At 35.8% G+C, this 123543-nt stretch overlaps 7 protein-coding genes across 10 annotated transcripts; 1 reads left to right on the top strand and 6 right to left on the bottom strand.

Moving 5' to 3' along the window:
* Nucleotides 1–3053: 3053 nt before the first annotated feature.
* Nucleotides 3054–6209, bottom strand: LOC106643970 (uncharacterized). Its single transcript, XM_089588955.1, has 2 exons — nt 6133–6209; nt 3054–3913 (listed from the first exon to the last, which is right to left on the bottom strand). Exon 2 carries the CDS (start codon nt 3860–3862, stop codon nt 3245–3247), a length of 618 nt encoding a protein of 205 aa, XP_089445081.1. The 5' UTR covers nt 3863–3913; nt 6133–6209; the 3' UTR covers nt 3054–3244.
* A 4276-nt stretch (nt 6210–10485) lies between these two features.
* Nucleotides 10486–12140, top strand: LOC106643985 (uncharacterized). Its single transcript, XM_014359326.2, has 3 exons — nt 10486–11081; nt 11321–11436; nt 11515–12140. The coding sequence occupies exons 1-3, from the start codon at nt 10812–10814 to the stop codon at nt 11669–11671; spliced, it is 543 nt and encodes a 180-aa protein (XP_014214812.2). The 5' UTR covers nt 10486–10811; the 3' UTR covers nt 11672–12140.
* Nucleotides 12141–12684: 544 nt separating this feature from the next.
* Nucleotides 12685–14434, bottom strand: LOC106643983 (uncharacterized). Its single transcript, XM_089588633.1, has 4 exons — nt 14013–14434; nt 13632–13958; nt 13151–13570; nt 12685–12897 (listed from the first exon to the last, which is right to left on the bottom strand). The coding sequence occupies exons 1-4, from the start codon at nt 14322–14324 to the stop codon at nt 12685–12687; spliced, it is 1272 nt and encodes a 423-aa protein (XP_089444759.1). The 5' UTR covers nt 14325–14434.
* Nucleotides 14435–16044: 1610 nt separating this feature from the next.
* On the bottom strand, nt 16045–18137 carry LOC106643982 (uncharacterized). The gene is made up of 4 exons (XM_014359323.2): nt 17633–18137; nt 17227–17553; nt 16737–17156; nt 16045–16563 (listed from the first exon to the last, which is right to left on the bottom strand). The coding sequence occupies exons 1-4, from the start codon at nt 17942–17944 to the stop codon at nt 16351–16353; spliced, it is 1272 nt and encodes a 423-aa protein (XP_014214809.2). The 5' UTR covers nt 17945–18137; the 3' UTR covers nt 16045–16350.
* A 1008-nt stretch (nt 18138–19145) lies between these two features.
* Nucleotides 19146–22948, bottom strand: LOC106643981 (uncharacterized). The gene is made up of 5 exons (XM_014359321.2): nt 22536–22948; nt 21074–21407; nt 20682–21008; nt 19728–20156; nt 19146–19367 (listed from the first exon to the last, which is right to left on the bottom strand). Exons 2-5 carry the CDS (start codon nt 21383–21385, stop codon nt 19155–19157), a joined length of 1281 nt encoding a protein of 426 aa, XP_014214807.2. The 5' UTR covers nt 21386–21407; nt 22536–22948; the 3' UTR covers nt 19146–19154.
* Nucleotides 22949–27974: 5026 nt separating this feature from the next.
* On the bottom strand, nt 27975–68127 carry wwk (anoctamin 8 white walker). 4 transcript variants are annotated; one of them, XM_089588613.1, is made up of 19 exons: nt 67837–68127; nt 60649–60734; nt 47999–48159; nt 47556–47835; nt 45802–45896; nt 45596–45689; nt 43731–43916; nt 42624–42776; nt 42276–42411; nt 41072–41127; nt 39287–39361; nt 37940–38224; nt 36866–36880; nt 36113–36310; nt 34716–35010; nt 33081–33437; nt 31804–32068; nt 29447–29825; nt 27975–28201 (listed from the first exon to the last, which is right to left on the bottom strand). In XM_089588613.1, exons 1-19 carry the CDS (start codon nt 68024–68026, stop codon nt 28034–28036), a joined length of 3474 nt encoding a protein of 1157 aa, XP_089444739.1. In that variant the 5' UTR covers nt 68027–68127; the 3' UTR covers nt 27975–28033. The 4 variants fall into 4 exon arrangements, with proteins under 4 accessions (XP_089444739.1, XP_089444738.1, XP_089444741.1 ...); XM_089588612.1 differs by lacking the exon at nt 36866–36880 and having other exon boundaries at nt 37895–38224; XM_089588615.1 differs by lacking the exon at nt 36866–36880 and having other exon boundaries at nt 29447–29807; nt 37895–38224.
* Nucleotides 68128–73570: 5443 nt separating this feature from the next.
* Nucleotides 73571–114679, bottom strand: LOC106643972 (uncharacterized). Its single transcript, XM_089589092.1, has 13 exons — nt 114625–114679; nt 86338–86703; nt 85287–85718; nt 83542–84896; nt 82969–83412; nt 82413–82674; nt 81262–81924; nt 80398–80729; nt 80193–80358; nt 78370–78716; nt 78252–78297; nt 75626–76225; nt 73571–75231 (listed from the first exon to the last, which is right to left on the bottom strand). Exons 1-13 carry the CDS (start codon nt 114625–114627, stop codon nt 73819–73821), a joined length of 6429 nt encoding a protein of 2142 aa, XP_089445218.1. The 5' UTR covers nt 114628–114679; the 3' UTR covers nt 73571–73818.
* Between the last annotated feature and the right edge of the window lie 8864 nt (nt 114680–123543).

The following is a 123543-nucleotide window of genomic DNA, read 5'->3' as shown; positions in this document are numbered from 1 at the left end:
GAATACCTTCTATCAGAATAAAACTGACTGATGCAACACTAAATATTTTATAATTTTTGAAGCTAACAATAAATACCTTTAAAGTTGAATTTCCAGCTATAACTTTGAGTAAATATGGTAAATGAAAATATTGCCTTACAAGGAACATTATCAATAAACAAATGTTGTAGACCATTCCAGTGTAAGAATAACCAAATGACCAACGTTTAAAAGTGTTATTTCTAATGGGGGTCTCTTTAAAATTAATAGTCATCATTCCAAGCATTCGACAACAGTAGTAAAACAGTTTCAATGATGAAAACTTGGATTTATTTTTTCTCATTCTTGACACCAATTTAGAAAACATCACAGTTTTTGACTAAAAAAATAGAGGTAACTTGTTTACAGGAAAATAATTTAATGTAACACTTACATCGAAAAGTTTTAGAGTAAAAAGTATATTTACATCGAATGACGTATGTTACGAAAAATAAGAATATTATACCAGAAAAAATTAACGTGCCATGCAGTGTTGACTGTTACTGTTAATTAATTTTATTTTATAGGTGTTAGTCCGGTTCACTTGAATTCCAAGAGGTGACTACCAAAGCATATTAGGAATTTCCTTTTACATTAACAACTTTTTTCCATTACATCGATTCATTAATTTTTAATATCCTTTAGAGACCACGAAAAGGACACTACTTTAAGTACAATGTACCGTTACCTACGATACATAAAAGATTGTAATCACTTGTTACTCCCCAAAATTTCAGACTTAATTATGAAACCTTGTTGTATTGTGCTGTATCTTGTTATAGAATTTATAGAGAAACAAAAAAAGTTGGAGTTTTTTCATTATCCTAATTGTTAGTATACTGATGAATTATATTGACTCTCCAGACGGAAAAAATGACGCGTCCGTTTTTACAAAAAAAAAAAAAAAAAAAAAAAAAATCAATACGACGAATTATCTTCACTATAGGCGTATTTATAGACCAAAATTCGTATGTAGGAGTTGTGGAGCACCCACATTATGATTTCTGATGCATTTATGTCTGGCGACTCAGTCATTGTGAAACTCCAAAATGTATTGTGGATGTATCACTCGAGTCCTCTCAAAGTCCTGCAATTTTTTCTCGCTCCACTCACCATAGGCTTTGCTGTCTTTTTTACCGCCTTTAAGGTGGCTCGTCACCTTTTTGAAAGTCGAGCCATTGCACCCAAATTAAAATCCATGGAAAATATCACTAAACGGATGTACAGTTCAAATTCAAACGCATGTTGCCGACCAAAATCGAAAAAAAAAATACATTCAAAATTAGAAATTTTAACATTGGTCTAATGAGGTGATTTGATTTTTTCACCAAAAGTTTTAGCTTTTTTGGGGTAAAAGTCGAGCCACATGCTACAAAAACTAGGAGCAAGTTGTTTAAATAATCTCCTTTCTAATGAAGCATTTTCAGGTGTGATAGTCTAATGTCACACAAACGGATAGTACAAGGATGATGAGCCACTTTAATGACAGATATTTTTATCAGTAAAAATAATTTTAATACATCTATAAAACATTTTATGGTAATCTGGACTTGATCCCAGCCAAAGGATTGCTTAAATGTAACAAATTACAAAATATTCTTTTTTTTTCTAATGATATTCTAGATAAATTAAAGAAAGCCAGAGTAGGGACGATATCTTACTTTGATATGCTTACGATCCATCTCGATTTGCCAATAAAGTTACTAAATAATCATAAACATTTTGATGCTTGTCAAGACTTGCGCTTGTCACTTAAAAAATAAAAAGACTATGGAAAATTGTCAGACTTATACGTATCTGTTACAGATTCGTATGGAATTATCAATGAAGAAGAGAAACTTGCTCAACATAGTTTCAAAGAGACTCTTCCAGTTATTCTTGAGACATGAAATTTAAGAAGCCTGTTAAATAATAGAAGATTGCAAATACTTATCAAATCTGCAATAATGTTCTAAAATGGTACAATTTGTGCACTAGTCATAGCTGATCAACAACAAGTTTTACGTCACTTTTAGTAGTACAATTAACGTTTATTACTGCATGTCCATCACTCCATATTTTATTTAAGTGTTAGTATTAATGCAGTGCTATATATGTATGTTACAGTTTACCAACAACAAAAGATAGTCATAAATATAAATGACCATTTGAAACAAAGTCAAAATTCCGAAATCATTTAATTGATTATGGTTAGTAATTAAAAATCTGATTTTAATAAGAAATGTTGAAAATCACTTATAACTGTGCATAAGGTCAAACCTTAATGACTTTTTAAGTAATTGACACTCAATTTTGCACTAAGCTTTATTGTCGGTTTATTATTTATGTATAAGAATAAAAACATTTTTTACGTTTTATATGCGCAAATAATTGTATTAGTTCATTTCTATATACTATTTTATCTGTTTTGCGGGATATTTAATTAAGATGGAAATACTCTGCCATATATAATTTACGTATCTCATCAAATAAAGGTAAGAAAATCTAATGTTTGTACTCAATGAAGTTTGTTTACTATTTTAATAGCTGCGTGATGGTTAATCATTAAATATGAAAGTTTAAATACTTTTATTATCAGGAATATAGAAAGAGTAACAAAAAGTTTGCATTTTTATCATGTACTAGTTATACGTTATACTTCTTTTGTACTAACGTAGAAATGATTAATATAATTGTAAACATGTGTTACGCCAGCAAGCCATCCACGTTCAACTAATTCAACTTAATTATTAGTTTTTAAAATTTTTTTTCTCTCAAAAATCTATGCGATAAAGTATTATAAATGAATATTCTCGAATTACGTGCAATTTTATTTTGTCTCGACTCAAATCAAATAAACTTTTCGGCATAAGTATAACATTTCTTCAGAGTCTAAGAAAATCAAGTAGTTTTGATTAGGGATATTTGTATGGTGAGTTTGTTCCATTTTAAATTTTTTGCGCAATTGAATGCGATTGATTTATGAAAAATCCCACCAGACAATACAACCGACCTGTTCCAACCAATCAAACAAAAAATAAGTACAAAGGCTTTACAGTCACGTGACAATCAATCTCTCAAGATAGGCTATGTTTTTGAATTTTGTAAAGACAAACACTGTTTTTTAATAACAAGACTGAAGTTCATCGATTCGTAAAATTTATTCAACCTCTCGCGTGAAGCCACGACATTTTACAAGCTCAACGGGTGTCACGAGCGTTGCCATCCTTGTCCAATGGTATAGGTATCATTTCAAGGACGCCTTGCCCCAGTGGATGAGCACGTGCTTTTTTAAATCACTGTTTCTACCAAACCTATTTCCGCACAAAGAGCATACGTGCGGCTTTCGGCCCGTGTGCGTGCGCATGTGCGACTCGGCATGATCCTTCCTGTTAAAAGTCATCGAGCACGTGGGACAGCTGTACTTCCTTTCATCCGCGTGGATTCGCATGTGAACCGAGAGATTGTAGGTGGTGCAAAATTTTTTTGGGCAAACCGAGCAGCCGTAGGGACGCTCGCCGGTGTGGATCATCATGTGCTTTGCGAGGACCACCTTTTGGCTGAAGGACATTTTGCACAAGGAACAGTTGTAGGGATGTTCCTTGGTGTGGGTGCGCATGTGCACCGTCAAATTACTGGATATGGTGAAAGCCCGTGCGCACACGAAGCAAGCGTAGGGACGCTCGTTGGTATGGGTTCGCATGTGTCTTGATAAATTGCTGGAACAGGAAAAGGTTTTTTGGCACTTGGAGCAGCAATGGGAGCTGATTTTCGTATGGCTCTCCTGGTGCTTGTTGCAATTCTTCAAACTTTTGAAGGTTTTTTTGCAGTATCTGCAACCCCACAAAAACGACTGTGGCTCCATTGTTTCCGTGGTTGCTTTTTCTTCCTATTGTCGTTGGTTGAAGTTGTTCTTCTATTGGCACACAAAGTAATTATTTTTTTCAATTGTTTGGTCGAGAGATTTTATGCTTAATTGAGTTATGTTCACTTCAATTGAGATGGCGTCAGAAAGTGTATCGTTAATTACAGTTTTTTTATTTTTCTAATTCATACTCCACATGCATTGATTGGTAATAATGTTATGACAATAGCGACAATCTTTGATTAACGTTTAACATGGATTACTCGAAAAGCTCCATTTTTTGATTGTTCAATTTGTTTCTTGCTATTTTGGTTATTTCCATACTTAATTTTACTAGATTCATCGAACGCCTTTTTTGCATTTTTTTTTTTTCTAATAATTGAATGATGTTAAAATAAATATTTCAAAACAAACAATCGACGTTATCATCAAAAATCCTTATTGGGCTATAATCTTACAAGCAGTAACATGTGTACTTTAACTTAACTTCAAGAATATTTAATTTCTGCTTTTAAATATTGTAATAGCTAAAAAATCAGGATTTTATGTACCTGTACTTCTAACTCTACAATACATAAACTTTTTTTATTTTATCAATCTGTGATTTTTCTTCCAATAACATTGTTATAATTACCTTAGGTTAACGACATCACAAATAAAATGATTTATTTAATATTATCCTTATTTATTTAAATTAACGTTGCCAATAATATGGGGTTTATGCATACTATATATTATATTCATAACGATAGCAAAAAGCACTGGCGTGTAGACGTGCAAAGTCTCCAGTGGTTTCAAAAGTAATTATTTCTAATAAATAAGAAAATACTGTCTAAAATGATTTGTTCAATTTGCATACGTGATATATTTCAGGTTTACAAGTTTTCTTCGTATCGCTAACTGTACATGTGCGAACAATTTTGTTAGTGACTCAGCTGGACAAAAAATGCTCACGATTACGTTGTCTTTAAAACTTAATTGGAAGAAAGTTATTCAAGTTTACATAAAAAATTAAATGACAAATTGAAAAATTACGGACCCTATATACTTTATGATTACCGTATATGAATTACACTGACTTTATTGACTTTAAGAACTAAACACCTGACAATAATTAGGCACAAGGCTTCGTATGGATTAATGCTGTCACATTTTGTTTAAAAAAACATTTAATATACTTGTTATACAAGTTATACTTGTCCAACGAATTTGTTATACAAATTAATTTTTGATTTTAAGATTTTTAAATTAGGAAGCACTTGTTGATAAGTAAAAAATATCAATCAAGATAAAGTATTTTTGAAAATTATGGAAGAAAAATACGGAAAATGTTAAGAAACAATAGACGGATACCGATTCTCTTGTTTTCAGTTAAAATTGTCATCTCTTCTTGGGTAGTTTTTCAGAGCTACTTAAGAAACGATACAAAGAATCGTTTTGTGAACATTGAAAAATTGTTTTAATATTTTTAATAAGAAAAAAAACTACATTTTTACTTTTAAATTGCAAAAAAATGAAATAAGCAAACATGTTTATCGTTTCATAGTTATAATGATTCTACTGTTAACTGAGATATTGCTGATTCATAGAAACAATCGTAGTATATTTCGTAAAGAAAAAAAAATTAATAATTTAACATAAAAAATTAAGCTATTGTTACGCTTAATGGCAAATCAAATTAGACTTTTTTTTTAGAAAAGTGTAGCAAATTATTTAAAAGTAAAACATAATTTCAGGAACCGTAATAATGTACACAGTTACAATTTTATTTCTGAGTTATTATAATTGGAGCAAGATAAATATTTTGGTCGATCATCAAAATTTTTATAATGCAAATAAAATATTAAATAAAAGATACGACTGATTAAAGAAAACATGGTACTATTTTATTAATATAAAAAAGAAATAACGTATCAGGATGATTGAATATGGAAAATAAAGATAATATACGTAAAAAATCCGGTTTTTTGAAAATTAATAAACTGTTATGTCAATTAACTTTAATTCTTTTCGTCGATGCATACTTGATTTATTTCACTTGTGTATCCGCACATACACAGACAGATATTCTTTAAAAATTATGTATTTTTATTTTTAACAATCTAAGAACATTTCAGACAATTTTTTTTAAAAACCTTTATTTTTTTATGTAACGCTGTCATTTATAAGTAAAGAAATAATTTTTTGCTCTCTCAATATGTAGTACTTTTTCACCTGAAAATACAGGGCGTACTGATAATGAAATTTAAAGCTTTAATTATTTATCTCACCTGCAATTTTGAAACCTTTTGCAGCCCTGCTTCAGCTACTGTAACTACGATGGACAATCCTTGTGAGTTTTTCAACTATACTCTGCAGAGGAAAAGCTTGGACTGCTGCTACACTATACGTCGAATGAACTAGTAGGTACGAATGTTGGTAATGAGCGTCGGATGGAGTGAGGGAAAAAAAATATCGAGCACAACGCCTTTGTCTGTAATTTCTAGTACTTATATTTGAAACACTTACGTTTGAAAAAAGAGAGCTTACTCGCGTCATAAAGTAAAAATAATTTATGGTTTTTTGGTGGTTCATCAATTTTAAAACAACTATCAAAACATTACAAAAGAATTAACAGTTGGTTTTATGAATCATACGATACGGTACGTATGATTAGATTTATTTTAAATATAATTCGTTTTGTGTACTTTTTAAAAAAATGCAGAGAATAAAAATTCAATGTGTAACAAGTCAGAACTGATTTTTTTTCAGTTTTTTTAAGTTAAAAAATAAAAATATTCTCTGAACATGCATTGGTGCAACACAAACTTTAAACTTAATAATCAATCTTTATTTAGTACATACCGAGTAGAATTACAGACATATCTTATGTTACTTATGTATAAAATTTTCTCATGGATTTTGTTGCAAACTTTAACACAATGTTAGTAATAAAACTGCAATATCAAGTCAAAATTTTAATTCATTTTACAACACTTCCTATTAGACATTGAATAAAAATAAAACCTTTTAGGCCAACATGTAACCTTATAAAAAAAGATCAAGTAAAATTGCATTAGCAGAATTATGGTCAATAGAATTGATCCCACTATTTTTTATTCGACCATTTATAATTAAAAAAACGTTATGTTGAATTTTTAGAGAAGATCAAAATTAACCACTATTATAAATTAATAAAAAAGGTCGAGTGATAATAAAAACATTTTTTTTTCATGTATTTGTAGTGCCAGGATGTAGATTTTCAACCATATTCTTTGAATTCAAATTTTTTCTGAAGCGGTCATGCTTATTGTGCCTGTTATATTTTCACTCATTACATGTCTTCGCTTGGTCACCGTTATTAGAAAATACGAAGGCCTCCGAAAAAGCCAACGTGACGACAGTCCGCCATGTATCATTGTCCGCTATATATTTTACATAAGCTAAGATAAGAGTGAATATACTATCACAATCAATACTATCATAATTTCACTGACAACGGAAAACATTTCGTCCCGTCATCCTTAAATTTTACCTGTAATTAACGAGTGAAGCATGTAAGTAGTTTAAAACAGTGAAATACTGCTCTCATTAAAATTGTTTTCTTAACTCCAGATGCATTGTGTCTTTTTTTATCTCTGTGATATCCAAAGAATTTACCACGAAAGGTGAAGAATACATTGACGGAAAAAAAACTTTAACTGTTCAAAATCAACTTAAATTTTACCTGTAATTAACGAGTGAAGCATGTCAGTAGTTTAAAACAGTGAAATACTGCTCTCATTAAAATTGTTTTCTTAACTCCAGATGCATTGTGTCTTTTTTTATCTCTGTGATATCCAAAGAATTTACCACGGAAGGTGAAGAATACATTGACGGAAAAAAAACTTTAACTGTTCAAAATCAACTTAAATTTTACCTGTAATTAACGAGTGAAGCATGTCAGTAGTTTAAAACAGTGAAATACTGCTCTCATTAAAATTGTTTTCTTAACTCCAGATGCATTGTGTCTTTTTTTATCTCTGTCATATCCAAAGAATTTACCACGAAAGGTGAAAAATACATTGACGGAAAAAAAAACTTTAACTATTCAAAATCAACATAAATTATCCGAGAGTTAATGAGAGGTATTTTGGTAAATTTTTAATACGAACCAAAAATAATACATGTAATATGTATATGTATTTCAGACTCTCAGATCTATTGGTGTTGATACAACAGTCGAGAATTTTTACATTTTACAAAAAGCAATTTCTAGAATCAATTTGGGTGCAATATACAATTGTCGTTCAATATTAGTGTTGGTATGTGTTTCGAGAAAATTCACTAAAGATTCACGTTCTATTGAAGAAAAATTATATTTCGATTAAACTATGTAGCACAAATTTCCAAATTTTTTATCTATTCAGAATACTTAGATTCTTCAAAACGAAATCAACACAGAAATTTTTCTTTTGATTATTTTTTTATCATGTTGTTATACTTTATTTTATTTTATAAGATTTTTGTTTGCAGGGACTAATTTCCTGTGAAATAAGTAAAATAAATTAATAAGCAAATTTTAATACCTTACTCTAATAATTATTTTCATTAAAAAAAAATCTTTTTTAATGTTTGCTATCTAGAGCTCCATTAATATAAATGGCTGTCGTTGTTCCGAAAACGCGATAAAATGAAGAAGCGAAATATATAGACCTACAAAGTTTACGATGGTATATAATACAAAAGTTTCTCAATTTTAATTTATTTTTTGTTCCACAATTGTAGTGCAGACATTGATCATGTCAAAGTTGTTTCTTACTTTTCTTCTGTTAATTTTAGTGTAATTTTGGCTCAAGGTGGAGGTATGTATACATAAGGTTGTCTCGTTTTTAATGTAATCCCCATATTGCTTATACTTACACTTTGTTACATTTTTGAAATCTACATTTTTTAATGTCAAAAACAATTTAGCAATGAAAAACATATATTTTCCACTGAAAAAAAATTTTAAATCATGAATAAATTTTTTTTTCGTATGGTAAACAAATCATTTAATCGACGTTTGGCGTAAAGAAACTACTGTTGGATTCATAATTTCTTTACATAAATTCAGTTTTGATGTTTTAAATTATTTCAACACTTTCGTAACCTAGTGCTTGTTAATAATTTTATTTCTAAGAGCTATATTATTTATTCGTATCAAAGTCAATTTTTAAACAAACTTCTAAGTTTTATTGCACGTTAAAATTTCTTACATAATTAAAGTATTGTCCTTCCAATAATTTTTAACGCAACTGATCGTTTCTGTAAGGTTAGTTTTATATTAATCTAAAAAATTTTTCATTTCGTTTTTTTTTTCATCAAAACCGAAATTTGTTTAACTTTTTCAGGCGACACAGGTCTCGTGTCAGGGAGAGGAAATGCATTAGGAAGTATATTCGAACTTCCCTTTAGACTTATGTATACAATATTGTCGAATGTCGGCAAATTTCTCAACTCTTTATTCTATGGCCTGAAAAATCTCTTTGGTGGAATATTTTATGGAATTGGAATGTTTTTAGGACAATTGATGAGATCTTTTGTGAGTTCTGGTGGGGTTACTAATTAATGGAAAGGCTTAAGCTCGATTGTAGTAAAACTTAAATTTTTTAGTGGATCTAGTAACAAACATATGTATAACGTTAAATGGTTTTTTTCAATAAAGTTATGGCGCTTCTTACTTAAAAAATAATTTATCTAAGCAAATTCTGTCTTAAATTATTTCAAAAATTCCCCATGTATGTTTCTGCTGTCCTTCAGTTATTACATTTTTTTACCGTATACTGCACTCGAAGAATGAGTGGTGCATCGATACGAAATTCGTAGATTAAATACGTTTTATTTCATTTGTTTTCCATCTGACAGTGTATACTTTAATAAATAAAACAAACACATGGATAAAAAATAAACAAATACCGTTTTTTATTTGTTCGTTTTTAGGCGTTGAATTGAATTGAAAATAGATGATTACAAAATACTTTTAACGTTCTAAGGAGGTCCCGGCAAAAAATAAAAAAATGTTAGGTAACACTGAAAAAAATTACTTTTTTTTTTTTTAAGAACATAGTGTGTGCGTATGAATTTTTAAAATATTATTTATTTACACACATATTTTCAGAGAAAAAAATAATCATTTAATTCCACAATTTTACATATTATACTCTCTTACGGGGGTCAGTAATTAAATTGTATTAAAACTAACATTTTAATAATTAAAAAATTTCTCCTAGGTAAAAAAAATTTAATCAGAAATAAATAATTTGAAAGATTTTTTATTTTTTTCTGGAACATTCTTAAAACGAAAAATTGAAAGTGACACAAGTAAGGATAGAAACTCCTTTTTTTTTTATCGATCAATCAAACTACTTGACGAGTACACGTGATTTTTTATTTTTTTCATTTTTTTGTACAGAGCTGCTCAGCTCATCGTGCTATTTCTGTTCGCATTCATTAATAAACCGTGTCAGAATTAAATCGCAGAAAATCGTAAAACCAAACGATACTTTTGTATATATATATGTATATAACCTCCTCGTCAGTGCGTGTATATATGTGTATGTGGTCAAGGTCGATGATGCATATATATATAGATATGAACGTTACGATGACAGTTCAACACGTCAGTTTGCGCGGTTGCGGACGTTGCGGTGTGTTTCTTATCCTCTGCTTCTTCGACTGAGCCAGTGAGAGTGTAAAAACAGACACCGAGTTTCAATACTTAACTGCGTCGATGCGATTAAGCTAAAATTTATCAAATCGAAGGAAAGTAAGTGTGACACGTACGACCTATTGTGTTTATGTAAACACGGAAAGGTGCGCGAGAACAAGTAGATATATACTTATCTCGCGTAATAAATCGGCAATCGGTGGTTGAAAAGTTAAAAAGTGTACATGAAAATTCGGACGAACGCCGGTGCAGCAGTGTGGACGTGCAGCGAACGGAGCAACGATGCGCTCGAGGAAGAGGCTCTTGCTGGCTGTGTTGGTGATTGTTTTCCAAGTGTTGGTCTGTTTGGCCGTTGAACCGTTACCTGCGGCTGGAAAGAGCCATGTGGATGGTGCCAAGGTTCCCGAGGCCGATTCGCCGCAAATTGCGCAGCAGCAAAAGGATGTTGTTGCTGCCGATGCATCAGGCACGGTCAACATAACCTCGAAACATGCTGCTGCTGAAGCTTCTGCTCCTGATGCTGCTGCTACGACTGTCCAGCCGTCTGTGGAGGTGACATATTTTTTATTGTCTTTCTTTTCCTTCTGATACTTATATGAGAGACAATGTCTGCTTTGAAAAATATTGCTTATTATGACGCAAAATTATTACCGACTGTCATTATTTTTGTTTTATATCTTTAAAAAAATTCTTGACTTGTTTTTCTCTCTGAGTTACACAAATAAACAAGCTCTAGGGAGCAAATCAAAACTTTTAAATAATAATAATTATTGTTATTATTATTTTTGTAGCATGCTGCTCCAATGGATACTGCTACCTTGAATGTGGGTGCTATGAAAAGAGCAATCATTGTTACCTGTGGATTCAGTGTGCTTGTCATGATGTACCTTGCGTTTAGAAGTTTGAGGTATGTACATAAAATGAGGGAAGGTGATGTATTTGATGTTACGTTTGTACGTAATTAATACAAGTCATCATTTGACAGGGTTAATAAAGCGAGACCTCAAATGGTCAGAAAGTATGGAATTCTTGCACATCGACAAGATGTTGAAATGCGACCGTTACCCTTGGATGAAGAGGATGAGGATGATACTACTATATTTGATGCAAGTAATATTTCTGCAAAAAGATTGGTGACGTGAGATGTATGAGTATATATTTATTTTTCTACTTCATGAGGACAAAAGATCATACAATCTTAGTGATTATTGAAACAAGTAGAAATTCTAAACAAGTAAGAAATTAAAAGACTGAGTTTATAAAACAAAGAAAATAATCGTGTTTTCAAAGCTGTTTCTGAAAGATTTATAAATAAGCTTGGCCTATCAAAGAAATGATATAAACTTGTAAAGTCACGCTTTGTGGAAACACTTTTTGCCTAAGTCACATCTGATGTGGTGTTTTTTCTTACACTAGAGTTTTCTTGTTTATCAACGACGTGTGATATACATGTGCAAATGTAAAAAGCTACCGCTTGATTATACAGCCATAAATAATAATGTTATTAATAACTATTGAGCGAATAATGTATATTTTATGTAACAAAAATATATCTAAAGAATTAATCACTTATAAATACAATATAAATTTTATGGATTGGATTTATCTTATCGTTATTGAATACAAGCTGTATTGCAAGTTTTTTTTGTTTGTTTCAAACGCAATGTGCTGCTCGATCCTAGACCTCGATTTGTAATTATATTATCAACTATAAAAAATAATACTCCTCAAGTCTGTCAAGTAATACAACTATAGTTTGTTTCTGATTGTCAATGTGCGTATGTACATCCACTTTGTTGATTTGTTTTATAAAAAATGCACAGATGCTTGTCTAAAACACAAATTGTATTATATAATATTCTAAAATGATAAGAAAAAAAAAAAACTATAAATTTGTAATAAATCAAAACTCGAATATTTTGTACGTTCCTAGATTATATATGTTTATTTTATAATTGTTACAACTAAAATGCTTATAAAATGTTTTAAATAAATGGATTTTTGTAAATGAAAAATACGGTGTGATTGCTACGAGAAATGATAATGAAACTAAAAGTTTACCGTTAACTTATAACCCATTTATACTAATGTTAGATAATTTTGAGTGAAAAAAAGAAAGAAAGAAATCACATAGACATGTTGTGTAACGAACGTTCTATATGTATCCTTTTTCCACAGCGTGTAAAATGACGTCGGCAAGGCGCCTTCTGTCCTCGGATTTCTCCAAATTCGGCATACTGTCCAAATCCCCAATGTCCGCCACCTCTTCCTTTATCGAATCCAAGTCAAACACCTGATTTTCCGACACGAGGCTCAAAGGTATGTTCACCAAAGCGAACATCAATCCGTACAATCCATACTTTTGTACCTGTGCAAAAAAAAAAAAAAAATGTATGTGCTGCAGGAATATTCATGCGCTTTATTAATGCACCGCGCACGGCGCACATTTTCATTTTATCACTACACTTTTTTTCTTACAGGCACGTGACTTTTCGGTTCTGCGATGGAGCCTCGTATTTTATTTATGAACGGCTTCGAAGTCACTTCTTCACTCGATATTCAACGACTCCATTCTCGCTCCCTCGCATTGGAGCGAAGAAAAAAAAATCGCTCTTACTCACCTCGTCCCGAAAAACGTCCTTTGGGTACAATTTATCCGGATCGGCTCCCAACACCTCCATGGTTCTACACAATTCTGTATAATAGTCGTCCAGCAGCACCGCCCAGCAGCCCTCCCTCACCGATTTGTCAGTGCACTGGTAGATGAAGAAAATGACATCGAGCACTGGACTGGCGCACCGCGCAATTTGGAAATCGATGATAAGGACGTCGGGCTGGCCAGACTCAACTCTGCGGACCATGAAATTCGGCGCCCAAGTGTCACCTTGGCTTATTACCGAGGTCTCGGTGTTCGGGCTTGTGCACATCTCCACTGTCTTCTCGAACAAATCGTCAGGCTGACAGGCATTGAAAACGGCCTCTCCTTCGCTTCCCGGATACTCCTTGGTCAGTGCGTCTTTGGCCACTCTGAACAGGTCGTCCTGCGCGCGAAAAACTTTTTCAGTCTCGTGAACGCCCCACTTTTTCGTTTTTTACCCTTACGTAAAACAATTTGAGCGAGGTTTCGTAGACGTCGGTCCGGTAAAACGTCTCGCTCAACAGCGAGGACAGCCCGTCGAATTCCTCTTTCCTCTCGTCCTTGAAGGCAAAGGATATCCCGTGGAAGCGAGCCATCGCCTCTAAAAACTGCTTGCACTCCCCGTACGAGAGACAGCTCTGGCGGGGTATGGAGTCGTATCCCCTGCAAGTGACGTCCTCCAGTGCTATGAAGTCGTTTTCTCCGTCAAAGTGATGGGCGTAGCATCGCGGTATGCACAGCAAGTGGTCTTGCTCCTTGGCCGACAAGTACGATTTGAACTTTGTTGCGATCTGTAAAATAATGTACGATTGGATTTTTGTTTTATTGTTTACCTGCGCGCGTACCTTGTCGTAAAACGTGATTTCGTTGCCAAAGTACTCGGAGCTCCTCAAGAGCTTCCTTCGGAACAAGTTCCTCGGTAAAGACTTGACGATAAGCCTCGTCTCCAGCACTTGGTCCTTCGCTTTGCTCTCCACCCGCACTTTGTTCACCACCGACAAATAATTGTCCCCTTTGCCGCTTATGGTCTCGACGTCCCACGACAAAATTTCGACTACCCCCTGATCGATCCCCTTGTCCGCAGCCACGATCTTTTTCAACGTTTCTTCGGTAAAATGGTCCCCCGCTTCCTTCAACGCGTCCAAATTCTTACCCATTTTCTTCCTCTGTTCGCGAATCTCACCGTGTTTGAAAATTGTATCGCCTTCGGAAGGAATTTGTCCCGGTGCTTGGATTCAGTGCAAAAGAACACAATTTCACGTAAGCGAAAATGCAAAAATAAGCTCAGATAAAGATAAGGGTGTGTATCGGTTTTGATTATCTTATCTGCGACCCGAAAATCTGCCTTATCTGTTGCAGCGTTACTCGGTCATTGTTTGGCAAAGAATTAAAAAAAAAATCTGCACCGATCGGCTGCATAGATAGGCAAAAGTCACTTTGGTGCACAAAAACTCACCAGCCTACCTCGAAACGAGCGTGTGTGTTCTCGGGCAAAAAAGTCACTGGAGGAAAGCCCAATGAATACATTGCACGAGTGGCAATATCGTCTTCTCGGATGCAACTGAACGACATTGAAGAGAATGCACGTATATGCGCGTGACTGCAGTGTATGCACATACTGGTGGAAGAGTATACGTGCTTTTGCGCTTTGGTCGCGCGAAAACGACCTTGGGAAGTGAACGTTGTTTCAGGAGGTTGGCGCCGGGCAATGAGGAAACCAAGGGTTATTGCCAACGCGTCCACCATCAAGTGTATTCTCGGCTCTTGCAGTTTATCGATGATTTTTATCTTGATTCATTTTTTTCATTGTTTTGATGATTTTTGTTTGGTGCTACTAAAGATCCTTTTTCTTCAATACGATCTCCGAGAATGGCTTTGGGTATTTTATGGTAAATTGGCAAGTATACCTTTTATTCAACTGTTGCTTGAAAATAAGGTGGTAAAGTTTCTCGTTTACGTAGAATCTTTCGAGAAGTTTTTTTACCGCTACGTTCAATAATGGATCCATATTTTGTGTGAAAACTATAAGAGTCAAATCAAATAGGAAAAACAGCGTTTTCTCAACTTGTTACTGGCCAACCGCACTATAAGGTTGAAGATGATTACTTGTCCAGTGATTTGTATGAAAATAACACAGAAACTTTGAATACATCACAGTAATAAATACCTTCTGCTTTTTAAAGTAGCACTAACTAAAATATCACGGTATAACATGAATATTACACGCCTCCTGTTTTACCCCTAAGTGGCAAATTTTTTATTTTCTTAAAAAAAAAAAAAAAAAAAAAAAAAACAGAGACTTAAATGGCGTACACAAAATGTTTACTAGAAATTTTTTGGCTCCATTGATTTAAAAAAAAATTAAGTACATATTGGCACGAAAATAAAGTGTTTTCTAATGGTCACTATAATTTTTGATACGTACAACAGAGGGGATCGTATCATTCGGATGATTTTTTTCATTTTCGCTTATGATTAATACCAATTGATTTAGTAAAAAAGAAAAAAAAGGTGGGAAATGAAATGACGAGATTAGTCGGAAGTATAGGATTGAAAGATGATGACAAAGCATGTAGGACGTAACTGTTAAGAATACTAGAAATTATGGGGAGTTGGTAAATGAGTTGTGTAAATATCACAGCTAAATCAGGGACTACAGAGTTAAACTGTAGCATTGAATGATGTGATATGCGTGATAAAAATTAATACTGTGATAATGTAAAAAGTAAACTCGTTTCTTTTCGTACAAACATTGGTACAAAGAGATTTGTCGTATTAAATTAAGGGGGATTTAATTTCAAGTAAAAGTAATTCGAAAAAGAAAAACGATAAAAGATTTAAGAAAAAATGTACAGGAATGAATACATTATGATCTTGATATTAAATATCATCTATTTATTGAAATTCACTGTGGAAAAATATGAGCATTGGTGGTTTATAATAAAAATAGTAGAATCAGAAGAAAAAAATTTGTCCACCCAAGTGAACCGCGTACACAATATTTACAGCAGCTCAGAGTAGAGAAGATATTATAAAGTGTCATTACTTTACATAATAATTAGAGCATAAATCCTACAAAATAAGACTACGAAAAAAATAGTTTTTTTTTTAACAGAGTACCAAAAATAGTATTATAAAGGGTATCCTGTGTAAAATGTCCTAAAATGAAAAAAAATAACTTCACTACAAGTATCCTCTGTCTGCAGCATGTAAAACAACATCAGCCAATCTCCGTCGATTTTCTGAAGTTTTAATATTTTGTGTGACCCAGATGTCAGCAATATCAACCTTGTCTTCTTTAATAACATCCAAATCGAACGATTCATCCTCGGATAACATGCTCATGGTTATAGACTCCATCCCAAACACCAATCCATGTATAAACTGCTCTTTAACCTGCACCAAAAAATCCACAATTTACCAATACTTTATCCACGTATTTTTAAAATTTGTAATAATAATTCATTTGATTTATTGTTGGATGTTAAGTGAAAATATTATACTTTAAACGCAAAAAGTAAAATATGGTTAAGTTTATCTCTCGACGTCAATCTGTCGAGTGAACTTACTTCCTGGATGAAAACACTCCAAGGGTAAATCTTTTGCGAATCCGAGCCAAGAGCCGTCACAGTCCTGGATACCTCATCGTGGTAAATTTTCAGCAACTCGTCAAAGTGCTGGTCCCGCACTTTCTTGTCTGTGCAAGAGTATATGAAAAACGACAGATCCAAAACTGGACTCGTGTGCCTCGCCAACTGGAAGTCAAGCATCAGCACCTCGACTTGACCCAACTCGGTGGTGCGCATCAAAAAATTTGGCGCCCACGCGTCGCCTTGGTTGACCACCGAAGTTGCTCCGTCGATTCGAGAACAAAAGTCCACGCTTTTCCGGTACAACTCCCCACGAGCGTAAGAGTTGAACCGCTGCTCCCCTCTACTGCCTGGGTACTCCTTGGCTAGTGCATCCTTGGTGACTTCCAACAAACGATCCTAAGAGGATGCAAGGATCGTATTACACATTGAACATTACCAGGAAGAAAGCGTATCTTTACTCACTTACGTGGTAACGCGTGTACCAGCTGTTGTACAAATCGGACCTGAAATACGTCTCTTTCAGCTTTGACGCCGCGCTCGTGTACTCGTCTTTGTACTGGTCCTTGTAGGCGAAGGACACGCCGTGAAAGCGAGCCAAGGCCTTCAAAACGATGACAAACTCTTGGAAGTCCAGACAACTCTGTCGAGCCACTGGACCGAAGCCGTAAGGGCTCACGTCTTCCAAGGCTATGTAGTCGTTTTCGCCGTCAAGTTGGTAAGCCAAGCAATCGGGAAGATTCAGCATGGAGGACTCGTTCTTGGATTCCAGAAATTCGTTGAACCTCGTCGCGATCTGGCCAATTTAACGAAAAATTACGTTAAAAAATTAAATGGGATGCTTAACCGTTATTGTTATTGTGTGTATGGGCCACCTCGGAGTAGAAAATAATCTCGTTGCGGAAGAATTCCGCGCTTCGGAAGGTTTTCCTCCTTCCCGGGTTGTTCGGCAGGGATTTGACGACAAGATTTACTTGTTTCGCTTCGTTTTTTACTAGGCCCTTGACGATGACTCGATCGACGGTTGACAGGTAACTGTCCCCCTTTTTGCTGGCGTTGCCAAAGTCCCACGATGAAATTTTCACCTTGGCAACGTTGGTCTTGTAAAATTTGGCGACGATACTCCTTAATGCTTCTTCGGTGAAGTATTTACTGACACTTTCGAGCAAACTTATGTTTTTTTTCATTTTTTGAAATTTGTTTTCAATTTGCTTGGTCGATTTGACGGTTTGAAGTGGGCGTGGATGGACAGAAAACAGCCGAGAGTAGCCTGGATTACCGACGACAGCTGCAAACTGATTAACTAGACTCTCTCTCGGAAAAACAACTTGTTATGTGCACGACTCCGATAAGCTCTTCGTGATAACGATCTTATTAGATTCAATATCAAGTCACAGCAGCGCGCACAGTCAAGCACACGTCAATAGGTTTTTTATGTTTTTGTTGTGGCAGCACTGGCTGAGAGCACGTGAGGAGGTTCTTTCCCTATCTCTTTCAATGATACCGTTGGACTGGTGTGTCATGATTACTATAGACTTCTTGATAAGTACTTCTGATTAGCTTGAATTGGTAGATTACGGCAATAGCAATGATATCTATACATAACGCGTATTTTCTCTTGTACCATTCATTGGTTTTTTTTTCCCCCAGTATGATTTTCGTGATATACCCTAGTACATTTTTAAAACGGTGTTAAAAACTGTAAATACTTTAAAAATTATACGTATCGCAGGAAATCAAAGAATTTTATTGGTCTTACTGATAATCAAATTTTTACATTTCAGAGATAAAATAGTACTTTTCCTTATTTGTCGCCAACATAACAGCAGAGTACTTGGTATTCGTATAGTTTTATTCAATGTTTACAGTTTTACTTGGTGTTTGTTTTTAATTTTTACTAACAGATGATTTAGTAGAGTGATGACACTTTTTTGCCACCTACAAAAAATTATGTAGTTTTGATAGCGACGAATATTATGTGTACTTATTCGTTTGAAATTTTTGGTAGAAAATTAACTCTTGCAGCAGTAGTTATGTCTTGGCTCAAGTTAATTTGATAGTTACATTATAAATATGATTTTTTAATATTATCTCTAAGTAGGCCAATTTTTGGGAAAAAAAATCTCAAGACCACACTATTTAACTTAGGCTGTTAAGGGAATCATATGATTTTTGTACATTAATTAGAAAGTCAAAAATATAATTTGTGACGAAGAAACTTATCAGTAATTTAGTGTATTTTTTTTTTTTTTAAACAAACCGCACGATGCACGTAAAGGAAGAAAGTAAGAAAACTTTCGTGTAATTTCTATCTTGATTTAATTATATGAGGTAAGAATTGAAAACAAATTCAATCATTAGAGTAAACAATTTAATATATAATCTCAAACAGACATCTCATATGTATCCATTCTCCACTGCATGCAAAATCATGTCAGCATGTCGTTTTCTATTTTCCGACAATTTAATGTTTGGCAGCGTAAATAATTCGACAAGATCAATTTCTTTTTCTTTTATTTGGTCCAAGTCGAATGCCTCCTCCTCGGGCATCATAGTAAATGGCACAGCCTCCAAAGAAAACGTCAGCCCGTACACCGACTGCTCTTTCACCTGCAATTAAAATAAAATTAATATACAAATGTTATGTATCGTAAGTTGTATTGGTATAATATAATACTTGAGACATTTTATTTTATCAACGAATTAATATGCCAACGTGATTCTATGAACTCACGAACTTTTGTGTTCTGTTTTTGGCACACCCAGTCGTCAATTTGAATGACTGATTTATTTACTTATTTATTTATATTTTAATATCTTCGACTACTCCACTTATTTTACTTTAACCTAGTATCTTCCACAACGAACATTTTACGTGAACGGTTCAACAAAAGAATCACGTGCAATTTTTCCGGAAGCATAACTTAGAAAGCAATAAAAAGTATTGTGAAACGAACACATGAGGTATACCTCTTTGCGAAACAAGTCCCACGGATAAACACTTTCCGCATCGGGAATGTCAAGTAACTTCATGGACAGGATCAATTCGTCGTAATAATTCTTCAAAAGATCCTCGTAATGCTGGTCGCGCATGGTCTTGTCCGTGCACGAGTAGATGAAGAACACGATGTCCAAGACTGGGCTGCAGCACCTCGCGAGTTGAAAGTCCAATAGGAGAAGCTCGAATTTGCCGGGGTGGAGTTCGCGAGCGAGGAAATTCGGCGCCCAGGCGTCGCCTTGGCCAATGACCGAGGTGGGCTCGTGGGCGCGCGAACAGCACAACTCGGTGCTCTTTTTGAAAAAATCTATCGGCTGGTAAAAATTGAAGACTTTCTCGCCTCGGCTGCCCGGGTATTCTTTCGCCAGTGCGTCTCTCGCTATTCTCACGAGAGTGCTTTCCTGGATGAAATTAAATTGTTGTGAATTTGAAAGGACTTACCTAATTTTAGTAATTTTTTATTTATTTATTTTTTTTTTTTTTTCCTAAACACTTGTAAATGTAAACATCAAGAAAAAAGTAATATTTTGTCAATTTAAAATATTTTATAAAAAGTTAAAGACACATCTACCATTAAATCTCATAATAATTTTGTACTCTTCAAATGTAATCTTATGAATTGTTGAAATAATATGCGTCAACAGTAATTTATCGGCTAATCAATAAAGCTTTTTATTTTGTACTTAAAAATTGAATAATTACTGTTTTAATGCCCGAGATAATCTAAATTTTGTATTTTTTGGATACCACGGAAGACGTTAAGGAATAAAATTTGAAATTCAAGTTTTCTTAGAAATAAAACAAAATTTTTGTGGTAACCTTTGAAATAAACAATAAAAATGAAAAATATTTCAAAGAGTTTCTAAGTTTCAGAATGAATAAAAAATTCCGATAAATAATCATACGAGTTCGTATAAAAAACTTACGAAAAATCGTTTGTACCATTTCTCGTACAAATCTTCCCTGTAAAATGTCTCCATCAACTTGGAAACCATTTCCTCAAACTCCTCTTTCCTTTCTCTCTTGAATCCAAAAGAAATGGCGTGAAATCTAGCCAACGTTTCAGCTGCCGATTTACACTGTTCGTAATTTAACGAAGCCTGGCGCACAAGAGGACCAAAACCGTCAACGCTGACGTCTTGGAGGACAATGTAATCATTATCGCCATCGAGAAGAGACGCGTAACAACGCGGGATCAGCATCAACTGGCTTTGCCCCTTGGATTTCAGGTACTCTTCAAATTTCGTTGCCACCTAGGAAAAAATACGATTTACTCAAATAGGTCCGCCAAAAAAAACACCAATATTAATTTCTATACCTCGTTGTAAAACATGATTTCGTTGTAAAAAAACTCTTCGCTCCGGAAAGTTTTTTTGCGGCCGATATTCTGTGGAAAAGACTTGACGATGTAACTCGTTTCCGTTTCATTGTCGTTTACTTTGCTCTTGACTTTAATTCGTTGAACGACTGATAAGTGGCTGTCACCTTTTGCGTTTGCTCTACCAAAGTCCCAGCCAAGGATTTCAACGACTTTTGGATCGACGTTCTTCTCTTTTGCTACAACACTTCTCAGGGTTTCCTCGGTAAAGTAAACGCTTACTCCCTTTAGCTGGCTCAGGTCCTTACTCATAGTTGCAGGATTTTTTTATCGCCTAAAAAAATTTTCATAAAAAGTTTTTGTAGTGATGGAAGAATATCCATTCATCTGCTCAACAGAGTCGTTCAAATGTATAACTTCTTGACACTAAATTAATTTTAACCAATCACAAGTTAAGTAATGTACGCTGTCAAGGAATCTTTATATATTTAAGGTAGGATAATCAATGCTACATAAGTAGTAAGTGACTTATGATTTTAAATAATAATTAAAAATTGAAATAAATTCATACTCATATTTTCTGTATAAAGTATTGAATGGGACAAAGTGTTTATTATTAAATACGTAAAAATTTTTGTTTATTTAAATGATTCTTGCAGCAATAATGTATGAGAATTATATAAAACTGAAAATACACTATCAGGTAGGTACGTATTACTGACACGCCGCCGCGCCGTCATCAGTATCTACATTGTGACGTGTAAGTTAAACAATACTTGACTCTTTTATCATCTTTGACATAGATAATGTTTCTTGCCGTTAATTACGATTAGGTGCAAAATTCTTGATGTTTGAAATCATAAGTAGGCCATATAAAAATTTTTTTGTGAAAATAAAATTTATTTAGATAAATTTTGTAAAAATGTTGTAACTTTCATTAATGTATTTGACTCAAACGATTGTAATTCAAATAAATTAAAAATTTACGGTATCAAATATTGTACCTTGTATTGCAAAATTGATATAAAGTCTGTTTTATAAACATATAATAGTTATAAGATAAAATTAATTTACAGACAAGTAAATGTAACAATAAAAATTATTGGAAAATTAGTAAATCTAGAAATTTAACGATAAATTGCTGATAAATTTTTGTTGAAATTACAAAACGTTGATTTAAATAAAATTTTTAAATAGTAAGCGATTAAATTTGCAAATTTTATCCAATATAATTATACCTGTCTCGTAAGATTCATAATTAAAAATTAATACATCATATGCCATCTTAAAAAATATTATTGATACTCAACAGTTTTTTTAATAAATATGTGTCAGGAATGATTGTCTTATCCCACAAAACAAAATTTTCTATGAGGACACGAGTACGTTTAATGTATGTGTGCATATTTTTTTAATCATTAAAATCCTTTTGTATGATAATATAAATTAAGGTATTACTTACATCGACAAGTCCACCAATACTAAAGATAAAGTGTCTGCTTTTCAAGTATAATTCTTGTATGATAGCAGCTTTCAAACGCTACGCCAAATTTTATTTCAACCGAAGCGTCAAAACGATTACGCCTGACTCGCTTGGCAGCCCGTATTTTTGTATCTTCTTTACACTGCCGCTTCGTGGAGTTGCTCTAACGACTATACGTGTCTCTTTTAATACACGTGTACATAAATATATGAAGTGTACGAGTTGTGTAAGCGAGTGAATAGATGTAAGCTTCAATTGCTTCAAAGCTTGAATCGGCCTCGTACGTAATACACAATTTCGGTGCTATTGTTTACCCCATACGTAGAGACGCTACACCGCGTGGGAGTACACTAAGCGTCTCTCTCGAGCTCCGTCATCCGTATACCGGTTATAGACAGCCGACTCCACACTCCACAGCCGTACTCACTGTATTTATGCTGTGTACATCGCACCAGTTACGTATGCACGCTTGTTCGGCCATTTAGTTACGTGGTACGTGGCACTTGAAATACTTACAAGTGGTAAGGTATTGCCTCCAAGCATTTGTATTAAGTATCCATAACATTTATCTAGAAATTTATTTCGCATTGTGTGTGTGTGTGCGTGCACCTATGATAATTTACTTCCTTGACATCAAAGTTGTGATTGCGTTTTGAATATACAGTTTTTTTTTTTTTTTTATTACTAATTGAATTTAAATTTATTTTTTCATGAAGCTAAGGGCTTACAGCTCATGACTGCCCACTGGTTTTTTTTTTCTATGAAGGTATGAAAATACCATTTTTCGATTCTACATAAGTAGTAAAAAGTTTTATTTTATACTTTATAGTTTTATTCTATAATTTGTGATATACTCAAATTTTTTCTCGTGTTTGTACGGATCTAAAATATCCATTAAAAAAATTACATGTGAAAAATGTGGATTTACATTTTGTTAGAGTTATGCAGTCTTGGGGCTGGTAACATTTTTCCCGTCGATGATTTTCTGGATATCCAATTGTAAGGTTGTGATAGGAAAACAAAGCTACAAATTAAATCTAAGCCCACTTTTGAAAGTAGTCGATTTGTATGTCTTAAGTGATGGCTAGATTAAGTTTTTAAAATAATATATAAAGCCTCATACGTTAACAAAATGACATTACTGGATCTATTTTTTTTTTTTGTTCATTTATGATCTCACAACTTCGGCATAATTTTCAGCTTTTTCTTTGTCTTCTTGTCTAGTTTTTTTGTTTGGAAATCTTTTTAGAAAAAAATACTTACGAATCTCACTAGCCGCAACTTGTCATATAAACTTTGTCATTTCAAAAGTGCAAAACAAACAACCTTTTTTACGGACACACCCATGAATAAATAAATAACGTGTACTAGAAGGTTAAGTTAAATAAGCAAAAAAAATTTTTCCTAATCAGCTGACTACATAATAGTAAAACGGAACTACAGATAAATTATTCTTCAGCCTCATAAAAGAATTATATTAGTTTTAGTTTGTCAGAGAACACGTGTACCTGGTAAAAACTCAATCACTCAACGAATCCGTGTGTAGACCTAAGGCTGGTATGGTAACGTTTAGGGCCTAAAAAAAATTAGTATTTATGAGATGATAATGATAAATTTTATATATTTTTATATATGGCACATAGAATTTTGAAATAAATAAGCAGTGTTGTGTCATTGTTTATTAATTACTTATCTATTTATCAAAAATAAAGAGACCCTTGAAAAATCGCTTTGCTCTAGGGGGGGGGGGGGTGACCTAAAGCAGGTAATTCGTAAGGACAAAGTGGATAAGCACTACAATGAAGGGAAACATGCTTTATTTAATTTAACAAGTCATTAATAGCTGAAGAGACTTGGTGAAAAAATGTAGATGTATTTAGATCTAAATGACTATAAAATCGGTAACTCGAAAATTAGAAAATAATGAATAATATTTTAATAATTTTTATAGCAAATGTCTCATTTATGACATAAATCGCTCTGTTTCCCACTCACGTTTACTCACCATCTAAAAAAGATTCAAAAAAATATCAATAAATGTCAATAATCGACTTTTAATCAAGATAAGAACGATATGATGATGCACTTCAAGATCGATTCAAGGATAAAACGTTAATGAAATTTTTGCATCTATCTATATCTTCTAAGAGCACTGTGGCTCTGTGAACAATTACGAAAGGCGATCACCATTTTTTAGAGCATTAATACTGTTTGGAATCGTATGAGATTTTATACAAAATGTTTTGTTTACGTTATCCTTTTTTTTTTCCTTATATAACTATGGGAAAATACAGCTCTTCATAAGATCTTGTGTTAAAAATCAAACATTTTTAGTCCGCTTATAATATGACTTACCTCACAAGTAATAATGGGAAACATAAATATTCAACTATCATATATTTCTCACCGGTTATTAAAATATTTCAACCCTTTTTTCCCTATAAATGATTTTATCGACCTCCAAGTTTCTCGTTGGAAGTGCAAAGTACAGTCTTTCGGCTATTTAAAAAAAATTTTTATAAAATTATTCATTGAAATTTACCTGAGCCACTTTCAACCCCTTGTACAAATTTTTAACTAACGACCATAGTAGTAATGTATAGTTCAAGTCCAAGTGTATGATTCCATGTAGACTATGAGGTCCACAGATAAACCAAGGATTTTCTCACACATTTTTTGTGTAGAAACCGATTTGATTAGAAACCGTCTCAGAGTTGTACAACTTGTTCGAAATTCAATTGTTTAAACATGTATAATAATTTGAAGATTATTTTTTTTAAATACACGGAGGTTTACGGGCAAGCTCATACGTATAGTATTATTTCTCTTACTTAGGGAGCCAGGAGCATCACCTCTGCAGGTTTTATCTAGTAATAATACGACATTGTAATAACTGTTTTTTTTTAACATGTATCTATTTACTTATTTAATAGAGTAAAAAAGATTTAAAAAATGAAGTTCAATCTTTAATCTAAATAATAAAAATATAAGTTAACTTAGACTTGTGGCTTTGCAATGACATTATGTTTGCTGATGTGTCTCTATGATGATAAAAAAAAAATTTTAATTGAAAATGTTTGATAACAAAAAATTTATTTTTGCATATGTAACAATTTTAACTCTTATTACAGTGATATAATTTGACATGCGTGGATGTAGCTCTTTGTATAAGTATAAGTTTCTCTTCAAAACCCTAAGGGCATCAAGAAATAAAAAAATTTCAGATAGGAAACCAAAGAAAAGGTAAAAGAAATAGAAACTGCATAACATTATTGTTTTTTTTTATTGTATTATTTCTAGCAGATTTTCATTTTTATACAAAAGATCTAACAAACCCAAAATGCCATGTCTGAGCTCTCTTGCTTCGATCATTATTATTACTATTTTATTTTATTTTTTTCATCGAATCATCACTGTAACAATAAGAAAGCGGATAAATAATCAACTATTATCGATTTTCGATTCACATCTATACATTGAGTCAGGCATTGTGTGATAAAGTGAGAGATTTCAATCTAAAATAGTATCCTCAGTGCTGTCACCACCTTCACCGAGACATTTCTAATATATATATATGAGCATTTGTTTTGCAATTTTTTTTGAAAATGAGGAGTACAATGTGACAACCCTTGATGTACATCGCATCATTTCCTTTCACCACGTTATCCCAGCTAATTCAATAGCGAGTCGAGGACGGTGATAAAAATTCATCGGTAGATAAGGAGAGAAAGAGCGAAAGCTAGAGCTCGCGTGTGCGTTTGCGTGGTGGGCTATAAGGCCTTGCTATGTTATCTGCGTCAACGATAAATTTTACAAAAGCTAGGTGCGTCACTACTGTGACTGAGCTTTTTCTTTTTTTTTTTTTTTTTTTTTTTTTTTTCTATTATAATCAATATTATTTACAGAAACGATCTCCGGGTACTTTCCCTTGTCCAACTCAAGCTCTTCTTCTCCAGAAAGAAAAATTGTTTGGTCAACTTCAAAACACAGCAAACGCAAGTGATTCAGTGATCAAAATTGTACTTAAATATTTTCACAATTTTTGCTTCTGTATCAACCATCAATTGTTACAAATAATTGGAAAGAAAATTAGCCAAACTAGAGATTAAAAAGTTGGACATACTGGAATATTGAAAAAAATCACCCAAGATCCATGTCCTCGGAAATTCATTGCAAACAACCAACAAAAGCAGTAACATTGGTAAATTTTGTAACAATTTTCTGAAAACGTCACATAATTGCTGTTGTTCTCACCCAGAGACCTTTTTTTTTTTTTTTTTAATTTTATCAGAGGAAAATCCAGTCAACAGTAATCAACAACTTATACTTTAGCAACAATAACAACTCTGATTCACCACTAGTGTGAAATTCTAGATTTCGATGCTAAAAAACTGGCTAAATGTTCACTTTATCTGCAATCATCGTTTTATATAGTAGCATTTACAAAAACTGTCTCAACAAGTGCGTTTGCTTTTATTTTTATTACATTACGAATTGTAAGGGACTGACTCTCTATCCAAGCCTCGGGCTTCCCTGTAACTTTTGTTTTTAGTTTCGCTTCAATTATTGCATTTATTACATTTAATGATTAAAAAGTTAGGTTTTTTTTTTTTAACTTTGTATGCATGTAATTGACTTTAATCGAATGATTTTTCTCGACAAAATCATCAAGTGCGTGTTAAAATGTTAATTTTAGTCTTTTAACGATGTATGTAAAAAATTAATTAAAATCAGCCTTACGAAACGATACATCATGAATAAAAATGATATTGACGATGGGTATTGTATGTACAGCTCGTATTGAAAAACCACCGAAGTATGAAGCGAATACAAAGTCAACGGGAAAACCGGAGCAATGATTGATGAATTTTTTTTTTTTTTACACAAATAAAAAAAGCACGCCAATTTCATCCAGTTTTTCCTTGCTTTGCAACCAAATTAAAATTACAAAAAAGCCTGCTGCCCGGAGAACAAGCCGTGGATTGCTTGATACGTACTACCTCGTCTCTGTTACACGTTAACGATAAAAAAAAATTAGATATCTCCTTTTTCATCGCAACCAAAAAAAAAAAATTCTTTTTTTTTTCTTCTTCGTTTTGCTTCCATGGACTTTGTCACGCAACTCTCAAATCATTCTGGCTGTTCAGTCGAAAAAGTCTTATAGAAACTGGCATTTGTACTTTCATTGCTTTCGGGACTTTATCAAGGAAACGGGGGAAAAAAAAAAAAAAATTAGTCAAACTCAGGAAACATTACAAGTACAACCATCGCGTAACTTCAAAAAAGTTATGATTTCTATGAGACTTTTTTAAATGAATAAATCTTTTTCTTCAATTTTCACATATCACAAGCAAATTATTTCTAAATAACGCTCGTCATCACCATCATACTCTCGCGGACGTTTATCATTTCCCTTTTTATCCGGTACCCCCGAACGAATCAATGATGGAACGAAGAAACAGCAGCAGCAGCAATGACTAGTGATTCATTCGGCGCATCTCCATAGCCGCGATGTCGTCCACGGATATGAGCTTCTCTATGGGGATGCAGGAGAGCTCACCACCTACGCAAGACTGGGGCTGCTGCCATCGGGCCTCCCTCTCGGCCTCTTTCGCTTTCACCTCTGCCTCGCGTGCCCTTCGTTCCTATGCGAGTAAAATGAAATTATTTGTTACCCACGAGGAAACACATGGTGACCAGAGCTGCCCACAACTAAGGGGGTGCACACAGCAGTGTCAAAGGGACCGTTGCTTTATTCTGGGTCCTTCGGCTAAAGTTAAGGAGTACTCAACGGAATTTTGGACTATGTGACATTGCTTCCTCAAAAAGATATTTCATTGCCTCAAGCACTTTTGAAGTTATCAAATGACTAAAAAAGCGTTCGAAGACACGAAGAGATCTTCAAGTCTCCGTAAGGTCAATAAGATGTGAAAGTCTCTAAAAGACTGGGAAAGTTGTTTGGAAGCCTTTGAAGGACTTTAAGTCAACTAGAAATATTTAAGACGTGTAATAACTTGAGTTTTTAAAAACCGTAGGAACTCAAATAAGTGAAGACTTTTATAACTTTAGTCTTTAAAAACCGTAGGAACTCAAATAAGTGAAGACTTTTTCGATATATATAAGGTCCATATCGGTCTATCTATATATACATGATATTATGTAGAATTTATAGAAATGATTATATATGTATATCATCTATATGAGTCCAGTTACAATTCAGACCCTTAATTTATATTTTTTAGTCAATTCCGAATCAAGATCTTTTGTTTTTCATTCCGATCAAAGCATTTTTGTAATCTGAAGTTATTTTCTCGATTTATTTCTTCATCTGCGTGAATTGGAATTATTTATCCGGTTTGATGCTAAAATTTAATCCATCATGAACCTGATCCGTATTTCAATCGGGTGCACAGTGAATCGGATTAATGTAATTCCGATACATCTGTAACCCGATTGATCGAAAAATCATCAATACTAATTATAATGTGGATTGCCATTTCTTCGCATTTCTAGTTATACATCGATATACGAGGAAAATTTTAAAATCTATATCCCAATATTTGGATCATCATTTCCTGATCTCATTTATGAATGATGACCCACTTTTTAATCTCGATCCTCTTTTTTGGATCCAAAAATGGAACAAATTAAATCACGATGCAAAATATTCGAGGATATGGAGTTTAACACTCAATTTTGATCCAGTGAATCGAAGTATCAATTTATGAATCCGAAGAAACAACTCCCAAATGAAATTCTTTTTAATCGTAGTACAACCACTCATTGTCTATTCCAATAATTGTACAAAAAAAAAAAAAAAAAAAAAAATCGTAGCCGATTTGTGGACAGCTCTATCACTGATTAGTTATGGAGCAAGTAGTTCAGAATACCTTCAATTTGAGTGAAAATATGGCGACCGAGCGAGCCCTTTTCATCAGACTCTGCTTGACCCTAGTCTTCTTGGCCTCCCGATCCTCCTTCGATGCTTTATCATCCTCCTGGCTCGTCTTGCTCGAGTCGGAGACCGCACTTGCGTCCCTTTCCCTCTCGCTTTGGTGCAACTGTCTTTCCCGGTGCTCTTGCATCGAATCCCTGTGCTGCTGGTACTGTTGTTGCTGCTGCCTTTGCTGCTGTTGATCGTGTAACTGCTGCTGCTGGTACCTGCTCTCGCTCTTTTCCCGAGCTCGCTCCTTTTCCGGGGACACTCGGAACTTTTGGTTTCGCGGTGACGGAGTCCACGGCGGAATGGAACTGAAAGCGTTGGATGAACTATAATTTGTGGACTTTAGCTTTTTTTCACTTCGAGCTCCATTTGGAGTCATATTAATTAAACATCTAGTTTTAGCATTATTAACATTTTCAACATTTCAACGCATGTACATTCTTTTTACTAAAATATTTTTATGTCAAACTATTGTCATTAATTATTGATTTCTTCGAACGGTTATAAATATACCAGAAAAAATCAATCATACAATAAAACTTTATAGCAGTTAATATCAAGAAATTCTTCTATAGGCTTTTACCATGAAAGATCAATTCTTTTAATAGATTACGACATACATGTTCATATTTGGAATTATAACTATTCAATTGAAAAAATCTGGGTATTTCATCTAGCAAAATAAACAAGCAATCCATATACAATCCAAGTCGGATCACCCTGAGATTTATCAAGGATTCTGTATATAAAATCGAAATGTAATGCTCAGCGATTTAATGTGAATTGATGGCTTAGTCTTATCCTTCATCATTAAATAGTAATTCTTTATAGCTAAATACTTGAAACTGTGATTATTATGAACAATATCACAACTCTAAAACAAAAGGATTCGGATACTCCATCTAAGATTTTCAAATTGTTGAAAAAATTTTAAAACAATCTTAATGATGATACTTTTACTTACTATACTTAAACTTTCAGGTTTTTTTTGTCATCGTGTGGATAACAAGACATAACATAATGCCTATTTACGAGAATCCAGCTGTTATTAATAATAGTCGTTGAATGGCGTTCTCAAGTGGATTAGTCATAGATCTACGCATAATGTCTTTGGATTATAGTTGGATTTCGTATTCGGAAGTATCAATAAATGTAAGTGACAAAATGAGAGTAATTTTAGGATAAAATTCATGGTAAACTAATGAAGAATCTGTTGGGAAACAGTATGGATTACATAGTTATTTTGTATAAAAACCACATTGATGTAATATTCATATTTACAGTAGAAACCTGTCATGATGAAAATAACGACGGTACATCATATCTCAGTGGTATAAGCTTCGAAAACGAGATCCTCAAGCCTCCATAACGTACGAGCAAATCGAAAATCTCGAGCAATCCTTCACAATTCTACGGCTCATGCCACGGGATATTGAATAATACAGTATGAAAAAGGAGCAAACGTGATTTGGGCAGCTGATGCTCGGTCAATCTTCGGAGGGATGGATACGATGTAGAAAAACGGAGGGGCTCAAGGAAAATATTGGACCTGCACTTTTTCATCCTACGATTCAAGTTTTTGTTTTGGGACGAGACTCGGCTTGGTTAATATTTTTCTATCCTTGATACTTTGGACAGTCAAATTTATTAATTTTTTCGGCAGAAGCAAGTAAATTCGTACAATTGATCCTCCGCATGATACAAATAACGAGTTTTAATCGAAGCTAAAATAGTGTCGTCATCGCGTGAAGTGATGAGGTGTCACGCGTTATAATGTTACGACACATCGTTCAACACTCATATGCCGATCGTGACAAAGATATAAACATCGTTTGACCCAAAAAAATATGAAGACCTTCATCACTGCGTCAATCATGAAAATTAAATATTTTTTCAATAAATAGATATTGAGACGCTCGAAAAAAGAACTTGATTATACGCAGATCCAATTATCATTTGAAAATGAAGGTAAGATATGACTAGCCTTGTATATTGTCCGATCACTCGAGCTCCCATTACTGGTGCCAACTTTTAAATACCGTCCATTAATTTATATCAAAACGTAGCTTGAATTGCCAATTTTTCTATGGAGAAAATATAGCAGATTTTGAAAAAAAGATGAACAAGTAGTTTTCTTTTAAATAACAAAATGATCAGTCACAGCTCACTTGTATTTTTATCCTGTAAATAATCTCGTTACACCCGCAATTTAGAGAGTAGCAACCACGATGCAACATCGTCAAAAAAATTCAAAAAACCTTCGATTACAGCCACGGCGTCACAATGTCAGTTATTGGAACTCACCGAAGAAGATCGTTTTCGGAGGATGCGACAAAGTCCTTGGAGACGATGCAGTCGGTCGACTTGTGTAGGGCCATCTCGTCCCCGCTGTTGCTCCCACCACCAACCCCACTGATCTCTGAGTCACTGGATTTTCTGCCTCCGGTTTCGAGGCCGAGGCGCCTCACCCAGTCGACGCCGCCGTGAGGACCGATCGTCAAGTGGTGGCTGTAGTCCCCGCTGCCCGACGATTCTTGTTCGCTCGTTATCCAGTCCCTCGATTTACGGGCTGGTGACGAATAAGAGTGCGTTTTCACTTTATCAAATGTACATTGTGGGATGTAATTGCATTTTGTTTTGCTTCATTCAATTCTCCTATCATAAAATGACAAAATAATTGATACTTTTTCAAAGTTTACTACCGCAACCTTTTGACCTTATGTAGTTAATAAACCGACACTCAATCTAAACAAGTGGTTATGTAAAAATACAAGGATTGATTATTCACTCTAAAATATAAGTTAACGTTATACTTAAAAATAAAATGTTTTGGTCGTCCACGTGTCACTTGAAGTAAAGTGGAATTCCGTGGGGAAACCCAACTTTTTCAATTGCGTGGATTTATATATCGTCGTGAATAAATAAGCCGAATGAATGTGTTTGGTATTCATTGATAGGCAGGACAGAAACGTAATTGATCATCTTTCGTTGACTGTGAGAAAAATATTTTTTTTTTTTTTAATTAGCACCGTAAACTGATGTCGTTTTGTCATTTAGATACTTTTTTAATTGCTATTACGATCATTTTTCGCTTCGGTAATGTTTTTATTTACAGAAGAATGTAAAAAATAAAATAGTAAAAACAATGTCTTGGATACATTTGGGACAATATCTTGATATTTACATGAGCTGAAGTAAAAATAATTGAAATATTAAAACAATTTTTTTCCATCGGCACACTATTAATATTATAACTATCCTATTATTCAATATTATGAATCAGTGACTGTATCAATAAGTGCATAGTTTTTGCAAATAGAAAATGGTAAGAATCATCAAGAGAATTTTCTTTTTAATTGCTGAAAGCTAGTGGTAATTTATTGTACGGTATAAATTACAGTTCTCGACAGTTGAAATAATTTTTTTCTCTTAGCTTGGGTGAGACACAGCATGTACACTACCACGCAAATGAAATAGAAAAAAACTCGAGCAAACGGTTTCATAAAACCTGGAAAATTTTTTTTTTAAAAAAAGCACCAAAGCCCTATTTGATTTAGGAGAGTAACGCGATAAAATCTTACACTTGTCACCACCAGGTATGCTGCCCCTCGGCAGAGCACTGATCTCCCCCGAGTCTACGAGGAAGGGGCTGCTGTGATCGCTGCTGTGGCTCCCCGTGCTCCCCGGCGTATCCGGCTGGACCGAGGGCGACTCCGTTATTCTGGGCACCTGGTGCAACGACGCAACGGCTCCGCTGGGCGTTCCTGGGACACTGGGCGTCTGGGCGCTCGAGGAGGGCACTGTCGGGGTCGCGGGTCGACTCGCTCGGTAGTTGCTGGAGCGCGCGTTGGCCAATTCCTCGGCGCAGCGCTGCTGCAGCTGCTTGAGCTCCTCTTCGCTGCTCGACGCACCGTCTGCTGGACTCACCACGAATCTCCCTGAGTATACGAGTGAGAGTAGAGTAGACGAGGGTCGGGAGGGCCGAGATGGGGCGCCGATTACGGAAGGACTTGGTTTTTTTTTTCATGTCTTGGATCGTCTTTTTTCTTTTACTCTCGTGAGTTGTTGCGTTTGCGTGAATGTATGCAAGATGGCGATGAATTTCGTTGTGAGTGTTCGTTCGGTAGCGTGTGTCCAATGGCTTTGGACATGTTTTTTTAGTTTTGTCTTACTTAGTCATTGGTGGTTTGAATAATCGTTTTCAATGAATGTGGTATTAAGGATTATGTGATTATGATTTTGGAGATTGTCAGCTCGTAATTATTCTTACAAAATAGTCGGAACTGTTTACTTTTACAGAGATAAAGTGAAAAACTTTAATAAAAATAAAAATTTTTGCTGATATATTAGTTTAAGATTTTGAAAGTAAATTAATCATAAATAACGGTAGAGAAAATTTGTAAATTTTCGATAAACTACATGCCTTAAAAATTATAAATAATATTCTAATGTACTCATTCAAAATTACCAAATTATTTACCAAGGACAGACTCTCGTTGTTTCAGTAAATCCATGCAATTACTTTTGTTTCTACACAGAAATACTATGATTGTTAAAATGTTACTACATTAATAGATTGCTTGAAAGGTTTACACAGATATTAATTTGATAAAGTCATAATAGTACAAAACTACGAAGAATCCACTATTTTTACCACAAGGCTAGTTAAAATTTTTTATCTACAGTTACATCGGTGCAATTTTTTCATCAACACTACAAAAATTTTATCGTTACCACTGCTATTATTTTGATTCATACTATAACTACACATCATACGAACAAAATGGACTAATAAGAATTACAGTTATCAAGAAAATTAATACAATACTTGATTTGACATTTTATAGATTTTCGAAATAAATATTTTTAATTTTAAGCAGACGTACTGATTCAATTGACATTTCTTCTCTAGCGTGATAAAAGAAATATTTAAAATAATAATGAATGTTTTTAACAAAAACATTTGCCTAATGATTCAAATATTTTTCTCGTACTTTAAAGTAAAAAAAAAGTTTGTACAAAAAAAATGAAATCATAAAAGAAATGTTAAAAAAAATTGTATAGCAACAGGTTTACAAAAGCACAATGAGAACATGAAGTGTACTCGCGATAAAAAAAAAAAAAAAAAAAAAAAAAAAAAAACTCATAGCAACAAAAAAAAAACCAACTACCTACCATTACATCGGCGAAACAAGCAAGAAACAAGAACTTCATACCTATAACGGTGCTGGGTTGCTGTTCGGAGGGCGAGGGTGTCGTGGACAACCTCCTCACCGCCTCCCTCCGCAAGAACTCGACCTTGGCCATTTCGGTGGCCACCCAAGAAGGAATGTCAGGAATCGCGCCGATTATGACGAACCGTATGGCGAGCATTATGTGCTCGAGCGCCACTATCAGCAGGATGGTCTGCGTTGCCGACATTTCCGGGAACATGCGTTGCACCTGGCCGCTGAGACCGATCAGCGCACAATTCACCAGAATTGCCACCAGACCCATGGCTTCCATCGCGTTCTGTAAGACATTTTTTATTTGTTCAATCAGGTATTTGAATTGTCTTTGATAATTTTTTTTTTTTTTTTTCTTGCGTTAACTTAACAGGATATTGGCAAAATAGTGTGCGTTCCATAACCAAAGATGGAAGTATGAAACCTTGTGGTGAATCTTTACTTTCATCCAAGAGGCAGAAATAACGTGTTGCTCACCAAAGGAGGAAAAATAAAGAATATCTCAGATCGCAAGGAGTTGACACGTTAAGAGGCAGATAAGAATGCCATATGAGGAGTTCTTTGTTTCCCCCCGTGGGTAGCAAGTGATTTTTCGTGGCTACTACCGAGGAAAACGACTTTTTTGCTACGCATAGTGGTAAGTACGTAAGATTAAACACATAGGCTTAGAGGATATTGGGACAAAGAGAATATTTTTTATGAAAACTATTTAATTTATTTTTTTTAATTTTCATAGTTAAGATTTTACTGATTTTCCAAGTTTTACTATTAACTTTTAGGTTAGACTTTTACGATTAAGCCTTATTCACAATATTTTTTCTCCTTTACAACTTCAGCTTAAAACTCTAATAAAAATGTCTTTTGTTTCTCCAGATGTTAGGTTTTTTAAATCTAAAATACAAAATATACCATGGCATGTAGTACGTCTTGGACAGTTCTTATGTACACACATACCTAAATAGTTTGAAAATATTTTACATTACCATAATTGTGCTTTTACACCATTTAAACAAAATTCATACCTACAAACACATTGTCATCAGCTCAAATATATTATTTTCTCTGTTAACTACACCTGTTTATGTTAATTTTTTTTTTTTTTTTTTTTTCATTTATAACCCCGATGTATTCAAACATCTCTATTCAAATCACCTTTCACATCATAATAACAATAAAACGCTATTTCCCTCCCTGCCAGCAACCCACGAGAAAATCGATAACTGATAAAGCCAAAAGACTACTCGCACCAGAACCCTCATCCAACTCTTGGCATATTTTCAAGTAGAGCGTATCACTGTGTGGTCAGACGCTATTTCAGCGTAGCAAAAAACTACTCGGGCACCCTCTACCTCTTCCCTTCCGATCTAAAATTCATCCCGTAAGCTCACCTGCCACGTCCCGATGTTGGACACTCGGCGACCAAAGGGCCGCTGAAGGACGAAGCACAGCTTGAAGGCGTCACCCCTCAGCTCCAGCAGGTTGCCCAGCAGAGCGGCCAGTGCCGCCAGTGGGAACGCCGAGGAGAAGAGGCAGACGTAGCCGAGCTGCGAGAGCATCTCCAGGTGCTCGGAGAACGCACCGTCGTACTGCAAGTTTGCACGTTTTTTCCTCTTTAATTGCGGAAGCTTCGTCCAAGCTCTAGCTTCGTGTCAAACTATTTGAAAATCTTGACAACTCGACCAATTTCTTTTTTTTTCCGAATAATAATGGCTTGATTAAGCTTATACGAGTAATTGGTCTCTGACCCTTTTAATTTTATTTGTAATTTAAACGATCATTTTTGCAGTTTGCATCGTAAAAGTAGGGCAAACTGGGTCGAGATTTTCAAATGGGGTGCACTCGTTGTTTTTTTTCATTAGTATAAGTGTAGGTGGGTTATTGTGCACTCGCCCGTGCAGACAACATTGTGAGAAAGTATATCATCTATGCACAAAGCGAAATTAAAACATAACTGTACAGTGCTCGTTAAATAAGGAGAGGGTATTGTGTTTCTGCACGTAATATATTGTGTGTATGGCTATGTATTTGGAAGATGCGTCTTTTTTTACGCGTCTTGATTACATTCGAATGTACTCTAATATGTTATTTACGGGTGAAAAAATAAATACACTGTGTGTAATATTGGATGAACGTGATATTACCTTCCTCGTTGGTACCTGTGCTTCGTCGATGAAATCGTCGGAAAACGGAAAAAAAGTATTTTAATCTGCAAAAATGATCGATCAAAACAGAAGATAATAATCAACGCGCCAAAAATGACGGTAAAAAAAATCATCACCTCGACAAAAAACGATTATATCGATCAATAATGATAGTTTCAATATGAGAAAATCGACGAAAAACGGAGACATCAATGTTTAACTCTTACTTTTTTTTTTTTTTTTTTTTTTTTTTTTTTTTACATTGGTACGATACATTATGTAGAAGTATGTTCCCAAAGAAATGTTTTTTTAAGCCAGAAAGACGTTTTTTTGTAGATTTTCCCATACATTAGGCGTTGAAAGGGGATTAAGATAAATGATGGTAGGTTATCATGCTTGTTATTGTGTGTTGGCGGCATTCACATGCCAGAAAAGTCTTTGTCTGTCTTGTAGGTAACTTTTAATCATAAAATGTCACTATTATGTAATAATCAATATTTTGTCCACGATATTATTTTATCATTCAAAAGTAAATTTAGTTGTTATTTATAACAAAGTCTTATTAGTAAAAAAAATGTAATTGAATCTAAAAACACAATTAATTTAGTCATGTCGTGTTCATAAATCAATCACACAGTGTATTCACGTCACTTGGAACTAAACAAGTAAACAAGTATCATATATAAAAGTATCGTATTAGAAGAGGAAAAATTTTTGTTTCCTGTGCTAGAATAATCAAAAATAATTTATAAGGACAAAAAAAATCCTCAACTAAAGTAGTATCGACCGAAACAGCGTTATGTATCATTTCAAGTAGTAAAAGTCAAGCACAAGTCAGACAGATGCGAAAATATAAAACACACGAAGAAAAAATGATAAAAAAATTTGTAAAAATCGTAATAACACAAAGTAACATTAAGCATGAAGAGCAGTCACGTAACAACAACCACAACAACAATAACCAGTAAACACAAAAAAAAAGGTGAAAAAAAGTCGAAACAAAAGATCGGCCAAATCTAGACCCCAAACCTTGAAAGCAACGTCACTAAGTAGAGAATTAGTTGGGTGTCCTACTCTGTAGAGCGAGCTCTCCAGTTCCGCTTGGCTGACGATCCTCTGCTGCTTAGCCTTCGACTCCCTGTCGTCCTCCGGTCCCCCACCGCCCTCCGTCTCTTCGGTGCCACTTGCGCTGGACGCCTGTTCTGGTTGGCCGGGTGGGGCGCGCGCCTCGCTTGGACTCAGCGCTCCGAACATCTCGAAGCTCAACCGTGCCAGTCGTAGCTGCTCGATCAGATATGGCACCGCCGACTCCTTCAGGTTGCCAATCACCTGACGTGCTATTAACAGGGCTGCCAGTTGCTGGAAACCGATGGTGTACTCTTTTTTTTTTTTTTTTTTGCTCTTTTTGGCGGGTTCATCATTATATTTGTGGGGGGTTTGTTCCTTGTAAATGGCTAATTAAATGGGGTATAGTATGCTATAAAAAAAACACGTTACGAAATTTACTAGTAATTTTTGATACGATGGCAAAGTACGAGTAAATATGTTAAAATTTTCCTAATTAGGTATTATAATATGACTTGAAAGTTATTTAAATAAAACATTCTTTCCTTGTTTTTTTGAATCATCGTGTTAAAAAAAATGTTTAAAATTTTTTATCTTGTGCATGACAAAGATGTTACTTCTTAAAATTTTAAAATTCTTCTTTCCTCGATTTTATTAAATGCCAAGATCTTGAAATATTTTTAAATATTTTTAAAGGTTATTTTACGCCAAAAAAATGTGGAATTTCGTAAATCTAAACACTTTACTGGATAATTCTAAAAAAATAAAAGTTGAATAAATTTGATCTTAAAAATGTATTTATCGTCACGTATTAAATAAGCAATTTAAATAAAAATTGAGAAAATTTGTAACAAGGTATAATGTTTATAATATTTTATCACATCGAACGTTTCTATTATTTTTGTAGTCTTATGAATTATACTTTTAATTATTGTACTAAAAAAACTAATGTATTCTTTTAACCAAGCTCGGTGCACTCGTGACTAATGACAAAAAAAAACCCTGAAAATTTCTAAAACATTACGTGTTCACTGAGTTTGAAACTTGCATCGTCATTTGCATCGTTAATATAAGAAATCACTCCTTAATTTTATGTCCTGTATTGAATTAAAGTTAAAAAAACGTTTTTTTTATTAAAATTACCAAGTAACCATTTCATCATAAAAAACTAGTGCCCTGGCAATAATAACATTTGATAATGATAAAGAATCTACGTGTGAAAACAGGTCTATTGTCGTTTGTGTATAAATAATATAGATGTAAAAGAAAAAAAAACGTATGCAACTTACATGGGTGATAAAAATATTGTATAGCATATATTAATGTATGAAAAGAGCATTTTGCATTATTTCTCACCTCTTTAAGTCTTTCTTGATCTTGAATGTAAAATGCAATATAAAACAACGACAGGAAGGAGTTGACAAATTGAAACTGAAACGCAAACAAAGGCACATTATCGATCACTCACGCAAACTGGTACGCGTAGTGTAAAATATTAACTGTAAGCCAAGCCGCTACGACATGCACACACGCCCTCAAATACCAACCCTCGTAGTCAAGTTGACATCGATATTAACAATATTTTCAGCTTTTAAAACATTGAAATTTCAGCGAAATGGATGATTTATGCATTGTCACAGACATTGGTGAGCACTAAAAGCCAAAATGATGATATTGTTCGAGAATGGGTGGAAAAAGTAGATCAGCTGTACTTCAAAAGCAGTATCGATTGAGCAGAACTTAATAGTTTGTGGAATAAGTTGCGTCGTACGGTTCGAGTTAAATGACTCGTGTTTCAGCGATCGAAGCGACTAATGTCGTTCTATCATTTATGCACGACTCTCTGTTATATTAATGAACTGTGGGATTGTGATGGCACGCGATGTGAAGTGTCATGTCGTCATATGTCTCTATGTGACCTTTGATATCTCAATTACTTTTTACCAAAAGATGTTTTTAGTTAATTAGATTATTTTAAGGGTAAGTCAATCATTTGTCGATACTTTTTCGAACAGAAATTTTGAAGGTAAAATATCCAAATTCGATAGTTTGAGGATATGTTGAAGAATAATGATGCCGAAAAAGCCGATAAGATTTTCATACGAAACAATCGTCGAAAGAAAATATTTGTATGGTTAAACTAATTAATTAAGCCATGCAATTCAATGATCAATATATCTTCGTCACACTCAGTATTTATCATTATTGTACTTTTTCTGTTTTTTAGAGAAATTCATAAAAAATATTTTTGGATCATCATTGTGGACACCATCGATATTCATGTCATTTATCTTAGCTAAAATGAAAAGGAGATACATTTTTTTCCCCCATTCGAATTACAAATGCACAAAATTATCCGTTTCCATGCGAAATGATGTAAAACATCGACACGACACGTCACATCAAAGCCATATAGGTGTGTATAAATGTGTAGCATCTCGCATTTATACGTACAGCTCGAGGCGTATGATACTATTTGCAAGCTCTGACCAAACGCGTGCACAAGTAAAAGTTGACAGCCAAGATGGAGGGAATAAAAAGCTTAGCTGCTATGCAACGTATGATATACAGGGTAAAGTCCCGCTCGAGCGCCCGCGTTTACAAGTAGTTGTCGGTGAGATTCCGTTTTCTCAAGGTCAGCGCCACTCGTTTTTTTCCTTCTCCACTTTTTTTTTTTCCATTGTTCAGCGCGTCTTTCGCTTCTTTACTGGTGCAGCCGCGAATTCCGCTGAGCTCGAGAAAAATTTTTTCCCTCCCTTCGACGCAGAGTTTCCGAGCTATTGACGTGCGCCCGAGTTTCAGGATTTGTGGCAGCTCACCTTTGTAATGTAGATACCACTAGTGCTTCGTTTTCGTGGAAGGAGATTTAAAGATCTCTCGTGGCGAAGTTGACGCGCGACACTCGACCTGACTTTCGTCTTGGCTTTATTTTTACTAGAAAAGTTTCCGGACGGGGCTATTGTGCACTTGTGCGGGCCAGATATGTATATATATGTGTGGTAAATTGCATGAAAGCTTTCTTTGCAGACTGACGCTCTACATAATGCGTGCATTGAGTGATGGAGTAGCGCAAGTTGATACAATCGTTTACAGAACACAGAAAAATGGTTAAACAGATATCGATTATCGTTAATTCATTACCAACGCCACTTTGTAGATCAGGTGGTTCTCGTACTCGGTGTCAAGACGATAATTTTCTGTGTCCAACAGACGAAATTTATCATGGAATCAACTTCTAATTCATTCGGTGGGTTTTATATGCACATGTATACACATTACTTGACTAACGTTTATTTCTTGTAACTAAAGAGAACTAATTTAATTTACATGGAAAATAATTTTATCCACTTGTACACTAAAAGTGCGTTGAAGAGGTAGTATTAAGTGAGTGTGGCAATCACGACACGCACGAGTTCCATACTAAATTTTTGGACATTTAGCGTGTAAAGTTCAACTTCTCGGTACTTGTACAGGCTTGAGGGGCTGCACACTCTGAAGTCTTTTGGAGACTTCCGAGATCTTTGAAGGACTTAGAATTACTTATGAAATCTTTTTTGATGACTTTAAGCTATATGCACTCTCCAAGTCCCGGTAAAAAGTCTGAAGTCTTTTGGAGACTTCTGAAATCTTTAAAAGATTTAGAATGACTTACGAAGTTTTTTTTAAAGACTTCAAGAGTGCGCAGCCCCTCGTACAGGCTTTGCAAATTATCCGATTTTAACATGGTGTGAATAAGTAATGTTTTGTATTCTAGTATAAAAATAGTACATGAAGCGATATAATATTGTGACACTGTGCTATAGTCGGATAATTTACACACGCTGATCAGACGTTTGAAGTTGAACTTCACAGAACGAGTGTCCGAAAATACTCGTGTGAAAAAAACTAGATTTTGCGATTTTTTAACGTGATATAAGTTTTAATTTTAGTTTATTGATAATTTATTGGTGAGACAGAAAATTTACAAAATTAAAAATATTGTAATCAAATCAACCCATGTGTGAAACGAGTAAACTAGAGCGAAAAAAGAATTTAAGAGTAAAAAAATAAGTAGCTAACAAGACTATTCGTTAAAAGGGAAGATAAAGTCTTGGGGTGAAACGGAAATTTCTGGCACCATATTGTGCAAACGGCCAGACGAGGGAGAGACGAGGTATGCAATAAGGAAATCAATAGCCATCGTAACAATCTGATCGAAAGTATCGAAAAGTCATTACGCAGCGTAGCGTAGGGGCGCAGTAAAAAAAAAAGTCGCTCAGCGAAATGAAAAGTCACGAAAAGTAAGAGGTTTATATACAATAGAAAGAGAGAGAAAAAGAGAGAGAGAGAGAGGGATAACACATACCCATGTCGTTGAGCAAAACGGCAACTTTGAAATAAGCTTCGTCCATCAGGGCTATTACACAGGCCAGCAGGACCTTTGGCACGTAGCTCAGCCAGAATCCGTAGCCAGCAGCCTCCAGTTTCGCGTCCCACCAGTCCTTCAATGCAAAAGAGACTACAATACTCCAGCAAAGTTCTACTTTGGTATACATCGGGATTTTTTGTTGTGCAGGGTATAGGTTAGCCAAACTTTTTTTTATTATTACAAACAGACACTTAGATAGTTGGCAAACAATGTGATTTTTTCCTATGGTTCAAAGTTTAGAAAAAAGCTTAGTAATCGTTATGGTTTGGGTACGTCTTGGCTTACCTGAATTTGGAAGCTTATGAACATGACTATAAAAACGAAGAATAAACAAATCGCGATTATTGGTACGCTGATGAGGTAACGAAAGGCGTTTCTTTTCCAGTTGGGATATGTCGGCTCGAGACTCCCCGTCACCGGCGATACCTCCAAAGTTCCCTTCAAGCAAACACCATTAATCTTTACTTTTTTACGTACTTTTCTAGTGCATAAAATACGATTTCATGAATGATGCGGAAAATATAACTTTTGTGCATACGTATGGGTACAATAATTTATAATCCATTACGAGAAAACGTCTGCAAGTAAGACGCTTAACTTAAAAGAAAAAAAACATTTATTCTTACCGAGAAACTACAGAACAAATTACGTCTAGGGAGGAAAATTACATACGTCAATGACTTTAAAAATTTTAGTTACTGGAGCATACTGCCCCAATTTCACCATAGTCTCGTGGTTAGTGTATCATTTCGTGCCAAAAAAATTACTGATATCATCGACTTTTCCAAGATTTTACTTTGTTGCATGTCATACGCGCAAGAACCACTTCTAAGCCCTTGCAAGCTCACGTAAAAACAAATCGATATCGACGTCGATTTCGAGACCTGTAGAGGCTCTGTATTTCATTTACTCCAGAAATATTTTATTTATATACACGAGTACGTCGCACTTCACGAGTTGCAAACCACACCCGCACAAAGGCTCTTTCTTAAGGTTGTTAAACTTTTCGTAACCAGCACTACGTAGATTAGGCTCTAACGCGCCTTTCTACCCTGCAAACTTCTCCGCGTGTAATTTCTATGCAAATCTTTGTCCCGAGAAACTGTAAAGTAAAACTCCGTCTCGTAAAACGAGACGCTAATAGCACTGCACGGCCTTCGGATGAAAAATTATAAAATAACGTGTAAAACAAGCGAAGGCTTGAACAATAAATAATAATAACGACCGTGTGTACGGATATTTTTCTCTGTCCTCTCGGTGGAGCAGAAAAACCGATATCACGACCCTTTGTGCGGGGTAATTATGAACATCCGAATGAGCTTTCCTCCCCTCTTTTTGAGATCGAAATAAATAGTATTTAAGTACAAACACACACTATCCTCCTTGGCTTACCGTAAACAGTGGCCTCGGCTCGACGAGCAAGTCGTCCCTCTGGTCGAGCGTGCCCCACCTGTAGGCCAGCTCGGCACCCCGACGCTTCCACGTCTCCAGATACACCGTCGCCCATATCACGTTGAAGATGGAGAATAGCACGTAAGCCACGTCCTCCACCGCCTGGTTCCTACCGATGATGCCGACCTGTGTGTTTTTTCAACCAGAAACACAAACATTTTTTTCGATTTAAATGCCGATCTTGTGTTTTTTTTATGTAGGAAGGTTGCGCGTTGAGGGTGGATTATTGATATTTTTTTTTTCCTTCAAGCAGCTGTTGCAAGAGAGTCGCTGTGTGTATACCTGACGAGGGTATTTTCGGTGGTTACGAGTTTGCGAGTTGGGTTGTTGCGTAATTCTTTGAAATAAAAACCAGGCGATGTTTTGATCAACTTTTGTACCTTTTCTTTTTCATGCGCATACGTATATACGCATTGGCACCATAATGTGGATTTTGCGTGTGTCTTGTTTCGTTGGCTTCGATCGGTAACGTAAAATCTATGGGCTATATACCGTGGAGGGAGACCATTAGCACAACAATTACGAACAAAAAGTGTATACCAGTGGAACTATGTGTTCTTTTGAACAATATGTACTTGGAAAATGTAGGTAGAACATTAAGGGGAAAATGATATTGGTTTTTTTATGAGAATTGTAATACAGTACTAGAATTAATACAAATTGAAAAAGGTGCCATGTTTTTGAGGGATCGTAGCTTTTTTTTAAAATGAAAAAAGTACATCTTCAGGGCTCCAAAAGATTTGATTTTAAAACAAAACAGTCAATTGCAATTTAAATTTAATTTTGACTTCAACATCATTTTGATCAACAAATTAGTATAATTTTAAAATTATATTCAACCCTTGATTTGAAGTTGTAGATAGCTAAAATCGAATTGCATCATAGCTTAATTGAATATTCAATTGACATTTGAATAAAGTAGGGTGTTATATTATACTTAATGCCGACATACCTTTACCGATAGTTTTAGCGATATTAGGTATTTAATGAAACAAATTTCTGTTTGATTATGAAAATACTATTTAATTATTTATAACCGCTTGTATCAGCCATGAGCGGAATAAAAAATTATCGAGTAATTTTTAGTTTACTATTAAAAACTTCTAGTTAATAAAAAACGTTTTTTTTTTAATTTATCAGCTGGATTTCAATTCCAGTCGGTGATGAAAAACTAATTTTTTACGTCCTAACTGACAGTCCACGCCTATGTAGTGTAAAAAATAAACTGTATCCATAATAAACTAAAAGTAATATCATGTGATTTGGTCATGTCAACAAGCGCCCGCAAAACGCCATCACCCGCAAATTTAAGTAGAAAAAGTAGAAAGTCAAGTAGAAACAGACGAGTGTAGTCAGACGGTCTTACTTTTACCTTGCAAGTATTTAACAAAAAAAAAGAAATTCAGCTTAATAAATTTATGTACTGCATATCATGGTCATCTAGAATAAAAGTTTCACTCATCCAACAATCAACAGATATAAAATTTAAATAAAAAACGTATGAAAAATAATACACGTGACTGCACCGCTAAGCATTTATAATCTCAAATCGATCGTCAAGGTCTAACACGAAAATTTCGTAATAATCTTCTTTCAGTTCCAAAAGAACAAAAAGTCACCCATTTTTCCTTTCCGGGCGTCTATATACGCATTAAACATCGCTCAAAAATCTCCAACGCAAAGGCCGAAGTTGAACTATCGCGTAACAACCGCCCATAACGACTCAAAACACCGAAAGCCGTGAATTATCCGGTCGACCCGACAGACAGCATCTCTTTGTATACGATTATCTACTCAGCACTCACCCAGTATATGACACCCACTGCAGCCGGAACAATGAGGGCGGTGGTGTAGTGGCCCAGCCACGCGAAGTACATCGTGATCTTGACACCGAAGTACCTGGGCGAGTACAACAAACATATTTGTATGAATTTGTTCAGCGCATAGTGAAGTTAAGTATACTGTTTTTCCACATTTGCACAGTGTCCATCGGACTTTGCAAAAAACGCACCTGGCTATGTCGTCGAGGGGTTGTGGACTCAAGAAGGCTCGTACCCACGACTGCTGCAGTTTTTCCAGGGCAGGTAGCTCGTGGAGAGGGAAGACCTGTCAAACATTCGTAGCAACGTTTTTTTTTCTCTCTTCTAATTTTTCATACGCACGGTTCAAATGGAAATTCATTCGCAGGATTGTTTTCAAATTGGTTTCAAGTGTACACAACTCGTCAAATGAAGTTGTTATCCGGCCCCGGAGCGGATCGAGTCGTCCCTTGATTAATGGGTTAATTTCATTATCCACCTTTTTATCGCTCAAAGCACTCTTGGGGGCTCTTTTTCCTTTCTTTGTTTTTTCACACGACGCTTTGATTGAATCATCTAGAAAGCTTGTTTTTCATGCGATAATAATTTTTGCTTGAGGAATCGTAAGAGCTATTTTTTCTTTTATCAATATAATTTTTTCATTAACTACAACTGGTGGTGTCAAGGGTATTGTTAATATTTATATTTACCATTACCTTGAAGTTTTAAGTTTATGGTTTTTATTGAATTACATGGTTGGTTGCATAATTATTGAAGATGCAAAATAAATAAATAAGATCCTTTCGCGCAAATTGTAGTTCGTCTTATGTGCACGTAAATAGTCTTTTTCTCTCGCTACTCGAGAAAACTTTGCTTTTGTCGGGAATCCCTCTGCTTCATCACACTTTCTCTGGTGCTCAAATCTTTTTTGATCTCATTAGAAAAGACTCTCAAGGGATTATAATTTCTCGAGATTTTTTCACTAAAGTACTGTTTGAGCGAGAATTTTAAGATCTCATCCTTCAGGGATTGCCGAAGGAATTCAAAACTATTCATCCATCGTAATTTGAAATCGTCCTTGGAGCTTTTTAAAATTACAGAAACTTTTTTCGTACTTTACTAATTTTGGCATCCAATGTATATACAACTATTTGGAAAAAAAATGCGAATCCACATCTCAACCTACTTGCACAGCACACAAGACGATATCGACAAAAAAAGTCTGAGAATATGGTAAGAAGAAAAAAAAAAAAAAAAAAAAAAAAAACTGAAACTATAATAAAAATGAATTATTAGTGCATGCATGTCTTACGCTTATAGTACCTACGTATCACTCGGAAAGCACACGACTGTGATTCATGCATATTTTAATCTTGATTTATAGCACGTGGTGCAAGTATCATGTATTCCAGTACTATTTCACTTTTACGTTATAATCAAGTCGTAAAACGGCAAATGACCTTCTAGTAAAATTCACTTGAACGCGTTTCCAAGTAATAATCGCGTTTTTTTTTTTAGAGATATGTAGGACTCTATTATTGAACTTATGTTATTAAAGTTCTCACGACCACGTCCGACATTGATTTCATCGAAGGGATTTGTCAAAGCGCGCAAGGCTAATAAAAGTTTGAATGGAAGCTCAGACACATCGACAGCTCTATCGTGAGCCTTTTAGTTTTTATTACTCGATTTTTTAATTTTAGTCTCAACCACAGCCAACGTATGACTTTTTCTTGACACACTAAAACGTTTCGCGTGTAATTTATACTTTTTTTTTCATTTTGAGGAACAAACGCACCCGCATCAATAACATATTTCTCAACTCTCATTTACTTCTGAATTATGTGGCCATTGTTATCCCTATAGTCCGATAGTGAATTGAAAACACGAAATGCCAAAAATCCAATTAAACCAACATAAGCCCAACCCATGGATTACGAAATGAATCCACATCGGCGGCAGTTACCTGTGAAATAACACCCGCGGACAGGCATTTGGGAACGATCGCTTGGCCATCGACGAGTTTGAGTCGTCCGGCCAGACTGTGCAGGTCGTGCGGGCCGGCTCTCAGCGTGTGCAGCAGGTGGAGCACCAGGGACTGGCGCTCCTGGGTCGTGAAGAAGCGGCTCTCGTCGTCGCTGCCCTCGAAGCAAGTAGCCTCCGAGCCGACGAACTCCTTGAGACCACCCCCGTACTCCTGGCGCAGGCGTTTCGGCAGGTGCACCTCTTCGGCGGCTTTGAGGAGCCTACGAGGACCGCGAAAAAAACGGTAGTTGTAATGTCATGTGGAAATCTTGGAAGAACCCACTATACAAAGAGCTTCTCAATGCGTTGTAAGATGAAAAAAAAAAAATCATCCCAAAGTGCCCCGGAAGCTGTACGTCCCAAAACAGATAAAAATATACCAACACGGCGAACGGTGCGGTCAGATAGAAACCGTAACTATCCGACGAGGCGTGATGCCGCACGTGAACCACGAGTCCTGGCGTCCCGGCGCGAAGGCGTCCCAGAAGCCACATTAATGTCTTGTCGTTGCTTCCGCTCGGAAACATCATGACAACGTCGCACTCCTGCAACACAAATAAGGAACATTTGTCAAGGAAAAAAAGGAAGGAAAAAAAAAACGAGCTTTATTAGAAATTGTTCGGCCGGCATTGGCGAAGTAGGGATACAAAGTACTCTGGGGACTGAGGCTAAGACGGGCTGGCGAGTGTTGTATTAATTTTCTAGCCACAAGCGCGAACGCTCCTTGATGTATGAGGCTAACGTTCGGTCCAACCAAGTTGGCTTACGCGAGTTTCCCGCGCGTGAATGTATTTTGCAGCGTCGCACAACTTTTACCCCATAGGGGAAGTTTGAAGGATATTTACGGGACTTTGGAGTTACGGGATACTTTGCTTGATTGTTTTCGTTGCGTTTCCTCTTTTACTGCAGGGGATGCTTGTCATCCTGACTCGGTAATATTGACAAAGGCGTGTGTGTTATACTTTAACATATACAATTAATTTAGAAACAATGACTTTAACAGAATTGGAAACTCGAAATGCAAATACCATACGTTCGAAAATATGTAAATTTTTTTAAATAACCGAGTGACTAAATTCATGCAAAATACTTCGTGTGTGAGGCACGACCAGTATACGAGGTGCCAGAGCATAAAGTTTTATTTCAATAGCAAGATTCAATTTTATTCTGTTGTTACATCCAGCTGACTTTTGATATAAGTATGCTAAAACTTTGAATTTGAACTGACAAGCTTAAGTGTTACAAAATCGAACAAAAAAATGTTACAAAGTCAATATAATGGATTGTATTTTTAGTTAATCTATAATTTTCGTATTAAAAATTTTATTTCGAAATGCGACGAACAAAAATTAGATGGTTTGAAACGATTTTTTAGCTATTTTGAAACGATTTTTGTCTATTAAAGCCCATTAAGAAGGCATTTTAGAGAAAAACTGACTGTAGAGAAAAGTTTCATTTTAATGAGCACTATTCTAATCAACAAAAATGTGACACTTTTTAGGAATGTTCTGAAATGTGTATGCAGTTGAAACTCCATGATTTCGTACATTAGAACTCTAGCGGCTATTAAACTGTATGTATTAAAGTTGTTCATCGTAAAAAAATTTCGAGAATATTTTAAGCTTGTTTGGTGATACTGTATAAAATATATAATTATATAAAAATATAAAATAACGGTCTTAACTTTTTTGCTAATACATACATACAATGATTCGACTCTTAGAAGTAATAGAAGAACATTTTGGTTTAAGTTTTTGAATTTTGTTCCTATGGATACAACGTGTATTACATAACAAAGAGTCTGAGACCCATTTAATTTTACAATAATACAACAGAGTGATACAAGTAAGAGCTTGTAAACCACAAAAACTATTTTGTACATCATAAATTGGAAAAAAGTGGTGAGTTTTACTATTATACTAAAAAATTGTATTTTTAATGAAAAAAATCTTTAATTAACTATCTATACACAGAGTATTTGAGTCAATCGTCTATTTCTTCGTAGTTACTTAATTCTAACCTCACTTTCGACATTCTTAAGCACGTGTCTATCATATGAATAGCTACTGGCTGGTTAAAAGTTGGTGTAACGGTTATATAAATTTATGTATTTCACAGTATGTTTACATGGACCTTGATTTTTTATCGAAATCTGGGTCACAGTTTTCATAATGTACATACATCAAAATCTCAAAATCATAATGTTATGATTTCATAATACATTAACACTATGAAAATATTAACAATGCTTTTAGATAATTAAAAAGAATAAAAAAATCAACTAACTTTCCTTGTACTAATGAGCAGCATGGTATCAAATTTTATAAAAAAAACTATTATAAAACGTTGCCCAATGTATAATATGTATAATATGTATAATTTCAGTTTATGTTGCAGAAAAAAAAATAATCCTCCTACGTTTAAGAAATTTTAATTTACTGTATCATGTCTACTTCTCTTAGAAAATTAATTTAATATTCTAACAAAATAAATTTACTAACCTGTAAAAAAACCTATTTCTAAAAAAATACAACTCTTCAGCAAATAACAAAAAAACATGATATTCATCGAACTGTTCTGATTATTCATTACAGAAAAGGCATTTCCAAATTATAAAATCATCAGTATAGCATCAATCAAAAATCTACTCTCAAACAGCCAACTGTGCATCAGCTTCTGCAGAATATCATTCATGAATATGGCCAGCTGCTACGCTTCTCACGTTTGTAAAGTTTCTGGAAAATCTTGCAAATGTAACTCTGAACTCAAGGTACACCAAAGGATTCACATGAGTGACAGGCTCTTTACTTGCAAAATGTGTTTCAAAACCTTTACCCAAAGGAGTAATCTTATAGCACATGAAAGGATCCACACTGGGACTAAACCCTTCAGTTGTAACTTGTGTTCCAAAACCTTTTTCAAAAAAGGACATCTAACAGTGCATGAGAGGATCCATTCAGGCGACAAGCCCTTCACTTGCAAAATGTGTTTCAAAACCTTTACCCAAAGGAGTAATCTTATAGCACATGAAAGGATCCACACTGGGACTAAACCCTTCAGTTGTAACTTGTGTTCCAAAACCTTTTTCAAAAAAGGACATCTAACAGTGCATGAGAGGATCCATTCAGGCGACAAGCCCTTTACTTGCAAAACGTGTTTTAAAACTTTTACCTATAGCAGTAATCTCATAGTGCATGAAAGGATCCATACTGGGACTAAACCCTTCAGTTGTAACTTGTGTTCCAAAACCTTTTCCCAAAAAGGACATCTTACCATGCACGAGTGGACCCATATGGGCATCAAGCCCTTCAGGTGCGATTTGTGTTCCAAAACCTTCACCCAAAAAAACAACCTAACAAGACATAATATGCTGATACACACAATAGTAAAGCCATACAAATGTGACGAGTGTTTACGAACTTTCGCCCTAAAATGTAATTTTGAAAGACACATGGGATATGTTCACGCCCACCACTGCACCGAGTGTTTACTAATCTTCGTCCGACTCAGAGAATTGAAAAATCATTTGAGCCAACAGCATTGCTTCTTCATCTAGAAATTTAATTAATGAAGTAACTAATGAAGCTTTTAATAAATATAATTTTTTTCTCTAGTATAACTAATCTCTTTATCATAATAAGTTTTTTGAATTTATAGTTTGAGTGTAATTTAAAGATATTGTTTTATGATTGCAATGTGAAGCTGTTATTGTTGCTCATGTACATTCTTTGCCGTAATAAACAAGGAAAATCGTAGTATTTCTTTATTAATTATTTATTTAACCATCTCCATTTTAGAAAAATAAAAAATACCGTCGTGGTTCTTAGTGATTTATTCCAGTTTTTAGAATGAATATTTAAATATTCATTGGGACATGTGTAGCTTCTCGAGTAAGAACTATTAAGTTGTTGATGATTTAGGAAAAAAAAATGTATTGTAAAAGAACAGAAAAAAAAGATTAAAGTACAGCTGATTCAGAACAATGCTGGTGTTTATCTGTAAATTCCCTTAGTAACAAGCGTAAAATTCATTTTGTTTTTTGATGAAAAAAATATTTGGTGAATACACATTTCATAAAAAGGGATCATGCGTTGGCAGTAGGTATCTCGTTGTTGCTACTAGCCAGCAGTAGAGGATAGAGTGGATCATTACATATATTATGTTTGCTACAATTTACCTAGTTTTTGGTACAGGTCAGTTGTTCAAACGAATGGCATTACCAATTTGGGTACTTATTTTTTCGAATATTGTCTGTAGTTAAACAATTTTTTAGATTTTCGTACTTTTTTTCTTTTTTTATTCGTTATGGTGGGAGATTTGTACCTTAACAATATATTCGTATGATGTTGATAAATTTAGTATTATTTGGTGGGCCCAACAAGAACCGCCTTAATCAAAGTAAAAAATGTTTATTATTGACTAGAAATATTTAGAAACTCCAGTTTGTTTTCCCACTAACAACAATAAATCATTTATTGGCAAAAAATGAAAAGCTCTAAAGTAAAAAGAGAAAAAAAGTACCATGTAATGGTAAAAACAATATCAAAAATAAACAACGAAAATACAATAAAAAATAATACAATAATACAAAAAAATAATAACAAATAACGAAAAAATCCTTCATGATGATGGAAAACGTCAGCTAAAAACTAAAAACCTTCAGGAAATCAAGTAAAAAAAAGCTCTAAAGTAAAAAGAGAAAAAAGAAATACCGTGTAGTTTAAATAACAATAACAAAAAAAAAAAAAAAAAAAAAAAAAAAAAACAGTAACCAATAACAAAAATACCCTTAATAATGGTGAGAAAGTTTATTTCTTAACTAGACATCTTCAGAAAGTCAAATAATAGAAAGTCAGAAGTAAAAAGCTGTAAAGTAAAAAGAGAAAAAAAGCAGACTGATGAATCATTAACAAAATCGTAAGCAAATTAAAGCACAAAGCCAATCCCTACTTCTGTATATTTCTCAGCAAACAACTTAGAGAGCTCAGCGAATTTCTCGCGTCACCGCATCGACGAAAAAAAGAAAAAAAGTCACTGTTAAAGAGAGACAGCCGGAACCTAGACCCGTTCTCTGGCCTTGCCGTAGTGTACACTATATACACGCCAACAACGACTACTCTATAATGTCGCAAAAAGCCGCTTCCTTTCCTACCGTTTCTGTACATGGTCTCCCCGGCTCTGCTTATAATTTCAGGGCAGAGTTCGATGCGGCTGCCAGGCGAGAGGGCGAACATCCAACGGAAACGTGTGTATGAAAGAGGGTCTGGCGGTCGTCCAAATAGGCGCGCTTTCCAAGGTACCATGTCTCGTGGCGCGCTGATACGCAAAAGCGGGAGGGGGTTGCATTATAAAACCGAGTGCACGTCTGACCTAGTCGCTGGTCCGTACTACTGTTGGCCGGCCCGAAAACTAGCTCTCTCTTTCTCCTCTCGCGCGTGCGGGGAATGATCATCGTGTATATCGCTGTACAGTGCCGATTGGGGGATACTCCAAGGGCTGGGGGTAATTAAGGAGAATCTCAACAAATATTGTTCGTGTGTACAATAGATTACTATCTTTTTTTTCCACACAACATTTCCAGATGCTCAAATGTTTTTGGCCTCCCGCCCTCGAGGATTTCGGTTTTTGCCTTTGGCATCGTGAATCGCTCGATGCTGCTTTATTCATGCACTTTTGGTTTGGATTACTTGGAGCATTTTTGGGATTGTTATCAGTTGGGTCTCTGTCTTTCCTTAATATATGACTTCAAAACTAAAGTTTGCAAAACAAAATGGCTCGATTGAAATTGTATTAAATTGTTAACCATGAATTTACTGTATTGAATTACTTTAGGGTGATCACGTATTTATTCTCGATTAATAGCTTTAATAACATAAGCTGATTCGTTAAACAGTTACATGTTTTTTTAACTGTATAGAGTTGCTTTTTTTACACATTTAACTTACATGGTACGTAAACCTAAAAAAAAAGGTAAAATTTTATTCGGTATACAGTATCCTCGACTTTATTATGTAGTGCTTACAACTTTATGTTTTGTTAACAAGTTCCTGCTTGATTAAAAATTTATTACAGTTGGAACTAATCGATGTAATTTAGTTAATTTAATGCATGCAAAAGTTATAAGAGAAAATGATTTTAGAAAAAGTGCTAGCCTACACAAGTATAAATATTTTCGTCAATACTTCTAGTATTTGTAAAAAAAAACTGAGTAAGCCCAAAACCTGTGTATCACAAGTTTTGCCAAACATACAGTTTCGCACAATACGAGCTCGCACAGGCGTGCATAAAAGAAAAAGCAACGTTCCGCCAACTGAGCTGCTATTCTCGGCTGTTACTTGGAATATCGAGAAATTTTTTTCTTCTTTTTTTACTCTTCACAGTTTGCAATTCGTATTTTGCTCTTTGTTGGATACCTTTTTTTTCGCAATTGAGATGCACGTATACGGTCCGAACATGTCGTTGGATATTTAGTGAAAAATCACGCGCTTCGGAAAACGCTAATTTCAGGTCAAAGTCGATAATAATATTCATGTAGGCATGAAAACGGTAAGTGTTTCGAGTCGATTGTCACAATGGATATTTAGAGTTGAATTCTAATGCCACGTTTATCAACATAATATGATAAGTATAACATAAATTAGGTAAAATATTTATAGAGTCATTCTGTTGTTTCAAACGAGTCTGATAAAATTTTAAAATAAATTTAGTTGTTGTATGATTGTTGTAGCTTATTTCATATTTTTGGAAATGTTCATGCATTTACAACAACAACAAAAAAAACCTATGTTTTTTTTTTTCAGAAAGACAAAGCAAACAAAATGGATTAGTTTCAGAGATCTGACCATAATATACAATAGTACTGTTTTTATAAGACGACATCTTGAGTAAGTATTTCCGAAGTAATGATTTTTGCTGATTGATTTCGAAATTCTGATTTTGAATTTCACAAATATTCATTAGGACACATATTTGTAACAAACATTTATGCTTCACAAATTATAAAACAAAATTCAACAGATACAATTTCTTATGTATTTTACTGCAAATGTCACTTAGTAAAGAGTTAATGTTTATTTGCGAATGAATAAAATCGTTTTTTATTGCATGTCAAAAAAAATCATAAAAACTGTATGAATGATATACCTCACAGCAGTCAAAAAATTTTGTAAGATACAAGCTCAGTAAGCAGCAAAGTAATTAAGTTACGTAAACACAGTTTCCTTGACCAACAGCTTTTTTCGCAGGTGATGACACAAGTGGTAACAAGAGAATGAAGCAACATTTCATTCACTTTTTTTGTTTGCCTGTATTTTTTCATCAAATATCGAATGTTCACATCAGTAAAGCACACAACTTAGTTCGTCAAATGTACTATTTTCCATTTCACGCTGCGGATTGTCTCCGATTGAACTGTCTGATATCACAAAAATGGTAACCCAAAACTGTCAATAGACGGTGTACATCAGATTGATCAACAGTATATACGATGTCAAAAACACTGCATGCTATGGTTCTTTTATCTATGAGGTGTTTTGATACGAGGTCTTATTTTCATAAAAATCACATTGCACACTCAAGAGTCTTATTTACATTTTTACTTTTACAACTCAAGATAAGAAATTCATCACAACAACGTCGATTAGAATTTGGTAAACAATTGAATTGGTTTGTTATCGAAATCATTGTACATACTCAGAATGAACTGAAATTTTGAGATATTGATGATTAAGTTGTAACAAAGTTAATGCAATTTCAAACAAATAGCCTCATCGAAAAACATATTTTTATCTTTATTTGATTTACTTAGAAAATATTATGGAAAATACAAGAAAAAATTATCATTGTCAATTTAAAATGTATAGGCTATCAGTGTATGTAAACCAACTCTGTTAAATCGTACAGACCAAAAACAACTAATGCAGACTTACATACATACAACAAAACGAATTTGTTCTGAATATCACATTAATACTTAAGGAATATGATGGTTTATTTTAAAACAATCATAAGTACACATAGGTTGTTTGACATCATAATATCGTTAGATAACCACATTTGAAACAAATCATCCTTGTAAAGTCAAGTGTACGTACCTACAACACAGTGTAAAATATGTTTAGAAGTTATTTATTTGATTTAAAGTCTCTAGTTTGTATTTTTAGAAAACATTCTTCAATTTGGTAAATTTGGTGATATTGTGACTGATGTACAGATTTGGCCATTTTTACAACTACATTTAAAAAAAAATGGCGTTGAAAAAAAGGCCCAATAAGATTTCCACTCGCAGCATTTCTCAAAGTAAATTCTCGACAAACACGTAGGGATCATTTCGAATTTTTAAAAGCCGAACTATTGATCGCAGCTAGTTATTCCAAGTACCAATCATAAACCATAAAGATGCAATCAGCTGCGTGCTTCAATAACGGTAAGAGCCTACACTTCGAGGTGACACGTTGCGAAGATTGAGGCCGATGTTGAAGCATGTGCAGCGGTTGTGCAAACGCGCACATAACTTATACATAGGTGGAGTGGAAAAGCTTACATGGATACGAACATTTCGCTCGTTCCTGCGTGACGATGAAATCAATAATGGAGCATGACGTACTTGAATGTGATGTAAAGTGAGTGTTTGGCGGAAATTGCAGAACAAAGGTTGTCATGTGATGTGCAAAATACATGCAACTAATTTAAACAATACTCATCGTCCTTTTTCTAGATATATTAAACACCGAACGAGCAATGCGTATGTAAATATTGTTTGAACTGTAAGTTTTTTAAAATCAAATAAATACTCCTAGTAGTGGTAAGGTAGGATACTGTGTTGCTTTAAAAAATGGCTTCAATAAATCAAATTCGTAATGTTTAATCACGATTGTATTTTGACATAAATGAAACGAAATTTTTAAAATCCATCGTTACACTTTACCGACTAATCGTAATCAAACGAGCTACTCATGCAAATATGATAGAGCTTTACTAGAAGTTCGTTTAATCCTCAAGTAAACACTACATTATGTTACACGGGATGTTAAACCCTTTCGCCTCATATTATTGTTGTACTAATTCTTGCACTTCCATTTGATCAGATAGTAAAATCGGAAGGGTTCTATTATTTGACTTTTGAGTAAGTATAATTTGGAATTGTCTACATAATTAGAATACTGTACATGAGAGTTTTTAAGAATAATAATATTTTTAGTTTTGGTCACTAAAGTGCCATCGTCTTCCAGGATATTTTGTGGACCATAAGGTAGCCCCGCATGGATGGCACTTATGTGCCGAACATTTTTTTTTTTTACGTAGGGCACATCCAACCCTCAAAAACTCTCGAGGTAGGAAAATAAAATTGTCGAAAATTAAATGACAAAAACCATCATTATTTCAGAAATAGTAAAACTGCTGTAATAAAATAGGTTAGTTCCCGAATTAAGATGTTGTATGATGTCATCCAGGTGGTAATGCCAAACTGGCACACCGTTTACATACAAACTAATGCTTAGAGGAATCTAGTAGTAATGTTACGTAATCCTAACCCCATTAACATTAACTCCAATTTAACTGGCGTCTCCACTATCCATAATTACATTGCAAGCACGAATTCATCTCTTGATAACTTTGTTAAAACGTGATAAACATGTGATGATATTATTGATAATTTTGCAGATTGATCATATGGTATATGTGAATTGTATGGGCATCGAAACAAGTTGCACATCTATTATTCACTTTGTTATGAAGATTCTTGAGATACACCCCCCCCCTTAATAATTTTCTCATCAAAAACAATTCCACAACGCGTTGTTCTTCCCTCCAACTTCGACGCATCCCTTCTACACCCTCCCAACTGGCACGTAGTCCGGCAGTAACCTTTTGACACACTTTCTTGTCCAACCGAATTCGCACACTCACACCCGCACACGGAGCCAAAATTCAAGTCCCCCGGAACTTTCCATTCGCGGCTCTTCACCCTCGGAATACCGAACAATGCCATTAGCTCATAATGCCCAAGTAAACGCATTGTCATCCGCATACTCCATCCCCCTCGAGAAAGCTAATCAGCTCAAGCCAGGAATTCGAACCATCTCCCAAAGATGCTTCACGAATGACAAAACCATCCTCGAGCACAGAGAAACGACAATGACGCAAAGGAAATCACAAGCACACGGCATTTATGCGGTCTATAGATGCATAAAACCCACCACGTGATGGGGTAGCACTGAATTGCGAGTTATGCGAAGGACGAGCTCGCAATGCGTTTACAGATAACACGTGCGAGACGGGAGCCTGGAAATCGACGATAAGCTACTTATTACGGTCACGGAGTTGCGCGCAATGAGCAGTGGCTCATTAAACAAGTGTGTAGCTTCTGGATTCTGATGAATATTAGCGCAATCTTAGGTTATTTCGAAAAACTTTTACCAAATGAAGGTTAACAATGGCTTCCCTGAGGAACATACGGAGCGAGGCAATACCCGGCAGAGCAGAGAGATAAGAGATATTCTTTTGCAGCAACTCGCCGCTGTCCCCTGGTGGAATTTACGAGTTAGTGTGGGTATAGGTGTATCGCTTGAGGGGTCTCGTTCACCCCCGGATGGACCTGAACTATTTATCTGCACGACGCGATAACAGCCCCACGGGACACGTGACCTGTGTGCATTCGTGGATTTGTGTACGCCTGCTCGTGCATGCATTAACTGGATTTTGCACGCGTCCTTTTGTGTTAGAAGTGGGTGCAATTTAGAGATGAAGCCAAATGTTGTTTGTACGTTTGTTATATTCACGATCCAGCGGGAGAGAAGCAATGTATCGTGCCAACATTGTGTGTTGGTGGAATTCGGTCCTCTAGGGACTTTTATTTTTTTAAACCTAAATTTTCGACGTTTATTCCACAAAATTAAACTCTTCGTGTCTATATACATACGAAAAACGAATCTAGTCTAGTCTTCTGAAATCTCTGGTGGTCATTAATGCGTGACGTAGTTAGTTAGCTATCGCGAGTAAGTTTTCTGCAACATGTGATATTCGACATTGAATTTCCATTGAAACAAATCTTTTACAAAGGAAGTGTTTGTTATTCATTGCTTGTAAATCAGTATAAATAGCCTCGACCAAAAGCCCCTCGGGTTGAGCAAATTAATATTATTATCCTCAATAATCATCAACAACCACCGAATCAAAACGTCAAACCGAGTGAAAACTCGCACGCGAACCAAATATCATCAGTACAATATTAGGGATCCAGTCGTGCATTCAGCTTCGAATAATCTAATCGACAGAGCCGTGGTTTCCACCAAATTTGCTGACGCGTACGCAAGAGAATCGAAGGGTAAGTATATAGGTACATTCCACTCGCACGTGTCTGTTCTTATCTCGGGAAGCGCGTCTGAATGCGTGCCCTTTGCTTCTAATTGGTAGGATAACCTGAGGGCGTATTAAACGCACGCTGATTATGTATGCTCACGTACAGTGTACCTGTGAATCACCCAAGGTGTGCGTGTCTGTTTTTACGTATGGATGTAGGTTTATCAATCGAATATTGTTGGAGAAATACCAATGATTGAGAAGTGTAGGCGGGTAATTTTTATATAGTTATAGATAATAATAATAGGTAGTAAGTTATTTTATAGATATAAAAAAAGGCGTAATGATCAAGCATTAAATGGGGATTCACATATCATGTTTATGATAGATTCTGCAAGATGTCGAAATCTGACAATAGCCTGAGTCTTCATGTTGCAAATTCTTGAAAAATCGTCAGATGATGAAAATTTCACGCAATAGTCTTTATGTTGTCATAATCACTTGCACAATCTACTTTGTACGATATCGAGCGCATGAGAGATTGTTTTAACTTTTACATTTTTCTAACTCTTCATTATACACTCTACGATACCTGATAAAATTTGGTTGTCCTGTTTTCCCATATTCTTATTTTATTTTTTGGCATTTTTAAACAGTTATCTTTTCACGATTAACTTTGCCAAATACGACCCATTGCCATTATTTTTTTCATTTTGATTCACCTTTCTTGTGTACCCGTAAAGTCTTTGGTTAACAAAGTTTCGAAAGTATGAATATGTTTTTCTGCTCTTTTGCTCTCGACGAAAAAATGTCGCCCCATTTTCCCAACACACACTTGCTTTTACAACGAAATTGGTATCAGCTGTGAAGCTTTTCATGTCCAAAAGCTTTACACCCCCCCCCCCCTAAGCGAATGCAAAAAAAAAGTCAGGCACGTTTCGTTATTATTTCTTTTGTTTTTTTTCTTTTCATTTTACCATTCTTTTTGTAAACGATGCAAATTCGCCACTTTAATAACCACAAAGTGCAAATGAAAATTTATAAAAACTAACGAGACTCACAAGTTCCCTCGGCACCGTAAAACGGCACAGCGATGACGCGCGCAAATTTCCATCATGCATATTCATACGCGGAAAATGGACGCGATCCAAGAACGAATAATTTCCGGGCACGTGAAAAATGTAGGTCACCGAGAATCATTGCTCAAACCGATCGATAAAATTTCAATTCGAAAAAAAAAAAAAAAAAAAAAACGCGAATCACAACAACGAGTTTACAAGGACATATATTATATCCCTCGATGACGCTGCTAACCGGAGTGTATATACGTGCAGCCGCTCGTTAAACTCGCCCCCGTCACTTGGCAAACTCGCAATCGCAGCCCACTTGGGCCAACAAGCGTTTGCCACGTGTTACCGTCATCAGCAGCAGAGACGTCTCGATTGAGAAAACGAAGCGCCTCTTTGTGCTTAGCTAAGCGTCGCACCGCGCGCGGTTCATCTTAATGAGACGTGGGGGGAGGAGCGTTTGGGCTTCGTCGTGTCGAGAGGATCAATAAGGAGGGGTGATTATTTCGCGTTGTCGGCGATTGGCTTTTTTAATTCGAGATTGGAATTTATCAAATCCTTCGCACTTTGGTAGTTATTACAAGAGATAGAAAAAGGAGATTTGGGCTGCTGAAGAATGCGAAGCAATTACAACAGAGTACGTAAGTATAGAGAGTTGCGACTTACTTGTGTGGGAACTTTTTGTATCCACAGGCGGCGGGGGGTCATTAAATGGCCGGTGCATGGTATTTTTCGTCTCAAGAGGCGGGACGCTGAAAAGTTAAAAAATAAAATGTTGTAGTTTTGAAAGCTTTGAAAGCGAATTTTTTCAACATTAATAGTCTAGAGTATGTGGGTACATTGAATGTTTAAAGTGGTGTACTTTGAAATTTGGTTACTTTTTGTTGACGGACGTGCATATTTGTAATTCGATTTTTTTTTTGTACTTGTGTGAAGAAAATGGGTATTTTATGAACTGATTTGAATATAGAAATACTTCATGGGCATACGTCCATGCCAGTTGCGTACAAAATTTCTGAAATTTGTGTGTGAGAAAAATTATTATTTTATACACTTTTTAAAGCGTGTTCTCTACCAACTCTTGTATTTTTTTTTTTTTTTTTTTAACAACAAACAACTGTATATTTATGTTCTACCCATTTTTGATGGAAAAACTGGTCATTACCACTCACAACGTTCCAAGCCAACGTTAAAAATCACTCGTTGGTATAGTCAAAAGAAGACATTGAAAAAATAATAATCATAATAAAAAAAAAAAAATACTTCGCCTCAAGACGGCTATTATCACTGCATAAAAACCCTCCAAATGGGTCATAGTGGTCGTTACCAATGTATTGCAATATGTTCCCCCTCCCCCCACCCTGTGCAAGATTGAAGTACACGAGTCTTTGATTGCGCGTACGTATACACCATCGGATCGTCAATAGCGCACATATAGCATCAAGAGCTCGAATCACACGTACAAACTTCTCACACAAAGAGCACCAAGACGCGAGGTGTGTACCCATACGATAGAAATTTCATCGATCGACTAGTAAGGCATCATCGACACGCTCCGACACGATCACTGGGAGTATTGAATTTCCGTTGCACTGTGTAAACGTGTGCATCGGTACATAGGCCGCAATCTGATGGAAGATCAAGATATCCATGAGGGGCTTAAAATTAACGTGTGGAGAAACATCGCAGTTTGACACATGACACGTTATCTAGCACCAAAAAAAAAACCTTGGAGTAAGTTCAAGCAAAACTCTATGAAATCTTTGTGACGCCATACATCACACCCACTCCTAAATTTTGAAGAGCTCCTTCTTTTATTTTTGATCACACGAAAAAAAGGATAAACACGGATCTAAAATTTTCCGATAATCTATTATAGCCGACAAACGAATAGATATATCTCTATCTAAATGTTATACAAAAAATAAATTTATACGTATGCATGATGAACTGACAGGTCTATTCTGTCAGTGAGTCAGAGCTCTACAGAAAATTGTACTACTTACAACACTGCAGCAACGTGCCATTATCGCCATTTATAGTCCACGATCGGTCTCACCCTCAACAAACTCGCAACCTCGGCGATGTTCAAACATTATAATCCTTGTTTATGATTATCAAGCTAGACTCTTTGCACACAAATTAGATTAGCGAAACTTTAACATCATCCTGAAACTAGAACGTATACAACAACAGTAATATCAACACTACAGGGAACTCGCGCTCTAATGGTGCGCAATCCTCTCGAGTGCAACTATATACGAACCGAGAAATTATTGTACGACCTCACCCTACTGTAAATTTATTCGTAGGGGCGGAACAACTTCATTAATCGAATCGATTCTCGCAACAGTACAATTACCACTCAACTCGGTCCCTTGAATGAGCCCATCAGGCAATAGGTACACACAATGGTATGTGTCAAGGTAAAATCACACACTCGTTGTATTTTAATGCAAAAAAAAGAAAAAAAAAAAAAAAAAAAAAAAAAGAAGTAGACCTGTAAAAGGTAAGGGTAAAGAGTACGAAGAATTTTTTCTCGCGCCCATTAATGGGATCTTTGACACCGAGGCGAAGGAGCCTCGCGTGTTACGTTTCGCGGGAACATTGGCCTAAAAAGCGTATGCGCGAACGATGGCCTCCTTCGTGCATGCGATTGCTGTGGGTGTGTACCTATTAGATGTGCAAGTATAAACAGAGAGGGGTTGTTTCAGCGTGTAAATGAAGCTTTGACGTAGGTGCAGTGGCAACGCACGCGATGGTATTAGGATGTTTTCGTGAAATCTATGTCGTCGATAGCACTATGTCATTTTTTTGCAATTTGAAGAAAACTCGGTGTGAAATAAAAACTAAGGCGAAAAAAAATTGAGACTCCACTTTTGAAATCAGGCAAAATATTGTTTTGAAGGAAGAACATAAAGTAAAGAAGCTTATGTAGTTGACTGGATTTTCACATCTCTTTTAATTGTGAAAAATAAGTGACAAGGACAATGATGGGTAAAAATTCTCCAATTACCATCCCAAATAACCACCCTTCGGTGTACACGAATGATCTTCAGTATATCGTTAATCGTTCACCTGTTACATGTTATTCAAAAATTAATAAATTTCGCAACCTGCCAAAAGTTTCGTAACTTGTGGAAAATTTTCTTGCCACTGTAACTTAGAAACGAGTAAATTACAAACACGAATGATAAACCGTAAATATTCAACAATAAGTATGCGGTTATTAACTTGATGTGAGTACATGTGTATGTGAAAGAGTCGAAGGTAATCGCTAATGTTTCCCAGCGTATACCCATCCTCCAAATTACGAAAAAAAAAAGCAAAGCTGAGCCTCGTCCATTTTCAGCAGGTATACATTTCGGAATGAACTGACAGGAGTGAAGTATGGAGTACTTTGTCAACTCCCTGGTAGGAAAATCCCAAAGTGACGCGTAGAGGGTGCGACTAGCAGATTTACAGGAAAAGTACTAAACAATACCCATGTGCACGACAAATTCGTGATTTATTATTCGAGGAGATCACGACTAACCAGAAGAAAGCCCTCAGAAACTCGGAGACTAATGAAAAAGAATTCGTTGCTTTACCATTCGTGTACGCTCTAATATCTTTTAAAGAAAATAATCGATAGGCATCAGTTCGGCCTCATTGTATATCAGGAACAGCAGAGGATAATGAGAGATTTTCAGTTTCGAATCGTAAACGCTTGTAAATAAGTATTTCTATGATGTTGAATTTTACTTTGCTCGTTTGAAGTCTTATGAGTGGAATAACAATTCATAAACGAGAGAGTAAATTAAATATTCAGTATGACTTTTTTTAGCCACGTAGTCTGATAAAAAGTTAACCAGACAAAAAAATTTTGAATTTTTTGAGAGGACTCATCGGTTAAAGTGCATCGTACACACCACGTTATATATTTTTTCACCATATCCTGCTTTTTGAGCACAAACATTCAGGTGTTTCTCAGTGTTTCACTATTTTACGAATTACTTTAAAAGCATCGTAATAACATCGCAAATACCAAACACCACCTGATTAATATATGCCTATTTTATTGTATTTCTTCTCAACTTCATAAGTAACGTTTGATAGTTTGAATAATATATATTTGTTAGGATCAAAATATACGTGTGATTCGTGGAAGTAAACGACACTGCAAAAATTTATCAAGTAAGCGGATTCATTTACAATAGAGAAACGAACAGTAACACTGACTGAAGTCTTAAAATAAGCATGAAATCCTCAAATTATTATTGGTTCGTGCAGACGCTTTAATCAAGAGTAACACACTTCGTGTCACCCAAAAGTATTATTTCTGTACGTGTAATATACCATTCTGACGCTGGTTTTATGACATTGCTAACTTTTAAATTGAAAATTCAGTTTTGTTTTGTCCATCATTACTTTTAATACGCTGTAGAAAAATTTTTTTAGAGTGTGCATTATGAAAAAACACATGTAAGCTCCCTTTTTTGGATCCATTAGGTATTTGACAATGAAAAGTAAAGATGCCCATTAGCTTAAAAAGTAAAATTGTCACCGAGGTGGAAAATTCTAGATAAAAGTATTACCTAGACCGAAGATAAAGCTCAAAATTTAAAGTTTCTCCATCTCCAATCTCATTAAAGTACTCCCATCGTTTATTATATCACTAGACAATATAAACAAACCATCAGTCCACTAAAGTATAGACCTTTACAACTTAAAACAATAGAAGGACAGGAGGTCACGGAAAATTCCTGCCATGTGCAACTGTGCAGAGTATTTTCACGGCGTGCATTTTAAATTAGGCTGCGAACGAATCAATAAGCTAATCGCGTTAGAATCCTCGAAGATTAGCAACAGCGGTAGAATAGGTACTCAACCCAGGCAGTGTTACTGTATAACGTTGACGTGTGCAGTCCACGTGCGATCGATCGATGGATCATCTCGTTTTCATCACCTCATCAGAACGAAGGCTTAATATATTTGTAAATTGGACGCTAACCCATTTCCATTCGTGGAATCCAGCTTCGTGGCATTGATGAACTTGATTACCACATGTGCGCGCGTGCTTAATTATGCAACAGTGGCCGAGCGTCGAGGTTCAATGGGTTACCGATCACGAGCAGAGTTTGATGGATCGAATCCCGGCGGCTCTCTGAGCTTTTGCAGCAGCTGGCGCATAAATGTATGTTCGATAAAGAGAGGATTGTACGATGGGGATGACTGATATTTGCACCTGCGACCATGGGAGCTTTGAATTTCGAGCTCGTGGTCACTTTGATCGGGAAAAAATCACTGGAAGCTTGCTCACAGGAAGTGGTACCGTAAGGTACAGATAATCGTGATTGACTTATTGTTTATGAATCATCAATTTTTAATAGTTCAAGCAAATCATTATTTGTAAACTGTTAAATGTTTGGCCAAAGTTGAAAGATGTAAGTAATTTCGTTTTTTTAGACAATTAGTTGTGTTGTTGCGTTACAACCTTAACAACTACAGTAAATATTAATCTGCAGTGTTTTTCTTCAAAGTTAAAAGTTGAAAACGATATTTCCTGTGGTGGAGCTGTCAAAGATATTTCATGAAGCATCGCATAAAAAATTGTATTTTGTCGCGTGCGCCTAGTCAGTCTAAAGTCTAGTTTCCACCCTACGGGGTATGATTATACTATCGACTCAAAACTAAAACCCTATTATCCAGATACCTATCGCACTTTTTTTTAGTGAACACTGAGCTACCCGTAAATTATGCGTTGTAGGAATTAGATTACGATGGAGTCAGATCCTTAAATAATATAGAGTTAATACATTTTAAATCTTTACAACCTTCGACTTTTACTGTGCAAGAAACATTCTTCTATGTATTTTTGTTTGAACTCAGTGAAACAGAAATCGGACAAGGTACCGAATGACTGAAGACTGAAGTGTTCTTTACTACTCATCAAGAGAATTTTTAGGAGTTAATTTTTTTTAAAGGTGATTGGCTCTAAAACTATCACGTGCTGTTTATTGTTCAGAATTTTTCGATAGTATTGAGGAGTCGTAAGTTATTGGCACTTTTGAACCATAACAATCAATCAATGAATCGGCATGATTTTGTGGGATTTTATATACTCTATTCTTTACGGTGCCATTGACGTCCGTAACTATAACATGCATCTTCCAGAGACTCTGTTGAAGGCCTCACACTCTGTGTTAAACTTTCAAAAAGTTAATTGTTCATGTCACTCAGGTATTTGAATAATAGAAAGATATTTTCTCGAAGAAAACTTTGATGATCACAGAGCTCAGAAATATGTTGGAGTTTAGATTGCAAAAGTTGAAATGACTTCAATTTATTGAATTCTTTACAGCAAGTATAAAGCTTGATTTTTTACTTGTACTTTTTATATATTATCCGTATTGAATATATTGTGACTTTCATTGGTTACAATTTGATACATTGGGTGAGAAACTAAACAAGTTTTTTCAATACATTTCATTAATTAGTTGCTGTTGTCCGTTAAAATATGGAATAAAAGTTACAAACACTTCTTCACCTGATACATTGTATTGGACATTTATGTTGAAGGTTGTTAAAATCAACGAAATTATATTCCAATAAAGAAGTTGATACATAAGTAATTGGATAAGCGTACAAATGGATTATAGATCTAACCACTATTTAATCTAATTCAGATGTAGAAAGTTAAATTTCGTTGTTGTAGACGTGCAATTAAACTAAAATTATACGCCCTAGATGAAATGATGTACAATTTTAACATTGTATATGTTTAAAATAATGTTGGATATTAGGAAGTTCAGATGAAAGATTGTATACTAATATCAACACGTTTATCGATTTTCGATAAGTGGAAAGGATATAACTTTCTGAAACGGGCGTGCTTCTCAGCATGTTTGGCCGAGCCAAAACAAAAGGTAGGAACAAAAGTTTAAATTTAGGAAGCCCAACTCCGAGTGGAAGTAGGAGGATCGGTCGAAAATTATTTAAGACCATCTGGTGATGTGCTTCTTTCCTTCTTTTTTTGTGGTTCAACGGAAATAGAAATAAAATGATTACGCCAAAGTGATTTTGTTGATCATCATAACTTTTTCAGGTAGGTTTTTAACTCTATTGGGTTACGTAAAGTGTTATGTAAAGGAGATGGTCATCAATAACTAGGGTTACTGCACTTTTCATACCGATCGATATAATCTTGCGATGCAATAAATGACTACGTAATATTCCACTTGGTTTGACACTGTATACTTGGGCATTTCTTTAAAAAAAAAAAAAAAAAAAAAAAAAAAAAGGCACAACAGCAGTAACTTTGACTCATCGACCAAGCTAATAAATTCTAAAATTCTAAAATCTTCCTAAATCAGCTAAAATGTAGTCGAGTAATTGTTGGTTGGCAAAAATAGAGTATACAACCAAACAGTGGATTCAGTTCGGGGCACAAATCATTTATTTATTCAAGCGTAGCAATGTCTGTTGAAATCACTAAAACGATAAGAAGATAACAACACATAGAAACCCGTACTTAGTTTTGTGTTTCGTGGAAAAAAAAAAATCAACCTAAAATCAAGTCATAAAAAATTGACAGTACAAGTCCGCAGGAATACTCCACTTTTCCAGTAAACTCTGCAAAGTATACCACCTTGGATCATGTTTCAGATGAGACGTAACACAATTTCAAAACACAAAACATCAAACATTTCTCACTCGGATCTATAGCTTGGAAAATCACGTAACATCACGAGAACCCTCAAAACCATTTCCCTCCCCTTTGGGTTCCTCCAACCCATAAAAATCGCAACAACCTCAAATTGTCACCCCACGAAATAAAAAAAAATTCTCACGACCACAACAACCCCCACTCACCCTTATCGAATGTCTCCTTAGCCGCGCTGATGACCTTTCTCCTGCGTAACCCGTCGCCAGGCAAAAGGTGCCTCGACGCTGCCCCGTCCTCGCTCATCCCTTCCGTCGCTATCCCACTGGGCTCCCCGAACCGAGGATAATATTGACCACCCGGGGCCGCTTCGTCCACCGACCCCTCGCCGCCCTGCATCGCACCGGAACGAATACAACTGGCCCAGGAGGGCCAGGCTATATTGACACTCTACGAACGCTGCACGCACGCGCGCTCGCGCGCCACACACTTCTCGCGACCGCTCGGACCTTTGCGTCGGTACTGAGGACAAAGGGGAAACGGAGCTGCTCCGACACCCTCTTTCCTCCCGAAAAAAAGGGGGTTGCGCTCTGCTAGGGTTACAGGGCGCATGTGCGACTCTCCCCTGCTTACATGTGTGGGCTTCTACAGCCACCCTCTTCAATACACCTACACGCAATCCATATAGATGTACCGCAGGTGTATAGTGCACCTGTCGTATGCACAACTGTACATCTTTCCGGTTGGGGGGAAGGGCTCGTTACGTCTCCACACTGGAACATTGGATTGTTGCGACTGTACACACGACCCCCTCTACCTACGCGTCTATACAAATTCTCTTTGCATTTGTGTATTACATGTGTACGCGAAAGAAGCACGAGTATGTGGGTACATACTTCCACCACCACCAGCCAAGTGACTGCGGGGTTCTCTTTTAATCCCATTTTCTCTCCTCTGCACGTTATATTATCCCCCACGTTTTCGCGTTACTCCGTCTCATCATCTGTATACAGCACACGTTGGCTATACGTACATATACATATTATATACAGGCAGAACCCTCTTGGACTTTCATGAGCGCCAGTGCTCCCATTGTCTTTGTTAATCTTGGGCTCGTGCTGTTTCTTCTCTGAAAATTTTCTCTTCGCCTTGCCAGGCTGCACAAACCTTTTTTTCCCTTGCCCTTTTTCATTCCACATCCGAGCTCTTTTGTACAAAAGGTGCCATTTTCACGACCGATGGATGTCAATCCATGTACGTACGGGTGAAGGGTGGCGATAAGAAAAAAGTCTTGTAGAGGCAGCTGCTCCTGCCAAAGCAGACCACCCTTATCTCGTACATCTAGTTTTACATTCTCTCAGCACTTTTCTTCTACAACTCAATCCACGAGCAACTTCTATGCTCGTCCGAAGCGGGAAAAAGGCGTGTACCGTGTGTACACGTTACGAGGACACGTCTAAACCTGCTAAGATTGCCCAAAAGCAGAGAACTATGGTCCATTAACGCTTTTAATAGGCTCGTTTCACGTACTTTTGGTTGGTAGGGTGTAAAATACTCACGTTAGTTGATGGAAATTTGCAAATTAGTGTAATGCCGATGGAATAGACCCGCTTTTATGACTATTATGCTTTAGGGGCTCGAAGTGGACTTATTTGAGGTCACATGACAAAACATAGACATGGTTTTTGAGAAGTTGGTCACCACGAATGTCGAATACAGTACAATAATGAATAGACCTATTGCTCTTATAAGTATGTACGACAACGACTATTTATGACTTTTTGAATCAAGTGAACCATCACGAGAAAGAGAGATTTTAAATCCAAGTTCTTTCAAAGATGGCAGAACCCAGTTTGTTGATAATACGCCCATAGTGTGCTTCGACCACAATATATAACGCGTGCGTTTGTTTGCGTTCGCACGTACAATACACGCATACACGCGCACACAACGTTGTGTGCCAGATGGAATTAATTGGACTGATTAATGGGTATCCGATCACGTCCGCCCGCCGATCGACCTATTAAAGTGGGTGGCGAGTCGGGGGTAGTAGCTAGTACCGCAAGTACGTGCACGTGCTCATATATTTTCATCCCCAATCTGCCCTAGATAACTCCGCAGTGGATGTCGCTGACTCTATGTGTCATTTAATCCCGGTGCTGATTAAAGCGAGGATTAAAACATATTTTTAACTGACAAACGATTGGACCATCGATGCTGAAAATGACAAAACTCGAATTGATCGCGTCGTTGATTTTGCATTGAAAAAGTTTCTCGTTAACACGATCAATATTAATTTTAGCTCTTTTAACGTGTTTTCAGTCATTACAGACAGATAATTAGTTTAATTACTCAAGATCCTAGTTATACGTGTTCAATACGTGAAAAAAAAAAAAAAATTAAAAAGTGATGGCTTGTTTGTATTACACGTTAACATTCGTCGTCTAAATTGCACAATAGAAAAAAATAGAAATTATTATAAGTGAATCTACATTTTTCTCCATCATCTGATTTTACGATATATTGTTCTCAATTCACATTCGTTATTCAAGTTTGCCAGCTTATTCTGTAAAGTAATTCTTATTTCTGTCTATTTGGGGTTGATTGTATTGGATCTTAAGTATATTTTACCGAACGAAATTGAATCGAATTGATACATGAGACACTGATCCTTGAATTTATGAAAAATGAGTACCTATAGATAAGTACTGCAAAGAAAGTGATGTTATGGAAATAGTTTTGATAAAAGAAAATGAAGCTTGATGCGTAACAGTGAAAGGTAGTTCTACACAAATACGTGTTGAATAGAAACATTGTCAAACTTTTACAAAACTTTAAGAGTTCCATTGTTAATGCTACAATGCTTAACAGCACTCACGCGTACCTAGAAGCCATCAAGCGCCAGTTTTTCAGCTTCGAAAGAGCTATAGGCTACACCTTCCAAAAATAGCAGAATAATGGGAAGGGGGGCGCGAACCTTCGCCAGAGAAGCACGCCATCTGCTCGCGGATTCTTTGAAGAGAACAAGGGGAGAGGATAGGGGGCTGGCTGGCTCACCACCCCTTGTCTGAGAGCCCGATCGATCCCCGAGGGCTAGAGCGTTATAGTGCTTCTCGTCTCCCTCTCGCGAAAATATCACATTAATCGTCGGGGCTCTTTTTCCGATCTCTCGCCCACTTTTACCCGCACTCCGTACTCTTGTACACATTACTCTCTTCCCGTGAATATACGTATATGTGTCAGTCCTCTCACTTTTGTTCTTACGTACCGCCAGAGAGCTTTTATCCCGTTAATGACGGGTCGAACACTTCGCGGGGGAGAAGCCGGACTACCGAAGATGGTTTCGAGATGATCTAGGTGAGTGGAATTTTATAAGGACTAGGTCGTCAGTTGGATGGATGTGGACTCTGAGACAATGAGACCAAGAAGTTAGCGTGTTCTGATTGTCACTGGAGGCCGTTTGGCTGTTCAAGTGGGAGATTTCGAGTTTTCCATAACTCCTGATTGTACAATCGATAATTTCATTGTGCGATCGAATGATAATAAAAGTATCAAGAAAAGTAGTTTCACAGAAATGAAAATATTGGATAAAACGTCAAAGATATTTATATACTTATTAAGCTACCGTATTTTGACAAGTAAACCTGTAATAGAAATCTGAGCTCCAACAGAAAACAACTGTGTTACGTTTGGGAGCCTCTAGTACCTACTTACATAATGTTTCTACACTCACGACTTTGTCTGTTCTTCTTCAATAGAGTAACGTGTAATTAACTCTGCACTGCGCGGATTATCTTATTTCACTTTTTTTTTATGGAAATTATATCCTTAAAATGTTCTGTACTAGTCTACGAATGAAGACTAAGAAAAATTTTTTTTTTTTTTTTGTAAGAAACATAAATAAGAAACGAGGATTTCTTAGGTAAGGATCGTCAGATAATTTATTGTCAAGTAAAATTTTTAATTAATATAGTAACGCGTACTTGGGAAATAAAGACGTTGTGTAATATGTCAGAGAGACAAAAAAAAACTAATGGGATTTGGAGTGGAGGCTAAGTCACGATGAATTGGTAGGATTTGGTCAAGCTTAGAGTGTCTGCTGGCGTTTTTACTAACGCGTCTTCGAAAAAAGCAGAAATCCACGCGCAAATGTAGCTTGTATCGTTGTACTGCGAGGTCCACTTTAATGTTTCATTCTTCTGGTGATATTTCTTGGGAATCGTTTTTTACTTTACATACTGAATATGTACGCGTGTATGATGTACACGTTAATGTGTTTTGAGGCTACGTGTGTGTATGAATAGGAGAAAAATTTTAGATTTCCTTGTAACCATTGTTCGTTTTTGTGGTTCATTATACGTAGGCTTGGATAAATTTTTGGACTGAAAAAAAAATCCATTTCAAATGCACAAGAATTTTTTTCTTTATGTTAAAATAATAATTATTGTTTTAAGAAAGGTATCTAGAGTATTTGGATGCACATTCTCAAAGTTGTTTAAAATTTTCACCATGAGAAAAGTTTGGCACTGGAAAATGATGAGATTACAAGAAACTAGTACTTGAAATTTTAAATTTACTGCAGTAAAACATCGCTAAAATGAAAAATTTCGTGTCATCACAAGAAGAATTATTGCCCACGTAACTTTTTCACTATAAATTGTTAAATTACAAAGTCTTAGTTTTTCTATATTTATATAGTTAAACCATTTGCAAACGTCCCCCAAAACTACAAAGTATTCAAGGAAAGAAGCATTAAAAAAAAAAAGATGGTGTAATTTTTCAAACTGTTTATTACAATAATATTTGCTCACCTTTATCATCACACTTAGTCATTACAACTTACAACGAGTATTAAAATTAAATACACTTAAAAAACTAAAAATTACTTACATCCTAAGATTACTCAGTATTCATGAACACGTTACAAACTACGCGTGAACATGTGTCAAAATACAGTACAATGAAAGTAATTCGCTCAAGGACTTTCTCGGACCTCCGTTCGCAAGCTGCAAAAGAGTAAATTCAACAGCGATCCCGAATTTCTCGGATTCCTTTTGGAGCTCATTAACTTCCTCCCCTTCTTCTCTCCGCTGTGAGCGATAAAAAGGAGAATTTGCGTTCAATTTAAGTTCGAAGTAAAAAAATTTAACTTTACGGAATTTCAAATTACAACGAGAATTCGAGTGAAAAAAAAACTATTAGACTACGAACTAAGACTTTTCCAATTTTTCTTATAAATAACGTAAAAGAGTATTACTGGAAGGGACGTAAACAAACAAAAAAAAAATAAATAAAAAAACACAAGTTTATCGATTATCGTATCAGAGAGTAAATAATGCGCTTTAAGTACTATACAGAAGATAATTGTTAGGCGAGAGTAGCCCTGGAAGGGTGGAATTAAATTCCAACACCATTGCAATCGTGTGCACATTGCGATGTACTCTTTAAAGCTTGTGAGACGAGAAAAAAAAAAAAAAAATGGAAGGTCGACCGAGTCGTTAATTTTTGCCTGCGCTTTTCCGTATCATACAACGCCCATGTACGTGCGGGTCAAAACAGGCGATTTCCTTCCTTTCCTATTTTTTTTTTTTTTTTTTTTTTTTTCCTCATCTTTCTCTTCCTCGTTCCGTTGAAAATAAATAACGATCGTCCTTAAATCTTACGCTGCGCGTACGAGACTTTTGTTTTGTAAAGAAACGTACTTTTTTTCGAGCCTTACAAGATTTATTTGAGGATTCTTGCGGTATAAATTATTTTTGGTACGCTTCTTTCTTTATTTTACGGATGTGAATTGATGCCTTGACGCTTCATACAATAACGAGAATTGTGAGAGTACTTGGCTCTCTTTTTTTTCAGATTTTCATGATTTTGATGAATTTCGAAGAATAAACATTAGTGCTCTTGTGGCCTATCGTATATAAGTTCTTTGCTGCGTCCTTTTCTTTTTCCTGTTTTCAATAGAGCTGGAAGTATTCGAATTTTAAACCATGTGTTATATTCCTTTTCCGACTTTTGCATTCAAGTTTCGATGCAAAAGCCGTAAAAGTAGTGAAAACAAAGTACACAAAATAAACCATACTTTGACAAAAAACCAAAATCACTTGTTCATCCAAATGGTGAGATCAGCCCGATTCGCGAGATTTCGATTCAGTGTAATACTGTCCAGCTCTATTGGTACCCGAAATGACCGCTCATATCGAGAGACCCTCCTTTTTGGGCTTGGACATGACGCACCTGCCGCGATAGCAGATTTCCGTTTGGTGCGTCACTTTCGTCGTCGTCTTCAGGATTTTGCCCAAGTTGAGCTCCAACGGGGTCTTCTTCACCAAAACACCCGGTAATCTGTCCGACATCATTGAAGGTACGAAGGGTCCAAAGGTATTCGTAGATTCGGTCGTTGTCGTCGCACTAGCGGGCGAAGCACTTTCCTGGCTGCTGCTGTGGCTACCAACGGGTCGAGAGACCACTCTGCTCGACGAGGAGATAGAGGTCTTGATTTCAGTCGGTGGATCAGACAGATTCTTGTCCTTCCTCAAGAACGTCTTGTCAGAAAGCTTGGTTTTCTGGTGGTGTTCCTCGTCGGCGCTCTTGATGCTTTCAAAGATGGCTTTCACGTAGTCAGAGACGTTTCCAGTATGAGATTCAGCCGAAGTCTGTTTCTGTTCCTCAGAACGTTTCGAGTCCTGGCTCAGGTTACTCTTGGGACTCCATTTGTGGTTCAGGTACCTCACTTCGCTCCACTTGGATCTATGGTTCTTTGGATGGGCTGGGTTGTCCTCCGACATCTTTGACTTTTCCTGGCTCTTCAGGTATTCGTTGAACGCTGGGCTTTTGGTTGCAAAGTACCTCAAGGAGTTTTCTTGGTTCAATGACTGGATAACGTTTTCGCCACTGTTGCTCCTGACGTCGTCGACTTTCTCTGTCGTCGTAGTTGTCGTCGTTGTTGTTGTGGTTGTTGTGCTTGGTGGGCTGGTCTTAATAGGTGTCGTTGTCGTGGTTGTCGTAATTGTCGTCCTCGGTGGACTAGTTTTACTAGGTGTCGTTGGCATTGTCGTTGTGGTAGAATGTACTTCTGCGCTGTCGATTAACGTTGTTGTTGTGGCTGGAGGTAGTTCCGTGTTACCCACTACCTCTTCATTGTCACCACTATTCAACATTGTCGAATCTTCACTGGTTTGATGGGATGCTATGGTTGGGTTGGCATAGCTACTGCTATCTTTCAAGGTCGTCTCCCCTACCTCGGGATTAGTGTCAACTTCAGGACTGGCGGTAGTAGTGATGATTTCAGGTACCACCGTTGGCGAGGTTTCCTCAGCTCCACCTAGCATTTTGTCCAGGAAAGATTCAAAGATGGATTTCTCCGCCTCTTCGGCTGAGGTTGCTGTAGTGGTGGTTGTAGTTGATGTCGATGTCGACGTCACTGTTGCCGTAGATGTGGTGGTTGGGCTGTCAGTTGTTACGTAGAAGTTGCGATACTTGGTTGGCTCTCGCGGCAAGTTGTTCAGCGACGAGTCGTAGCTCTGAGATTCCGCGGTGACAAAGTCCTCTGAACTTGCCCCGGCCGGTCTCACCTTCACGCGAACGCGTCGTCTTCTCAGTCCAGCCTGAAAAACCACGAGGTACGAAAGAGTTTTATTAGACTTATTTGAAAATCGTTGAAGTTGTCAAAAATTTATTGTATTAGGTTTATTTTCAGCTCATTCGATTGGTGATAATAGTATTGGAGCGTAAAAAATTTTGTTACGTGCGGTTTCATTGAACCGAAAAAAAAATCAATGAAAATTATGTTATAAAGACAAAATGACAACTTGAAACGTGGAACGTCAAATCAAACGACTGAACCGTGAAACCTTAATAAACGAAAAGGCAGTATTTATTTTGCGTTTGACGATAAAAATAAACTCATTTACTTGAACCGTCCTTATCAACAAACACATGTTTAAAACTACGAATCGAAAGACCACAAAAACCATGAATCATCCAGATGGGCGTGCTTACCTTCTTAAACGTTGATCCAGAGAGCTTGGCATTAGTCTCCGGTGCTGGCTGATGGGACGTACTCTCGGTAATGGTAACGATCGGTGTAGTCGTGACGGGAATCATGCCCTCGGGCAGCGCGGTGACCGAGCCCTCGTCTCCCTGGGCGTTCATTTTCTTCCCAAAGTCGACCATCGTGCTCATCATGGTGTCAACGATCGATTCCTCGGAGCTGGAGCTCATCTGCTCGCTACTGCTCTCGTGGTGATCGTCCTCTTCGTCTTCCGAGCTCACAAGTACGGTGATGGAGGGCACTTCGGGTCCGGCGGTTATGATTTCCGGAAGATCCCCGGCCTTCTCGTTACCCAGGGAATCGAGGGACTTGGCCGAGTTGTCGTGGGCGTGATTGGGCGTGTAGCTGTTGGGCTGGAAGGAGTTGCCCGACAGTTTGGTAGACCATTGGCTTTCGGCGCCGTAAATGTCAGAAGCGGCTCGGTTGTTGCCGGAGAGCCGGGCGCGTGTCGAGGACGGTTGCTGACGGCTGGCCAGCTGTGCTTGGTCATAGTCGTCGCGGTGGAAACTTTGCGACGCTCCGTAGTTCAGGAGAAATTCCTGTGGGTACTGAAATGGAATTGGACATTAAATGACACGGCAGCGGGCTGTTGTTCCAGTTTATTTTGTCGGGTCGTGTTTTTTTTTACTTGAGCATCGTCGGGGAAAATATGTGTGTAGGATGGGTAGTGCTTTACACGATACCAAGAAAGTGGAAAATTTTTTTACCCTAATTGAATTTTGCACGACCTAAAAAGTGTGTTTTTCTTTCCGTGTATTGCAAAATGGGCCGCGTAAATTTAAGATGTGAAAAAAATGTGAGAAAATTTGGGAACGCTAAGTACTTTTAATAATATTTACATTGGAAGATGATTTTAAAATATTTCGCTTTCTAGGCACTCGAAAAAAAGTCCAATTAATAAAGGTTTATTTCTCAGTGCGTTAAAAATAATGTCTTTGTATGGTCTTCTTCAAATAAACATTAAACATGTGTCATTCAACTGAGTAATTAGTAGAAAGAAATTCTTTACCAAAGTAAACTTTAAGAAGTGCATCATAGCTCTTGTAACAACGACTCTTAAAAAAATTGTTTATACAAAACAATAATTTAACGTTAACTTTTTGTCCTGAACATTGCACAATTGTTGTAATTGCTAAATTATTTTAAAATACGATAATCATAAGTAAGTTAAGAAAACATAACTAAAGTCACAAGAAATCTAGAATTTAAAGTACGTATGAATTAAATACGTATTTCTCAGCTTGTGGGTTCTGAATGAGTTTGAAATTTTTTATCAAAATCCAATCATTATTTTTCTTGAATATCCTAACAAAAGTAAGAGAGCCTTTTCGAATTGTTACCCCGAACACTGCCGATTAGGTCTACGCAAGGAGAATTGTAAGTCCAGTCACGTATACGCTGCTAATTGCATTAGAGCAAACGAGGGAAAAAAATACGAACAAGAGGCGTGGATAGAAAGAAAAAGTGCTGAAGTGTAAGTAAAGTACGGGTGAGGGAAGGAAGTCGAAATTAGAGAGTCCCATGTGGAAATAGAAAGAAAGGAGGGAAAAAGAGAAAGGCCCGCTGTACAGGTGTGCACAGTATTACCGAGTTGGCGAAAAGAAGGAAGTGAGGTGACCTAAGATACATACGATTAAGGAATATCGGGGAAGATCGCGATAAATATGCACTATACAGAACAATTTTCAAGACAATTGATTATTCAGTTCAGAGTGTAATAGTGAACCACGCGCTGCCCCCCCCCCCTTTTCGAACAATTTACCATGAAAGTTTTTCTATTGTGTTGATCACAGTAGCACAGCTGGTGGCTAAGCGAATTCGACGTTATTTGAAAGGAATAATAATATAGATTTTTCTCCTTTTAGACGATGAATATTCAGAGCCAAGCTTGTTCTCGCGATGACATTTATGTTGTTTGTGCACTTAATCCAATAATTGGCTTTGCGTAAGCGTTTTTCTTTTCTTTCCAATTGTGTTTTATTGACTATTCATTTTACCGTGGAAAAAAGTGTCTTTAGTTATACACCGTGCGACTCATTCCTCCCTCGGAGAGTAAACTTTTCTAAACTGTTTGAATATTCATGCGAGTATCCATTCACAATGGAATATTCCAATCCATCGGGACTGACCCATCTCTGAAGTACGAAAAATTCCATACATAAAAATATTTAATTGTACATTTTTTTCCAACTATTCACTTTTGTTAAAGGGTTATACCTAACAAATAATTATTTCTATTTCAAACCTACGTGTAATAACTTGTTACGCGTGCATCATCAAGATAAAGTCAGCTCCTCAACATAATAATTGTGGAAAAGATCGACGTAAGACACTAGATAAGAGTGTATACACATACAGTAAATACGGGGCCCATTGTGTTACATCCCATGTGCGCGTGGAAAAAAAAAAGATACCATCGCGGTAGCAGTTGATGCTTGCACTTTTGTGTCGAGGATTATGAGACGATAATGATTATGATCTCGTTACGTCATATAAAACTCATGTATATGTACCCGTAAGGAAACACCATCGGTTTGAAAGATAATTGGACTAATCGACAAGTCTCACACTCACGTTCTCGTCCGTCAAGTCCTGCTCGCGCCTCTTGCCCGGCTGGTTCCTGTCGTAGAGCTCCCGGTTCTTCTCGTCGTACAAGTCCGCCTGCAACTCCTGGGTCCTCTGAGCCACCGGCCTCGGGTAATTCTCGTCCGGGGGGAGCTCGTTGTTGGCCTCGATCGCCGCGTTCTCGGTGCTGGTGCTCGTGGTGGTGGTGCTCGTGACGCGTTTCCGGATGCCTTGAGGTCGGCGCAGCTTCGTGCGCTCCCGCAGCGGCTTTGTCTCCTCCTGAGAGTGGTAACTGGGTCGGCCGCGGGTTCGGACCGTGTGCGAGAGTTCCTCGGACGAGGACGGGGTCGTGGCTCGGCGGGTGCTGCTGGGCCGGCGGGTCGAGCCGAAGTACTTTTGCCGGTTTTTCAAGATCTGGGCTTGGGACGGGCTGGATTCTGTTGTCGGTGTTGGGGCTCTCGAGCTTTCGGTGCTCTGTAACGTATAGTATTTTTTTACATTAATCAACTAAGGTTCTAAGGTACTGAAAATTTGTTTCAGAAAGTATACTTTTTGTCAGTGTACACTGTAAAACCTAAGTGTCTTAAAGTCAAAGTTTAAAGCGTGTAATAGAAATTTCCGATTTTTATAAAATGCGTTATAGTAGTCTTGATAAACGTTTTAAGAAAAACCAAATTGATGCTTCGTGAACTATTTCACCTATTCTATTAAACTGAACTATTGATTTTCTTCAACAATTTGCATAAGCAGGCTGTAAAGAGTAAAATATTTTTGTCACAGATTTTACACACTTGCAATCGTGTTAAGTGATAGTCCACTCCATAGCTTTCCTATATTGGTTATTCCCATTCAAAAAAGTCCAATTTAATGGAACTGGGTAACCACTTGGTGAACACCATAGATTTAGTTATTCTTAAAAATCTTATCCACGCTACCCCGATATATTTTATAAAAAAACTTTTGTTATTTTATTTTGTAAATTAATTAAAGAAGTTGGCAGTAAGTGCCCTGGGTTGTGTGGTAATTGGCACTTTTGTTAATTTGTTTATTATATTAATTAACAAAGTTGTTAGTAAGCGACCCGGGTTGTGTGGTGAATGGCGGTTGTGTTAATTTATTTACTTAAATAATGAATAAATTGGCCAGTGAGCGCCCTGGGTTGTGTGACGATTGGCGCTTTTGTTAATTTATTAATTTAATTAATAAAAAAATTGGCCAGTAAGCGCCCCGGGTTGTCTGGTGATTTGCGCTTTTGTTATTTTATTTATTATATTAATTCACAAAGTGGCAAGTAAGCGCATTTCAAACGTGTGGTTTCATACACTTGGATTTACAGTATAATTCAACCGAATTCGTTGGAAAATGACTTGTTTATTGCTTCATTTAATAACGCTAAACTTTGAGTCCTACTTTTAAATTTTTTTTTCCAATTTCCCCTATTTCATCTTGTTGATAGTAAGATAAGAGATCACCTCCTGTGCTGAAAATGAAACTTCTATGCTGTAAATTGCCCGCTTGATCTCTCAGCAAAACTCAATTAGCTGCAGGACGCTTAAGTCCAGATCGTTTAAGCATAGGATTTACGATACTCGTTAAATCGCGAGATGACATCAAGCTTATTTCATGTATACAGGACGAGGTCGTTTCTTTCCTATTTTAGCTTTTGCAAAAAAAAAAAAAAAAAAAAAAAAAAAACTAAAGTTATATCTCAGGATGATGTTTTCCGCGTATCGACAGTAAAAAATAAGCCAAAGCGTAAGCACGCTATTTTATGCCACTGACGTAGAAAGATTATCGGGTTTGCATTATTAAACAATCAATGAGCCCTTTCGTAGGGTTCCTACTCAAAAAGTAGACGTATGACATTACCGAAATATAAAAAAAAAACCATACAAAAATGGACCTAGTCTTATTGTACTTATTGAACATAGCTGTAGAACAAACTCTGACCTGTGACTGGGTGGTCTTCTGGCTGGTGGACTGGGCAGGCCTGTAGTTGGGAGACCTAATGAATCCAAAACCATCCTGTTCCCCAGATTCGGCACTCGGTCGTTCCTCGGAGAGAGGCGTTTGCTGGGTCGTAGTGGTCGTTGTCGTCGTCGTCGTAGTGCTCGTGCTCGCGGGGTTCGTCCTCGAGACCAGTGGTCTGCGCGACTGCGCGGGCACCGACTGGATCCTCACGTACTCCTGACCCTCCGTCTGTATCGGCGAGTTGTTGTGCTGGGACTGCTGCTGCTGACGAGTACGACTTGGTCTCGCTCGCTGTCTCGATCGCTGCGGGCTGTCCTGGTTCACGGCGCTGAATCGCACGTACTCGTCTTGAGAGCCACGTGGACGCGTTTGGATCACTGAGTCCTGCTGGTGGGCTGGACGAGTGCCGAGTCGAGCTCGCACGCGTTGACGGATTATTACTGGTACTTCCGTCGTTGTTGTCGTTGTTGTTGGCTTTTTCGTTGTCGTAGTTGTTGTCGTTGTGGGAGTCGTGGTCTGCGGTTGTGAATTAAATTATCAAATGTGGGAAGGTATGAAACAAACAACCTAAAATAGAAACTCTCAAGACTCAGAACAATAAACTTCAAGGATTAGAGTTCCAACCTTGACTTTTCCTCCTCCACGCTCAACTCGAGCGAGCAAGTAGGACTTTCAAAAAGTTTTCAAGAAATTTTCAATCCCACTACAATACATATGTGTGCACGAGCAAATTGATTTAAATCGTTGTAGAAAAAGGGTTATTCATAAGGTTGATTCTGGCTTGTGTGAGAATTTGATTTTGGCACAACTTCAAGTTCAAACGCGTATGTTCGTTACTGCTATTGATCAGCAATGACTTAAAGTAAAACTTGGCTTTAGAAAAGAGTCGAATGCTGGGGAAGTTTGGAATTTAATCACGATACAAATATGCAGTTGAACGAGAGAGGGATATTCGAACAATGTCATAAAGCACTAACTTCTCGTGAACATTATTTATTAATGTGTGATTGTTTATTAATTAACGTGACTGTGATTATTTAGTTCTCACCTCGGGAACAGCCTCAGTCAGAGTGGTCTGGTAAGCGTACTCCTCCTGATGCTTATCATGCGGGATCGGCAAGAAAATTGGCTGCTCGTCATCCCTGGAATCGGTTGGAATGTTGTGGTAAACCGGTCTCGGGGTCTCGTTCTTCTCGTACTGTTGTGGTACAGCGTGATAAACCGGCGAGAAGTCCTCAAGCTGGGACCGCTGCACGTTTGGCAAACCGGTGCTGGCGATCGGTTCGAACACTACACCATCTGTCTTTCCGGGCCTGTAGAAGGAAAACTCTCGATTGGGCTGCAATTTGACTTCGTGAGTCCGATAATTGAACCCATTGATCGGCTGCTCATCGTTTCTCGTCTGCTCGTAAGTCGGAGGGGACGTCGAAGTTTGGGTTGCTTTTCGAGTGTACTCGAGACCAGCTAGGGAAAGAAGGGAGTCCGAAATGCCAGTGCTCCGGTGCGAGAGGTTATCCATGGGGGCTGCCGTTGAGCTTGAATAATCGTCCTGCTGATAGACATTGGAGTTCAACTTGAGAGTAGCGTCCTGAGAACTGCTGGTGTCGCTGGAGCTGCTGCTCTGGGAGGGTGAGGTGGAATCGATCGGGGAAGCATTTTCGAAGGCGTTACCGCGCTGACCTTGCTCGCTCGGAGAATCCGAATCGACGATCTGCAAAGTAAATGACGTACTTACGTGAGGTAATGCTCTTCGAGTGGAGGGTTTGGTACTCGAATGAGTAATTAGCTTTCTGCATTTTAGCGGCTCTCAACGTTTTTAACTGTTCAGAAAAATACGCTGGGAAAACGTCTTTTATATTTTTCGTTTAGTTTATCGAAAGTTACTAATTTCTTCTGATTGTTGAAAAGTGGTATTCATAGTTTATAACGAAAAAATTTTAATTGGAAAGAAGAAAAGGATATATGCCTGGAATCTAATTGTACCATAAACGTCGTATAATGTGTACTCATTAAATTGCTTGTTAAATTATTACAATCGTTTATCCATTTTATTGTTATTACAACTACACAAAACATTTGGAATTTATATATTAAGTTTGAGAATTTATTCAATGAAATAGGAACGCACGAAAATAAAGTTGTTTTTTTTTGGTATCATTGGGTTGGCAGCACTTATTTTAAAACGTAATAAATTCATACCTGAGTCTGTATCGACTCTTTGGTTTCTTCATCCCTCGGCCTGTAGTTCTGAGGACGAGCAGGTCGTCTTACATTCTGTTCATCGTATCTCGAAGTCGTGACTGAGCTCCTTCTTGTTGGATCATAAGAAGAGTCACGATAATCTTCAGTTGTGCTGGTATATTTTGATCTCGACCTATTGATTGGTCGTCTTGTTCTTTCAGAGTTTCCTCTCGACGGAGGAGACAAAGTAGTCGACGCCCTTGAAGCAGTTACTCTTGTTCTGAAAAATTTGTATCACGTAGCTTTTAATTGCTGATATTTACCATTAATATTTCTTCGCGATAATTATAGTGAGGCGAATCTTTCAATCTTAACATTTTGTCAAGTATTTGACAACTTCAGATGATTTTAAAGTAATATTTTACTTTGACTACGCATCTTTAATTCCATTGTAACAGAGAAGTTCCAAGATTAGATTCGCATTTCATAAAACATTATATGGAAATACTCGTTAAACTCCAAAGACTAACAGGTAAACATTGAATTAAATGTGGGATTATTAGTTATAAAATACCTTTGTCGTGCACGAGATCTGTACGTGGTGGTCGGCGTTTCAGTTGTAGTTGTCGTAGTAGACGATGGGATTGGCGTAGTTGTTATTATCGGTTGAATACTACTGGACAGTTCAGATTTTTCGACCAAAGCATTCACCAAACCAGGAAGTTGTGGCGAGATGGCCGGCAATTCGGAAGGTAAATTATACCGAGACTGATCCTCGTGATGAGGAGACTGATTGATGTAATACGCGTTGGTCACGGTGTGTCCCGTAGGATCGACAGGGTAGCGGTGATTCTTCTGCTGATGAGGTTCTATGGGATCAGGAAAACGGTTTATAGCTTGATGGAAATTACGGATGCTCTGAGTCACGTAGTGAGGCTGGACATTGTGCTGCCTCGTTGGTTCCTGTTGATACGATGGTGTTGATTGCTCGAAGGAGAATGCTGTTATTGTTTTGGGACTGTAATAGCTCGGTGTGGATGATACTGTTTTAGGGCTGTAGTAATTGGATGTTGACGGTACTGTTTTTGGACTGTAGTAGTTGGGAGTTGATGATACAGTCTTCGAACTGAAGTAGTTGGGGGTTGACGATACAGTCTTAGGACTGAAGTAGTTAGGGGTTGATGATACTTCATTAAGATTGTAGTAGTTCCTATTCTTAGATGGACTTTCAAACTTGCTACTAGGGAATCGTTCTTCGTTGTAGGAAGCTGCTGTCACCGCTGATGGTATTTCCGTTGACGGTTTGTTCTGGAACACTTCATTAAATCTCCATTTGGTGCTCGATTGACTAGGAGGTAACGATGACACTTCGTATCTCGCCGTAGTAGGAGTTTGCGAATAAGACAAGGATGTAACGTCAAAACCTGTGGATGGCTGGTTATTTACTACGTAGGAATTAGGTTCGATCAACGGGGTTGGATTTGGGTTCAAGCTGTCGAGAGGCTTGATTTCAACATTTTCCAAACTATTGATTACTACAGATCCTATATGTGGAGCAGGGAACGAAATCTTTGAGTATCCTGGGGGTGGTTCGAAGCTCAAAGGTGCTACGAAGAACGGAAGTTTGTCAACTTTTCTTTCAACACGATTGTTCTCGATGGAAGATAGGTAAGGCAAATCAAATTTGACATAGCCTGGCATGGGCTCCAAGTGTCTTGGTCCAACGAAAACTCGTGGAGTTTCCGGGCCTATAAAGCCATCGAGCACAGCAATAGACTTAGCATTTTTCAAAGTCTTTAGAACATCAGCTAAGCGAATCTGATGGTGGTTTGATGACAGTGAATCACCCATATACACAGATAGTGGTGGTTGATTAGGAGTTGGTGTATTGGACTGCGCCGTTTCTGGTTCCGTAAGCTCCTGATGGAACTGATGTAACTTACTCCGTGGTTTGTTGCTACGAGTTCTAGTATTTTTCAGATTCTTACTCGTAACTTCAGTCAAATGCTGATGATGAAGTTGGGATTCATGAGCCAATGGCTGATCTTGAGATTGATCGAAGTCGTAGGTTTGCGATTGAATCTCCTGGTTACGGATGGCCTCTGCTCTCAGCCTAGCCTCTTTTTCCCGCTTAAACTCTTTTTCTTTCTCCAAAGTTGCGATTCTTTCGAGCTCCTTGCGCTTCTTCTCGGCTTCCATTTCCTTTCTCGCGATCTCTTGTTGCACGCGAGCTAAACGCTCCAGTTCCTTTTGCTCGGCGTGTAATCTGTCGATATCCTTTTGCCTCTCGGTATTAAAAAATTTGTTCTTCTCGTCATGTTGGAGTTGAAGCTGATGAAGGATCTCGTGGGCATATTCGTCGTCAGATGCATCATCCGAGGAAGAGTCTTCTTCATACCGTTGGTGTTGTCTATTGGGTTTGAGTTTTTTCGCGTGCTGTCTCAAAATTTTGGCCTGGCCTCGTTGAGCTAATGTTTCAGCTGGTACATATACCAATTGGATCTACACGAATGAGAAACAAAAGATTTTATAAAACACCTATTAAGTTTCATTGGGGCTCTCCTCAATTCATTACGCTTTGAAAAATTTCTTAGACGCCAATATTTGTAATCAAGTGGACAAATTATTCAAAAGTCGCTTCCTACTAATGTAATACATACAAGTATCCTCAAGAATAATTGTTTAATGAATGTACTCAGCATATACTCATAAAAAAAATCAAGTTCAACAAATTGTTAAAAAAAAAAAAATTTTCATCATATATTCGTGACAAAAGGTAATAAGAAAATGTGCGGACTTGTACATTGTCATAGTTTAAACGACACTTTGAAAAGAAGCATAAAATTCGAGAGAAAAAAGAAAAAAGTAAGAAGAAACTTGGCTGCGAATTACCTCTTCCTGCTCGTCGGCACTCGTCGACGGAGTCACGAAATTCACATGAGAGGGCTCCTCCTTTTGCCTGTGCGAAGCACCCTCGTAACGATTTTTCGGCTGCTTCAAGCTGTAATCCTTAGCGGCGTCCCCTTGGGGTCGGTTCCGTAATATCGATTCATCGTGAGCTTGTCGGTAATCTTGTTCAGAACTAGTGGCAGCTGAATTCGCAACGTTGAATGGGCCGTTTGGCTTGTGCTTAAGTCCGGGCTCGGCTAAGTGGAAGTTTTGAGCTCGAAATACTGGAGGTAGAGCGTCAGAGGAGGGCACGGGTGGTACTAGGACCTCCGGCGCCAATTCCGGCAGCGTTTGGAGATTTACGATCGTGCTCTGATGAAGCGCCTGTTTCTCACTCGCTGGACTTCCAAAAGTGTTTGGCTGGTAAGCATGCGACTGGGAAATTTTTTGTACGTCAGATTATAATTTAGTTATGATTACTAGCATTTACATTACTTCTTGAAAATTTAATTGAAACATTGATCTCTGCATGTAACAAAATAGGTGGATGACAAGCAAAAAAAATTTTCGGACTATAATTCTTTACGATAGATTTTTTTTCAAAGAAAACTTATGTATTTGAAACCAATAATAATTCAATGTTAAATTTGATATCCAAGTATAGAAAATATTACATCATCAAAGCCATTGAATATTTCCCAGTGGATTTAAATTAATTTAAAATGATAAAGATATTTTAAAAGCCTCGGAAATTTTTTAAGCATTTTACAATAATTTAGAAAAACTTTAGACCATCGCTAATTTCAAATTTATTTTAAGTCGTTTAAAGTCATGCAACGACTTTAAAGTTATTTTAAGTAATCTAGTGACTTTAAAATCATTCTCAGTGTGAAAAGAATTTGAAATACTTAAAAAAATATCTAGGAATATGAAAAACTTTTGGTGACTTTAAAATATTTTCATATCTTTTAAATGGCTTTCAAATACTTAGAGCGTATACTGCGATGTAGTTCCCTTATAAAAACAAAGAAAAAAAAACAAAAAAGAAAATTACCTGTAATAGTTGCTGCTGGGCCTTGAGTTGCTGTTGTAGCATCAAAAGCCTCTGAATGCTCTCCTGAGTCTTTTGTAATTGCAGCAGCTGATCCTGATATTGTTGCTGCAAAGCCGGTGGAAAAGACACCGCGGGCATGGGAGCGGCTGATTGTACACTACTGTCAGCTAGAGCAGGAGTTGCTGGAGCTGCAGGAGCTACTGGCGGTGCTACGGGCACGGCGTTCTGGATTTTATGGCTGCCACGAGGATTCGCGAGTGGAATCCACTCGCTGTTTGTAATCTGGCGTGACCATCTGTCGTTTTCAGCCTGCGTCCCACTCAGGATCCCGATACACACCACCCATATTAGTGTTTTTTGTACAATCTGAAACAAAAGGATAATCATCGTACGATTATTAAACGTGTAAATGAATGAGAATTTTAAATACATCTTTTGTCATTTTCCTTTAATAGGAGAAGTTCAATGAGATCATAATTATTAGCTCTTCAAAAGGTACTAAGAATTTACCTCCATGGAATATTTAAACAATTTTTTTTTTCTTTGTTTCTAAATTTAGTCACGATGTCTTTTTTGGTAATCAATAGTGACGATATTATTGCCCCTTGACACTTTTATGCATTACTTTGAGAACGTACTTTATCGTTGTCAATTTTCATTCATATAAAAAATAAAAAAAACGTATTCGATATTTTTAAATGACCTGCATTACGAATCCAATGGGATAAAAAAAGATCTTTATTCCAAGCACCATCATACTAACATTTCAAACAACATAAATCTGGTCCAAAAAGCGTTCTAGACTAAATTTTTTATTTTTTATCTTTACGATCAATAATGTTTTACGAATCTCTAAAAAATGTAGCTGAACATTATCTAAGCATTAGTTTTGTTAATGCTGTAATTGGACTCCTTACTTGAGTAATAAACTTGATTTTACTGCATGTTTGCAACTTTTCTCATATTTCTGCAGAGATAAGGAGAAAAAGTATCGGTATTCCTGTAGACGTACCCTAATGAAACAACGTTTTCCAACTTCCGGGAACTTGTAGTTACAAATTTTTTGTGGAATGGCTCATTTGACGCGTTTATTGCGTGATTCTTCTACATGACCGTAATTACGCAATTTGACACTTTCAACATAAATTGGTTCAGCAAATAAATACAGAAGTATAAAAATTGGTTATTTACACTCTAACTATCGCCAGATACTATTTTACTTAACAATTACAGATAAGCTTTTCAACAGCCAAAAAAAAACATCATTTTGCGCTTCTTGTGTAAGAAAAAGTAAAAAAAAAAAAAAAAAAAAAAAAAAAGAACACGCTCTGGCAGCCTTGGGAACAAGATCAAAAACACCAAAACTGCAAAAAAATTGGCACACCAGGTTGTATACATCAAGCAGGCAGTCATTATCATTGAGACACCATTAGCCCATCTCGTGTAATACACTCTCAGAAAGATGTAGACTGCGACCGTTCGTCTAACGAACTGAAAATCTCGCAGACTTGTAATACTGGCGAATAATACACGCCCATGCGTATGCACTGGCTTACGGAGATTTTCTAATTGACCGATCGGCACGAAAATACCGTGCTGCTGTTTCTCGGCATATTGCAGAAGGAGCAGGTACAGAAGCCGGAAATTTTCTCTCGCGTGCCATGGAGCGAGTCAGTGGGTATACGGACTTGTAAGAAAGTGACGGGCGCTAAACTGAGTCTCGTTTATTCTGCTCTCGTAATTGTGGAGAATCCGAGAGGCGCGCCTACGCTCGCTTGCTCTTTAAAAGGGATGCTGATGTTTATTTGGGCGAATGAGGAAGTGTGACGTTTGCGGACTTTTTATTGCAACCCTGTGGCTATGCGCGTGTGTGTGTTTTTCTTGTTACTTAATGTTGTTGACCATTTTAGGTGCGTAGGTAATTCCTTTATAACGTGTTTAGTACATCATGCAAATGAATTGTAGGCTTGAAAATCCATAAAAGTTAGATATTCATAGAAAATCCATAAAAGGCTTTTTTGTGCATCGGTGAAAAAATACCTCTTGCTTATGACACACTGATTAGCAAATACATTACTTTACGAAAAATGCTAGACACTCGATATTAGTACACTACTGGTTAAAAAAGTTTCGTTTAGACATACTTTCTGAATAGAGAAATATTTCTTGCACTTCTTTTCAAGAGTACGACAAAATTCTGATGTATGCACTATACTCATAGAGTTGTTCAAGTTTTTTTACAACAAAAGGTTTCATGAAGTAATGAAACTAGTATGTTGTAAACAATCAGAAAACATTTCGTTAACATTGAAAAACATTTTTTTAATGTTTGGCATACCTTTAATACTCTTTAAAAATAACTCTAATATTCTATTAAAAATATTTTGTAAGAATTCATAAATATTTTATAAATATGTCATGCATATCGATAAAAATTTTTTAAAAATTTTGTAAATAATTAAAAACATTTTTTGAATATTTTGTAAGCATTTGAAATGTTTAGAAAGCATTATGCAAACACTAAAAGCAGTTAAAAATTTTTTTAAAACAATTAAAAACGTTTTTAAAACATTAAAAACAATTTTTTTTAATTTAAAAATAATTTAAAAATATTTCGGGAACAAGTACATATATTTTAAAAATACTTTGTACAAATTTACATTCGAAATACTAAGATAACAATAGGCAAACACAAATAACATTTTAAAATATTTATGAGAGATTTAGTAATTTTTTTTTAAATTAACAAATCATTTCAAAGTAGTTAAAAATATGTAAAAAATATTTTTTAAAGTATTTTTTAAGCAGTAAACATTATTTTTAAATAATTTGTAAAAATTCCTAAGCATTGTAACTAGTTCTGTGAAGAAAAAAAATATTTAAAAATAATTTTTCACTATCAAAAATTATTTTTTAATAATTATTTTTGTAAATATTAAAATATATTTCTAAAAAATTTTTTTAGCATTAGGAAACATTTTTCATAGTTTTGAATACTGTTTTAAATACTTTGTAAGCTTTTAAAAATTATTGTTTGTAATATTTTTTAGGTACTTAAATATGTATTATAAATGTTTCATAAACATGATTATACATTTTTTTTAATCATTTGTGTGGATTAATCATTATTTTAAAAATTAAAAAAAAAAATTTTTGCGTGCCGTGAACATTGACATACATTTCCAAAATACGGTGTAAAAATCTAAAAATGTTTTGAAAATGTTTGTGAATAGTTATAATACTTAAAAACAATACTTAAATATTAAAAACATTATACAAATTTTTAAAAAGAATTAAAATTTTTTTCTATATTTTTAATCATTTAAAAATAGTTACAAATATTACAGAATATTTTAAAAGTATTTTTTAAGCAGTCAACCTTATTTAAAAATAATTTATCAAAATTCATAAGCATTGAACATAATTATAGGAACATAAATAATATTTAAAAACAATTTTTTCAATAGTAAGAATTATTTTTTAATAGTTAATTTTGTAAATATCGATATACATTTTGGAATAATTTTTCAGGCATTAGGAAATATTTTAAAAATATTTTTCAAAAATTTTTCATAATCTTAAAAACTTTGTGAGCATTTAAAAATTGTTTTTAATATTTTCTAAGCACTCAAATATATATTATAAATATTTTTTAAATATTATTATACATTTTCAAAATAATTTTTTATGATTGAATAATACTTTTACAATTGTTTGTAACAAAAAAATTTTTTTTTATGTGCCTGATACACTTTCAAAATACAGCGTAAAATTTTAAAAAAATTTTGAAAACGTTTTTCAGCGCTTGTACTACTTAAAAAAAATACATAACCATTAAAAACATTATACGAATTCTAAACAGGCATTAAAAACATTTTGTTTAATTTGTTCTCAATAAAAAATAGTTAAATTTTATTAATAAATATCATGAATATTTTTTATAAGAAGTAAACATTTAAATAATAATTCATGAACATTTATAATCATTTTAAGTAATTCTGTGATATTAATAACGTGAAGGAATAATGAGAAAACAATATGTAAAAATTAAAAACATTTTATATGTATGAAGTAAGATTAAAAAATATTTTTCAATAATTTGTAATTTTTTTAACAATAGTTAAAAAGATTTCAAAATATTGTTAAAATTATTTTGTAAGCAGCTATCATTCTTTAAAAACTTATTTGTGAAAATTTTAAACATTTTAAAATTATTGTGTGAAAAATAAAAAAAAAATTTAATAATTTTTTAAACATTAAAAAAAAATTTTAAGACATTTAATAAATATTATAAAATATTTTTAAATAGTTTTTTAACATTAAAAATATTTTTGAAACATTTATTAGATATTAAAAAATCTTTTTGATAATTTCTTAAGCTTTAAAAAATATTTAAATTACTTGGTTAAAATGAAAAACAGTTTTGATAAAAGTTTTTTTAATATTAAGGGATATTTAGAAATCAATATGTAAAAATTAGAAAAATTTTCAAAACACAAAATAGGAATTTAAAAACATTTTTTGATAATTTTTAATTATTTAAGTATAGTTGCCGATGTTAAAAAAAAATTTTTTTTCAATGTTTTGTAAACAGTGAACATTGTTAAAAAAATAATTCATAAATTTTTAAAGATATTTTAAGATAATCATGTGAAAATTAGAAAATGTTTCTTAATAACAAAGTGAACATTAAACAATATTTTAATTATTCTGTTAACATTAAAAATATTTTTTTTAGTTTTGGTAACATTTAAAATTATTTTTTAATGATTCAATATACATTAAAAAAATTTTTTAAATATTTTTGTAAATTTTGAGAAATATTTTATTATTTAAAAATTTTTTAAAGACTTAAAAATTGAGTTAGAAATTTTGAGAGTATTTTAAAATTGTTTGAAATATTTTATGAACATTAAATATATTTTATAAATATTCAGTAAATATTTATAAATTTTTTTAAAATATTTCGTAACCATTAAAAATTTTTTTCAGTAATCCGGTTATTTAAATTTAGAAAAAACGTCTGGTTCTTTAGAAAGAACGTCTGGTTAAAATTTCAAAAAGATTCATCACAGGATTCTATCTCTACCGAACGTCCTTAAAATAATCAAGTTCATATATGTTATAGAGCTTTACATATTTTGAGCTTTTAAAAACTCTTGACGGGTAATGCTTTTTAAACTTGCAGACTTCTAAATTAGAACTTTTGAAAAATCATAGTTTCTGATATTCGTATGGTGTTGTAAACCACATGATTTTTGCCTTGTGATATTTCAAGGTATTTTTACAACATTTTTAAAAATAGTTTCAGTCAGCTACAGAACTCTTAAAAAGAACAATAAACATTTTTTTTAATATTTGAAAAACTATTTTTTTAGTTCTAAACCCACATCCGCACTACCTCATCATTACTAGTGAAAACCCGCAATAAGAGAAAAAAAATCTAAAGTATTCTTGTCCTCATTTGCAAAAGGAAAGTACGGAATGAGCATGCGTGCGCGTTCTTACTCAATATTTATTAAACGGCGTTAAAGCGCGAGCGCGTTAGATGGAGATCTGAAGAAATTACTTGACATGAATTCCCTGATCCGATTAATTTAACCCACAACACGATCATCCTCTATGTTAACAGTCTAATTTTTCCCTATGAAACTCGCACATCTATAAACGTACAAACATAATCTTAAATTTGAAATCCGCATCCCCTTACTAATTGAAATACTTGCGTAAATTGAAAGACAGAATCCATTGAATGAAAAAAGGCAACATCACTGAATTTAATAGAAACAATCTTTCACAGTAACTAACAATTAGGCAATGCGTTTAATTGTTCTTTATGGTATAGGCACTTTAAGAATAGTACTATAAACTTCGGAAACTTTTCAAACATGTAGTGCCCTTGTAATAGGTACATCTCAAAATTTCGAAACTCCTTCCAAAATTTAAACACATATTTATCCTCATTTCCTATTATCAGATCACCTTGTTCTTCGACGAACGTAACGGCGCAAATGAGAAAAAAGAAAAATGCAAAAAAACATCAACTTTCTCTTCAAAGATTCCACTCGTCAAGAATCACGTGCGTAAAAAATCTCTCCTGCCGGCGGTGAGCCTGCTTTCCACCTTCAGATTTTAATTTACACATCGGAAGACCTGTTAGCAAGAGAACCGGTTACGCGACGCGGAAGCTATACTTATGCACGTGCGACCAGGAAACAAGCTTATTTATCGACTACGCCTCCTTCGCATGCAGTACTTAGATATATTCGTGACTAAGCCATCATCCTCCACGTTGATCGTTGATAGTGTTTGGCAATCTCGTCACTGAAGCAATAATTTTCTTGTTGGCGATTGGCATGTGGTGACAATGTCTTGCTGTAAATAGCTTGTTAAGCATCTGCATTTTTCTGTTATAAGCTTGCACACCCGTCGATGCCATTTTTTCGATACTCACACAATTGTTATATACTTAAAGGCGATATTGCCATTTTTCACGGTTTCTTCTACATTTTTACTAACGTTTATATGTTATACATGTATATTTTTCGTCAATAGTTTCGTAGTAGTCACAAAATTGAGAAATTTAACAATTATGGAATATGAAAGTAATATTCGCACTAGATAGGAATATACTTTGTTAGTTACAAATTGACGACGTTTCGTTTACACAATAGGTAAACCTTTTAAGTCGGAAACAACTAGGAATAATCGAATATTGTACAAGTCAATTCACAATTTAAATTTAAAAAAAAAAAATCATATTTTATGTACGAACAAAATTCCAATGGGAAGTAGAAAAAAGTCTCAGTCACATGATCTTATAATTTTTTTATAATTTACTCCCTATTTTTTATAAATGGTAAAAGTAGGGGATTGATTTTTTCAATAAAATTTTCTTTGCCATTGTGTTATCCCTGAAATTTTGATAAAGTCAATAAGATAACCATTGACTTGTAAAATTAATTCAAAAAGGTTTTGTCATCAACAACTTTCTCTACGAGTCAATAAACTGTTCCCATTTTTTCAGATCATTAATATCTCTGACGGATTGAAGCAAGTAAATATTTAGTCCTTCGCTATAAGGAAGTAATTAGGATCAGAAAAGTTTACAGGTTTACTAATACGGAAAGCCATTATTCTAAGAAATCTATGTTGTATGGCCTCTAGACAACACGACCAGTAAACCAATAATGGAGTCCAAGTCGGATTGGCGTATATCAGGACGGATGTAACAAAGACGGAATATATATAGCATTTTCAAAGTATTGACTTAAATTCTAATTGTTAAATTAGTTCAAAATTTAACCAATTTCATTAATGTGTTTGCAAGTTCCAGCATCATTGACGCAAACTTTGAAGAACTTTGTGAAGAATGGGCTGTTTTTTGTAGTACTACTAGTATTGATTATTTATTTTTTATGTTATTTATTTATTTTTTTTTTTTTTTTTTTTTTTTGAGAAACAAAATAACTTTTCTCTGACATCTGCAGTCTAAGAGCTGATAAATTCTATTCTAAAATAAAACTTGCTAGTTTTTATGATACAAGCACAAAAATATGCATTGCACTTTAACTCAAGCTAAATTATACTTTTTGAGACGGTATACTTACATGCTTATGTTCGTACATGTTTATACAGAACACACAAATGTTTACACAGCAGGGATTACCCGCATCATCCCTATAATAGTTGCAAAATTTATTTTGTAAAAAAAATGAAGATTTATGGATGGCCACACTTTTGTCTCTGATAAAAATACAAGACGCTCTTATTTGGCAGTTAGACCTACAAAAATTACCATAAAAAATAAATGATACCGAGAAAACGAAAGAGTTTCTGCTTACGCAACGTCGTCAAGCTGGATTCCTCTTCTTGAAATTTTGTTTGTTTTCGAGAATTGCTTTTTCTTTACGTCCTGTGTGGAATGTGAGAAGGTGTAGAAAGTTGAAAGGCTAATACCCATCAGCGTGTGAGTGACGATTCTTTTGATATTTTCGAGACTTGCGTCTATTGATGGAGAAGTGGCAGAAAGTGAAGTTACACAAGAGCCTTACATAGTAATGGAATTCGAATGGACACATTGTGCAATAGAAAATAGAAAGGTGAAAAGTTTAAGCAGTCTTCGGATAATCGGAAAACGTTTCTTGATGTATGAGTGGCATTGCGATATCGTTTGAAATTAAATAAAAACAAAAATGGTACTTTAGACACATTCTGCAAATGATAATTTTTTCAATGGTTATAAGAAAAAAACAATAAATTTATTTTATAGAATATACCTCAATAACAATTTTGATACCAAATAGTTCTAACTATGAATATAAGAATCTAGTACACAAATAACAGTTTTTTAATACCTTTTCAGTTGTGTTGGGACGAAACAATTTAAAGTTAGCAAAAAAGTACCTTGATAAATTTTTTAGTGATAATTTTTCATTTAATTAAAATTTAATATTAATTCCAGAAATAATTTTAATTTTATTGGGACTCTTAGATTGAGTGATCTGTAATTTTTGGGTTATAATTAAAAAAAAAAAATTAGTTTCCATAATTCCAGAAACAGCTGAACAAAAACATATTATCTTTTTAGAATGATTACGAATCATCTAATCAACACCATAGTGATTAGATAGCAGAATGGACATGAACAAAAATTAAAGTAAACGGGATTTTTTTCTTGTTTTCGCCATTTAAATTTCTAAAAAATCTAAAAATTATTTTGGTTGATGATTTAAAAATAAACTTAGCAGTCCCATTGATTTTTGCGTTATTAAATTTTTTTGTTTTATTAGATTTTCTTTGTTAGTCAAATTGTTTATTTATTAATTATTTATTATTATGTATACTATAATTTTTATGTTTTATTTATACATTATTGTTAATTATTATTTTACTTGTTATTCATCATAGAAAAAAACTATTATGAATTCGTAAAATGTTTACAGTTTATTTATTTGTAACTGATATCATTTGAATAATTTTGAGAACCAATCACGCGTTTTCCTATTTTAAATTAGTGCTAATTGAATGTTCATTTATTTATTCAAATCACATATAAACGATTCGAGTAGAGAAGCAAAACATAACGATCGAAACGAAAAACTTTGCCCAATCGGTTCTTTTTTAACGTTAATCAAACGCCGCCCGGAGTTACACGACGGATCGGGCAATACCCTCAAGTTTCGCACAGATAAAATAGAAAAGCAAAGAAAACTCCGTATCCATTCATTTCTTTATCCTTTCCAGAACATCTGGCAGTAATTGGTCGATGGAGCACATGTTTCATAGCTTATGCTCATAGTGCAATGACTGTCGATATATCCATTTAGAAAATGTAAAAACCATTGCCCATTTGGGCGTGACCGGACCGACGAAAAGGAGGTTGAGACCTCGAGACTGTATCCTTTCTCCCGATGTACATACTCTTTCTTTCATTCATTCCGGGACAAGTAAAAGTAACACGCATGATTTTTTTTCGGGCTTGAATATTTTTCACTCTCTCTTGCTTTTATTTTAATCAAAAAACTTGCTTTTAATCTCTTGGGTTCTCTCCGGTACAGCTCATTTATTGGATGTGGTCCATACTTTTTTTTTCTTTTTTCAATGTGAAAGCGAGAAATTCGCGAAAAAGTATAAGGAGACATTCAGGAAACACGTGTGATTTGTAATGTCATGTGACACGATTCTGTACTTTACGATATATTAAAATACAGTTTGTTGGATTGCATGTATGTATCACACAAAGATTTTTTTTTCTTTTTAATCTTGAATTTTTCAATTCAAAGCAACTTTTAAACGAAGAGAGACCTTAACATTTTTAAAGTCTTGTAGAGTGTAGTATTAAAAAAAATTAGATGTTATTTAATTTTTTTGGTCTTATAAGTCATTTGACTACTTTGGTTGGGCTTAAAAAAGTTTATAGTTGCCACTTCTTATTGAAAAAAAGGAAATTTGATTAACCTTCGGTCAAAGACCCGTCAAGGACTTTCAATTAACTTAGATGTAGTTATTTACGATTAAGCCCCTATACATCGAAACTTAGTAAAGACGTTTAAAATCTCAATTAAATCCTCCAACATTGACACAAAGATCATTATCCTATTATTACAAAGTCCAAATAGGACAATCTCCCTAGTTTCCATACAAATCTGGATATTGTTGAAAACTCTCCTCAACAGTTGGTTTGCAAGAAAAAAATGTAAGTAATTTTTAATACCTACCATATAAAAGAACCGAAAGTAAATAAACAACAACCATACTCATCACCAAATAATAGGTAGGCACTAGAATACTTTACAACCCTATCGAGCAAGCAATAGAAACCCTCATAAACACCTTACGGCATCAAACGTGGAGAAATTCCTTCAACTCCAATTCTAACAATAGCAAAGCAAGAATACCGATTTCTCTAATTAAAAATATATAACCTATCACTTTTACTGCCGATTATTTTTTTTTTTTCTCTTACAAAACCATAGATCCTTGCTAACCCAGTTTCAGTTTCTCATACCCACAGATGAAACATACTCAAAACTTTCGTGTTCGAAAAAAAAAAAAAAAAAAGAAGCCAAACAACCTTCACCAAATTTCTCCCGATTTCACGCTCACTCTCAACAATCGATGATAAAAAAGAAGAAGAAAAAAATCATCCTGCTGCTTCCCTCTCCAACAAACCCACGGAGGGTATCGAATGCCCATAACCCTATACCGATCGACGCAGCACAACCATGCAACTCCCGGCAGCCGAGCTAATGGACGTATATTCATTACACAGAAAGCAAACACCGTCCTTACACACACGCATGGTACGGACGAGCAATGGAAAAAAAAAAAAAAAAAAAAAAAAAAAAAACTAGGACGTTACAGAATCCGAAGCCCCCCGCTGATACAAGATGGGCTAGGCGGAAAGGAGAAATGACTTTCTCCGGTTCTCGCACAAGGTGCGCCGAATTATCCCGAGGCGCCTCTCTTCCCTTTCCTCCGTCGCACGTGCATATACGTGTGCGCGCAAGTACACGTGTGCGATTGGCGCGATCCCAATTCCCGTGAGGTTAATGCGCGCTCTAAGCGCCGCCGCTCGCGGAGTAATTATATCGATCGCGTGTGTATATAAAACCCCGGGAGGAGGAGGAGGAGGAGGACTCCGGAAAAAGGAGGTCAGCGCACCTTTCTCTACGTCAGAGGGGCCCAGCATCTTACGGTACGTGTATCTCCTTTTATTTTAGCTTCTTTCTCTCGCGATCGGGCAACTGTCCTTGCCTCCGGTGTGCGTGTGTCTGGAGCAAGCGAGCATGCACGGGTTACCCGGCAATGGGTGTTTCCTGTACCGGTATGCTGATCAATTGCCGAAGTGATTTATCACGCGAGCGGGAGATTATTGGCTCACGTGTGTAGAAATACCATGTGAAGTTGTATAGCGATACAAAAGCAGGTGTGGGAAAAACAAACAACGTTCACTGCCGATGTATCGGCCGTTGCTATTGTTTGCGATTGGCAGGGTTGGCGGGGATGTGTTTGCTTTGGGTGGTGCAGTTTAGAAATGAGTATTTGGTTAATAGTTGGATCAATGACTGAATTGAGAAACAAATTGAGGATCGTCTCTGAAAGTAGAGCATCCCTATAAATCGGCAGTAAGTATTAATTTCTGTACACTGTCTCCAAGAACAATGGCCCATTACATGTATGGGAAGTATATTATTTAAAAAATTTCAGGTAAATTATATGGTTCAGTTGATGGAAGAGCAATCAAATTAAATTCCAAATGATTTGATGACTTAATCCCACAGTCTTGGTCATTGAATCCTATTGTCAATTGTATTGAGCTGGAGAGTAGATGATTCGGATATACGTATATACATCGGTGCAATGTAATATCGCAAATTGAATGTTTGTTGTTCAAATACATACTTTATACTTGTTTGTGTTGGTGAAAAGTAAGACGTTAATGAAATTATAAATTTTTACATTTGGATTTTATAAACATTAAAAAGAGTGTGCAGCATTGAAAAAACCTATGGTCATTTGAAAATCTAATCCGAATAACTTCTTCAAGACCACTTTCATGAAATACAGTCAATGACATTTAAACTCATGTATCAAAAATAGTCTGTATTTACCTAAAACAACGTGACCTGCCGACAACAACAATTCAAGATACTGTTAATATTTAAAGGAGTTTTGGAGCATCCTGGCGTTGATAATTCGCAAACTTTGCCAAATTTCTATTCTGTTTCTGTATATCTCACATGGCTTTAGAAGGTTTACAAATATTTGCTAGTAAACAAGGAAAAAGTTTTCTGATTAATGACAAACAGTCGTACACACATTAATATGTATATTATTGCATATTATTTTGTTTTCAAGTTATGCTATAATTCACAAATTTTTTTGCAAGCTTGATGCCTCAAGTAACCTTTTTTTTATTTTAATAAAAAAATGTCTTTATATAAAAAATGCTTTGTCTTTTTCAAATCCAAATGTGAAAAACTGACCTTAGTATTTAATACAAAGTCTTCCTAAAAAAATAACATGTGGATGTTGTTTTCGTCTAGCACAGGATAGATAACTCAAAATCTAAAATTCTGATCTCCGTATAGAGTACAAAGATAAATAATGTAAAATAAGTGATTTTTTAAAATTATCATTTGTATCTTTTTTAAATCCAACTGACCCAAGTGATCGCTCCACCGATGACTTGATTCCTATTGTGCCCCAGAATCTACAAATAGAAACAAAAATAACCTGTTCAATACTTCCAAGCAGAATTAATTTATCTTTGTAGGAACGTTTGAAATCCATTCAGACAGGAGTTCATAAACAATGCAAAGCACCAAAAATAAGTCAACGGGTATTACATGCATGCATTTTTTAGTACATACTACCAGTCCCAAGCTTGGATAAAGTGTGGTGGACCCAACTTGGTATCAGCCATTGATAGATCATTTGCTAAATCTTTTTTAGTGGTGCAGTTGTAGTAACAGAAACAGCAAATTCAGGTTTGAGAGAAAAAATAGTGTCATTGAATTTAAGAAAAAAAATTTCTGAACTAATTGTTTATAAAAACACCGAGATCAAAGCTACATTATTGTATAATATTAAATCAATTATTCACCTCTGAACGTTCCATATTTCAAATAAATGTCCGATTTCACAAAAATAAAAGAGTAACCATCGAAAAATACCTCGAAAATAAAACAGTACACCAAGTTCAGCGTTGTCAAAGGATTATCAATTTATTTGAAGGCAAAAAAAAATAACTAATCACGGCTAACAATACATACGAGTGCCATAAGAGCCCAGCGATCACGTTAAGGCTTGCGAGCACGAAAAACAGCAGCAATCCAAGTTATTTTCCTACAGCACATATAGTACACGTATACATTACCCATACGGTTTCTCAACGCTCCGATTGTCAGAGCGAAACGCGATACGCATCCGCCTGACGCTACTGTTGCGCGCATGATACCACGATGGATCTCAAAAATAACTATGACCACAATATCGACTAATAAAGGAGCTGACGTATATACCGTGAAAGACGATGAGCTTCATTACCTCCCAACCCTTCGGTATTTTCACGTTACATTTCTGGTTTTATCTCTGGCTGGGCGACTTTTTTTCATAAGCTCGAGATTAGTTCATTATTTTGTAGATATACTTGTCTTTGTATTTGGTTCATCTAAATATTAATAATAATTAATATACATACCTTGCTTCCCTAAATGTTAAATGATAAATGCGTGTGTATATTTTTTCGTTTTTTTTTTTTTTTTTTTGGCTTATCATTTGGTTACATTTTTGGTAATTCTGATATGATGAACTATATTAAGGAAGTGTATCTGGTCAAGCTACATATAAAAAAAAAATTTTGCACATGTTAAAAAATACAGAGAAAATGTTTTTACAAATATTAGAGACAATGTATCACACAGTATAATACTCGAGGCACGAATGCAGCAAAAATTTCCTTCCAACATGAAAAATTCCAATTTTTCGTCTTTTTTACGAAGGAATCCTCATGGAAATAATAGTGCCATTTTAATGAAACTGCAATAAGCAATAAAAAAAAAAGTTTAAAGATTGCTTTTATTCTAAGATTTTGTTGATTCATCTATATATTATTTTCTGAAATTTGTAATTATTGTTTAAGGTTGTACACAGGCGTAGACAACTCACGGTGCTAACAAAACAAGTCTTGAGAGTCACATTTAGAATTTGACTCTTTTAATACTTACTACATACAACTTGAGAGTGTGCTGTAAAGAAGAAAGTCTTAGAGTCACAGATTCCGTTTTCAATTTCTTCCAACAGATTTTAAGTTCAAGTTTCTGACGACATCGATACTGACTACAATATATTATACGATCTGTGTACTACCACCCACATTGGGTCGCACACACGAGCGACGCTCGTACCAGAACATATAATTTTGTAAAAACTCCAGCAATTTTCTTTGACTAGTTTATTCATGCCAAGGATCCTTACGTCCTTGGCATGAATAAACGCAAGTGTAGGAGGTTCGATTAGCTTTGTCATTACCCATCCTATCAGAGAACTCTTTGAAAATCCGCATGTCCTCATCATCACACCACATGTATTAAAAACAGGGTCCTATAGATACACATGAAGATAGAGACGCAAAGCTTGCGTTCAAAACGCGATTTCCTTCGGCTTTCCCGGGGACTCCTAAGAGGGTCGACTTAGCTCCGGAGCGCGCAGCGAGATCTTTTTCGCGCTCTAGATGCCCAATGGCGCCGGCCGAGAGCGCGTTTTACTTTTCAGGGCGGTGTGCAATATCATTTCGCGGCCGACCGCGCTTGCAGTGGGTTATGTATAGCGTTGGCTTTCGTTGGTCGGTGAGGTGGAAATCGGTGTAACGAGAAGAAGCATCGTCCTTCAACGTATACCCGACAGCAGTTGGAAGGCTCGTGGCTTGGGGGTGTTTAATTGCCGTGGTATGTGGAACACGAAAAATGAACAAATTAATACAAGGTACCAATGAAGATTTTTTAAGGAAATTTTTTTTTGTATATTCTTTTTTTAGGATACTATAGTAACGTCCCTGAGGTGAAAAATATTCTGAGAGTGAAATGCACTTTTTAACATAAACGTGTTTACTACACTTAACAAATTGTCTACGTATGTACTGGACAACGAAATGGATTGTTACCCTAGGTTATTCTAGCCCAGAAGTGGATGTATTTCAAGTTGTTTCACTACTCAGACGAGTGTAATGTCTTTGATATACATCTATCTGTTATTATTTTATTACGATTTAAAATGTTTTTCAATAGACATTTCTTTGTTTGAAGAGAATGAAAAGATAACTTAGCTGTGAAAATAAAAATAGTTTGGCTTTTGGTGTTTTGAGATATAAAATGATAACCTTGACGTTATGAATATAAAAATTAGGGCCAAAGCATTATTTTTTCTTCCTAGATACCGAGTTATCCCATTTTTTAACACAGAAACGAACCATCATATTTTTTTTATTCCAGAGCTGAGTTATGTCCTTGTTTTTTTCACGCATTTATTGTTTTGCAAAATTAATGGCTCGAGAAAGCCCAAAAAAATCTTCTGAATTCATTTGATGTAAATTGATATTAAATAATTTTGTTGATACCGATCCATGCGCGCTTGTAAAGTCAATAAGCCTCATAACATTTCTATCGCTACTCCGAATCGTCACAACAGCATCACCTCCTCCTTTTGCTTTTCTCACGGAGCGCGCAAACTTGTATTTCGGCAAACCAGACTCGCGCACGTAACCGACGCACTTTCTTTGTGTACCTTCACTTTCGCCGGATCGTTAAAGCCTCGTCCACTCGATCCTCTCGTTTGTTTTCCTTCTTCTCTCTTCCTCGAACAACCAGCCCCGCGCAAAATAAGGCCAGAAGGAGGGCCCATGCTGGTTGCGAAAAAAAAAGAAAAAAAACCCCAAATGTGGTCGCCTGCGCCGAGGATGCAACTACTGTGGCTCGCTGTACATTTTTTTTCTTCTTACAGCCAGTTTCATAGAGAGATGATGGTGCCGCAACGAGAAAGACCGATCTGCGGAAAATCGGCGCGCTTTGCGAAACCGGGTCGGCGCGGTGTTTGCCAAGACGAAGCGGGGTAGTGCATGTTTCTTTTTTGGTGGGCTACGCGCGAGTGTGTGTATGCTCCATTACCGGTCGCTAATGGGAGGAGGTTTGTGTAACCAGTGCCCCGGTGAGATCGACTTTTGCTGTAGTGGTGTGCGTGTGGTTTTTTTTCTTCGCTACTTAGGAATCGCGGAAAAATACGGACGAGGAAAAGCTGCTGGTCTGTGACGCGAACGGGGAAATCGGTGAACTTTTGTAACAGCGATCCTCGTGTTTTCTCTCTTTTTTTTTTTCTTTTGCAACTTAAATCTAGTCTTCGTAGTTTATACAAGAAAAAAAGCTCTATTCGCGAAAATTGTTCACGTGAAAAAATATGAAACTTGAATAAACATACAAAATTTTGTCTCCACGTGATTAGATGTGTTAATTTCCAGCCATGACATATCTATATTTCTTCATCAGACGGCATATAGGTATACCTCGCACTTGATGTTGAACACGATGCCCCTATGTTCCATCATTCATCCCAACATGAACTACAAAACGCTTGAGCTCAGTTTGCCATCACCACAATCCAGAGTTGGAATTACTCTCGCAACTCAAACCGACGACAAACTCCAAAAGGTTAAGGACCAAGTGCAGAGCTATTTTCGCATTACGAAACCCTCGGTGCTTGAAAATTACAGGAGCAAACGAGCCGTGGCGAAAGGCACTGCTCCCCTTTCCCCTTCCCGGTTATCTTTTAATAAAAGACCGCAGCCGCTCGTTTAATCCGGGCGCAACGACGCGGGACTATCAATCAACCCCTCGTTACGTGTCGACAAAGGCGAAACTTCCTACGCACCGTGGCTCGGCTGAGGGGGGGAGGGGGGATGTTGTTGTTGTTCCGTAATCGTTTGGAAGTACAAGCGACGCTGCGGTACAAAAGGATTCTTGCTCGTGGACTTACAAGGGGAAGTGTAGCATTGGTTGGATTTTGTAACGATTAGGCCAAAAGGAGGAGGAGCGGCAGAGGGGACGCAATTAGGGGACTCTCCCTGCATTGTGCGCGCTTTCGTGGAATGTTGACTTTAGAGTGGGGACTACATAATATATAAGGAAAGAATAAAAAGAGGAAGGCACTGCTCGTGTATGTAACGTACACCGAATTGCGTAAGGCGTAGCATCTTCCGGTTTAATGGTACACCGGGCGGAGAATGCTGGGTGCGGGTAATCGCTCCTGTACGTGGATGCGTACCTACATGGGATGAGCCTAGTTCACTGTTGCTGGGGTCTGATTTATCGTTGTAGTTGTTGTTTGCAAAATGCGGGGCTAATTGAGAGGGGGTTGGATACTAGGTTGGATAATGGACTCGTGGTGCGGTTTCTTTGATTGTTACTGATGCTGGAAGGATTACTTGGATCGGTGCTCGAACAGGAAAGTTGGGAGTGGTTGCTTCTGGTTTTGGTGTGAGGGGAAGCTGACGTTACTTTGGGATTTGTGTAGAACTGGAGTTCCAGTCGTTTGCAACTAAAGATGATAGTCCATTTCTTCTGGGCCATGGGTTTTGGACAATGTATCTCTATAACGATCTCAGAGAGCTTCGTAACAAAGATTTGGCGCGTCTTTACTTTATTTCCATACCCAGCCATGCTATTGTTTGCGTTTACCAACGAGCCAGGGTGAATAATAAAAAGCCTTGATGGGTCTTCTTAGAGCTATAGGGTTCCGAGACAGTGTTTTCCATTTAGAAAATGGTGGTCTTAAATCGGTGATTTACCCATAAAAATTACAGTGGATTTTTTTATGATTTACCATATTCTGATTAAAACAAGCGTTTAGTAACTTTCTTTTGCATTTTGTTGGTCGTTTTCAACCTTTAGTTACTGTTGATGGTGCGAGTCATGGACAAAATTACTGGACATTTTGTTCCGGGAAAACAGAATAACATCGTACGAAGTCAAAGTTTTCTGAAATAAATATTCCAGCGAATTCTTTCACAAATTTAAGTACCTGAAATCATTAACAATTTCTCAATCAAAAACAACGTTTTGTATTCTTCGTGGTAAAGTAGTATTTTCGCTGGGGATACGGAAAAAATTACAGTTTTAAGGAAGTATCAAAAAGAAAGCTAAAAAAATTAGAACTCAAGTATGTCGACAACAACGGTATTTCTTAGTGTTAAACGGTATATCGTTCCAAGGCATTTTTATCTATTGTGTGTAACGTAACATCCGATAGACAAGTATCCATATTGAAAAAAACCGTGAAATCTCAAGTCAAGTCGTTAACAAACAACATCACCTCTTGCAACAATTGACTGTATAGCCTTATTTTTATCAATACCCATCAGGTACTTATACCACACAAAACAGTATTCATGTAACAGTCCAATTAAGACCCACAAGGGTACAACCGAGTGATGATATATTATTATGAACTTGAACATTAATTCAAATACTGTCGAGGCTGAATGAAAAGAAAGTGTAACGAGCACAGTCATTCGTATTACAGAAACCACAGTCTTCCATTGTCCTTTAAGACACATCCTACTTAGACGCAAGTGCACCAAACAACAATGCACATCCCACCGCAGGAGTTACGCGTACACTTACAAAAAAAAAAAAAAAAAAGGTGAATCAGCTTGGCTCGAGTCCCAGTCTTAATAAATGTCATTGACCTGTCAGTTCCTGTTGTTATGCACGCACTTTTTTTCCATTACAATCCCCGAAGGCTTATGGCGATCCTTTTTATTTTATTTTTTTTTGCTGTCACCCATCGTGCTCTTGAACATAATTTGGGTAAAAGGCCTCCAGCGGTGCGAGAAAACGACGCGAAAAAAATGAGAGTGAAAGAGGGGGGGGGGCTCGTTAGCTATAACCTGTGATTTTGAGTTTCACTTTTTCGTTGTTGCTGTCACACGCGTGAAAAAAATACGCACGGCCCGAAGAAAGAGAAATTGAGTCGAGAGGTCATTTGGACGTTTTTTCCCGTTATTTCGTGCGAGTATGGTGTTTTTAGGTTAGGTTAGAGACCAAAACATAGATTCTAGTGATAATATGTTGAACGATATTAATAATTTTCTCTTGCTCTCGAGAGCAACAGTGGTGCTTTAATTTATGGTAATTCCATGATCCACATTGATCCTGTTTCTGTCTGGGCGCGATGGAAAAATTCCTGATGAGAAAGTGAACACTCAAGTGTTCTCATTACGATTTTGCATATGCGTGTACTTATACGGTTCTCTTTGTATTATTTCGAGGAATACGGAATTATTGGTTTTACGGCGAAGCAAAACTTCTTGGATCCTTGCTAATGGTAGGATTGGTTTCCCATTTTGTGGAGTATCTAGTAATTATTACCATTTATGGCGGGAAACTTTTATTTTACCGAGTCATTTGGTAACAGTTTATCCAAGAGGCTGTTCACTCCAAATAACATCAGATTAGTCAAAAAATTCTTGTAATTTTAAGGGTTGTTTTTTCCATGACAAAGGTGTTTTCTTAAAAGTGCATTTTATGATTTTATAATGATCAGGATGATGATTCCAACGTTTATTTCAAAATGGAAGATATGAAATAATTGAAATGTTATTGTAATTCTTCATCATTCTCTTAATGAAAATGATATTTGTTGATTTTAGAGTGATTTCGTTGGGAGAACCCAAATGATATGGTGTATATCTTTGAAAATGTTTCTACGAATTCGATTTAATTGAACTCTGCCATTGCCCAAGAGACGAACAAGAGTTTACTTTTTTTTTTTAGATACCTTTATAGTCCAAATAAATTCATCATTGCTCGTTTCGTCAACGTCACTCGTAAAATCAAAGCAAGGGTATACTCTCTAGCGTGCGGAAAAAATCCATTGTGCTAAGAAAAAAGTGACGATGGAAACAAAGTTGTAAAATCGAACGCTTGTAAGTGCGCAATCTATATTATTTTCCTCCTCTCTCCGGGCGTAGCTGAAATTTTTTCAATGGCTTGCGAAATCTAAACGAGCCAAGTACAAGCACAAACAGACGGATGGGACAGACGGGATTTCATCTCGGGCTTTTGATGATAAAAGCTCGTATGGGAAAATCTTCGAGCAATTACTCCACTAACGAAGGGGAGGGTCTCTGTTTTGTACTCCAGCTTTAATGCGGTGCTTATCGGAAGTAGCTGCAATTACAAAAATGGACAAGCGCATGGGAGACTTGTAACGTGTAACATACGTGTAATAGCGGTCTGTGCCGGGACTCTCTAAATATTTTAGAGTGAAATTCGTGGGACCTGCTCCACCAGTAAAGTGTGCGAACGAGTTTCTCTCGTGCAAAGGGGGAAAGTATTCTGGATTTAAATTTGATGCCTCGAAAGATCCCTGTTGTCTTTTTGTTGCGCTTGTTTTGGCGCTGGTCAAATTAGGGAGTGGTTTCTCGCTGATGAGGTAGTTGGCTGAAGGAAAAGGTTGAACGTGTGAGTTTGTACAGTGGCTGGTTGTAATTAAAACAGTAACGTGAAATTGTGGAATCACGTTTTGATTCAACCGATGACTTGGTGGTAAGTATTAGATTGAAATGGACATTTTTTTAAACGGTAACTTTTTGGTATGAATAACAGGGCATTACATACGTTTATATGAAGTGAGATTTTTTATAAAGTATGCCAATAAATATTTGGATACTTTTTTTTTAATTTAGTGAAAATATTTCTAATCACCCTTGTTCTCGTTCAAAATATAATGTTCTGACTGAAAAACATTTTTTTAAGCACTGTGTTATGAACAATCATTTTTTTCACCACAAATAATGCACCATAAGTATTTAAAACAAAAAAAAATTTAACGCATAGTATTTAAGAATCAATCAATGCCCAAGTCTTCCTTACATAATTACGAGTAATCCTTTTTTGCATCACGCGTAGACGTGGGAGTTGTTGGGTGTGAACTATGGCCGCAGGAGTGATTATAATTAAAATCGAATGTTATTTTACAGAAAAGGAGCGTGGCTAGACACGCGTATATAATAAAATGACATTGCAAAACACAAATGAGCATCCAAGATATCCTGTGTCGAAACTGTAATTTTTTTTTTTTTTTTTTTTTTTTTTTCAAAAAACGACGGCGCAAACGATGATTTCACCAAGTAAAAACACGTATAGAAGCTTTGATTGATAAAATAATACGATGCCGCAATAACCAAAATCATTAATCACCGCCGTGGAGACGTTGGTTTAGACAACTTTCGTTTTCTTCTCCCTTTTGACGGATGTTACGGTGACGCGTGCATGGGAGCTCGTAAATAAACCTTTACGCGTTCGAGGAAGGATTTTTTTGCGCCTCTCCGCTGCCATTTATTCCAGTGCAGTAAACGCCACAGTAGTAATGGCATCGTAACTTCAGCCAAGTGCGTTTGGCTAATCGATGAAACGACCGCCTTTGCCTTTTCGCGCTTTTATGCGTGAAATTCGCCAAAAGGAAGTCGCGACAAAACAGTATTACCACTAAACGCCAACAGCGACCTGTTTTTCAGTCCATACCGTACTCGCACCGACGGTGAATGCTCTTACCCAATGTTGGGCACAAATCTTCCATCAAAAAATCTTTCGTCGTCCCAACCACTGACAGTACCCATAAAAATCAACAGTACCCCGTGGCCCATCTCCTCTTGCTCGTGAATCATCATCCTCCGAAGGAATAAAAGCCTGCGTGACCGCAAATTTTATTACCCCGACATTTACGGCTGCCCTTCAAGGTCCTGAAGCGTAAATCAAGGGGAATTAAAAAAAAAAAAAAAAAAATCACACCCTCCAACAAATCACCAGTTGCACGAGTCGGACCCTTACATAAGAGGAGCGGGGCGATACCGTCACGTCGTCGGCAAGGAAAAAACGCCTGTCGGTTTTCTCCGGCTTCTCGGAAACGTGTGCGGGGATCGGCGTCATCGAAAAACTCGAGTCCACTCGAGCTGAAAAGAAAAAATAGAGGAGCCCAGGGACGATCTCTTATTTCTCTGTGTGGTAGCCTTGAGTGTCGCTTAGGAGGAGGGAAAAAAAAAAGAAAGCCCGAGGACGATGATGGTGAGGAGGAAGTTATCTGGCATGGGTCGTCGGCCTCGGTGTCTCTTTCTCGAAGAGAAGGAGGAAGACACCGGTGGAGAGGCAAAGTTGCTCACACACTGACCCCCATTTTTGCTGCTGGTGGAAGATCTAGGCGGGAATGCGATTGTGGGATCCTGCATACGTGAGCGGGTCTACGTAAAATCTACTGTTTCTACGATTTGGGGGAGATATAATATGATTTTACACTTTTTAGGTGTACTTGATAACTTTAAAATAATAAATAAACACTTTTTCAAAGTTATACGTGTAATAAGTACTGCGAAATGTTATAGTTTATAAAATTTTCACTGATCTACATAGCGATGCCTATGAGTGAAACATTTTATACTTAATATGGAATTACTCTAATGCTTGGAAATATTCTAATACGGATAAGTACATAAATACTAGGAGGTATGCAAGCAATTAAATTGACAGGTATATTTATGTTTTAAACGCGGTTCATCTCATCAGGGTATCATTTTATCTTTTAATACTACTTCTTAAATATTATATGTTAATGTCTGTGTTTTTCATCAATTATTACAAACTAAAAATTCATTATACTAAGTAAAAACTTTTGTATTAATCTTTTGTTATGTAAAAAATTTAATTCAAATTATTTAAACATAAATTAAGGTGTATTAGGATATATAAAGATAAAAAAAATCAAATTTTTGAATATTAAACAATTATTTTAATTTGATTTAAAAAAAAACAGTAAGTTGAATCCAAACTATTTTAAGAGTAATAGGACTAAAAATGTACGTAAAAATTAAATCGCTTGATGTTAAATTTTTATTATAATATGAGTAAATACTGACTAATAATTAATTTTTTTAAATAAATAATTAATAAATAATAAATAAAACAAAAAGGAAATGATTTAATAAATAAGGGATAAAAATTTTTAAGAATCAAGCATATTTTATTTTTAAAACTAAGTTTTAAATAATTCATTTTAATAAATAAAAAATTTCACTAAAATAACATTTTTTATCCATAGTTATTTTTTATCCATCCTAAATTAATTAGTGCGAATTTTAATTTTTTTAAATATTTTTATTTAATAAATTAGTGTTTTTTAATTAATAATGAAGATTAAAAATTTATTCTTATTGCTGAAGAATATTCGTTTTAGTGGCCTACGATACAAACAGGATTTAAAAAATAGTACCTCACTTGGATTAACCACATCTGCGATGTAAGACATATTAATTAGGTGAATTTTATATCTCTTAGAACTAACTCAAATACTCAATATTATTTTATTTAATGCCCAGCTTCTTGTGTTGTTTAATATGATTTAATGCTATCCTCTAAGATATTATTTAAATTTGATTTTTGATACTGCTAAAGTATTGTTTATTTTGTACGATAAAGAAACACTGTAACAATTAGATAAAATCTCGTGTATTATAATGTCACTTGATGAATGATCTCTATACTACTTTATAAAATTGTATTTTTACGAGAGAGAAATAGTTTCGTCAATCAAGAGCGGCATATTATCACTATTTTCTTGGTTGTATGCTCACGACTGTAAATAGTAATTTTTCAACTTTAAAAAATATAGAGAGTACTTTTTCATGACGCTTGAGAAATTTAGCTAAAGAGAAAGAATGGTATGTTGAATAAACGCTCTGTCAGTCTTTTCTCATCCAAGCGTTGAAAGAAAACTTTTGATTTATAATAGTCATCATACATTGCAGAGAAATTTTTTTGGACAGTAATTTAGCGTTGCACTTGCGAAACCGTATGTTGTTTGTAATGTTTGTTGGTACATGTGGTATTCTCAAGGTAAAATAACGAACGATCTAGGTTTATTTGATGGACCCACTCACGTACAAACATGTATACCACTTCTACTTATAATTTGTTATACTATACTGTAATAGGTTTTTCTACTAATCATTGCACTATTATCAGCTTTACCTAAAGACTTCGACTGTTCTCTTCAAAATTATAATTAAAGTGGAAATTTTTTGTTTAAAAAAAATGTCTTAATAAGCAATAACAACAGTGTCTCGTGCTTGGAACATTATTCATTAAAACAAATGATGATATCTCGGGCTTTTGGAACGCAAAAACACACGTACTATGACTATGATTGATAGATGTAATTTATCATTTGCTCTTGCTAATAAACCTATAAATGTGTAGGAGAGGTGACTAATAGATACAAGCTGGTAAATTAATCATTCCTAGTCAAAGACTTACTTTCACTAAGAATTTAAAAAAAAAAAGTGTTTGGATTCGGACTTGTGAATAAACTTCTTTAATGAATACCACTTTATAATCGCAGTGTGTTGAAATTTTTAATTTTTTATTATCACTTCTGACATGAAAAATAAAATTCTTTGAAGAAAATAATAACTTACGGTATAAACTAATTTAATTAGACATCTAAAATAATTGCGTGATTTTTTTTTTAAGCATACACTTTAATACTTTCAAAAAAAAAAATTTTCTCTTCCAAAATATACTTCATTATTTTCGTTGAAAACATATTCGTAAGTACCATATTTTAATTAGTAAGAAAACAATAACGTTCTAGCACAAATAGCATCAAATTTTTAGAAAAAAAACCGATGTTGCAGCAGTCAAATTGTGATAATTCTTAAAAATTAATTTTAAAATATGTCTATGCCCAATGTCATCAAAACTTGGTACCATTTGTAATGGATAAAACTTTAAAAATTTTGAAAAAAATCTTTTTAGCACGCATATTTTAATAAAGTTGTGGAAAGTCAGTTTGCATCCATTTAATGAATATTGTTCCGAAAAAAAAGGTCGTGAACAAGTCTTTTAGCTTTCATGAAAAACACACTTCCTCCAAACGCGAGTGTTGAATAAATTTTATTGCTGGAAATGATTATCAACGTTTCCGCGCGTCTCGCATCGTAAAAGATCGGGGTCGATTCGAGTGCTGTGGCTCGTACGGACTAGCACGAAAGAGAAAGAGGGAGACTGGCGGTGAGCGATAAAACCGGGACGCCAGGACGGAAAGGACTCGGTGAAATAAATTGAACTGTAAAAAATAGCTTTTTTCCACTCGTGGAGGTGTGTTTGTGTTCTGTGTACGCTGGCAACCCCCGACTTTTTATTTATTTGAAAAATATACTACCCCTAGCGATCACTTCCGGAAAATTTTTCGGGACTCGCGCTTTTTCGTGCAAATATATGATGGTTGAAGTTTTGATTTGATTGTGCACCGAACCACTGGCGTTTTAGGAAATTAATTTTCAATAAATTGTCAGTTGTCACAATTTGCCTGTATTTTTTCGGATAAATAGAGCAAAAACATACGTATTTCAATAAATTATTGTTTACAGTACTCAACCAAATTTATGATGAAACAAAATTTTTTTAATCATTGAAGACAAGAAGGCAATGTTTTAAAAATTTATTTAAATCAAGTGTCATCTGAAGATAATTTTGAAAAACTGTATCATAAGTAATAAATTTTTTTTCAACATCTGAAACATGTACTTGTTGTGGGTTTATAAAATGTTAATTTTTCCAACTCATTTTTAGAATAATTCGTTACAAATATTACTAGAAGTAAACTTTCAAAAAATATTTCGTTCATTAAATATTTCATACATATTTTTTTTTTTTTTGTAAGAAATACGATTATATTATTAAAATTTTTTTTTCCAGATTGTCTTAGTGAATCAGTGTTCAGAATAAAATCAGTAAACTAGACACAATTATTTAACTTTTTGGGAATATTTCCTCGTTTTTTAATGTTCAAATATTCACGGGAAACAGACGTAGGAATTCATACTTTTTTAAATTCTTCCAACCTAAAGCTTTCCTTAAAAACGTAATAATGCACCATTTGTCCTGATAAATTTTTTAATTTTTACTTACGACACTGCTTTCGACATTATTTTTCCATCGAAAACAATGTCCCACATTTTGGAGAAAAAATATCATTTCAAAATCTCACAAGTCTGAATTCGACAATGAACTATGACAATTCACCCCGTCAAAGCCCTACTCTATGAAAAATCCAGCAAACAAAACCACCCAAGACATTCACAAAAAGAGGTTTTCCCAGCCATCAGCGCAATATCCCCTCGTATGCAAAACAAAACCATCAATCAACTTATCCACAGAACACACAAAATTACAGGTAACCTATCATTTTCCTCATATCTCGCGACACTATTCAATAACGCCACGTGTGCGCGGGAGATTTTTTTCATCACAGCAGCGCTTTTCTTTCATACACACGCGAGTCCAGTGGCACGCCGTTGTTGTAATCCACCGTAAAAATATCCTCTTAGGCAATCGCTAATGAGACAACTTGTAATTAGGTGGCCGCGTTGCAAATCGCCTCTTTTTACCCTCCTCTGGTTTTTAACGTACGTGTCTCTTTAACGGGGGCAGGACTGCGTTACTCGAGTGACGTAATCGACACTTTTTTTTTGCTCCAACGCGCTCGAATCAAAAAACCGAGAGAAAACAATTTACGTATACCATACCAGCCCCGTTTTCGTATAATTAATCCACTCGTTGCGTGTCACTCGCGAGTACATATTTGCAGGGTGTTATCGATTTATGCGCGTGTATATTAAAATTCATTGCGATCTCGGGCGTTCACCCGCGGCTTTCGCGCAAATATTTTTGTTTACCCTTGCTAGTACGCGTTCGATTTATCGAAAAATCCAGTAGCGATTTCTTTTCCGCGTGATCTAATAAATTACGCAAAATAAACATCCACCGGACTTGCGCAACGAACTTTGTCAATTGCAGGAAATTAGCGGTGTACGGAGAGACTTCCTAATAAACGTGAAAGTGGATTTTTAACCCTGTACGCAGGAGCGCGGATTTTATGTAATTGATAAAACGATGCTGATTGACGCGTGTCGTTTGCGAGTCCACGTTTGGGGAGTGCAGGAAGGAGATCTGTGGAATTCTGCGTTTACGCAATGGGTGGAAAATCGAGGGTTTTCCGTGCGAGCGCAATTAGAAATCGGATCGGTGCGGTCAAACTAGTGCATTCTTGGTTTTATGTAAGGTTTGGGATTTTTTTTTTTTTTTTGTTTCTTTTTCGATGTATTTTTGAATGGACGGTAAAAATGTGTGATTTAAAAAAGTATCAGTGATTTTTATACCCTGAAATTGAAGTAACAACAGGATGCTATGCTACAGTTGCTAATTATTTTCCTCATTAATGGTAAAAAAAAAAATTCTCTTAAAGCTCTTACGTTCTTCATTTTTGAATTACATTCTTTTCTCCCTTAATTAATGCCGATGTTTTAAAAATCATAAACAGAGTGTAGACATTAAATGATAACAAATATCTCACAGGCTTCCCAGAGAGTGACTTAAAAATTCAAGAAGTAAAATTTTGAATGAATTTAAATACTGTTTTAATACAAGCAACTTTCATCAGACCCGTTTAATCTCTTATAGTCATGATTTTTTTTTTTTCTTTATTAATAAGACAAGTACCCGTCAGCTATTGTTAAAACTTTGCAAGTATTAGTATGTATGTTGTTTTTATTGTTAGGAAAATTTTTAATTTGTTAGAGCTATAAGAATAAAAATAATTTCATGGCATTGTTGTGATGACAGGTAAACTTGTAATACCTTTAAAAAAAAGATACAAACTTTTGCACTCCAAGAAATCCTCTAAACTACCTTTAATTATGTAATGTACAACCAAATATTGCTGTAAAATCCAGTTGTAAAATTATTCAATCCAGTCTCGAATTCGAACTCCTTCGATTATGAAACAATTCCATCAAATAAATCACGTCAAAGCTTATTTTCCCAGCAGCCTACATCCATTAAACGGCCGATAAAACCAATGCCCTCTTGTATTTATATCCTATTTGCAATAAAATGTTGCAATGCCGCTATTATACGCTCGAGTGTCAATTAAAAATTCAAAACAAAGTCTATTCACTTATGAATTGAAAAAATCTTAGATACGACTACCAAACCGTTTGCAAACATTTTCCTAGAAATTACAGAGAAACTGCAGCCACCCCCTTTGAAAGTCCTGTTTAAAAACATAATTTTTATCAATTAGAGTCCCAGTAAACTCAAAAACTCCGAGATAAAATCAGGGGAATCCCCGATTTCACGACACAATCACCCAAGTGAAAAATAAACTCGCTGAACTCACCATAATGAGGTGTACGATGTATCAGCTCTTTCTCGTATAACCCGGTGCTCGATCCTCCCGGGCACTCGATTCAAGTGTCGTTCCGTTTCTTCGCTCTTCTCTAAAAACCTTTTCTATTTTTTTTTTTTTTTCTCTACCATTCACTGGAACACTTCGCACCACCGGTTCGTCATCTTTCGGCACTTCCGGCTATCTACTAGTCAATGATGGAGAAAAAAAAATTGTCCCAAACTAGTGTAACGATAAAAAAAACACACCTCAGTCCCTTGCGTGTCCGTATGTACAATTACCGCGCGCGCGCACACACTCTTCAGTTGTATGTACTAATGTAAGAAACACAGATCCACAGTAGATAACAAAAAAAAAAAAAAAAAAAAAAAAAAACAATAACAAAAACACCTAAAACTACAAACTACAAAAAAATGCCTCTCTTCACTTGGTACTGTCTCTCTAGGCGAGTATTGGGTACAGGTAAAGCACACATGGGGGGCGTCCGGCTGTGTTTGCCGGAGCTCCAGCACCGGCACGGACTCTATATAGGGCCCCCCTCCAGCGGGGCCCTGTTCTCCCCCCCCCACCGATGGTCCCTCCCGGTATGGGTACACATGTACACGAATACAACGAGCCCGGGGGGCCGCGGAGCGTGCACCGAGAGAAAGCCTCTCCCCTCGTTCTCGGCCGGCGACTCTCTTCTCCGTGTCTATGGGTTGGTGCGCTTGAACACACACACGCACACGTGGGCGACAGTACCTCCGCCACAGTCTACTACCTCTTCCCGTATAGCCGATCTCTCTGTGTACATACATACCGATTTGTACTCCGTGTATCAAAAGACGCACCGTGTACTTGCTTGTCGATGTCCCTTTGTTTTCAACTCGTTGTCACTTGCCTGCCGGATAATCAATGGGACTCTCTGGTCGGTGACTCAAGGTCGCAACTAATTGCGAATCGGGAGGTAATTGCACCTCGAAAGCATACGTATATTCCCAGTGGGATTTGTCAATCGTCACAAGGGAGAGTTGAAAATTTCAGGATGGACTGAAATGATCCATCAAGTGATTTATTGAGGATCGCGTGAAAGCGGACGATGTTTATGTGCGACTACAATGAGGGGGTGGACAGTATTTGGAGGAATGGCCAATCGGCAACCAGCCGTGTGAAAATACTCGATCAGGTTTGTCTCAAATGTATTACGCTAGGATTGATCAAATGGGCGTACCCATCTATGATTTACGAAGCTTCCAGAACTAAACCAAAACAGCAAGCATCGAAAAGTCAATCTCAAGTCCATCATCCACCAGCGTATACATCGGCACAGTTTCCAAATGAAGAAGCCTCGTCTCATCGACAAGGCGTATCGTGCGAGTAATAAGACTTTCCCGGGAACGCAACACCCACGGTTCCACACGGCATTTAACAACGCTGCCATCGAAATCTCCATCAGCTATTGTCTCACCGTGCTGTGTCTGTGTACATAATATATACGTTATATACGTTATGCCACAAAAGAGCTCATGTGGGATGACGGACTGCCTGTTTTGTTTTACCCACGATCGCGCGTCGCGATGTGCGTTATACGATGATTATCATATTATTTTATACACGCGAGCATTTGCATGCGTGCATATTATAAATTTACGCGTCGAGAGAGCCTTGTACGTTGTTAACATCGCTATTCAAGAAACTATGGTGTTGTTATGATTATATATGGATGAGATCGAGTAAATTGGTGTTGTCGTTAGTGCCAAGAAATGATGCGAATTTGGTAAGTTGGAGGGTGGATGTGTATATAAATGGGCTCAATTGGTGGAAATATACACAGCTACATCAACATACATTCGAGAAAATGGGGTACCAGAGGAATTGCGAAGCATTCGATTATAAACAAATAGTCGTTTTAATCGCTCACACAGCAGTTTTTACCATACACTTGGTCATTTTTACCTATTGGAACTTGGTCAAAATTACCATTTAATAAACTGTTAAATAAATGCAAGCAACTTGATGTAATCATCCAACTGGAGCTTTAACAAAAAAATATCATGGACGAGAAAAATATTTTTTGGCACAAGAAGCATGAAAACTGTATTATTCAAAGTGGGGATGAAAATGACCAAATAGCATAGATTATTTCGAACACGCGTTTCCAAAGGGGAAAAAATCAAGCCGTTTCATTTCCCCTCAGTTTTAAATTTATTGTAATGCGAAAAGTGCAAATTATCAACACGAGAACCACCGACGTCGTGTTAACTTTTTTTTTTCCGGCCTTGTAATTCCAAATTAAGTGGAGCAGCTTCCAGCGTATGTACTCGCATACGTGTAACGCGAGAGAGGGACTTTCAAAAATTGCAATTATCGTAGAGAAAGTTTTGGGGGAATAAATTATTGTATATCATATGTAACGATGCCTCGTGCGTTTCTGGTGCGAATTTCAAGCGCACAAACATCCAACGGGACGAGTTTCTTCCGATGTATCACGAATCACGCGTCAAATATCGACGTACCTTGTAACAGCGTCTTTTGATCCCCATTGCCAATTGCAACACGATCGACTCGCACGGAAACATAATTAATAGCGAGAAAAAGTAGGTAACGCTTTCGCGCTTGAATTCAATAAAAGTATTTACTATTTCCCAACGAGTGCTCCTGTATGCGTCGAAAAAAAGAAAAGGAAATTGGATTACTCACGCCTCGTTCACGCGTTACTCCTATATAAAAAGGAGAAGGAAAAAAAAAGGCAATCGCCATTATTTTTTTTTCATCCCGTAACGCGTAAACGTGAAAAAATGCCATTGAATTTCATAACTCACGACCGCGCGGTCATTTTTCAGGGCACGCTTCGATAGGTATACTCCGCTCCCCCGGGACAGATAAACCGAAGCGCGGTGTATTTATTTTTCCAGGGCAGCCCATGCATCTTTGCGACAACCGAGACCTTCGACCCGCTCGTTAACCCGTGGGTGATGAATAAACCCAGTCGCGTCTTGGCTGCTTGCTATTGCTCCTCGTTCGGAGAAGCATAACTATACCCAGAGAAAAATAAGGGGACAGAGAACCATCATTACAGGAGAGTGCGTAGGTATACTCGAGGGAGTAGTACGAGTTTTTAAAAAATAAATTGTGGTGGTGGTGGTTCCGGCTGACTTGGCGGTGTGTGATAGATTTTGTTTTGGCGTGTGTCTATACATTGCGTATACGCCTGCGGTGACAAATTCCGATCGTAGTTTTTCAAGCGGCTCGTGTCGGATTGTCCGCGCGTCAATTGGGCCTTGTTTGCGAATTTTTTTTTTTTTTTTTTCATTACGGCGTCTAGTGGTGGAATAATGGGGCGAGTTGTGAGAATACGTGATGTGAATGAACACTGGTGATGCCTGTTTGCGCCGTTGACGTTGTCACGGAACAATATACGAGACTTTCGGTAAAATGTCGTTCTCTCGTGATGGTTGTTGTCTGGGTCTTGAGAAAATATAGTTGAGTCGACAAGTATCGTCTTGACGTCGTCTTTGATGGTATCTCGGAAATAACTTGCTCGAAATTTTTCTGACTGTAGTCGAAAAATTTAAACACGATTTTTAATCTTTATTCTCTATTAGCTGAATTTTGCAGCTTATACTCTTCTATTGATAGTATATTGTGATTTTATGAGGTCATTATTATATTTTAAGTGATTTTGTTTGTAACACAAAATATATTAATTTTACGAACCAAAAATTGAGAAAAAATTGAATATTAATAAATATCAATATTAATGAATGATTATTAATAATTTGTCAATTATTAATTATTAATAAATATGATTGAATGTAAATTATTAATAATTCGAGATGATTTACTCGCGTGTAGTTGAAAAAAAAAAAAAACAGTTTCACAGCAGTGCCCAAAACAATTAACTTTCCTATGATTCATTGAATCCAATATTTCTTCGGAAGGCTATACCTCGTGATGTTAAAAAAATAGTCCTTAAAACGTGCATCCTCGCACACGTACGAATAAAGGCCCGAGAATCGCAGTTCCTTTGTTAACAATATCGCGATCGTGTGGCAAACAAAACAATCAACTACCGGACAAGCCTCGTCAGTCCTTCAAACGCACGCGCCACGACAACAATAACAATAACAACAACAACAAAAAGGAACAAAAGGCACCTCCACTATACCCGAGGCCCTTCCGGCCCATCAAGACGTACGTGTACCCGTCACACACAGGTACTTTGGAGGTCGCACTGGTGAACGAAAAAAAAAAAAAAAAAAAAAAAAAAAATCCACCGTCAAAACGAGCACACACGTTTACCCATACACCTTTGTAATACATAGGTGAAACGAAAAATGGCGTGCACGATCCTTTCACTGGACCGGCGCTGTTGGTATTATTACACGTGCACGGCTGCTCTCGCAGCGGGAAATATCACGCCCGTTTCGCTATATTGTGGTCTCGTTGTGCAGTGGTAGTAGTACATGCCAGTGTATGGTAAGGCACAAGAATTCTGGAGTAGGTTTCAGGCACTGCACGAGGGCTGTTGTTGAATTTGCGTGGAGGCCTATGCCCTCTTGCGGGATGAATGTGCTTCGAATTTATGCACTTCAATTGACCGTTTTCAATTTACTGTGACGTAATGAAACATCGAGATTTTTCTTTAATTTTTGTTTTCAGTGCCAGATTATTATATTACATATTTAAGATTTATGGGAACTGATTTCATTAGCCGTAAATGGATGTCATTTTATTTTAACATGTATACGTATATACATTTATAACGATGCAGTGCAAATATAGAGCCAGAGACTCAAACGCTACAGGTATTATAAAGATTAAGATCTAAATGGCACGTTAGAGGCGTATACACGCGAAACATTGAGAGAAAGACAATCGTACATTTATTATAATTAAAGAGCAACGCAGTCTATTTATGTATAGGTATACATGTAGTTCGTGGAAAATAGCGACTGGACATACTAATAAAATATTTTGCAACTGTACCATTTTTTTGTTTTAACAAACATAAACATAGCATACAGCCGGTAATCAGACTTCCAAGACGTGACGCGCATTTCACCGTTTGACGCGCGACTAAAATTGTTCTTCAGAGCGTGCGTATCTATAATTGCCGTACTCAAATGAAGGCCTATATTTTTGTGTATATTAAAAAATTACACTGCGCTCACATTCAGGGATGTTTACACTGGCACGTTTTACGCTCGAAAAGTTCTATACTCCAGTTGTATTACGTAGTAGTAAAGGACACAGTAAAGTATAAACATAAAACTTCAAATTTTTATGACCATTTCTTAATTTAGTGGGTGAAATTACAAAGGAATTTCTTATTTCAAATAGCGATGAAAATTAATTTCTTGTATTTCAGCCAACAACAAAATATTACCATGGATAAGTAAGTGAACACCAGTTTGTAATTTTAAGTAGTAATAGAAGAATCATGGTAAGACGGAGAAATTTTATTATAAAAAAATTGTTTTTTAACTTTCCGTCCATATAATTTGATGATTCAGATACTTTAATTAATACATGATGTTTAATATATCACTTGTCTGATTAAAAAAAAAAATAAACAATGTGTTAACTAAGCGTTTTAAGTTTACAAGTATAACAGGAAGTCTAAATTACAACCTTAATTGCTGAAATAATAATAAATTGATAAGAAAATTACTTCTCACGCTTTTGTAAACGTAATTACAGTCAAATAAAGTAATCAAGAAAAAATTTCAATCCTACAGAACATAGTTACGTAGGGAAGCCGTACGTTACAACATGGTAAGGCATGAACATTTTTGAAGTAAGTGTCTTTAATTTTGAACATTTATGACCATCTCTTAATTTAGTACGTATAAGTACATAGAAACTTCTTTTTTAAATAGCAATGAAAATTAATTTCTTGGATTTCAGCCTACAACAAAAAATTACCATGGATCAGTAAGTGAACACAAGTTTGTAATTTTAAGTAGTAATAGAAAAGCCATGGTAAGACAGTAAAATTTTGGCTGAAAATTTTTTTTTTTAATTCTCTGTTATTGTTTCATGATTTACATACTGTCAATTGTACATGATGTTCTATACGTCACGTGTCAAAAAAAAAAAATATATATATCAACTCGGTATTTTAAATTACAAATATTAGAAGAAGATGAAATTATAACTTTAATTGTTAAAATAAAAAATGAATTGATAAAAAAATTACTTCTCACAATTTTTTAAGCGTAATTAAAGCTGAATATAGTAATTTAGCAAAAATTTTTATCTAAGAATTTGAATTATTTAAGACGCGCTAAGGCACAAACATTTTTAACGAAAGTGTCTTTGATTTCGAATTTTTACGACCATTTCTTAAATTAGTGTGTGAAATTATATAGGAACTTGTTTTTTAAATAGCAAAATGAAAATTAGTTTCATAGATTTAAGCTAACTAAAAAAAAATTACCAAGAATAAGTAAGAGAACACCAATTTGTAATTTTAAGTAGTAATAAAAGAGTTATGGTAAGACAGTGAAATTTTATTTGAAAAAAATTGTTTTTTAACTTTCCATCCATATTATTTGATTATTCATATACTGTTATTAATAGATCAAGTTTGATACGTTATTTTTCTAATAAAAAAAAAAGTTTTAACTCAGCGTTTCAAATCTACAAGTATAAGAGGAAGTTACAATCATAACTTTAATTGACAAAATAGTAATAAATTGATAAAAAAGTTACCTTTTACAACTTTTTAATCATAATTGAAGCCAAATATAGTAATTTAGTAAGAATATTAATCTAAGAATTTTATTCCCTTAAGACATGGTAAGGCATATAGATTTTTTAAGTACTTGTCTTTAATTTTTAACATTTATGACCACCTCTCAATTTAGTGTGTGTAATAATAAAGAAACATCTTTTTTCAAATAGCAGTCAAAATTAATTTTGTGGATTTAAGCTAACTAAAAAAAAATTACCATGGATCAGTAAGTGAACACCAATTTGTAATTTTTAGTAGTAATAGAAGAGTCATGGTAAGACGGTAAAATTTTGTTTGAAAATTTTTTTTTCTAATTCTCTGTTCTTATTGTTTCATAATTTAGATACTGTCATTAGTACATGATGTTTCATACGTCACTTGTCAGAAAAAAAAAAATTTGTCAACAAATTTCAATATGATGATAACGCATCTCATTTTTAAGTAGTCACTGAACGATCATGGTAAGACAACAAATTTTCTCCAAAAAATTATTTCAAATTAAAAATTTTAATGATTCTTGCAATACATTGCCTAACCATTTCCTAAATAATAGGAAGAAATAACACAGAGACTCGAATTTTCAAGTCTATGAAATTTTTTTTTTTTTTTTTTTTTTGAGAAAATATATTTCCCAACAAAAATTACTTTTTTAATTTTTATTTTTGAATTATGAAATATGAAACCCATTTTTGTTTTTCCAATTATACAAATACTCGATGATAGTTAACAGTTTAGCTGAGTGATGATACAGATCAATTCTAAGTAGTTATAGAATGGCCATGGTAAGACATGAAATTATTTTTGAAAGACTTATTTTTAATTTTAATTTGTCTTAGGCTGCATCAAATTATAAACAATTTTCTAAAGGGTACCATTTATGACAATTTTTCAAAGCAATCAAGAATCACCGACTCAGCATAAACATCGTTCATCTAGAAACGAAACAACTCATCCGTAGTAACAAACCGATTATGGTAAGACACAAAATTCCTTTCAGAAAAAGGTGTTCCAAAGCCCACTTACCCATCAACTGGATTCATTACACAACACCGCTTACCTCACAAAACGATTAAAAACAATTATAAAACCACGCCAATAACCCGATTTCCCGGATCGATCAGATGCGACGCACCGTGAGAAAAATAATTTATTGGCCGAAAAGGAAAACACCCGACTCTCTCTCTCTCTTTCACGCACGTGCCAGCGTAGGTTTGTAATACGCATTACAAAACAAAGGAATCACATTTTACATTACATCGTCGCGTTAGCGATTCATGTCGCGCGTCGCTCAGTTACGTGTGGGTAGGAGACGAGTCCGCAACACTGATACGTATATATGCGCATGAAGTAGGTACTCATAGCATAAGTGCGTTGGACGCGTTATTTGAATTCTCGAGCTGGAGGTTGCATTTCGAAGGCGTTCGTTACGAGTGGGAAAATGTCTTCTGATTTAGCGATTTGCGCAAGAGCTGGAAATTAAAATTTAGGGATCGTAAAATTTGTTAACGACCAAAAGAAAGTCGATCGGTATGTTTTGCATTAATTGAGCCTTGCAGGTTTCAGCGGGAAAAAATTGATACGATAATTAATCGTACGCGTCGGAAAAATCACATTTAAAACTAGACAAGTTGTACGGAAAAAAAAAAACAAGCTTTCTCATTCGGTAAAACGTGAGTGGTTTTTACTTTTATCGCTCTTTGATTTAATGCCGGTGTAAATTAATCGAGGAAATCACAGATATATCGATATGAGGCGCCTGTGAAATACCCGGCCAGATTTCTGTTCAAGATTAGGCACGTATTTAATTTTCGATTCCCATGTATCGCCACAAAATTTGGTTTTCCCTGTATTTCATTTTTCATTTGTAAAGATTCACCGTGATGAAATCAAAAGTCTCAAGTATTTACATTATCCGAAAGTTAACTTTCAATAAGTGATCAAAAGCCTTCAATTTTGTGAATCTTTTAAAGACAATTAAATTGTTTTGTAAGTTGCAATGGCTTAGAAACGACTAAAAAAGTCTTTACATGACACGAAAAAGTACTTGAAAGACTGGATGTATTTTTTCCAGTCATTTCAAGACTGCGCAGCCTCTCGCGAAAATTCAACGAAATCACATCGGCTAGTCATCTCCGTAGCCAAAGACTCGGTGATCCGGCGAAAGTGAGCAAAGGACATGCTCGAGAAAGACA

The sequence above is a fragment of the Copidosoma floridanum genome, unplaced genomic scaffold (assembly GCF_036245765.1).
Source record: "Copidosoma floridanum isolate Cflo_tuat_1 unplaced genomic scaffold, Cflo_Japanese_pri ptg000007l, whole genome shotgun sequence".
NCBI classification, from domain to species: Eukaryota; Metazoa; Arthropoda; class Insecta; order Hymenoptera; family Encyrtidae; genus Copidosoma; species Copidosoma floridanum.
Note: the sequence above shows the minus strand (reverse complement) of the source record. Positions and strands in the feature narration are given on the sequence as shown.

What these genes read in the sequence shown, in the direction of transcription:
- LOC106643970 (XM_089588955.1), bottom strand. Translation starts at nt 3,862, where the DNA reads ATGGAGCCACAGTCGTTTTTGTGGGGTTGCAGATACTGCAAAAAAACC.
- LOC106643985 (XM_014359326.2), top strand. Translation starts at nt 10,812, where the DNA reads ATGCGCTCGAGGAAGAGGCTCTTGCTGGCTGTGTTGGTGATTGTTTTC. An exon ending in CTGTCCAGCCGTCTGTGGAG is followed by an intron (nt 11,082 to 11,320) that starts GTGACATATTTT and finishes TTATTTTTGTAG; the next exon opens with CATGCTGCTCCAATGGATAC. An exon ending in CTTGCGTTTAGAAGTTTGAG is followed by an intron (nt 11,437 to 11,514) that starts GTATGTACATAA and finishes ATCATTTGACAG; the next exon opens with GGTTAATAAAGCGAGACCTC.
- LOC106643983 (XM_089588633.1), bottom strand. Translation starts at nt 14,324, where the DNA reads ATGGGTAAGAATTTGGACGCGTTGAAGGAAGCGGGGGACCATTTTACC. An exon ending in AAATCACGTTTTACGACAAG is followed by an intron (nt 13,959 to 14,012) that starts GTACGCGCGCAG and finishes ATTATTTTACAG; the next exon opens with ATCGCAACAAAGTTCAAATC. An exon ending in AGGACGTTTTTCGGGACGAG is followed by an intron (nt 12,898 to 13,150) that starts GTGAGTAAGAGC and finishes TTTTTTGCACAG; the next exon opens with GTACAAAAGTATGGATTGTA.
- LOC106643982 (XM_014359323.2), bottom strand. Translation starts at nt 17,944, where the DNA reads ATGAAAAAAAACATAAGTTTGCTCGAAAGTGTCAGTAAATACTTCACC. An exon ending in GCTGGTACACGCGTTACCAC is followed by an intron (nt 17,157 to 17,226) that starts GTAAGTGAGTAA and finishes GCATCCTCTTAG; the next exon opens with GATCGTTTGTTGGAAGTCAC. An exon ending in GGAGTGTTTTCATCCAGGAA is followed by an intron (nt 16,564 to 16,736) that starts GTAAGTTCACTC and finishes TTTTTGGTGCAG; the next exon opens with GTTAAAGAGCAGTTTATACA.
- LOC106643981 (XM_014359321.2), bottom strand. Translation starts at nt 21,385, where the DNA reads ATGAGTAAGGACCTGAGCCAGCTAAAGGGAGTAAGCGTTTACTTTACC. An exon ending in AATGGTACAAACGATTTTTC is followed by an intron (nt 20,157 to 20,681) that starts GTAAGTTTTTTA and finishes AATTTCATCCAG; the next exon opens with GAAAGCACTCTCGTGAGAAT. An exon ending in GGGACTTGTTTCGCAAAGAG is followed by an intron (nt 19,368 to 19,727) that starts GTATACCTCATG and finishes TTTTAATTGCAG; the next exon opens with GTGAAAGAGCAGTCGGTGTA.
- wwk (XM_089588612.1), bottom strand. Translation starts at nt 68,026, where the DNA reads ATGCAGGGCGGCGAGGGGTCGGTGGACGAAGCGGCCCCGGGTGGTCAA. An exon ending in CGTTTTGCTCAACGACATGG is followed by an intron (nt 41,128 to 42,275) that starts GTATGTGTTATC and finishes TGTTGGACACAG; the next exon opens with AAAATTATCGTCTTGACACC. An exon ending in TTAGTGACGTTGCTTTCAAG is followed by an intron (nt 36,311 to 37,894) that starts GTTTGGGGTCTA and finishes GCAAACTTGCAG; the next exon opens with TACGACGGTGCGTTCTCCGA.
- LOC106643972 (XM_089589092.1), bottom strand. An exon ending in CCGGACGAGAATTACCCGAG is followed by an intron (nt 78,298 to 78,369) that starts GCCGGTGGCTCA and finishes GCTCTACGACAG; the next exon opens with GAACCAGCCGGGCAAGAGGC. An exon ending in AGGACTTGACGGACGAGAAC is followed by an intron (nt 76,226 to 78,251) that starts GTGAGTGTGAGA and finishes ATTCCATTTCAG; the next exon opens with TACCCACAGGAATTTCTCCT.